The sequence below is a fragment of the Manis pentadactyla genome, chromosome 1, assembly GCF_030020395.1.
Source record: "Manis pentadactyla isolate mManPen7 chromosome 1, mManPen7.hap1, whole genome shotgun sequence".
In the NCBI taxonomy this organism is placed as follows: Eukaryota; Metazoa; Chordata; class Mammalia; order Pholidota; family Manidae; genus Manis; species Manis pentadactyla.
Genome location: NC_080019.1, coordinates 97,110,665 through 97,254,843, shown reverse-complemented (window position 1 = coordinate 97,254,843; position 144,179 = coordinate 97,110,665). Strand labels below are relative to the sequence as shown.

At 31.4% G+C, this 144,179-nt stretch overlaps 1 protein-coding gene across 1 annotated transcript; it reads left to right on the top strand.

Moving 5' to 3' along the window:
• Nucleotides 1-31,809: 31,809 nt before the first annotated feature.
• SI (sucrase-isomaltase) lies at nucleotides 31,810-116,781 on the top strand. Its single transcript, XM_036906253.2, has 48 exons — nucleotides 31,810-31,874; nucleotides 34,328-34,445; nucleotides 35,661-35,797; nucleotides 39,477-39,594; nucleotides 39,890-39,999; nucleotides 40,892-41,043; nucleotides 42,177-42,348; nucleotides 43,768-43,867; nucleotides 44,810-44,922; nucleotides 47,669-47,794; nucleotides 48,387-48,518; nucleotides 48,605-48,724; nucleotides 50,933-51,046; nucleotides 54,704-54,788; nucleotides 55,717-55,834; nucleotides 57,401-57,572; nucleotides 60,380-60,496; nucleotides 63,052-63,206; nucleotides 64,025-64,109; nucleotides 64,934-64,990; nucleotides 65,932-66,056; nucleotides 67,654-67,742; nucleotides 70,165-70,214; nucleotides 70,984-71,154; nucleotides 73,166-73,321; nucleotides 77,714-77,920; nucleotides 82,467-82,621; nucleotides 84,082-84,250; nucleotides 85,473-85,569; nucleotides 85,672-85,784; nucleotides 85,869-85,994; nucleotides 87,489-87,617; nucleotides 88,400-88,510; nucleotides 90,180-90,242; nucleotides 92,267-92,383; nucleotides 95,220-95,307; nucleotides 96,100-96,238; nucleotides 101,386-101,519; nucleotides 102,488-102,522; nucleotides 102,611-102,727; nucleotides 105,126-105,274; nucleotides 107,096-107,180; nucleotides 107,263-107,319; nucleotides 107,916-108,040; nucleotides 110,419-110,507; nucleotides 113,407-113,456; nucleotides 113,711-113,878; nucleotides 116,264-116,781. The coding sequence occupies exons 2-48, from the start codon at nucleotides 34,328-34,330 to the stop codon at nucleotides 116,330-116,332; spliced, it is 5,484 nt and encodes a 1,827-aa protein (XP_036762148.2). The 5' UTR covers nucleotides 31,810-31,874; the 3' UTR covers nucleotides 116,333-116,781.
• The last annotated feature ends 27,398 nt before the right edge of the window (nucleotides 116,782-144,179 follow it).

The following is a 144,179-nucleotide window of genomic DNA, read 5'->3' as shown; positions in this document are numbered from 1 at the left end:
GACATTATAATGTGGCTTCTTATTAAGTGGAATCAGTTTTATGTCAAATCTTGTCCTTTGAAATATTTCAAATACATACTGTAAAAACTTGATAACTGTTCATGTGATATATTACAGATTAGGAAATACAAGAATGCAGTAAGTATGCAGGGTAGGATGAAAAGTCAGAAGTTAGGAAAACAGGAGAAGGAGAAAGAAAGAGTAGGATGGTAAGCAGAAAACAGAATATTAATATAAACAGATGAGGAATGGTAAGACTTCAACAAAACAATGTATTGTTACTTCTCAGTTTCTGGTTTTTTTTCCCAGTTTCTTCAGTATTTGTGATAATACACATATCAATGTTAGAATTTTTAAAATTTTAATCACTGTTTCTTACATACAAAACACCATCTTTCCCTTATCTCCCCCTTAATAGCAACTAATTTTGCCAGCCAGGAATTACTCTTGAAAAACTGCTTCTGTAAGTGAAGGGAAAGAGGGAGGGAGATATATATGTATACACACACACACACACACACACACACATATAAACAATTGACTAAAGGGAGTGACTATGCTTTAGTAATTGTGACATTCAAGGAAAAAAATTATTGCATCTTTTAATTTGTGGCCTTAGTAAACCCTCTAAAGGAATAGTCAATCACTGTTAGATGGTTCTAGGGAAGGTTTCTAATGAGTCTCTTATTATTTGTTTACTTTGGTACACATGCTTTTAGAGATAGTCAACTTGACACTGTCACACAGATCCATTTGAGACAGGGAAAAGACAGGAACAGCCCCTGTCTAGTTAGAACAGGATAAGGGGTCTCGGTAAAGAGCAAAAGCAGGAAGCTTACTGAGGGCCTCAGGAATATACAAGAACAGAATGCCTTGCCCTTGTTTTTTTTTTTTTTTTTCTGCTAGCAGTAAGGGTCATAAGAGCATACCAAATATGGAAATGTAGACAACTTTCAATGAGATTGATTAAAACAAGGAACAGCTTTCCAGCAAGAACAATGGAAATTAGACAACTCAGCTAAGTCTGAGAAATATACCCCTAGACACAACCCAGACATGGACACTCTTGCTCCCTCCCAGCATGTGCTGGGAGTTCTATACTACCTCTTTCTCTAAATAAAAAGCCCTTTTTTCCTGCTTGCCTACCTTGAGTATTGGCGAAATTCATTCTTCGACTCCGTGAACAAGAACCCCGGTAACACATTTGTGTTTCTGGGCCAAGACATAGTCCCTGTGACATCAGTTAAAACGAAAGAATCCTCTCTTGATCAGCTTTAGAGTTCTTAAAAATATGAAGAGATTCCCCAAACTGTTTCAGCATATGAATTGCCTAAGAATCTAGGTGAAATACAGATTATTGGGCTACTGCATTTAAGATTTGCATCCATTATTCATGAGTCTGGGTCCAGGAGTCTCATTTTGATAAGTATCCCAGGTGATTCCTATGTGACTTCTTAAAGAACTCTATTTTAGTAAAATATAGATAAGCGTTGAAAAGAACAAGCCAGGAAACTGCTTCTCTGGTAATGTTTATTCAGGGAATCAGAAATTTCAGGTAATGTCAGCATCTGTACGAAGTATGGACCACTTTCTGTAATCGTAATTGAAATGATTCAATAATTTGGAATTTCTGAAGATAAAAATAATTAAAATTACTGAAGCCACATTATTCAATGAGAGCTATTCACTACATATTTAACTTAAGTGTTTATAACCAAAGCAAGTGGGTATTATAATGCTGTCCTGTGAACTCAGAAATTAGTAACTGCTTGGTGTCCCAAAATTGCTTTTTTAAGTTAGTAAACTTGCTTTCCCTAATGAGTAGTGAAATTATATAGTGCTATTGTTTGGTGACATTTTTTGTTCTTGTTTTGTTTTAAAGATATTAAATCACTTTCAAAATGCTGGAAGCTTTTTCTTTGTTTTTGTGCAAAAGTACATGTACATGAAAAGTTGAGAGGTAGGAATTCTAGTACTATTTTTATGTTATGCCTAGGAAGGTAACATTGGAAGTGCCAATGGCATATTTTTCTTTTCTTTCACTCCATTACCTGATGTAATGAACCGAAGTAGTAGATCTTTAGTCTTTCCTTGTATTTATTCTTTTTTTTAAATTCCTGATTTAGGATGTCATTAATGCCTATTGCCATATGTGGAATTCTAGAAAACAGAGGTCCGTAAAAACTTTGAACAATTGCAAATATCTAAAAGTTGTTTAAAAAATTTGTTTATGTTTAAACATATGCTTGAAAATTGCACAGGCCTTTTTATGAATGCTCAAGTTCGATAAACACTGAAACAGCATTAATGATGGATTAGCTTGGTGAAGTCATGTTTATAAAAGTTTTCAAAGCTGAATCTGAGAGAAGTCAATGACTGGCTACCAAATATAGGTGAGTCTCAGGTTCTTGTTCACACTGTTTCTACAGTCTCTATAAACCTTTTAAATTAAACTTTATTTAGAATATGACTTACATATAATAAAATACATCCATTTTAAGTGTACTTTTGAATTAGTTTTGTCTATTCAATTGTAGTGATGAAATTCTTGGTACATATAAATGTTTTGAAGAAATATTTATTAAAATGTTTTGAAGAAATATTTATTAATCTTTTAAAAACTGAAATAATTCTCCATAGATTTTTTTTTTAAACCTTGAAAGCAGAATGGCTCAGACAATGCCTTGGGACATCGATGATAGCTTCTAGTAGTGTGATTATTTTTATAGTATGAATGCCTTCAAATCGGACTGCTCAGTTATAATGTAAGCAGATTATTTCCCATGAGGCTTTTACATGCACTTCTTTCAGTGTTACATTGAATAAATTTCAGTATTTTCAGACATTATACTGAAAGGCATCACATCCGGTAATTACACAGATGTTACATACTCTAATATTGAACAACATAACAGTTTCAACAATTTTGGCAAAAGAACTAAAGTGCTATAGAGAGCATCTTTATAAATCACAATTGAATGCCCTTTATCTTACTTTTGGAGAAATTTATGAGTACGTTTCCCAATACTAAAGAATGCTATATATATGGCCTTGTTATTTCTGAGAGTTATGTAACTCCTGCACATCTAGGGTACTAAAGACATGTTTATTCTAGGTGAGGTGAGGTGAACTAAATAGGTAGTAGAAGGTACACTGTACTATCAAGTGTCATCAAGTTCAGATCTTTCCCCAACAAGCTGATACAAAACCAGAGCACACTGCTAACAACCCTGTATTCTATGACTTTATTTAATTTACATTTGCTTAACAAAAGTAAACAAGAAATTTCTTTGACCCAATAAATAGATATTCTTGATCTATGTTTTATCATCAATTAGTGCAGTATATCTGAAATGTCTTCTCAAATAGAAGTTTCTTAATTCTGAGTAAACTTTGGAAGAAAATAATATAATAGAGTGATTTACTTTGTCCTTGAATAAATGTCTATTGACTATAATGGAATGCTGTTTTTTACATTTCATAGTCTTTTACTTAAATCATTTCTTACCTGAATGGAAAAAATTCCTTCTATAGTTCACTGCAAATCTACTTTCTAAGACTTATCTTCTACTCTAATCTATAATAATACAATTGAATTATGTTTTTCTGCATATCGATGAGGCTTTCAAAGATTTTTTTAGTAATTATGTGCATAGGGCACTGCTCTCCATTCTCTTTACTTTTCTCTTTGTTCACATGATTTTTCATTACGTAACTTTGCTTTCTGACCAATGTTTATGTCTGTGAAAATGTATCTTTTGGACAGTAAGAATGAGGCATAAATTCAACCTAATAAAACAAACTTACTAATTGAGTGTGATGGTAGTAAGGAAAAATGTCATAAATGGAGAGAAAATTTGAGCAATGAAACTATTTGGTAGCTTTGAACTTGCATTTAGCACTAGGTGCATTATGCATTGAAACTGTAGATCCGAGTTCTTCAAGAAAACCATTTGCTTGGATTTCATTCCCTTTCTTTGCCCAAGTGACTGGGAATTGCCAATGTTCTCCAACCAGTCATTTCTAAATATAGCATTTTTGTACTGTTTTAATTTGATTTGAGGAAAGTAAATATTAAACTTATTTCAAATATTCCAAAAACAAGTTGAAATTTTTTAAAATGCATAGAAACATGTGCTCCTGACAAAAGCTAATATATAGGTTCAACTTACTAATTTCCAGTCCATGTTGTACCATTTGTCTTTATTTATCATGAAGTTTACTTCCAAAACCCCATCCTACAAGAATCCAAGACAAAATTAAATACTACTCTATTTATTTTCAAAATATTTTGCTAAATAATCCTTTTTTTAGGAGGCAGGAAAAATACACCATAAAAATGAATGATACATTGCACATAGAACATTTTCAAAAACAGATCATATAGGCCACAAAAAGAGCCTCAGTAAATTAAAAATGATTGAAATTGTATGAACCAGCTTCTCAGATCAAAAAAGTATGAAACTAGAAATAAATTACAAAAAGAAAATGAAAAAGCCCAAAAACATATGGAGACTTAATAACATGCTCCTAAAAAATCAATGGATCAATGACCAAATAAAAACAGAGATCAAGCAATATATGGAGACAAATGACAACAATGATTCAACACCACAAAACCTGTGGGACACAGCAAAGGACATGCTAAGAGGGAAGTATATTGCAATACAAGCCTACTTCAGGAAAGAAGAACAATCCCATATGAGCAGTCTAAACTCACAATTAAGGAAACTAAAAAAGAAGAACAAATTAGGCCCAAAGTCAGTAGAAGGAGGGACATAATAATGATTAGAGCAGAAATAAAAACAACGGAGAAGAATAAAACAGTAGAAATAATCAAAGAAAGCAAGAGCTGGTCCTTCAAGAAAATAAACAAGTAGATAAACACTTAGCCAGACTTATCAAGAAAAAAAGAGAGTCTACACACATAAACAGAATCAGAAATGAGAAAAGAACAATCACTAAAGACACCACAGAAATACACAGAATTCATTATGAGAGAATACTATGAAAAATTATATGCTAACAAACTGGATAACCTGGAAGAAATGGACAACTTCCTAGAAAAACACAACCTTCCAAAGCTGACCCAGTAAGGAAGAGAAAATCTGAATAGACCAATTACCAGCAAGGAAATTGAATTGGTAATCAAAAAACTACCTAAGAATAAAACTCCTGGACCAGATGGTCTCATCTGAATTTTATCAAACATTTAGTGAAGACCTAATACCCATCCTCCTTAAAGTTTTCCAAAAAGTAGAAGAGGAGGGAATACTCCCAAACTTGTTCTATGATGCCAGCATCCCTCTAATACCAAAAACAGGCAAAGACACCACAACAAAAATTACAGACCAATATCCGTGATGAAAATAGATGCAAAAATCCTCAACAAAATATTAGCAAACTGAAATAAAAAATACATCAAAAGGATCACCCATCATGATCAAGTAGTATTTATTCTACGGATGCAAGGATGGTACAACTTTTGAAAATTCATAAACATCATCCACCACATCAAGAAAAAGAAGGACAAAAACCACATTATTGTCTCCATAGATGCTGAAAAAGCATTTGACAAAATTCAACACCCATTCATGATAAAAACTCTCAACAAAATGGGTATAGAGGGCAAGTACCTCAACATAATAAAGGCCATATATGACAAACCCACAGCCAACAACATACCTAACAACAAGCTGAAAGCTTTTCCTTTAAGATCGGGAACAATACAAGAATGCCCACTCTCCCCACTTCTATTCAACATAGTTCGGAGGTCCTAGCCACGGCAATCAGACAACACAAAGAAATAAAAGGCATCCAGATTGGCAAGGAAGAATTTAAACTGTCCCTGTTTGCAGATGACATGATATTTTACATAAAAAACCCTGAAGAATCCACTTCAAAACTACTAGATATAATATCTGAATTCAGCAAAGTTGCAGGATACAAATTAATACACAGAAATATCTTGCATTCCTATATAAAATGATGAACTAGCACAAAGAAAAATCAGGAAAAACATTCCATTCACAATTGCATCAAAAAGATTAAAATAACTAAGAATAAAACCTAAACAAGGGAGTGAAAGACCTCTACTCTGGAAATTGCAAGACACTTATGAGAGAAATTAAAGAAGATACCAGTAAATGGAAACACATCCCATGCTCATGGATAGGAAGAATTAATATTGTCAAAATGACCATCCTGCCTAAAGCAACCTATGGATTCAATGCAATCCGTATCAAAATATTGACAGCATTCTTCAGCAAACTAGAGCAAATAGTTCTAATATTCATATGGAACCACAAAAGACCCCAAATAGCCAAAGCAATCCTGAGGAGGAAGAATAAAATGGTGGGGGGGATTATGCTCCCTGACTTCAAGCTCTACTACAAAGCCACAGTAATCAAGACAATTTGGTACTGGCACAAGAATAGAACCACAGACCAATGGAACAGACTAGAGAGCCCAGATATAAACCTAAGCATATATGGTAAATTAATATGCAGTAAAGGAGCCATGGATATACAGAGGGAAAAAGACAGCCTCTTCAATAACTGGTGTTGGCAAAACTGGACAGCTACATGCAAGAGAATGAAACAATTATTGTCTAACCCCATAAACAAAAGTAAACTCAAAATGGATCAAAGACCTGAATGTTTTCTTAGAAGAAAACATAGGCAAAAATCTCTTGAATATAAACATGAGCAACTTTTTTCTGAACACATCTCCTTGGGCAAGGGAAACAAAATCAAAATGATCAAATGGGACTGCATCATGCTAAAAAACTTATGTATAGCAAAGGACACCATCAGCAGAATAAAAAGGCATCCTACTGTATGGGAGAATATATTTGTAAATGACATATCTGAGAAGGGGTTAACATCCAAAATATATAAATAACTCACACACCTCAATACCCAAAAAGAAAATGACCCTATTAAAAAATGGACAGAGGATATGACCAGATACTGCACCAAAGAATAAATTCAGATGGCCAATGGGCACATGAAAAGATGCTCCATATTGCTAATTATCAGGGAAATGCAAATTAAAAGCACAATATCACCTCACACCAGTTAGGACGGCCAACATAGAAAAGTCTAGGAACAACAAATGCTGTCAAGGATGCCGAGAAAGGGGAACCCTCCTACACTGCTGGTGAGAATGTAAATTAGTTCAACCATTGTGGAAAACAATATGGAGGTTTCTCAAAAAAATTAAAAATAGAAATACCATTTGACCCGGGAATTCTACTCCTAGGAATTTACCCAAAGAAAACAACTTCTCAGATTCAAAAAGACATATGCACTCCTATGTTTATTGCAGCACTATTTACAATAGCCAAGATATGGAAGCAACCTAAATGTCCATCAGTAGATGAATGGATAAAGAAGTGGTACATATACACAATGGAATACTATTCAGACATAAGTAAGAAACAAATCCTGTCATTTGGAACAACGTGGTTGGTGCTAGAGGGTATTATGCCCAGTGAAATAAGTCAGGCAGAGAAAGACAAGTGCCCAATGATTTCCCTCATTTGTGGAGTATAATAACAAAGCAAAACTGAAGGAACAAAACAGCATCAGACTTACAGACTCCAAGAATGGACTAGTGGTTACCAAAGCGGAGGGATGGAGTAGGGAGAGAGAGGGAGATTGTGGGGTATTATGATTGGTGCGCACGTTGTGTGTGGTGTCACAGGGAACACAGTTTAACTCAAGACAAATAAGGACTCTGTGGCATCTTACTACACCGATGGACAGTGACTGCAATGGGGTATGGGAAGGGACTTGATAATAAGGGTGAATGTAATAACCACATTGTTTTCCTTGTGAAACCTTTGTAAGAGTGTATATAAATGATACATTAATAAAAAAATGAATGATACAATATCTCATCTTTCTCTGGTTTAAGACAATTAATAGGAAACTAAAATCAGCATACTGTAAATTCCCCAAGTATTTAAGATTCTCTTAAGTTATATAATAACTACGAAGTTCATGTTAATCAACAATTTAAGAAAATTTGTGTACTTACTATTTTATGTTATTATCAAGAAAGTTGAGAATGTGTTCTATGATGTTGTGAATAGGTTTTTAAAATTAATCAGACAATAGAACTAATCTTTCTATCTGTAACAATCTTATGTCTTTGACCAAATCACTTAAATTTTCTGAGTCTCAGTGTATTCACTGGTGCTGCTAGGAGACTGCTACTATTATCCTTCAATAATATATTATCAAAGTTAAGCGCAAATGGGTAAATTCACTTGTCAGTGACACAAAGCCAAAAAAAATAACACAACAAAAACCTACATTTAGGTATGTGGTCTCAGAGCCCATGACCTGAGTTACAAATAAAACACTATTTTACATGAAAATAAGATTTTAATCTTTGCTTTATGCTTGAGTTAAATTTACAGAAAAAGAGGTTAGAGAAACCACCTAAGATTATATTGTCAATAAATGTCAAAGCTGAGACTGCATACAGAGTTTCTAATTTTGATTCTAGTTCTTGTCTCTGCACCAAACATTCTACCTAAGTCTGTCTAAGTGGATGTCCCCTGAAGTTCAATAGTAGTAAGAGGAAAACTCTAGAAACAATACCTGTGTGTGTCTGTATGTGTGTTGCATATATGCACTGTATATTATTAAATATATATATGGTTTTAAGCAGATCCATTTTTTTGTTAGTACATGTACTTGTGCATGGTACATATTATGCAAACTATTTTATGCCTTGCTCTTTTTCCCTTGGAAGTCTTGCCATATGAGTCACTACATATCTCTTTTTATTTTAAATGACTATACAATATTCTGTTTTATATGTGCACCATAAGTTATTTAACTGATTATCAACTAGTGAGCTGATAAATTCCAGTTTTTTGCTATTGTAAACAAAACTGCAGTGAGTATACATCATTTTTATGCAATTATATTTGTATTTTAAAAAGACCTACGGATATAATTACAAGGCCAACAAAAATACACATTTTAAAATTTAATAGCTATTCTCAACTTCCTACCCAGCTACACATTTGAGAAGCACTATTCTCTCCACACTCTCCAACAGTATCATCCAATTATTTTATTGCTCAGGATGAAACATGATCTGGCAATTTTAATTTTTATACCTCATTTCATTAGTGATTTTGAGCATGTTTATTGTCTAAGAATAATTTTTTTCTAGATAATGTTAATTCATATATTTTGCCATTTTTTTGATTGGGCCATTGTCTATTTCTTAAAGATTTGTAGAAATTTTGTTAATTCTAGAAAGCAAATGTTGGACTTAAATATGAATTAACAGAAGTTTCACAATTTGACTTTTAATTTTCTGTTTGTTTAGGGTATTTCAAGCAAAGATCATTTATACTTTTACGTATTTGATTTATCTTTTCTCTTTTTAACTTCTAGGTTTTTAAATATACTTAGATCCATTCCTTACTTCATTTTTATTTTAAGAATTAGAAGAGAATGAGTAAGAGGACTTCTTGTTTTCTTCTAGTACATCTACTTTTTTATGTTAAAATATTTATTCACCTGCAACTTATTTGGAGATGAGTCAATGTAAAAATTCAACACTTTTTCTCCCTATAATTACCCTCCTTTTCTAACCCTATTTACTGAATAAGGTTTCATTTTTCTGAAACACAAACTTAAGGTTCAAACTTTTTTTTCTTTTTTAACAGTATTTTGTAAGCTACTTAAAAAAGTTGTCTGCCCTCTGTCACTCACGTTTAGCACACATAAAGGGGACATTGTAATTCTTCATAAGCTATTAGAAGTAGTAATGGACTGATTTGACATTTTTAAATTTTATAGTTAAATATTTATTTTAGTGCAATTTCCATAAACAAGATTTAGGTAATGATTAGGAGTAAAGAGAAAGGGTAAAGAAACTGAGTCCACAAAAGGAACACCTTTCCATGAAAAATCTTGAAAATTGCATAATAGTACACTTAGAGTCATCTCTTCCTTAGGATGACTCAATCATTAAAATAAACATTATAGTTGGTATTTGGGTGGGGAATTTTAGATTGTATAAACACCCCTGGATATGAAATGATATTTATCTTTGTATGCATGCTTATTTACTTAATTCAAAAATTGTCACTCCCTTTCCACCTCTTCTGTCTTCATTTTTGAGAGAGAAATGAAGTATGCTTTATTGACTAACTGCCACATTTGATACTAGTCACTATTACAACATGTGATTCCTGCATATCACTCTCACAATCAAGGTAATATCCTTATAAAATAAAAATGACCTGATGAACTCTGGGACTTCACCCAAGTAATTGAGATAAGTGCTAAGGATCCTATTCATGCCCACATTGTTCATGAACATGTTATTTACTGCTTAAAATATATTATAGGTTAAACTCCAGTTCTTCATGCTTTAGAGATAGAAATTTCTGATTTTTATACACTGAACCCTACCTCTCTCACCTGTAACGCTGTTCATGTCCTATTTTTAAGGATAAAGTAAAATAATGAGGAAAGAATAGCACAGTGTTTTTATATGAAAGTATAGTAAATGTGAATTACCTTATTTCTCCTTCAATGGAGATGATTTCATTTCATAGTACCAGATATTTTACTTTACCTCAAGAATTTACTATAATTCTCCCAATATATTATTATCATTTAAAAGTATTTTTGCTCCTTGAAATAATTTATTGTAGAAATTTGCTTTTAAATATAGACTCCTATTTCCTCAAGAAAAAGATAACTTTGTAACATGACCTGAAATATCCAAAATATCTCAAATACTTTATTCTATTTCAATCAACAAAGTTATTTTTTTAATAATGTCGCCAGACAGATGCGTCTGGGGAGGTCTCTCCCTGTGCACCTGGTGAAACCTCAACCTAGACGGGGGAGGGTTCTTGACTCTGAAAGAGAGAGAATTCTTGAGCAGGTTGGAAGAGTGTAGGTAAGGAAGGAATTTATTAAAGCGAGAGTAGAAATGAATGACAGCAGCCTCGCAGGCAGCTGAGAGCAGGAAAATACAGAGGTGCAGAGGGGAGGGAGAGGAAGCCTGCTGCATAGGGTGTCCTAGGTGACAGGAACCTGCAGGCCTAAATCTGAGCTCTCAGCAGCCCCTCCCTACTTATCAGCGGTAAAATGGAGAATTGGAAATAGAATGAAATAGCAAAAAGACAAAATGCAGTAAGTTGAGCAATGAGAAAGCTTTATTTAAAGGCACTCACTTAAAGAGAGAAAAAATGTGGGCATCCTTAGAGAGGAGGCACGCTAAAAGATGAGAGGAGTTCTCTCTTTTAAGGTTTTTCAAAGGGTCAAGGGGTATAGACTTGTAAAGTGGTCTCAAAATGCTTCTCTGGTGAGAGACATTAGTTCTCTTTTTTATCAGTCCTCCTCATAATTCTGCAAAATTAAATTAACAGAAGAATTTGGTCAGTTTCTCTCCAGGATAAAAGCTTCCCTATGGGAATATATCAATCAAGACCACCTTCCCCTGCCCCCAAGGTTAGCCGGTGATTGTCTGTTTGCTAAAGCATGTGTTAGGAATCTTACCTCCTAACTTCCTGGCTTTTAAAATGGAATCTTAGCCTTAAGGTAGAATCATTCTTGTTCTTACTATACTATTTATATATCAGCTTTTTTCATCATAGGCAGGAAAAGTTAACTATGATGCTTGTCCCAGGTCCCTGCCCTACATGAATAATAAGCAACATGGAGTCAAATAACATTGTGCATTTTCAGTACTTAAATGACTTTGTTGATTTCTGATCATTTTTCTTTATATGTTGAATGGTACTGTGTCTTTGTTACATGACTTTTAGCCATTTGCCTTTTCAGATTTATCTTCTTCTGGCTATTTTCTTAAAATTCTCTTCCTATTAGTGGTCTTGAAAAAGAAAATCTAGGTTCATGACATTTCAAAAACAATTCACTTGGTCTTTGTCAGCATTAACTTTAGTGTTGATGTAACTGCCATAATAGAACAGATTTTCTCCAAACAAATAGCATGTACTCCCCTCTTTATTGCTCAAAGTGACCAATGAAATACTCAAAATGAGTTTAAACTGATTTAATTGCAAGCTCATTTCTTGCTTAATGTAGAAAATAAATTTAGATGTTATTTATCACAACAAAACGCATGTAGAAAATATATAATTTAAGTTTACATCTCCGTACATTCAGCTTTATTTATGGTCCTTTTCTTTCATTCTTTGTGTACTGAGAATCTTGAAACCAAGAAAATAATACTTCAAAGAAATGAATATAGTATTTATTTTGCATAATGGGCTTCCATTCTTGATGTATGCCTGTATACCTTAGGAACAAAAGGATTAAATTCTTGCATTATTTGGTCTTTATCCACAGATCTGATTTACTGATCTCTCTACTAGTCATAACCTGCATTCAGATTCTTATTTCTGTTATCCTAGTCACATCTGGCCCACATCTGTGGTCTTTCTTATCCATAAAATACTCAAAAGATAGTAATTGTCTCATCCAATGTCTATTACCTCCTGCATTCCTCAGTCACCCAAACTGCAAAATTAAACATGATTGTTAGTTGAGATAAGTAGGCATATCATCAGTAGGGTGACAGAACTGAGGGAAAGAAAAAAAGGATTAGTGAACTAGAAAGACATTTGCATCTTTGTAAAGGACAGAGCTATGGAAATAAGAATCTAGGAAAGAGAAGATGATTTCAGGTATCTGAAGTTATTTTGTCTACTTCAGACAGATGGATACAAAAACATTTTTATGGCTATTCAAGAAATTATGAAAAACAGATTACAACAAATAAGAATTTCCTAATATTTGGACCTGGTATTTTATTCTGGAGGCAAGGGCAGGAAGAATTGAAAAGCAGTATTTGAAATGGAAAATTCAATCTCATACAATGACAAAACATTACTTAAAATGGAACTTATTTTATAGATGAGAAATCTGAGGGAAATGTGACTTGCTCTGTCTCAAATTTAAGCATTCAGAAGTTTGGCAAGATATGTCTCACAGACCAATATTCATTCAGCTGGACAGGAGAGCCAGTTCCATGGAGATATTAACCATCCCAAGTTTATGCTGCTTTTAGAAATAAACATATGGAAAACAAATGAACCTTCCTACTGTTGAAATAATATGACATGAAGAAAGCATTTAATATTCTGCTGATTAATCATTTGCTCTCATTCAAAAGATATTTATTGAGAGCCTACTATCATGAAAATAAATAATCTCTGGGTATTAGTATCAAAGGGTACTTACATATATTGTTCTTTCTTTCCTCTATTGTCTGTCTTTTATCTCTGGCCAAAGGGCAAATTTATTTCTTCTCTTATAAATGTTGCTACTTAAAACATAATTTTTTAAATCTAATTTCAGGGAAAATTCAGAGCTATTGGGAAAATAGTTATGTTCTCTTTCTTAGTTATCTTGGAACTTTCCGTTCAAATATTTTCATCAAACAGTTACAATAAAATAGATAATGAAGGAGAAAATTGTTTTTGTACTTTGATCATCTTATCACAGTGAACTTTGTGTCGTTAATCAACTGTAATTTGTTTGTATCCTTCATAGTCGACAGCTATATCACTATCTTTTAATACATTATTAAAGTTTGTGAATTTAAAATGTTTCATTGTAATGTAGTAAACCAACAATTATACAATTATAAATTTTTTCTGCTACATGCATTTAATTTTTCCATATTTGATATTTTTCTTAGAAAACAAAATAGACAAAAGAGAAAGCACATTATCTTAATCAAAATATTAAATCCTATATACAATGTACTGGCAGTATAATTAAATCAGCATAGTTAGTAGTTTTGAGCTTATTGCAATATTTTTTTCATATTTTCCATTCTTTCAATATTGAAGAAGATAAAATAAAAGTATTTTATTTTCTCCATACCTACAGCATAATGCACATTTGTCATTTATTCTCTAGTTACTAAAAAGTTTGATCAAATCTATTGGTCTTTATCAGAAAAACATAGTTTACTAACTAGCACAATATTTCCCTTTTTAACAGATTGTGTGCTATAAAAATACTCCCCTCTTTAGTTCTGCCAGACAGTTTTCGCTACTCAGCTAAATTTTTTTCCAATTTTCTGGCAAATGTTTGTTAAGATTTTTTAACAGGGATCTCTTGTCATCTCTGACACCTAGCCCTAGGGTTATTATTATATAACAAATGTTTGCTGTATGAAAGAAAATGAAATATATACATTCATCATTAAATAGCTTCCTTTGGCTTTATTTCTAAAGCCATGTTTTGTTATCATACTAAGGACATATAAGTACAATGTAAGGACAATATGTTAATGCTGAAAATAAAATATTAATAACTAGTTTATTGAAAGATGTAACTATGGAATATATTAAAATTACCTGTGAAAGGTAGATGTATCTAGAGGTACCTTAGATATTTCTGGTTTTTCAGTACAGTTCTGTAAATGTGACCCAGGGATCCTTGGGTTCTCCAGAACCAAACAAGGACTAAATGAATTCAAATCTGTTTTTGTAAAAATACAAAAATGATATGTCCCTTTTTACTTTTCAATTTCTCACAAGTATGCAAAAAGTAATATCAAAACAGGTGATCCAGAAGCAAAAATGATAATCCAACTGTTTTTTATTAAGCTAAACATTAAAGAGATTTGTAAAACTGTAAAACAATACCACTTTCCTTATTATCTTTTTTGTTTTGGACAATATATTTTCCAGAAAGCATTTGTTTAATGTTAACATATGATGGGTTATCAATATTTTTAAATGACTTAATATTTTTAATTCTCATTTTTAATATCAAGTGTGTAAATATTCATAGGTAAATCCCACATGATCAAAAGCTCTTTAGGAGCTTCACTACCTTTTAAGAGGAAAAAAGGGGTCCTGAAAGTAAAATATTATAGAACCATTGATCTAATACAAAAAAAGAGCATACTAGTTTAGAGAATGCATATATAACAAATTATAGACCTAAGCAGCTAATCTCTCTAACAAATTTTAGTTACTGTAATTTAGAGATAATAAAAGAACCTAAATCAGAAGGTATTGTAATATTTACATTAAATGATTTATGTAAATTTTTACTAAAGTGTCTGATACACAGTAGGGTATCAATAAATATTCTCAAATGAACCTCCTGAAAATTTGGATTCATTAATTTAAATTTGAATTCTCAAGTAATTGTGTGAAAGTTGATAATTTGTATGGATAAACACACATACACAAATTTCATATGTTAAGGTGCACAAGAACAAGTCTTATAAGGAATTGACATACTCTTGCTTAGGTGGAAAAATATCTTGCTTTTGCATTTAGGAGGACTTCAGTAGTTTTTTCTCTCATTGAATTGAACTATTACTCCAACAGAACTTATCAGGAATTGGAATCAGTTCTTAGCTAAGATACTAGGATTCAGAATCTTAAGAGAGCAAAATGACTTTGACTTGAACACTTTTATGCATTTTTATTTGTTTATTTAATCTCAAATGTAAATGGCCCCTTGAAGATACTTGATTGTTAGTTGTAGTTAATCTTGGTGGGTTGACAAAAAAAAATCAGACCAAAATATTTCAGCAGTTAATGCATTGGCATTTGAAGATATAGCTGTCAAATACAATTATCTTCATTTCACCACAGCAAGTGTTATGTTAAATTTTCTAACAACTAATAGATTAACTGCTTTTTACCTGTAATCCCTAAATTATTAGTCAAGATGAGAATGCTATGGCACATGGGCATGTACCTTGTTGCCATTATATCTGTATCACTTAAACATGTGGCAAATTTAAAGAAGGCTGAGAGAACATATGGTAAATTGAAGGAAGGCTTAAAACAGTTTGATATTTTGTATTAGAATTATAATTTTATCTATAAAATTATGTTCTTATATATACTGATTTTAGAAATATTACAGTCTTAGGAAAAGCATTAACAGACCAGCATTTGTCCAAGACTTCAGAGTTTGGCTTGTGGAAACAATGTAAAATCTCAAGTGCTGAAAAGGTCTGTAAATTTCAGGTTCTTTCCAACCACCATACTGATGATTGGCTTTTATAATAGTTCTGCCAAAACATATTTTTCTTCATTTTTCTATTTTCAGAGTTGAATAATTTACTTCATAAAAGACTATGGAATTGTTGTTCTACATTAAACTAAAATATTTTTTACTGCAACCTATATCAACTAATTATAATTCTAACTCATGGGAATAAGTGACAGTCTAACTTTTCATATTGATGATTTTAAACATATTTGAGTTTAGCTATTATGTTCCCTTCTAAGTCATCTTTTCTTCCAACTACATGTTGCTAGTTCTTCTAAACACTTTCATCAAAACGGTAACAAAAATTCATTAAATATAGTTAAAAGCATAAGTTCTGGTCTTAACTGTATGCCCCTGGGAATCTCATATAATAAAAGCTGTGAGAACTACATTTTAAAAATGCATATAACGTGTATGCCTGGCACATAATAAGTGCAAAAATAAATGCTAGTTATTACTGCTACATTGTTTTGGGTCTAATTTTATCCAAGTTTTTCCCATCTGAATGTGTCAACAATATTTATTTGATACTCTTCTAGGGAATTGAACAGAATTAAGGAAAGTAATATGATAAAACATGAGGGCAAAGGTCTTTACATACAAACAACCATCGCTATATCTATTTACTATACTGTCAATTTTGCTTTAGATGCTCTTGACCATTTCATTAGATGCATACAAGTTCATTATTGCTATATCTTCTTGCCCTATTAATCTTTCTACTACATATCATACTTTTTTCTTCTTTTTATACTATTACATTGAACACTAATTTTTCAAGTATCAAGATTGTTACTCCAGCTTCTATTTCATTATTTTTTCAAATAATATTTGCCAAGTATATATTCTTTCATTCTTTTATTGTCAAATTATCTTCATCTCTTTTTTTAAGTTTAAAGGGGTCTTTTGAATACAACATACTGTTTTTGAGATTTATGTAATTGATATTTATACCATATGCATATGATTTTATATATTATATATATATATGTATATACACATGATTATATTACATATAAAATATAATGTACATAACATCTACACACATATATCTATATACAGTCACTATGTTAGAATTTATTTCTGACACCTTATTCATATTTTCATTTCTAATACCTTCTTTTCTCCATTTTAGATTTCAATTGAGTAAATTATTTTTTCAATTAGTTTAAGATTCTTTTTCTTTTTAGCTTATACTTTATATGTTTGGTTTTAATTTTTTTAGTGGAGGCTCTTGAAATAAAACCCATGCTCACATTTATTTGTCCTTTTTGCTTTTAAAATTTTCAAATTCCTTAATATGCTTGCTTTCTCCTTTGTCTTTCCTATTCTCTAAAATTATGTTTCCATTCTCTAGAATTTTTGTTTTGAGTTGTGATGGATATATTTTTCTCATCATTACTTCCAGTTTTTATAACATTATTGTGTTTATTTACCTTTAACTTTTTCACCAGGTATATTAAAAAATAATTTTGTGGCAAAAATTCAAGACCCAATCTATCTAAAAATATTTTTCTTATAAACTCACAGTATTTGATTAGGGATCAAATACTAGGGCTCAAATCTTGTTTATTTGAGAAGATTATTTGCACTGAGTTGATTAGTGAAGGTACTCCCTGAAAGGTCAGTTCACAAAGAACTACAAGAAATTGCAATGTTTTATGTGCCATTTTCAATAATCACAAGTTATAAAAAGAAACAGGGAAATGGGGGCAATTCAAAGTAAACTCAGAAAACCAACCTAATGAAAATAGACTTGAAATTCCAGTGGAAACTTTAATTCAACTGCCTTAGGTATACTCAGTAAATTAAATAAGAGTATAGACACACAACTAAACAAAATCAGGAAAATACATGTAAATCAAATGAGAATATCAACAAAGAGCTAAAAATTATATGTTGAAAAAAACTTAAAAAATCTGGAGCCGAAGGTTACAAAAACTGATTGAAAACCCCTTGAATGTTCAACAGCAGAATCAAGCAGGCAGAAAAAAGAATCAATAAACTTGAAAATAGTCCATTTGAAATTATTGAGTTTGAGAATCAAAAAGATAAAAGATTAAAGAAATGTGAAGAGATTCTACAGTTCTTATGGAACAGGGACTAGTAGACCAAAATATGCATTACGGGAGTCCCAAAAGGAGAAGAAAGAAAAAGAGGCAGAGAACCTACCAGAAGAAATCACGGATGAAAACTCCCCAAGTTTGGAAAAGGAAATGGACATATAAATTCAGAAATGTCAAATTCACAAGTATGATAAACAACAGAGGTCCACAACAAAACACATTGTAATAAAAATGTCAAAAGTTAAAAGCAGGGGGCGGAACCAAGATGGCGGTGTGAGTAGAGCAGCGGAAATCTCCTCCCAAAACCACATATATTTTTGAAAATACAACAAAGACAACTCTTCCTAAAAGAGAGACCGGAAGACACATGACAACAGCCAGACTACATCCACACCTGCGAGAACCCAGCGCCTTGCGAAGGGGGGTGTTGGGTGATCAGCTATGGAAGTACATTTTTCCGATAATATTTCTTTCTCTTAAAAAAAAAAAAAGCAGTTCCTGTTGGTGGTCTCCAATAGGTTCTTCACAATGGTATAAAGGTGTGGGCAAAGGGCTTGTTTGTGTTTATACAGAGGATCAAAGCCTAATTTGGCTACCCAGAAAATGAATTAAGATACGATATGAAGAAGAACTTCCAACATCAACATCCTCTGGAAGAGTTGTTCCAGAAGATGATCATCAAAAATCTTCAGCAAAGATCTTGGCGCTGTTGCAGTTTTAGCTGCATTCATCCCACCAGTTCCTGGACTTGCCATTGGAATGAAGAAGAAGATATCTAGCTGGCCTGTGCATACGGTAAAACAACAAATTTGACTGGATCTATATTGTCGAACTCAACCAAGAATTAGGAGAAGTGCAAGTTGCAGTGCTCCAAAATCATGTGACTATAAACTATCTACTGTTAAAAGAACATATGGGATGTGAACAGTTCCCAGGAATGTGTTGTTTTAATTTGTCTGATTTTTCTCAAACTATTCAAATTCAGTTAGGCAATATCCATTATATTATTGATAAGTTTTCACAAATGCCTATGGTACATAACTGGTTATCTTGGTTTCACTGGATATGGCTGGTAATTGTAGGTCTGCTTTGGTTATGTATCTATATTCCTATTCTGTTAATGTGTGTATGCAATTTAATTAGTAGTTTAAAACCTATACATGCTTATGTTACTCTACAAGAAGTTATGTCAAAGAAATAATCAATCTTCCCATGTTTTCTTCCATCTGCTACTTCTATAGCTTTTCTTCTTCCTTCCTAATTACAACCCTTTAGTAGAATTCGTGCCTCATATCAAAAATTACCGAGTATCATAATTCTTCCAAGTGGTAAAGGATACCTCAAAACAAATGCTGGGCATAGAAACCACAGGGCATAAATCTGCAAAGAAGTAAAAAGCTAACCTTTTCAAAGAATATTGCTTCTCTCTCACTTACCAACTTTACATTTCCCTGTATGGCCCCGGAAGATGGCTGGTTAACCAGAGACGGGTAAGATTCCTCAAGGGAGGAACAACCTAAAACAGGCACAGTCGCAGGGGGGCCATCAGGTGAGAAATTGGGGATCAACAGAGGTGAGGCTTAGAACCTCACCACCCCTGCTGTTTTGAGAGAAATCTTCTGCATCCGTGGATGTTTTGTTGCCCTTGTCTAGCTTGGATTAATACTTAGTCTATAGGCACACACCTGGTCATCTACATTTGCCCTCTTACAGCACTAAATTATGTTTTCTACCTTTATCTTGCATCTACCTACCACTTCAGCATTTATAAAAAAAAAATAAGGGAGAAATGTGGGATTCACATATAAATCAAGTATAAAAATCAAATGAATAATCATATCTGACTTGATTGTTTATAGTTCATGATGCGTGATCAAAACCGAAAGTTTCTGTGTTATGACTGCCCTTGCATTGTTCACCACGTAAGAACTTATTCACTATGTAAGAATTTGTTCACCATGTAAGAAGTTGTTCGTTATGCTTCAGAAGATTGGAGACTGTTGAGAATTAGGCTTGGAGTTGATTAATGATTTTGCATTGAGTCCCCTATACAGAATTTTATTGTTGTTAACAACCATTTGATCAATAAATATCAGAGAGGCCCTCTCAAAAAAAAAAAAAGTTAAAAGCAAAGAGAAAATCTTGAAAGCAGCAAGAGAAAAGTGACATTACATATAAAGATGTCTTTTTAAGATAATGAGCAGATTCCTCAGTGGAATCCTTGCAAGCCAGAAGTCAGTGGGATGATGTATTTAAAGTACTGAAAGAAAAAAACTGCAAACTGAGAATACTATACATGAAAAAATTATTCTTTACAAATGAGACAGTAAGACATTTCTAATTTCTAGATAAACAAAGGCCAAGGGAGTTCATACAAAAATGCGTAAGAGAATCATTCAAAATGAAATGAAAGGATACAAGATAGCAACTCAAAGCCTTATGAAAATATAAAGATCTCAGGAAAGGTAAATATATAGACAAATTTCAAAAACTTTATTACAGTGGTTTTTGTTTATAAATTAACTTTTAATCATTTATAGGAAAGAAAAGCATGAAATAACTGTACTATATTAAATGGTATACAATATATAAAGATGTAATTTGTAACATCAGTATCATAAATTAGGTGAAAGCAGAACTGTAGAGAAGTAGAATTTTTGCATGTGATTTAGATTATTATCAGTTGAGGTTGTTATAACTTTAGGAAATTTTATGTAATGTGTCTATAGAATATGCACAGAAGTAAATGAAAAGGGCATCAGAATGGGTCTCTACAAGAAATCAACTAAATACAAAATAATTCTATTTTACTATAAAGGTAATTTTACTTCCCAGAGATGTTTTCCAAAAATGTCATGAAGTGGTTCTGGTGTCTGTCATGCAACATTAATGTGCAATTAGTCAAAAGGAGAAGAACTTTTTTAAAATTTTACTCCAAATATAGTTTGTGAACCCCAGTGATTTTCACAAACTTCTCATTTAGGTCATTATGAGTCAGATAATTTATCTTAAAGATTCATGCTCTTGATTTTTATTTTACCCATTATTTCAATCATTTATTTATGTGCTTTATAAAATTTAAGCTCTCTTGAGACCTATCCTTGGATCATATGAACTATATATAATCCATGGATTGTTTTCTCACTTTATTCATCTGCACTATTATTTGATTTCTATGCTGAAAATATGTCAGTGAGATATTCCCAACAATATTGAATTATTTCCTTTGGAGCATCCTGAATGGAATCAACAAGTTAATGGATAAAAGGCTATATAAGCCATTCATTACTAATTCTTCATAAGTGAGATGAAACAGTTGCATCTGGTCAAAATCAGATGCTTATAAGTTCAAAAAGTTATTTTCAGTAGAAAGTATAGGTAATTGAATATAATTTCAGTTGATTGATTGTCTTGCAATTTGAAAGCAATAAAGCATTTCATGCTTCAAAGATACAGAATAGTACCCTGTAAGACTTTGGGGGAAAGTTTGAGTAATTAAATATTTCAAGATTTCATTAGCTTAAATAATCTAATGGAAATATCATTTCATTAGGTAGAAGAGACCCATCTATAAGTAAAATGGATTTCTTGTTCTTCCTTTCCTATCCTTTTCATTCTTTTCCTTTTCATTTCTCCCAATTTTATTTTATTTTTATTTAGCAAGACTGAAACAGAAAACCATTTTGATTTTCAGGAATTAAACAGGAAACTATTGAACATTATTTTAAAACTGAGTAAAACAAGACAAATAGTAAATGTTTCTTCTCTTAATACCTTGAATTTCCAATCCCCTCAAAGTAACATTTGTATACCAATAAAGCAGTATGAAGAGATTGTTTTCATAAGCTGTCTGATAAAACTAGCATAGAAAGGCATTTAAAAGTAGATTTTGATTATGCATTTCATTTCCTTGAATATCTAAAGGAAGGATTCAATTGAAATTTCACATTAAACATGTTAAAATTTCCACTTTCATGAAAATACAGTCACCCTATTGAGTAAGAGTGATTTCATCATTAATTTTTAAATGTTTGTGTAATGCATTCTGTTATTGAGGAATACCAGAATATGGCTTATGCTCACATAGAGATTCTAATTGATTATAAATTAGATAAGTAAACAATTATTGAGAATAATTGAGGATGCAGTAATTGAGGATGCAACCAAATAAACTGGTCATTACATTGAAGTGTCATTAGCAATGTGATGAAGTCACTGACATTTTAGCTACTGTGTTTCTTCAATTTAAAGTTAATTTGGTATTTTAAGAAATAGTTTTTATCAATAGATTTTGTTATAAAGTTGTGTGCTTCAGCAGTTTCTTTGAATGTTTACAATGTACAAGACTTTAGAAACACAAAAGTAATTAGTTTTCAGTAGTATATAGTTTCTCATTCACAAATTAACTTGTTATTTAGCTTGAGAGACAAATTTGTAGACTGTCTATATTCTGAGGCTAAATAGAGTAATTGCTGTTTTAGAGATTTAAGAAAAAACACTGCACCTTAGGTGGCACTGTTAGGTGGAAAGAATAAAGGGAGGGAGGGGATTGAGAAGCAGACTGAAGGACATGGTAATGGTGTGAAATAAGCTGTATGTGGAACTGCTAATTCCCCCAAATTCCTGAAGCCTTAATACTGAAATGTAGTATTTATTATTTGTAAGCCTCCTCCTCAACTGAAGGGTATTGGTATTAACTGATTCTGCTCTGAAGTTCGGGTGACCTAAAAGCCAAAACCACTCCAGGTCTGTTCTTGGTATAGAACATTAAATATTAGCAATTAAGAGGACAAAGTATTAAAACAAGAAAACAAAAAGTAAGCGAAAACCATTTGCAAAATGAAGACCCATCCTTGAAATCTACAGCACTGTGATGGCCATTGATAATCAGATCTGTCCTATATGATTATCAAGCACTTCACTTCTTAAATTATATTATCATAGGATTTCCTCTGGAATACTTTTTAAATCATGATTGTTTTTCACTTCAAGATTTTTTATAAATACATTTTCTTGCTTTTGTTCCATTTTTACAAATAACATCAAAATATGCTACAATTGGCTGGATCATATGATCTTAGCTATTTTATATTAATTTTTCTTATTTTTGTTTTGTTACAATGCACTGTGAATGTATTTGGTAATTTTAATGTTATGTTATGGAAAATGTAGTTGAGCCTAATGAGTGTGTTTTGTACTTTTCCATTATGTATGTATTTTTTCAAATAGCCCTTCCTTTTTTTTTCACATTTAATGTGAAAAAGCTTCTACCTGTTTCATTCTAATTCAATTTTACATGTTTTCTTGTTATCTTTATTACTATTTCCAAAGGATAATTTTTACAGTGTTTTATGATAACATAATTTATACTGCTATTAATAAAATAGGAATGAGAAAAGTTTGTAAAGAATTAACACAACATGTTAACAAAATTATTTCTTTAGGGCTTTGAAAGAAAACACAGGAAAAGACAAAAGACACTTTGTGTATTTCTTTTTTTAAAATATGTACTTATAAGGGACTTGATTCTTCTTCTGAATGGTAAATGAAAAACCAAATCAAATCAAGTTATAGGTATTATTCTTAATGCTCATTTTTCCTGTAACACAGATATGCGACATTTGATGGCTCACCTAAGCAGCTTGATGTATACCTGACTTTATTTTATTTTAAAACTTTCAAAGTAAAGATCACACCCATGATAATTCTTCACACTCCCCAGATATATTAGTAGCCTCAGGTTCCCATATGAGTTATGAGGGGAGTATTATTGCCCTGAGGAAGTGGCACAGTAATGCCAGAAAGGATGATCTCAATCAATTATTTTCTCTTATGACCCTTGACCTTTGACACACTATTTTATTGTTATAGTACTATTGAAATTGATGAAAATATTTAAAAGTAAAATGTAGTAGGCATGAATATAAGAAGATGGAAGTTGCTGATCCACCCTAATAAAGAATAAAAGGTGAACAAACTAAACAATGATCAATTCTTGTATCTGACAGTGAGATTGGATCATGGGATAAACCATTACCTCCCATCTCCAACAGAGATGGTCACAGTCAAATGCAGTAGATGGTTGCTTGTTGGAGCAGAAACCCAGGAGCACAAATTTCTATGGGAACTACTGCCAAGGTAAGGAAACCTCAACTATGATTGATGAATTGCTGGAGGCTCAGTGTTGACAAGTCAGAGATAATAAAAACTCTTGGGAGACCCAGTCTTTGAGGACTCTCACACTTATCTCCAGGAGGTTGGTCAGATTCTCAAGATGAGTATCACAGAAAAATCCCCTCCTGCTTCTAGAAGGAAGAGGGGAAAAGAAACCATTTTGAAATATTCCGAAGTATTCTGTTCTTAACACAGCCTGCTCTCAGGGGAAGCTTTTTAATCAAGGCCTAGGCTCCTGGGGTTTTATTGGAGCCTACCCGACCCAGAGGAATAGAAATATCCACCTTCAGCTGGTTCTAGACTTCCACATGGAAGAAGGGAAATACTCAACTCCAGCCCCCTCTAGCCATCCTGTCCCTCCAAAGGTCCAGAGGGTAAAAACTAAGAAGCATGTGTGAAGTGCATAGTCCAGAGTTACAAGCTCACTAACAGTTTTTTTCTACCCAGTACATTATATCCAGCTATCAAGAAAAAATAAAAGGCTTAATAAAAGGCAAACAGAACAAAACACAGAAGAAACAGCAAATATCAGAACCAGAATCAGATATGGTAGACATGTTGGAATCATCACATCAAGAATATAAAATAAAGATGCTAAAGACTCTAATGGATAAAGCAGGAAGCATTTAAGAACAGATGGGCAATTTTAGGAGAGAGATGGAAAGCCTAAGATAGAACCAAAAATAAGTTCTGAAGATTAAAGAAAAAAAAACCACTGAAAATAAATGAAACATGCCTTTGATGAATTATTGGGAGATGTTACATGGCTGAGGAAACTCTTAGCTTGAGGATATCCAAACAGAAACCACCAAAACTGAAAAGCAAAGAGAAAAGACTACAAAAACTAAACAAAACAAAAAACACAGACTGTGAGACTATCCCAGGACTGAAGGACAACTAGAAATGTGTAACACTCATAATGGAAATCCAGAAGAAAAAAAATTAGAAAAAAGAACAAAGGAAATATTTGAAACAATAGTAACTAAGAATTTCCCCCAAACTAATACTGAACCACAGATCCAGGAAATTCAGAGGACTTTGAGCAATATAAGTCCAATCCCCACTGCTCCCCCACTCTCAACAACAACAAAAAATAATAAGAGCTAAACCGAGTTTGGTTCTTCATGAAATTTTTGTTTGTGACCCTAATTGTGTCACAAACTTCAAATTTCTCTAGTTACCTTATGTTTGAAGTATCCTCACTACAAAGGAAGACAAAGGAAGTGGGGCTCTTTCCCTCTTCTGTTAATGGTAGACTTCTTTTTCCTGTTTCTCAATGCTCTTTAGCTAGGCTGGTGGCAGGAAATATTCTCTGTTGTTCTGGTTCAGCGACTATTTTAGGCAGGTGCCTTGTCCTGGGTCTCAAGGCCTTGCTTTCTGAGTGACATGATTCTGCCCCGTACCCAGATGCAGGGAGAGCCTTCTAATGGTCTGTATCCAAAACACTTTCCTGTCCCTTCCCCAGCTTCAATAGGTTTCTTTTCACCAATACCTTGAAGGCACCAGGGTTTACTGCCTTTTCTAAGGGTTTTAAGGCCTTTGCACTGTGAGGGAGTTATGAGAGAAGGTACTATATTGTGCCTTTCTTGAGGTGGCAGCCATCTCCCTCTACTATGCCTGCCTAACCAGGGAGGATTTTCAAAACTCTCCACCCAGTCCCGGATCCAAGCATGAGAAAAACAAAAAGTAGGTGCAAATTCCCCCTGTGTCTTTGGATCCCACTGTTGTTTTGATGATAGCTCACCTTCAACCTTTAGCAATTTATAACACATTTTAGCTAAATTCTCTTTAATGGTCCGTCCGTATGGCATTGGTGTCTGTATAATCCAAAGTAAGCAAAGTTCATGTCTGTGTCTCCCTCTATTCTTCTAATTTAACTCAAATTAATTCAAATTAGCAGGTTTAACTATAACCCATCAACTTCCTGGTGAGCTCAAGAAAAGTGTTTTTGCAGATTATCCAACTTCTTTGCTGATGTAAAAGTAGTACCATGATTTTTCCAGATTTTTATATTCCAGGCAAAAGCCAAAATCTCCACAATTTAAAATGTGAGTAAAATGAACTACTTTTTGAGAAATCATGGCCAAAATTGACTTATCAAAAAGTAGAAATTCTTAGCATTATCAAAAAGTAGAAATTCTTAGCAACTCAGTGTTCATGAAAGAAGCTGATGTATTATTTGCTTAAAAACATGTCTTGGTGCAAGGAGTTTTGTTTTGTGCTGGTAACCTAGTGGCTCTCCAAAGCTCTTCCAAAGCTTAACTCTATCCAAAGTTAGCTGGAAAAAAGACAAAAAGTTAATTAGATCTGTTTAATTAGATATAGGTGACATGAACACATGGACTCTTCCTGGATTAGGATTTAATATAGTTCAAATAATGTCTTCCAAGTGTAAATTAACCCCAAACCCCAATTATTAATCTGATTTTATATTGTAACTACAAATTCTCAGACATTATAGAGAAAATAATTACAATACTAATATTGTAACCTTTGTCTTGTATATCCTGAAAACATCAAGGAAGTTTGCTAATAACATAAAATGGTATCACTATGGCCTATGTTCTCATTTTAATTGGAAAGTTTTCCTATTGTGCTACACAGAATTTAATAACTCAAGACTTTGCACCCAGTTCAAGGTTTCACATACTTTATGAGTCAGTGATTACAGAAACTGGACTACCACTCATCTCTTTATTCTCCTTAATGCACAGCTGGCATTTGGTAACATATCAATAGGTTAGAATGGTCATAAAAATCTTAAAATGAATGAATATATTAGAGCTGGGCAGAGTTTCTTAGTTCAATGGTTGTTCATTGGCTTGGAAAACTCATGAGTTAAATGAGCTTAGAGACTATATTTTCCCCCTTAAAACTTATGTTTCATGAAACTATTTCTGATATGGGTAATACTAAAATGAATATTGGAAATTATCTGATGTAATCTTAATTAAAGGTTTAGAAATGTTACTAGTTGGAGATGCTCACTCACAAGGACCACTTCATCACTTTCCAAATAATTTATATTTAAATTGATTTAAAAGTCACTTTTATTAATTGCCAATTAATAAATGTTTCTGAATTGTTATTAGAAGCTGAAGTGTTTAGTCCATATTTTATTGAAAACTTACTATCATTGCTAAAACATTTATAGAATTAGAACTGGAAATTTGTTAAACTCAGAATTCTATGCAATTGTTATTGATTATTGTTAACAGTATAGAAATTGCTTCAGAGAAATTTAGAAAATAAGTTTCTAAGCTGTTCCTGGATTATTTGCCAAAGATATATGACTTTAAGCCTTTAGTAAATATTTATTCAAAGTAGGCAAATCTCCCAGTGCTGTGGGAATTAGATTAATTTTAGAACAGCTTCTAGTCACTTTATTTTAATTTTTTTCTCTACTGCTATTTATAAAACTTCTCTTTCAGGGATGTATACATTAAATGGCCATTCCAGAGAAATCATGGACTGTTTAACTTTAAATCTATTGTTTAGTCCTTATTTATTGGCTATTTCCAGTATGTGAATGAATATGCCATACTTCACAAGGGGTTTGTCCTATAATAAATTCTCTAGAAACAAAATGTGGAAATAGGGTAAAGAAAACTGTTAACAACTGGGGAAACTTTAGGACTGTTTTCAGGAAACATATCATTTTCAGTGATATTTACAATGTAATTTCAATGATATTTAAAATACTTGTGATGATAATTATGAAGACTATTCTTAGATATTCATGTTTATTAGTTCCATTTTATGTGAACTTCATAATACTGATAGTATTACACAAAACTTTTTTACATATCATGTGATTGAAATTTAGTAAGTAGCAATCTATTTTATCTATTTGTTCCAGTGATGATTAATTGACAGAATTTGAAAGTTAACTTACCAGGAATTTCCTGAGAACTTGTATTTGAAATGAACCAGCCCTTACCCATCTAAATCTACATTTCTTATTTCAACAATGCAGATTTGGCAAAAACAACTAAAATCTTTCCCATGAAATAGCAAAGTATGAATGAGACCCCTTTTCATTTTACAATAATTTATAGTGATATTATTAATCCTTTTAAGGTTTTTATTATTTCTTGTTAGTCCTAGATGTTTATGCAGTGTGTAGTATCCTGATTTGTAAAATACTTGGCAAGCTACATAATGGAAAGCCAGAGCAGTTTATAGATAAAACACAAAGTCCAAATAGAAACCTCTTGAACTATCATGGACACACTTAACATTTCATCACTAGAATTCATAATTCAATAGCCATTAAACTATCTCACCACCTGTATGAGTATAACATGCTCCAATAAAGAGACTCAGATGCTCAACTGGCTCTAAGGAGATAGATTATTTCTCTCTAATTTAATAGTTCAGAGGATGGTTAATGATCTAGGGTGGGTAGGCAGCTCTGGTCCAAAACATGATTCAGGAATCTAAAATCTCCTAACTTATTACTCTACTACCCCTGGGGTATACATAGTCAAAGCTAACTTACCGATTCATATGTGTGTTTGACTCATAGAAAGAATTAATTAGAGAATGCGTAGAGCAAACAGTTTCTTCTTAAAAATGTAATGTGGAAGTTTCATGCATGAATTCTTGTCTCATCCCACTGAGTAGAATTTAGTTACATAGACAAAATAAGCGTAATGAAGGACTGGAAAATGTAGTTTGTAAATGGATAACCATGTTACTCTATTAGGTTTGATTAGGTCTAATGCTGCCACTTAAAGGAAAAAAGAAGAGAAAATGAAAAATTGGCTCTGCTACTGGTGAGACTGTAATAAACAATGCTTTTAAGTAAGCCATAGTTGTTTCAAAAATGGACTTGTGTGGGTGTGTATGTGTGTTGCTTTTTTACCAATGACATCCCCAGTTCTACTTTGTTCTTCCCAGTGTCTGAATAAGGATTATGATACCTAATCACTGAACTGTCCTTTCTTCTGCACATTATCAATTCTGACATAACCCCCCTTCTCTAATTTCTCTTTAGAGCTGCTTAGCTCAAGTCTAATTCCTATAATAAATTCCTGTCAACTCTGTCTAAGACACCCTGTTTTTCCTCATCTGACTGCAGTCATGTTCTTGGTGGTCTTTGGCTGGTGGGCTTTGACAAGAGAGAATTGATATAGGTATACAATTGGCAACCACTGCTCTATCCTGCTCCATAAAAAACATGGTGTGTGCCATTGTGAATTAAGTAGAGCTGAGGAAGTCATTGTCCTTACTCTCTAAGTGCTCTCAGTCTCAATAGAAGCAAATATGGATAGCTTTAATCTGAGATAAGCTAAAACAGTACTGTAATACAAGTATAAAATACACTGTTATGAAGGGGAAAGAGTAAATTAATGTTCTTGAGAGCAAGAAGGAGGATTTGAGGAGTCCCTTGGAAGAAGGGTGATGCCAACTGGTCCAGGAAAGATGGAAACAATTTGCATTAAGGAAGGGCAATCCAGTTCTGGACTGAATAAGCATAAGTGTAAGTTTAAGAAAGTGGAAGAGCTTGGTGGACTGATATGGCAGGAGAGTGTTTTACTTGTGGAATGTAAGATGAAATGGAAAACACAAAATGTAGAATTTTAAATGTAAAGTTTAGAAGTTTAGATCTTTACTTCCAGGTAGTAGGTATTATTAGAATACTGCACTTAGGAATAAAAAAAAGTTGCATTATTTTGTTGGGAAGAGGTGGGTGGGTACTTTAGCAGAAAGAGAATTTGAATAATTAGGGTTTGTAAAAGCAGCTAGGAAAAAAATATGTAAAAATTAATGTAGGCTTTGTGAAAAAAGTAACGTAGGCTTGAAGTTACAAATCACAGAAGCAGCACAAAACAGGATTCAAAGTTTCTAGAATTAACAGCTTAAAAACATATCTATTCCATGATTATGGTTTATCTCTCCATTTATTTAGATCTTTGGCTTCTTTCATCATCTTTTTCAGAATTGAAGGTCTGCATATATTTTGCTAGATTTATACCCAAATACTCATTTTTCATACTACAATAATTATCTATCTAATCATTTATCTGTATATATATATATGTATATATAGATATATATATACATATATATATATTCTAGATAGATATTTATATGTATTATAGTTTCAGCTTACAAATGTTCATTACTATATTACACAGGAGTATTATTGGCTTTTGTTTACTGAATATATATCCTATGACTTTGCTCCACTTACAGTTTTGTTCCAGGAGATTTGGGTGATTTAATGAAAATTTCCACATATATAATTATGTGTGTACACATATGTATGTTTATAGTGTATATATGTATTACATATAATATATTTATTTGTAAATATAGTTTATATTATATATATAATTATTTAAAGAGTAAATCACTCATAATTTCTATTACACTGGACTTAGTTCTGCCCATTGAGACTCTTGTAGAATGATTCTAGTCTTATATCCATATCACTGCTCTTTGTATACTGTAAGTTCTCCTTTATATCTCCACTGAGTCTTACAGTAATCCATGCATGCACTCTTTCTGTTTCTCTTTTAACTCATATTCAGGTTGTCTCAAAAAACCAGCTACTCTACTCTGTGTGACCACATTATTTTAATATATATTCCTTTGAAAAGGTAGTGCCCAGATCATGTGCAGAACTTAGATACTAACCATTTGAGAGTCAAATTGTACTCTGTAAAAGCAGAGTTGCAATAATGATAATAGACTATGTTAGCTCATCTAAGTCTTATAATGATCCCATGGGGATTTTTATCTTCAGTTTGTAGATAAAAAGACTCGTGCTTAAACAATTAATAAATTTGCCAATGGTTCCTCAGGTATACGTAGTACAGTTTGGTATTTATAACCAGATCTCTTAGTCAAATTTTTTGCTCTTAAACACTATACTAGCTTAAACCAGTAGTGTAATTGATACTATAATTTGCACTGTTTGAAATTATAGTTACAGTATAGTTTCTCATAAACTAGTTCTATAAATAATAAATAGTTAAATAAAATTAATTTATTTCATAATTCCTTATCTATGTATTTCTACTTTTACATTTTACCCTTATGGTTTGGTTAGTTCTTCAATCTTAAGTTTGGTAATGAGACAAAGGAGATAATTTTAATTTAATCATTGGTTTTTTTGTGAAACATCATTTTCTAATTGTTAGTTCCTGCAAATGTCTTCCAAACCCAAGCTTTTAAATATGTTTCTACTTTCCTGTGAGAATTTAAATTCCACACAGTAAAATAAAACAGTTATTTAAAAATCCAAATAAATAATGAAAGAAAATTTGAAAAGAGAAGAAAACAATATAAATAAATATTTTTATGTTTAGGCTAGTTCATAACTTCCAGAAATCAAAGACTATTTGAGAGCACAATTATTAGTTGTTAGATTTCTAGAGAGAAATATTTATGCAAACAGTTTTCAGGGTTTTTACAATCTCATGTTGAAAAGGAGTTTATTAAATACTGATAGGCTGGTGAGAGTGCAATTAAAATTTATGAGCAGCTCAATATATAACTGAGCAGTTTTCCCTGATCCTTACTTTCACAGTCCTACCCAACTCTAGTACAACGTGCCAAGCAGAACAGACCATGAAATAAGGTAAGCTTATGGATCATATTTTTTCACTTTCATCTTTCCAAGTAGTTATGTGTTCCCTTAGTTATGTTACCAACATTTCTATCTATTTGCATTTGTTTAAAATAGCAAATATAACATATTTTCATTTGCCATCTTAAATATATAGCTCCTTGTACTAAAAATGGAGGAAACATTTCTGATTTTTTTAAGATTGGAGAATATTTCTTTTGCCCAGCCTTTCACTGTATATAATTTGTCAGACTTAAGTAGAATCATAGCAGGCTTAGCTTAATTACTTCATATAAAAGAAAATAAAGATAAAAATACTTTGAAACATAGAGAAGTGCTCTAATTTAGTATGATTAAATATATTTTATTTGAGAAAATATAAGTATGCAGAGAAGAATGCGATGTTTATAAAACATTCAGCCTTATCTAGAGTATCTCTTAAAGATCAGTCATCAACCTACCATCTAATAAAAGTATTACTCATTTTGAAAATAAATATACAGAAAAAGGGCATCAATATATAATTTCCACCAAAATATTTTGCTTAAAATTACTATGATCCAAAACATGATCACCTTAATTACCACCAATAGCATATGAATAATTTTAGTACTCATTGTTTATGAGTACTTATATGAGTAATTTAATTTGGTACATAAATTTTGTTCTGATTCTTGAGGGTTTGCTTCATAACAATATGCATATTGTTTAGACTTCTTTAACAAAAGCACAGTCCTTTTTATTGCCTTCTTGATACCAAAACAGGATGTAACTTTAAGTGATGCTTAAACTTATTTAAAGTTAAATACTAAGCACACTGTGTCATTTCTCACCTAACATTGAGTAACTGGTTTCGTTTCCTAAATGGCTTCATTTATCACTTGGTTAAATTTAGCTTACATTTGGTTTCCCTGAAGATTAGCAATGCAATAAATAGCTTATATATTTGTAACAGGGAATATGCTAAAACTGAATGCTGATCTTTAAAATTCATAAGTTTTTAAAAATTGAGCTTGTACTTACTCGATGTCAGGCTCTGAACTGCTCTCATGATTCTTGCTATTAAGAATCTAACAATACAGTGGAGGAAGTTAATACATGTGTAAATAATTGCAACAGATATGCAATGTGCTATGGTAAAATGGAAAAAGTTTGGATTAACTCTGCCTCGAAGAGTAGGAAAGAACTCACAAAAGACACTGCATTTGACCTGGACATTAATTGAAACTAATCTAGAAGAGCAGATGTGGAAGGATTGAAGAAAGATGAAATCACGTGCACTAAAACGACATGTTATCCAAAAAAAATATTGCAGTGTTGGGGTTAGGATGAAGTTACAATTCTGAAAATATTTTGGTGGTAGAATCAATAGGATTTGTGAATGATTTACTGTGGTAGAAAGATATGGAAAAGGGAAAAAAGTTCTTAGGTTTGGACAACTGGGTATATAAAATGACATAGTTACAGAGGAAGGAGGACAAGTGTGAGAGGCAAAAAAAAAATTATTTTAAACCCAGCAATTTATTAATGAATTCACCATGGAAATTCTACATTCCTATCTAGAAATATGCCATTAAATTAATATTTACATAAAAATCACAGAATACAGAAAAGTCATAGGACCACGAAGACTAGGAAAGAAGAGAGAGAGAGATGATCGAAATGAAAGTAAACAAATTAGCTTTAAGATGATTTTGAGGGAGCTTTTCCCAGTCTACATTAAAGTACCCTCTGTATGCTAACTCAAATATGCAATGTTCCCTGAAAAATAAATACGTATTTTAGATATGAGAGTTTGGTGTATTTTATTTCCAATTTGAGGGAGGAACTTGGAGATTATGTAGTTCAAATCTTTTTTTTCTTAAAGCAAATCAGACATATATACACTTCATTTATGTTTTTTCTACAATATTTTATGCTCATATTATTTTATGTATTTATTTTCATTTTCACATATTTGTATTCTTTTCAATAATACAATTATAGGAAAACAGTGTAGACAATAGAGAAGAAGTGGTATTTTTTTATTTTGAGAAAATAATTTATTTTCTCTTAGCTTAAAGTTCCTAATAAGTAAAATGTGAATAATGGTATCTCCTGCATAGAAAATTATGAGAATTAAGGAACATAGTACCAGTTTGAGGTTTCTTTGACTTGAAAAATGCTCTAAAAATGAGAGCAAGGCACACCTCTTTAGAGATTTTTCTGCCCTTTATGTTTTCATCTTCCTGCATTTCTATAATGTGCCTCACTAATTCATTCCCTTTATTGAAAATTGCATATGTTGTTTACATTTTTGCCAATGTATATTATTTTAGATTACAAACTGATAAGGTCTGTAGCTCTGCTTATGTTGTGCTTAGTAAAAGAAAAAAATGGAATGTATATAATTCTGTGATAATGATGGTGGCTTATTATAGTTGTATATTTAAAATTTTAAACATACATTCCTCTTCTTTCCTTAGATGGCAAGGAAGAAATTTACTGGATTAGAAATCTCTCTGATTGTCCTTTTTGTTATAGTTACTATTGTAGCTATTGCCCTTGTTGTTGTTTTAGCAACTCAGACACCTGCTGTTGAAGGTATGTGAAAATACTTATACATTATAGTGGGGTTAAGATAAAGTTTATGCCTTAATAGTTAGGATTTTTGAAAAGTAATCTATGTGAGATGAAACATGTGAAGAAAGATCTTGGGTAATTTACATAATTACTCCAACATTTTTATCCATTCTATTCCAGTTATTTCAGTGAGGAGTGCTGGTAATTAAACAATTTATATGCTTTTGACATTAATGGCCTTCCTCTCATTGTGTTGCTTGAGAAATAGCAGAGGGGCCAAGGGGTCAAGGTGTTACTGGAAGGTGGAATAGTTGTCTACTGTTACCAGTAAGGTTCTTCTACTTAGTGGGATGACTTGGGTTTTTGTTCTGGCTTCCAGACACTTGCAAAGAGGGGTTGGAATATTAGAATACCCTCTTTGTCCTAGACTCTCTTTTTTTTTTGTAAGGAGAGAGGTTGTGTGAGAAAAATAGGTAGGAAAGGTGAAACAAGGCTTGAACAGTGAATGAACAGTTTATCTTTTTTTCTGAATATTTCTAACCTAATTTAAAGTAGATGTAAACTACTCTGGTCTGCGTAATCTGTTTTTTTCCATCATTCTCTGTTGGCCAACCCAGAATTGGAAAATAATCTTTTAGTCTAACCTTAGTTAACATTTTTCTACTGCTGTCAGTCTTTTGTTTTACCTTTCTCCAGTAAATTGAAAGTTCTCTACATTGTGAAGCAATCAATTTTATCTTACCCATATCTGATCACTAGAAAGTTCCTCTTTATTATTCAGTTGGGATTTATTTTCCATTCTATCCCTTGCTTTCTCTTCTATTCACTTCCAAGTATCTTTTTCCTCCTACTTTTCTCTTTTATTCTCTAATTCTTGTCTCCTCTCGACATCTTTTTCCCATCCATGTGTCTCCATCTTTTTTCTTCATTTATAAAACACACATTACAAGTGCTGGGGGAATGTGCATTTTGTTTCTTTTCAATCTACCTCAAGACCTTATGTGAAAATATTTTGTTTTTCTAAATAAACAATAAGCAAGGCTCTGCATAGTCTATTTTTAAATATCATTTGGATCTTTTGATGACTAAGACTTTAATTTGTGGGTCTTTTTTTAATGGGAAATTTACTTTTATTTTCATTGTATGTAGATTTATATGTCCTTTTACTGTATCAATTACTTTTAAATCTGAAAATATTAATTTAATACCATGTTTTATTTTATTGATCTTTTCCAGAAACTAGTGATGCTATTTCAGCTGCACCTACGATTCATACAACCACTGTGTATCCTGGTTCTGGAAAATGTCCAAGTAACCCAAATGATCCTATCAATGAAAGAATAAACTGCATTCCAGGACAATTTCCAACACAGGTCTCCAAAAAAGCCCTTAGTATTTGTTATGAATAGATACACATTATAATAATTTTAAGACAATTCTTTAATATTGAATCAATCTCATATTTTTAAAGATCTAGCCATCAGTTAGGCAGCCTTTATCTTTTTATTGTAGTTCTGCATAGACAGATGATCAATAATAGAAAATATTGAGCTTACTTTTCTGTACTTCAAATTAACAAGTTTATATTTTCTATGTTTAACAAGCTAATGTTAATTTTGTAAACTTTTGTGAAATTCTAGCCTCTCAAATCTACTTAAAAAAACACATATAATCTTTGACAATATAGAATGTTTGGTAGAGAATAACTATGCTCCATTGGAGTATTTGTAATGATGGTTTTAAAAAGTATTTGTGGAAAATAAAGTAACACTGATTTTTTGAAAATTATTACTATTTATTTTTTATTATTTTGTAATTGGGGAAAAGAAGCTTAAATGGAAAAAAAGAATAGCTGAATGGATTCATGTAACCCTAAGTGGAGTCTTCTTTTGTCTTCATGACCTACGTGTGAATAAAGGTCAATGAGTGCGTATGTGTGTGTGTGTGTGTGTGTGTGTGTGTTCACATTTTTCAACATCTGTATATTATATGCAGTTCTGTAATATATTACAGCATCTAAGTAGTGTAAACATTATAGCATATATCAATCATAGTATATTACATATCTATCATAATATTAATATGTCTAATATATATATATCTATTGTATGCATATAATATTCATAGCTATGAGATGGTATATTAAAAATTATTATCTATAATATGCATATCTGAATCTGACATCACCCATTCTCTTCACTGCTCACAAAATAACTAATGAACTAAATGACTGAAATTAGGAATAGTGGGTCCTTAGAGTCTACCTACTGATAAAACTGGGTAATAAAGTGTTAACTGTGACAGGCTAGGTAAATTGGCCAGATACTCTTTTTAGCTAATATTCTGCTTAGGGAATGACTGAAGCTTACCACAGATGTCTGTTCAAAACAAATGGGCTACTAGGATCTTAACACTGAAAAGCTAATGGATTAAGATTTTGATGCCTACTCTTCATCTTTAATGTCAGCCTGTTAGGTTTCTAAAGACTGCTTTAAATGTGAAACAAACATAAATTAAACAAATTTCAGCAATATACTTTCTATTTGTCATTTAAAAAAGGAGAATGAACTTAAAATAGCAATTGAAGAGACAGTTATAATTCTACCCAGAATATATCAGTCAGCTCAGGCTTCCATAATAAAATGACACAGACTAGGTGGCTTTAACAACAGACATTTATTTTCTCACAGTTCTGGACACCAGAAGTCAAAGTGCCATCAGGATTGCTTTTTGTGAGATTTCTTTTCCTGTAGTGCAGGTATCTGTATTCTAGCATCTTCACATGGCATTCCCTCGGTGAGAGAGGGGGTGAGGGCAGAGAGACAGCATCTGTATATCTCCTCTTTATCTTGTAAGATATCTCTCATCATATTAGAGCCTTGTACTTAGGACCTTTTCAACTTTAATTACATCCTTAAAGGCACTCTCTCCAAATACCATCAAATCGAGGGTTCCTACATATAAATTGTGGGGCCTCAAGAAGTCCACAGTATAGAGTCAACCCACTGTACATTATTAGATTTAATTCTCTCTACACACACAAAATAATAATAATAATAATACAAAATAAGAACATAACAAATTTATTGTGTTTTACTGTTAAACTTTATGCCTATTGATGGAATATTTATGTCTTTTAACTTTTTAGTTTTTCAAAGGAATCAGAAAGAAAATTGAAGTTAAATTAGGAATTAAAAGTAAAAGGGGAAAATGCCTGAAAACCTGAAAAATAGGAAGAATGACCAAATATACATAAACATTTATCAAATTTATGCAAAATAAACCAAAATTATTAATACTTCAAAAGCAATAATGGAGATACATGTTTCTAAAATAATATTTTGGTGTATATATGCAATGGGTTTAATGATATCCTCCAAAAACTTAGGTTTGAACATGACCTAGGCTGAACATAGGGTCTCTCAGAATTAGTTAAATGAAGTCATATTCAGTTAAGGTTAGCCATAAATCCAATGACAGGTATCCTATTAAAGGGTGGGAATGATACACAGAGAGCTACAGGGAAGAAGGTCATGTGACGATGGAAGTAGAGATTGGAGTAAGTAAGGTATCTTCAAACCAAGGAAGACTTATGATTGCCAGACCATGAGAAGTTAAGAACAAATGAGGAAAAATTCTTCCCTAAGCTTCAGGAGAACATTCTGCAAACACCTTGAATTGGGACTTCTAGACTTCAGAACTGTGAGAGAATAAATTTATGTTGATTCAACTACCTTTTTCATGGTTATTATCATAGCCCTAAGAAACTAATGTTTGTAGAAACTTCATATAACTCCATTTTACTATATATTTTTTATTTTAGTAAGGTGTGACTATAATTTGCTTTTCCCTTGTTTTTAAAATTTAGCACCTTTCCATATTTCTGAATCAGTTTATCTATGTCTAATTCTACTTTCTTGTTTTGTACCATTTAAAAAATACTTTTAATTTTATTTTTGATCATTTTAAAAATATTGACTTTTAATTTAAAAAATTGTTAATGTCAGCTTGTACAAGTATTTCTTTATATTTCTAAAAGTAAGTCTATAAATACAATAATTAGAAGGAAAGTTGCCTGATCAAAGTCAGACATACTTTAGATTCTGATAGATAATCACCCTCCAATGTATCAGATTCAGTTGTTTTCCTATTTAAAACATACATGTATGTGTCTGTATATGGGTGTGTATGTGTATCTGATGCCATTTTAATTTTATGTTATAGGAGAGAAGTTAACATGTATAACATCAGCTACTAAAAGTAGAAACATTTTACTTTTTTTCAAGGCAAATAGCGAAGAAACCTCCCCACCCCCCACAGGTGTTCAACTTAGGAAAGTGTGTCATATTATTAAATTTAAATATTAAGTAGATTTTTAATTATACCAACATTAGCAGACATCGTCATGTGGCTCAACTTTTCATCTAAGCATATATCACTTTTTTCCACTTCATGTAATCTTTCCATATAAATTATAAAACTACTGAGAATTCAATATTTTGCTTAATTCATTAGGTATAACTAGTTGAACACCTGACACATAAACTAGTTTAGAGAGTTTAATTGAACATTGAACTAATAGCTGGAAATAACTATCTTAAACATTTTATGTAAGCTTAAATTCAGGTCTGTATATTAATCTTTATATCCTTGCTTGCAGTTAGATACATAATTGGTATTCAACAAATACTTAGTTCTTTCTTCTGCCTTTACTACCTGACAACAGAGTAGATTATAATTATCCATAGTTCTAGAACCTTTAACATACTTGTGCTTACAATAATGTGTATTAATATGTAAATTTGATAAATCACCATTCTGAGCATCATTCTCTGATATGGTGCAATTAATTCAATTAACCGAATATTTATATTTCTTCCAAGTGGCAGGAACAAAAAGAATAAATGATATTTTAACATATGTATTTGAAGAAATAAGTTTGCTTTTCAAGCATTCATTCAGCATTTGTTGGAATAAATGGTGTTTTTAAAATAGAGGTTGACACGTTTGATAACAGTACTAATCACATGATTCTTATAAATGTTTTATCAGGAAGTTTGTGCAAAGCGAGGTTGCTGCTGGAGTCCGTGGAATAACTCTCTTATTCCTTGGTGCTTCTTCGCAGATAACCATGGCTATTATGTTGAGGGAATGAAAAGTACAAATACTGGTGAGAAGTGTTTTCTATCATGGGATCCTATGCAATATATTTTAGATGTAATGAAAAAAATGTTTTAAATTTTTCTTTGGAAAAACACTCAAGTAGAATCAAATGGGAAGTCTGTACACAAGAATGGTCAAATTGATTATATTAAGGATTATTTTTTATATGATTGTATCTTCCAAATTGAACAGTCATTATTTGTGATAAAGGAATAAAATTATAAAAACATGAAAAATATTTAGTAATTATTAATCTTTATAAACAAAGTCATCACCCATGCCAACTTTTTCCTTTCTTTAAGGACTTGAAGCCAAATTGAACAGGATACCTTCACCTACAGTATTTGGCAGTGACATTAACAGTGTTCTCTTCACAACTCAAAATCAGACAGCCAATCGTTTCCGGTTCAAGGTTTGGTTTTTGAGATTGTAAAGAAGAGTTAATAATAAAAGACATATTATGAGCACACCCTTCATCCTAACCAAGATATTTTACCTCTTGAGATATGTTTATTGCAAATCCAAGTTCTAATTGGACTACTTACTCTATTCTGATCCTGTTGTCTACTCCAAATAACATAAGAAATCTCCAGCAGTTATTTTTGGAGAATACTATACAGTCATGGTAAAGTATTTGACACAGAGTCTAAAGAAGAATAAATACTCAATAAACTTTAGTAGTGTTTTTACTATTTCAACTACAGACTATGAAGAAGGAATAGTTCAAAATTTAATTTGAGAAGGTGTTAATTTACTATATAAAAGTGCCTTCTACTCACTAGTTCTTTTTATTGGTATCAGTTGTACTCAAGATGAAAAAAAAACTAGCTGCTTTTTAGCAAGTAGTTCACTAGTATGGTCGTCTGGATTTGGAAGTGAAAATACCATATCCCTTGTATATTACCTTTTTTAGCAACAATTTCACAAGAATTAAGAGATTCTTAAAATTCAGAATCTTCATAGGATTTTTAAGGGGGTGAACACAGAAAAGCAATGAGGATAATTAAGTCCATAAAAATTTAATTTTTGAGAATCAACATTTAGTAATGCTATCATTAATTTTATCAATGAAAAAATTTTATATATAGTACTTTTATAACCATATTCCTTAAGAATTTATACAATTTATTCTTTGCATAGCCATTCAACAATGTTTAAATTAAGTTTATCACTAGATTAATAACTCATCTATTGTATTATTAGATGTATTTTTTATTGTAACTTGCATTTAATACTTAATTCAGAAGTGGAAAATTAAAAAATGGTTTTGAATCACATATGCTAATTTGTTTAAATCTTTACAGATTACTGATGCAAATAATACCAGATATGAAGTTCCTCATCAATTTGTAAAAGAATTTACTGGAACTGCAGCTTCTGATACATTGTATGATGTGCAGGTTAAAGAAAATCCATTTAGTATCAAAGTTATCAGAAAAAGCAATAACAAAATTTTGTAAGTCATTATCTTTTCTACATTTAGATAAGTTTAAATAAGTGGTCAATTTTATTCTATTATCATAGAATTAAGAAAGTCTTAACTTTAAGACATCTTCAGAAAGAATAAAGGTCCCCCAAAAGAGGGTGGGTGTACATCTTTGTAAATATTATAATGGTTGACAGGATTTTATTCCCTGTGGATGGAAGGAAGGTGTGAGAATGTGAATGAAAATACACAAATTTGGACCAACCAAAGATGAAGGAGAAGAGCATTACTGACAAAATTTTTGCCTTGCCTATATTTTTGCATACAAAGAATTGTTGTGTCCTTTCTCCATCATTTATCACATTGTTGCCAATTTATATAGGATCAAACAGGACCATATATATATATATATATATAAAGTATTGTGTAAATAACTTCATTCAGAATGTATTTTGAGTAATATTTGTGGCAAGGAATTTAGTAATTTTCAAGATAAATTTTCTTGCATTTTGTAGATAGATTAATTAAGCAATTGTCAAGATTGAATCTGATCAATACTACTTCTCTTCAATGTATTTTAATAATTTGTAATTGATTTTAGGTTAAATCACAGAAGTGTCAAATGACATTTAACATTTCTTGTATTATGTATTTGATATGCATAAAACAAACCTTTTTCTTTATGGAAAAATGATTGTGAACTTAATTTTAATATATATAATTGGGGTATGGAAGCCAATACAGCTCTGTGTTTTCAAATCCTGTCTCTTGAGCAAGGCAGAACTGGGTTTGAAATCTGGCTCTGCTGTTTACCAGTTTCTCACCTTAGAAAACATGAATTAACTTAGTCAATTTTTGTTATTTTTGAACTGGGATTTATGTTAGTTATGCTAAAAAAAAATAAAGAAAAAAAGAGCTGTGATGAAGATTTAAAGGACAGATGCCTGTGAAGAATCATATTAGTGATGATGAAGCAAATTGTGTTGATGGAATCAACAATTTCTGGTTAGGATGTAATTCATGTGTTCCAAAGAAGTAATCATGGTTAAAGAATGACATATTTGAAATGAAACAAATCCACAATTCTGGATAATAACATAGAACCATATTTGATAGAACATTTTATGTTTTCAGATCATTTATTTCTTTTTTTCATGGTACAGATTTGACACCAGTATCGGTCCCCTGGTATACTCTGACCAGTACTTACAGATCTCAACCAAACTTCCCAGTGAATACATGTATGGCTTGGGGGAACATATTCATAAGAGATTTCGTCATGATTTGTATTGGAAAACATGGCCAATTTTTACCAGGGATCAACTTCCTGGTGATGTAAGGAACTTCCTTGTTAAAAATAAAACCATATTAGGGCAGACAATAATGTTACCCTATTTGAAACCATCATTTAATTGATGTCAGTGGTACCAATCCACAAAGAAAACAAAGAAGATTGTTTACTTAAGGGGTGAGGATTGATAGCAATGTCCTAAATTAACTCAATAAGTAACTGACAGATTTTATAAATGTTTAAATAGATATTTCCACTTTATAGATGTTTTCTTTTTATTTATCTTTCTAGATTTTATTATTCCCTTTCTAATCACTCCTGTATTTAAACCTATCCTTGGCTAGTCATTGTACTAGAATAATACTAAACATTTACCATGTTCTATGTGGTTTTGTACTATATGGTGCCTGCCTATCTTTTGGACAGCATATCATACATATCTGCCTACTTTTTCTTCTTCCATAACATATAATAATCTTCCATAAGTACACACATTTGCATAGGGGGTTAGTTTTCTTTCTAAGTATGGAAACTTAAAGTTCTTTATTATTCATAAAATAAGTCATTGAGAACTTATTTAAAGTTTTACCTCAAGAATTTCCCCATACATGATTAGTCTTTATTTTCTAACCCTTTATTCATATTTTAGTATGACAATTATCATGGTGTATTACTTACATATATATTGTTTATACTTCTAGATTATATTCTTTAGGACAAAGACTATATCATTTAAAAAAATTATTTTTGATTGGTTCATGACTGCTTTAATCAAATGTTAGTGATTTTTTTAATGACAATGTTAAGTATTTCATCCCAAAAGAGAGTAACTTGTTTTAAAAAGCCTCATTTGGTACAGATCTACTAATAAATTCTGCTAATCTTTACTTATAGCATCATTATCTGTAATAAACACTAGCTGGAGAACCTCATAACTATTTTCTATACATTCTTTCCTTTAAATCTCCATATTCAATCAGGCAAGAAGTCTCTTTTCTTTGACCATAAAAATGTATTTCCAACTTGCTTCCACCATTTCATCTATTTATCAGCTCTCAACAAATGTACAGCCAAAGTTCTATGAAGGTGGGCATCATCTTGAAATTCACTGCTGTGTCTTCAGCATATGGGGGGCATAATGGGTAAAATGCCTTGTGAAAACAGAAATAGCATATTAAAACATTTAATTGTAATAAAACATAAAGGGAAGTTAAGCCACCTATTAGTAGTATAATGTGTATGTTAGCTATATATTTTATATCTTAACATATTAATAATTAATACATGTTAGATGTTTTTTGCACTACACTGTTTCAGATGGTACATATAGTAGGAAAATTGGGATAGAGATTTCAGTATTAATTGACAGAAACAATCTAGAATTCATAAAGGCCACTTTTAGTCATATGCTCTTTTATTTTAATTATACTTAAAATTTTAATTTTCCAAACTTTGTTTCATAGAATAATAACAACTTATATGGCCATCAAACATTCTTCATGTGCATTGAAGATATTTCTGGAAAGTCATTTGGTGTTTTCTTAATGAACAGCAATGCAATGGGTAAGAGTATTTATCTGATCATGTATTTAAATGTGATTTAACTTGAAATGTTTTAACTGCTCTCTTTATTCCAATCATAGGTATGGTATACCAGAGTAAACTCTATTGCTTATCATTTCATATGTGAGATTATTATAAGCAAGTTTTGTTGTTAGTGAGACAATAAAGTTTTGCATATCAGTGCTTCTATTTTTGGCAAGAGAATGCTATATTATGATATTCAGGCACTTCCTTTTCCCTTCAGAGCAGCATGGAAACACATCCATATAAATTAATGTTCCCATTCATTCAGTTTCATTTGTTAAGTTAACATGTCACTGTAAATAGAAAGGAGAAAGGTCTGTAAAGAGATAGAAAGAAGGAAAAATTTTTAGTTTATCATAATTCATGTAATTTATCATTTTTTTAATGTTGTGAGTAAAATACCTATATTTAGGAAGTAAATATTGATAATAAAAAGCTACAAAAATTAATAATATTCTAGCAAAGGCAGTATAGTGATCCAGGCAATTACTATGTCTTACATATAGAAAAACTGAAAACCTTTGTGTATTTATCTTAGAAATTAACATGCCATAATATGATCTTTCAGAAAATCTTCAATTGAAATAACTAATTGAAATGAAATTTTAGAGTGAAATCTTCTTGTTGAAAAAGAACTGATTATCTGTCTCTTGCTGTGTGGTTCCTAAGGGTGCTTTTGCCAATATCTGTAAAAATATACACCTGAGATATCTTATCATAAACCTCATACACATTTGGCACTCTACTTCTCTCTTCTATTCTTTCTATATTCAATATCTTATTTCCTTATAATTTTTTTAAAACCTTAAGAAATATGTGGTTAATCTGAAGTATTTTAAGTGGACACTGCAATTACTTTATCATTAGGTACCTCCCTTTTTACGATTTGCATATGCTTTTCCAATTTTTATTTTGTAGAGGTTTTTATCCAGCCTACTCCAATAGTAACTTACAGAGTTATAGGTGGCATTCTGGACTTTTACATCTTTCTAGGAGATACACCAGAACAAGTAGTTCAACAGTATCAAGAGGTATGATTGATGTTTATTTTATTAAATGCTTTCTACCATATTTGCTTTCATCTAGCATGTCTACATGCTTAAATAATTTTATTTGTGATATCTGGGGCCTCTTAACTAAATGTATTTTCAAATTTTACCATTTTTAAGACATGAATAGGTAGTTTCTATTTTTGTTTTAACTATACAATATAGCCTATGTATATTTAAATTTCTATATTTCTGATATCAAATTATTTCTTACTTCTAGGCAGCTGAGCTCAGGGGTTAGATTTCATTAAGACATTAAATATTAAATCTTTACTTGTTCATGACCTACTTTGGTGGGAAAATGTAAAAGGAAGTGTCTTAATCCAGACTGAGGATAGGCAATGGAAATATAGGTCATGTATCCCTTTGATAAATATCCTGGAGTTAACCGATTATGAGAAAAGCTAATGGACCTTGTTAATGTATAATAGGTAAATTCCAGGAAAATTGGCTCTGACACTGAGGCTTAAAAGGGCAAATTTTGAAACATAGTCAGTCTTACATCTTAAGTTTAGTGTCTAAGCAGCTTCTGCTTACCTATTAAACAAAATCTTAATGTACCTGAGTTCAAGATGGACCTTAGAGAGGTAAAGACTCCAGAGCATGCCCTGAGCCTGCTTCTAAAACTTTATTCCATATGACATATTCCATAAAACATATTCTCCTATGACTGTTTCATGTATAATTCTTAGTGTTATCATGGGAAAAGTACATTATTTTTATTGGTTTAAGATTTAAGGATCATGCCTATCTTTAAAATCTTGTTTTATTGATAAATCTTTTGACATATAGTTTCTACTTTCTAAAATGATCTCAAAGGAGAAGTAATTACTATAAAAACTTTAATTAGGAAGCAAAAATCCAGAATGAGAGTAGCTGGGCTTTGATACAATTGAATAATTTATAGTGTCTACAGTTCCCAAATTGCCATTCATAAATGTGAATTTCAGAAAAGCACACAAATTTAAATTTTCTGTAATATGAAATCATAATTGTGATGCTAGGATGGCCATATACAGACTTTGTGTATGGGTATCACACCATCTAAATGGGACAGCACATTTTTTGAAAGGATTTGACATTTGATTTGTGAAAGTGAAATATTACTTGTGATAGTTGTCGGTTACTTGCTGAGTAAAGTCTGTGGTCATCAGTGGTTAAGTTTGAATCACATTTGACATGTGAATGCACCATACATGTAGTAGTGTACTTGTTATATCATTTTATGGGCAGGCTTGAATTTAAGTAATAAAAGATTAAGTAATAAAACATGTAGAATGTAGAATATAACACTGTTAATCACTACTGTGCTTAAACAAGAGTCAAATTATGTAGAGAATAAACAAAAGAAACTTTATTTTTATTTGAAGAAAAACAAATTCCTTCCTGTATTAGGTAATCTATTAGTGGTCTCATATGTAAAAATTTAAAACAATTCATTTGAGTGGCCAAATAGTTTTATAAGTTTTAAAGACAATGAATATATATAAAGTATAAGATAAATGATAAATAAATTTATATAGCATACAATTAATATATTTTATATAGTTTTGTGAAAAATAAGTTATGTCACTCACACATATATATATATATATATGTTACACATACACACACAGAAATACCACATCTACATGTTAAAAGAAAATCTTCAGAACACCTGATGTTTTTGAATAGAGTTTAAAATACTGATATTTTTAGTGTTTTATTTGATACCAAGTTATATTAAAAATAAGTTTAATGCTTAAATTGAATATAATAGCTCAACATGAGTAATTAAACAAAAATCAACATAGTAGGTTTTTAGATGACAGAGAAATCACAGATCCAAAATATATATATATGGCTAAACCAAAGAAAAGCCATCATACCAAATAAAGTTATTTGTATTAATGTAACATAATACTCAGTTTTTGGTGAAAAAAATTGACTAATAAGGGTGAATGTAATAACCACATTGTTATTCTTGTGAAACCTTCATAAGAGTGTATATCAATGATACCTTAATAAAAATAATTGACTATCAATTATGTGAAAAAGCATGCCCTTTGTTTGTTGTGATGAGACATTAAAAATCTGTTATGGTTATGCACTGAGCCTTCTTGGGCCACCAAGGGAGTGGAAATAGGAGGTTCCATTGGCGCCCGTGAGAAGGGAAGAAGTCAAAGTCTGTAGGTGAATGAGATAATTACCTTATGAAAAAACCAGGTGAAAGCCTTGTATAACATATATTTTATTAATAGTTTTGAAAAACAGGAGAAAAATAAGTGCCAAAGTGTAAGGGAATAGTAATTGCATACTTTAAAACATATTTTTTCTTATAGATGATCATTTATTCATACATTTTCTTGCTATGGTAAGTGAGAGTGTGGTAGAACAATTTCCTTTTTCTTTTATCTCTTTGATGCTATCCTATTCTTTTTAACTTACCATGCTAGGCAAAATATACCTATACAAATGCTAGTTTTTTAAGTGTTAATTTTCTAATTTTTAACACAAAATAAATAAAAATGAGTGACAAAACATTAACTGTTTAAGTGTTTCATAATGAAATTCTAACAGAATATACAGGACACATTTCAAAATATGGGTAATACTACATCTTTTAAATATGAAGTTTAATTTTAAGTTAGCTATATGAATGCTAGAGATATAACAGCATAAGAAGCATATTTAGTATTAGTATCTAATGCTCTTTATTGCAACTAATTAAATATCCGTTTACTTCAAGCTCATTGGACTACCAGCAATGCCCCCATATTGGAGTCTTGGATTCCAACTGAGTCGCTGGAATTATAAGACACTTGATGTAGTGAAAGAAGTGGTAAAAAGAAATCGGGAAGCTGGCATACCATTTGTAAGTGGGATAAAGTGTTTGTGGGACCATATAACATCTTAAATATTACCATATAATAAAACAATTAGGAAATTATCTGGGTTATCATCTATATCTATGTCTATATCTTACCTATATAAGAATTATTAAACTGTTTTTAAAGACAAAGTGAATTTTATTTTATTTCCATACATAATACCCAATTCTGTTTAAAATTTTGAGAAATGATTGAGTCATACTAGAACAGAATACATATTTAACTGTGAAAAAAATCATTTTGTTTTTAATTTAGTTTTTCTAACAGACTTTATTTTTTGAAGTGTATAGACTTTTAAATGTTATAAAAATGTATTTTATGTAATATGTAGGTAATGTGTATGGGATTCATTGTGTAGATATATTATGCATATATAATCATTTAAAGCTTTTGTACTTAAGAATTGGAAAAACTAATTTTATAAACAGAATCACTACATCTTTAGTGAAATAAAGAGGACATAAGTTCATTTACTTCTTAATTACATTTGTATATACATTAATTGAACTTAAAGATTGAAGTGATTCAAGAGTTTTTTCAGTACTGTTCATTGAAATGTACTCTGTTAATTTTCAGGATACACAGATCACCGATGTTGACTATATGGAAGAAAAAAAGGACTTCACTTATGATGATGTTGCATTTCAAGGGCTCCCTGAATTTGTTCAAGATTTGCATGATCATGGACAGAAATATGTCATCCTTTTGGTAATGACTGATTATAATATTAATATATTTTTAGTGTTTATATCATTGAAAGTTAATTTTCTTCAATTTTTTCTTTCTATTATTAGGACCCTGCAATTTCCATAAATAAACGTACCAATGGAACAGCATATGAATCCTATGAGAGGGGAAATGCACAACATGTGTGGGTAAATGAGTCAGATGGGACTACACCAATTATTGGAGAGGTAAATTATGATATTCATTAAAGTTGTGTTGCTCAGGTTTTCTATTGTGCAGCAATAAAGTTTTTGTAAATGTGTTTGTGTGCATATGTGTATATTTGTTTTCAAATCTGGATTTGATATTTTGATTGCATGGAGAAATTTTAGAAATATTCCAATAGTTCTAATAAAACAGTTATTCAAGAAGACAGATAATTTTCAATGTTATATACACAACTAAAGCTAACAAATATAATTAAAATTATTAAAAAATTCTGATAATTTGATGTCAATGTCAAGTAATTGCATATATAAATTATTTTCTGCCAAGTATTAAGTTTTATTTTGCATATTTAATCCTAACAATAAAACAATGAAATAGCTATGATTAAATTCTTACCCTACAAGTGAAAAAAAGTGAATTTGAGAGAGGTGAGGTAACTTTTCTAATATCATAGAGCTAATAAGGAGCAGAGTCAGAAAGCTGACTAGACTCCAAATGCATAATTTTTAACCAATCTAGATATTCTTTCAGAGACAACTTTGTAAAACATATCAAAAACCATAATGTCTAGATACACTGACTTAATAATTCCACTTTTGTAATTTAATCAAAAGAAATAGGAGAAATTTATAAATTTATCATTTATAAAAACATGTTTATTTTGGTATTATTTAGAATAATGAAGAATATTCTAACTACCATCTTTTATCATATTCATGAAGGTTAAAATTTCTGTTTGAAACTCTTCTTCAAATGATTATGAGCTCCATAAGGAAACAAAAACAGAACTTCCTCACAACTCTATACTTACTACATCTCATACAATACATTTTGTTAGTATTTGTTCTGTTGGATGTGGAGAGATCAGATAGTCAGTATGTATAATTTGGGTATAAAACAATATTATTTCACCCAACTATCTGAAATTGAATTCTTCTTGCCTAACATCATTATTTTAAATAATAAGTAAAATAATTTAAAGAGGCATAAAACATAAAGATGCAGCATAGATGTGCAGTGTATTTTAAAGCATGAATTCAGGGATTGCCTAGGTTGAAATTCTTTCTGTGGCACTCATTAGTTGTGTGGCCTTCAGCAACTTACGTAACTTTGTTCATCATTTCTCTCCTCTGTAAAATGGGTTTAGTTATAGTACCTACCACCTCTGTAAAAGTGATGAAATCAAGTTCCTATCTCCTAAAATTTTAGTAAAGAGTTCAATGAGTAAATAATTTAAAATGCTTGAAAGAGTGCCCAGCATATGTGTCATATTTATTTTTGTTAAAAAAATATATATACAAGAAGCGTTTTTTAAAAATTTTGTTGTCATTAATCTACAATTACATGAAGAACATTATGTTTACTAGGGTCCCCCCTTCACCAAGTCCCCCCCACAAACCCCATTACAGTCACTGTCCATCAGCGTAGTAAGATGCTATAGAATCACTACTTGTCTTCTCTGTGTTGCACAGCCCTCCCCATGCCCCCCCCGACATTATACATGCTAATCGTAATACCCCCTTTCTTTTTCCCCACCCTTATCCCTCCCTTTCCTCCCATTCTCCCCAGTCCCTTTCTCTTTGGTAACTGTTACTCCATTCTTAGGTTCTGTGATTCTGCTGCTGTTTTGTTCCTTCTGTCTTTTTTTGTTCCTATACTCCACATATGAGTGAAATCATTTGGTGTTTGTCTTTCTCCGCCTGGCTTATTTATACCCTCTAGCCCCTTCCGTGTTGCTGCAAATGGTAGGATTTGTTTTCTTCTTGTGACAAGAAGCTTTTTACTTATATTTTTTTGAAAGCAAATGTTTTCGGGAATGAAGTAATGTTTAATGAATAAAAGAAAGTTATTTTATCAGACAATTTCTATCTACCACCAAAGATAGATATCAAACTATCAAAAAATAGTTTTCCTTTGTTTTGCAACCTAACCTATTAAAATGCTAGGAGATAAATTTAGTTACAGTCAAAATAGCAGCCTTATACCATGTTCTTATATTTTTTCCTTTCTAAATGCTTCATTAACATAGTTACCCTTTACTGCATTTTAAATTAGGACTGAGATTATTGTAAACAGATTGTGAATAGATCACATATACCTCAAGAAATACAATATTATAACTATAATATTTTTTGTACTATTCTTCATTCAATTAGATTGAATTCTTAATTTATCTATTTATCTTTTTTATTTATGTATGCATGTATGTGAATGATCTATTCTTCCAGGTATGGCCAGGACCAACAGTATACCCTGATTTCACAAATCCAAACTGCATAGATTGGTGGGCAAATGAATGCAGCATTTTCCATAAACAACTGCAATATGATGGACTTTGGATTGTAAGTACCTATTTTAAGCCAGTGATACTGGACAATGAACATAGAATTATTTTTCTATAAAATAAGTATTAAGTTTGACAAGATATGTTTTGTGTTGTGTCAAACACAAAGTTAAAAGCTTTTAAAATACTTCTCTAGATGTATAAATATTATACTTGTCATGTTCATGGGTTAGAAAGAATACAAAGTAAAAACTGAAAACTGAGATTTTTCTTCTCCAGTAATACATTTTATAGAATAAATTTAATGTTTGTCACAAAGGTGTCTCTTTTTTGACAAATAATTACTTAATATAAATTAAAAGTTTCTTTCTCTATTTTTTCTTGCTAGGAAAGAATTTGACTCCATTAGAGTAGAATTACAAGTATAAATGACACTTTAGAAATAGTGAAAGAGAATTTGGTTGTGCTATAGGAAGAGATCCATTTCCTACATCCATTGAAGGCTGAAATATCTGATCCATCCAAAGAAAGGGAGGGAAGGGGAAAAAGAAGAGCATCTGAAAAAGAGTTGTTCTGATATAATACAGATGCTTAAACACATGCACAACTAATAATCCATATGCTTCCAAAGGACATTTAATATCACTGAGGTAACACATAGAGTGTATAAGTTGTGGATATACAGCCTATACATTGAATTATTATATGAATAATTCCAGCTTTTATTTGAATTATTGCCAAATCCTACTGCTAAATTGTTTCTTTAATTGTTTCACTTTCTTCAGAATATTTTTTCTGATGGAATGGATATACAGTAAAAAGTAGTGTTGTTATTTAACTGACAAAATTTTATTTTTATGTCAAATTTAAAAATAGTTTTATAATTTAATAGATTTCTAATTTAGATTCCATGCTGTTTTTGAATTTTAAGTTTAAATGTCAAAATCACGTTAGAAAATTACATTAGTTTGAAAAATAGATTGTTGCATATAAACATATAATGCACTTGAATTCTCTTTTTCTGCATCACTCTTGAGATAATTTAATAATTAAGAAATAAGAGCCTATTGCATTTGGTATAATTAAGATCAAAACTGTGTGTTCAAAATAAAAGCATTAGTTAATATTTTAAAATTTAAAGACCATTTCCGCTTTCTGAACAAATAGGTGTCTTTTTGTAGTCATGTTTACATTTATTTCATTCTTAAAAATCTAATAAGCAGCATTCTTTTGTAAAGAAGTCTAATAATTTAATGTATAGTATTAGGAAACTTAAAATGCATTGAGAAGAAATATCCAAACACATTCCATATCCAAATAACTGAGGGCTCATTTGGTTATATTCTCTCCACATTTTATACAGTTCCTAAAAAATTGAATTATTTAAAAAATATGAGAAAATGGGGCTATTTAAATTTAGATTTACTTTAAATATGAAATTATAAAAAAACACTAGATTTTTTTCTACACAATTTTCAATGGATCTTAAGAACATTCAGAAATATCTCTATAAACAGTATTGACAATTCCTAGAAATAGCCATTGCTTGACTTCAGATGATTTGAACATGCCTTAAATATCTCTAGTTACACTAGTTACTATAAATCCACTGAGGCCTTTGCCCCATCACTTATGGTGCTTTGAATCTACTGATTGTAAAATGTATGTGCTAATCAAATTTATTTTTACATGGCATTAGGGAAAGGTAGCATTACTTAAATCATTTGGTTAAGTTAGTAGAAAATACTTTCCAAGAGGGCAGATATACAAAATACATAAAAATACAAATAATTTCTATTAAATTGTGTGTAGTAACTCTAACCTGCTATCTTACCAATGAAACAAGACATTTCAATAAATGATAAATAAATAGCAAATGCTGTATTTATTATAAAATATGATTAAAATCATGTTAAAGTGTTATGGTTTTTTTTCCTTTAGAAGTTAATAATTTATCTTCTTGAGTACAGAAGACTCTTTTCCCTAATATTGTGAACCGGTGAAAATATTACATTGATTTAATCGTGTACATGGGTGCATGATAAAATTTCTAAATGTTTTTGATCTATTCTTTCACGTGAAATCAAATACTGTTTTTCTTTAAAAATCATGTTTATTCTTAAATTACATAAATAATGTATTTTTGAGTGAATGCTGGAGGGTCTTGTGAATTTTATTTCATGTTTGCAAATATATAATTCAAATAGACTAATACTAATTCCATAGCTAAATGTATTGCCCTTGCATTTTTTCATTGAATATTATATGCAGGAGGTGTTAACATGGTCTAGAAAAAGACTTAAAATTTAAAATAATTCAATTCTATTCTCAATATGAATTTTGGTAATTGAAGTTATTTTGAATTTAATTGATGGATTCATGAAGAAAAATGCATTGGTTTATCTAAAATTGTTGGCTGTGTAACTATTAATGCAAAGTGTTCCTTTGCATTAATATTACTGGACATAGGAAAACAAAATTGAATATAATATCTAGGGAATTTCAATAAAATAAACCCAGTGTATACTCTAGAATAATTACATACTTTTCCTTATTTATGGCTATTAAAAAAGTTTGAGAAATGGAAACGTTTTTTAAAATCTATTCAACAGAGAGAAACTTGGTCTTTTCCTCCCATGAGCATCCTTAAATTTCTCCCATTAATTCCATCTAAGTGTGACATGGAGGGGAGAGGGAAGAGAATAAAGAAAATATACTTTTGAGGAAAACAAAATTAGCAAGGAACTTGACTGAGTGTGATACCTTTGTGACAGCAAAGGCAACATATAGAGATGTGGGAAATAAAGCCCAAAAATGTGTGGAAGTCTGTCAGTGCAATGAACAGGAGAAAAATACACATCTTGAGCATGTGTAGAGTGACATATGATTTTATATACATTACTTTTTTTTAGTCCAAAGACTTTAATTAACTGGCTATGGTCATAGATCTAGTAAGTGGCAAGACAAGATTGGTGCCTAATTTTATAAGGCATAAAAGTCCATAAACACAATACCCCACAACTCTGTCTCCGGAGATGTTTAGGTTGCCTTTTCTCATAATGTGGTCCAGCAGCCCTAGGGTTCCCTGAGACTCTTCTAGGGATTCAGTAAGGTCATAAATATTTTCATTAGAACACTAAACAGCTATCTTTCATTTCAGCCTTTTTCACTTTCATTCTTTCATGGAAATATAGGAGTGGTGGGCTAGGTAAAGAATGCTGTGCCTAGCTGTGGCAGTGCCCATCACAGAAACAAGATAATGCCAGCTGAAATGAACAAACTATGTTGAGTAAATGAAATGTGCCGGAAAAGTGTACAATGATAGGCTTACAGTGAGAAGATTGATACAACTATTTAGAAAAGAATTGCTTAATATGTATAATGTGATTAATATTTTATATGTATGTTTAAAACTAGGTAAATTAAGCACATTTTGGTTGTATACAATTCCTGAATCCCATTTAAGATACCTGACATATGCATTTATGCAAGAGAAAATCATATTATTTTTCTCAGTACAATGACTTGTCCATACCTGGAGGGAAAACCAAGTAGTAAGCATAGTTAAGCAAGTTTCATTTTAGGCAGGTAAACATAGGAGTAAAAGAATATCATGGCTGCCTTAGATAAAATAATGTAAACAACTAAAGAGTTTCTGTTAATATGGCTTAGAATTACTTAAAATGTGCCACTTTTCATTTCTATATCCATTTAGGATATGAATGAAGTTTCCAGTTTTGTACAAGGTTCACAGAAAGGATGCAGTGACAACAAACTGAACTATCCACCTTTCACTCCTGGTAAATTTCATTTGGTTATCTACTTACCATTAACTGAGAATAATTTTCCTTGTTGAATGATAAATTCCAACATATATTTCTACATTACAAACTTTGTTATAGTTTTACAACACTGAAATAAATGTGTTTTTTGTTTGTTTTAATTTTGGCTAAAATATTGATGCATAAGATAAGGAACTTGATTTTCAATCTACCTATAGAATATTGATTTATCTTTACCACTGTTAAACTGCCCATGTTTAAATAATGAATGAAAATAAACAAAAGTTGTTTTGCTATCATAATTCAAGTGATCAAATTTTTTCCATGAGCACTTTGTTATAACTCTGTGCAGTTATTAGAATGTACCTAATATGAATAATTATATCTCACATATTCTAAAAGATGTTTCTCAACACTTAAAGTCAGTAAATAGTAGAAAAAGGTGTGCTCTTAGAGGAGTAGATTGCTCTAAGGATATATAAAGAAAGATAATAATTACTGTATCCCTATATAAGCCTGCAAATTAAAGCACAATAAAAAATTGAAAAGCAGAGATTTGAATGTTTTGTAATTGTGTAACAGGTCTACATGTGTAAAATTAGATTATATTTAAATTAGCTAATCTACTATAAAACTTTAAAATAGGCCTATAGTTATGCAATATACAATACAGTGTGTATATGTCTTGTTCATTACTAAAGGCTATTTTATTCTATGGATTTGTTTATTAACAAATAATTAATAAATCATTTTGAGTAATTTGCTTACTCAATAGTGTAAGTGCAAATTTAATGGTTAATAAACAGAAGTAAATGGACTTGGCTTAAATTGTCCTCTTTCATCTTTTTTAAATGAAGTATGGTATTACATAGCATATCATTTAAGGATTACATTTAAAATGGCAAAGTATTTTTTAAGGAAAAGTTCTTATGTATTTTTTTTTAAGATATTCTTGACAAACTCATGTATTCCAAAACAATTTGCATGGATGCTGTGCAATACTGGGGAAAACAGTATGATGTTCACAGCCTCTATGGATACAGCATGGCTATAGCCACAGAGAAGTAAGTGCAATTTCACTTAATCTCTTTCATATTTATTATCTAGAAATATATTTGATAATTTACTAATATAGTTGGAAAATAGCAAGACTAAGAAAGCAAAGAAAGATAATATTTTAATATTAAAAATTTAGGACATTAAAAACATCACTTTTTACTAATATACACAAATTTGTAAATTAGTTATACATGTACTACAAGGTATATAGATTAAACTGTGATTATTTTGAATTCATAGATTTAAAATATCCTACAAAATTTCTATTCGGTTTGCTATGTCTAAATAATTGTGTTCTAAGCATAAACTTCACAGTTGACCTGGGAGAATGGTGCTGTGAGAATATCTTTAACTGTTTTTCAAAAACAAGGGTTTCAATTAAAATTTGGTTTTCTGTGTAGTAGCTCCCAATTTTCTAATGAAATATGTTGCCTGTATATAAGAAAGGAACATGTACAAAACAAAAGAAGCAGACAGTCATTTGATTGCTTACTACTTTCTGACCATTGTATAAGGACCTATAAGGCAATAGTCAATATGACCTAGACCTTGGCCTCAATACGTTTTTAATTTTCTCATTAACAAATATGATTGAGTTTTAATTTAAACTCATGTTTGTTTGGTCCAAACTCCTACCATGAAATCAAAACTTTTATACACTGTCTTCATAGTGTTTGTTTACTTCACTTTTTAAACATTCTGTATAAATAAATTCTAGAAAGAAGAAGGGTATATATAATATCAATATTATAAGGGTAATAATATAGAGAAGACACCTGAGAATACTATTGTATTTTTACTAGTGAAGTTTGGATAACTTTATATGCTGAATTAAACATTTGTATGTTTCTCTCATTATCTCTCATTTATGAAACAAAAATTGTCAATAATACTCAGGTATTAGTAGATATGAAAATGCTAGTAGTTATGGATTGTGAACTTCAGGAAACAAACAAAATAAAATGCTTCTCAGATATGTAAATTTATCCCAACATTGCTTGCTAATATTTGAAAATGCAGACATTAACACATAGTTATCATTCCTGGGCCACAAAAATGTATACTGGATTCAAATTCAGATAACTACATTTTATCTGATAAAGGAATTTCAGTGAGTTTAAACAATGTCTTTCAAAAACAAATGTTGAATGGATGCAGAAAGCCCATGTTTGTTTAATTTGGTAAAGGAAGTCATTCAAAGAGTGAATCATCTTTGGATTTCCTTTTCTATGTTTGATCAGAATATATTTAAATTAGAAAATAGCTAGGTACAAAATCAGTATAAAAGATTGATAAACTAGTTGTAAATATTATGGCTTAGCTCTAGGAACTATTACATATGCACTTAAGAATTTAGAATCTATAAATATCACTGACTTCTGGACTTTCTAAAAATTAAGGTACGTACATAAAATGCCCAAACTTTAGTGTACAATTTGATGAATTTTGACATTCATACACTCTCATGTAACTATCATCCAGATCAAGATATCAAATATTCTCACTAATTTTTACCTATATCACTATTATTTTTAAATAAATCTTATTTATAAATTTTATTTTATTTTTAGAGCTCTAGAAACAGTTTTTCCTAATAAGAGAAGCTTTATTCTCACCCGGTCAACTTTTGCTGGATCTGGAAGGCATGCTGCACATTGGTTAGGAGACAACACTGCTTCGTGGGAACAAATGGAATGGTCTATCACAGGGATGCTGGAGTTTAGTTTGTTTGGAATGCCTATGGTAACTACTTTCATACAATGTGATTTATAAAAGCTGTGAATTACACTTAATTTTGTAATATCACCTTAATGATTTTTGGTAAAATCATTAAAGATATGTCAGAAATATTCCATCTTTATTCTTAGGAAAGTTAGACGAAAAATAAGAATATGGATGATGTCTGTAACATTCAAGCCATTCAAGTAGGAAAATAAGATGACAAAATTTAATTAAATAAAAATAATTCATGAAGCGAATATCAATATAAACAAAGCAAAAAAAGTCTTATATAATAAAACAACTGATACGATGGTAGGAAAAAATCCAAATATATTGGTAATAAAAGTAAATGTCAAAAGTCTAAATATATTTAAAATACTAGGTTGTCAGTTGAGGCTAAAAAACAAAGGTATTTTCTCTATTTAAAAGGTAAAATATAATGATGGTGAAACTGAAAATTTTAAATCAGAGAAAATGTATACTAGGCAATTCCAAACATAGGAAATCTGGTAAGTCTCTGTTTATATCAAGCAAAAAAAGAAGTACGCACTGTTGATATTCAGCACTAAAAAGGACCACTACAAAACAAAAATAAATGTCAAATATAGGAAATAATAGTGATTCATTTATTCTTATCATGTGCACTGAACAAAATCAAAACCAAAACCAACTAAATAAAAAACTTAAAATACATATGCACACATACACACATACACACACACACACACACACACACACACACACACACATGTACACGTCTTGAATTTGGAAATTATAAAGAACATGATCAAGTGATTTGTGAGTTAATAATATAAACTGAATGGAAATGGTGGGAAGACCCCTTAGAACTGAATATTAACTTATACTTCTTATCAAAACTGTGGGGTATTAGTTAAATCAGCATTTAAAGGAAAACTTATAGGCTTAAATGCCTAGATTAAAACCAAATGAACAAAGAAAGACTGACTATTAATGAGTGAAATGAATGAAGGAAATGGAAAAGGGAAAAACAGGGTAAACCTAAAGAAAGATATAGATGATGTAAATAAGAGAAAAAAATTAATGTAATGAAAGCCAAGTCTCTAGAGAAAATGAACAACGTACAAAGTGACTGAAAATTTAAAGAAAGTAGACCAATTTATGGCAAGTTTTGCAAAAAACAATGTTGCATTGTATTTTACAAGATGTTATTTATTATAGCAACAAATTAATAAACAATAATAAGAAATAAGTATTGAAACTAAGTGTAAGAGTTTTTTGAGAACATTTTAAATAACTAAAGATATATCACATTCATAGGGGAAGAAGGCTTAATATATTTGAAATATGCATATTTCCTAAGCTTTTAACAAAATTGAGTGATATTCGTTTAAACTGAAGGGAATTTGGAACACATAAAGATTATTCTAAACTTCATGTGAAACACATTATAACTTAAAGAAGTAGAAAAGACTATAAGGATTTGCCCTGCCAGATAAAACAGTAATATAACACAATGATACTTGACTGTGGATGTTCAAATAGACTAATATGGTAAAATAAGACACAGGCCCCTTTACTAATGGAAATATGTTAAATGATAGCACTATCACTATAGATCAGTGAGAAAAGTATCAAATATTCATATTGACAATTGATGGCCCACTTAAAAAATTAAGTAAAGTGAGCCTATGTCTCATACCATACACAAAAATCAATCCCAGATGGATTAAATACCCATATGTGAAAGGTAAACTTTAAACATTTTTGAAGAAAATATCAGTGGGTAACTTCATGACATTAAGTCAGTGGATAATTTCTTAAACAGAAAATAGGAGGCATAAATAAAGAAACATGTAAAATTTGATTACAAAAAAATGAAAACTGTTCATCAAAAGACTATATTAAAAGGCTAAAAATAAAAAGTTACTTATATACTTATAAATGATATTTCTAATTCATATAACCAATACATGGTTAATACTCAATTTAAAGTGCCTATTAAATCTGTAGAAGGTAAAAAAAAAACAATAGAAAAATTAACCAAGAATATAAATAAGCAATTAATAGAATTTAAAACACTTTTAGATTCACTAAAAATATTGAGAAGCCTCAACTTCCCTAGTAACCAGAGAAATACAAGTAAAAATTTTGGTGAGATACATTTCATATATAGGTGGTAAAAATGAAAAGTCTGAAAATGTCAGGAATTGTTAAAAAGGTGGAGCAATGAGAATTTTCCTGTTTTGTCACTATGCTTACAAATGGGTACAACCAATTTTGATCAGTGTAAGCTTCCAATAAACCTAAAAAATAATCAGTTGATACATAATACAATTTCAAAAAATAAAGAAGTGCTTAAAAACAGTTAAAAAAACAGTAGTTTTTTACTGGAGGGTCCTCAAAGGAAGAGGAATGCAATTTGATATGGGTATTTACAAGGCAATGTTTTTTACTATTTTATTCCTACAGTAATATATTATAAATGGGAAAAATTAAATCCTAGAACATGAGTTTCATATTCAGAAGCAACACATTTTAATACTATAATTTTACCTTTTACATTGAATCAAGAGTGATTAGATCAAAGGAGAAAATAAATACATAAGGCTAAGAAAATACATAGAGACAATGAAAGAGTGTAAAACAATACAAATAAAGGTAAGTTTGTAGCAAAAATGGAAAATAAACTTAAGAAAATTAAGAAAGATTATATATTAGGAAAAATTAAGAAAGAGTATATGAAGACAGTCAACACAAAGTTTGTATTGCAAATTAATCAGTAGAGCCATAAAATGTGGAAATTTGAGAATCTTTACCCTATAAACAATCGATGTATATTTTATTAGATTGGAGCAGATATCTGTGGATTTGTGGTTGAAACCACGGAAGAACTTTGCAGAAGATGGATGCAGCTTGGGGCATTTTATCCATTTTCCAGAAACCATAATGCAGAAGGATATCAGGTACTTGCCACTTGTTCTCTGTGTTTCAAAATAAAACTTTATCCTATTTTTAGTGATGTACTTAATTTTATATCTAATGAATATATGGCCTTGAAGTTCATAGCATAATTCATAAAGAAAAGAAGTCCTCTATTCAAGGCCTAAATATTTTATCTATAAGAAAGGGTCAAATAGAAAATCAGAAAACAGTATAGTCATAAATTCTTTATTTCAGCCTAAAACATATGCAAGTGTGTTAAATCACAATCTTTTACATTAAAACCAAAACTTTATAAATCTGGATTTATTGCATTCTAACAGTGTAAGTTCAAGAATTTGTAGTTTTTGTTTCATTAAAGAAACAAGAAATTAAAAACACTTGTGAAACATGTTGAAGTCAGAGTCTTTTTTCTATAAGTAAAACTGCAATGACAGGCTGGTAAACAATAGAACTAATACTTTTTAAACATGCATCTGAACTTTTTAAACATGATGGGAGCAGAAGTACATAGACATACTGAGCTTTTTTACCAGCCCTGAGAATTCAATATGCTGTGTGCTCTCATAGACATATTTTTCATAGGGAATGAGGAGATTAGGTGAAACTATTAAACCAGTTAAGTAATTATTGATTAAGAAATTATTCACTGTTCATACATTGATACACATAGGGCATTAACTCTGTCTGAGGAGAGGGACCGCCTCTGAGAGCTCAGTTTGGGAAGAGACATGCTAGAGAAGTGTAAGGTATCAAATGGAGATTAGTCACTTCCTAATCTACCTAAATGGTGCTTTCAAGAAATTTGAGTTCATGGGAGATTCTGATATGAATTACATTACACTCTGTTCATTTCTGTCCTCTAAAAAGCAGATGTCAAGACAGAATTAGACATTTTAGAGATTTATTGTGAGAGATAAAAATGAAGGAGCAGAAGAAAGTGGAGAGAGCCTTTGGATCACAATTCAGGTCTGATTCTAGTGAAGATGAAGACAAGAAAGGAGGCCAAAATAGTATTTCCCTCTATGCTCGTTGGTTAGCTGGGAACAACCCCAGTGAAACATGGCTTCAGGGTAAACATGTTGGTGAACCCAGGGAAGCAGTAGCTGGTACCCTCACTTTTGTTACCCATAGCAGGTCATCTAAGCAGCTTTGCTCATACCAGTGCACTTTGGCTGAGAGGGTCAGCTGATCTCTCTTGGGCTCAGCAGGGAGGGGGTCCTTCAAGTTATAAGCCTGCAAGCTGGCCAGGCAGCTGTATACCCTGTATCCTGGGCCAGAAGAAAACCTGGCCTCATTTTTTCTGATGGCAATGGCAAGGCACAGGCAGAAAGTCCTGAGGCAAGCACACTTCAAGCCCTTCCTTGAATGTGTCACATGTACCAAGACTCCATTGGCCAGAGTATGTCACATAGATAAGCACCAAGTCAAGTGATGAGTAAGTCCCTGTAGTGGTAGGGAGTGCAAAGTTATGGCCAAAGGTTGTAGGCACAAGGGAACATGAAAATTGAAGCCAATAATTCAATCTACTACAAATAGCATAGGTGAAAAATTCTGTTAAAATATTTTCTTAATTTCTCTTAATGTTTGTATGTAAATGGGAAATGTGTGCTTCAAAATAAAGTTTAATTAAAACAAGAGTTCATGAGGATGTGGAAAAAAAGGGAAACATCCTATACTGTTGGAGGGAATGTAAATTGGTTCAGCCACTGTGGAAAGTAGTATGGAGGTTCATCAAAAAACTAAAAATAGAAATACCATACTACCTAGTAATTGTACTTCTAGGAATTTACCCAAAGAAAATAAAACCCCAATTTGAAAAGATATAAGCACTCCTATGGTTACTGACACATTATTTATAATAGCCAAGATATGGGAGCAACCAAAGTGTCCATCAGTAGATGAATGTATAAAGATATGGTACATATACACAATGGAATATTATTCATCCATAAAAAGAAGGAAATTATTCCATATGTGATAACATGGATGGACCAAAACGGTATTATGCTAAGTGAAATAAGCCAAGCAGAGAAAGACAAATGCCATAAGATTTCACTTATTTACTGGATCTAAAAACAAAAGTGAATAAAACAGCACTTGACTCAGAGATACTGAGAAGTGACTGGTGGATACCATGGGGGAGGGAGATGGGCTGGCTGGGTGAGAAACATAAAGGGGATGAAGGTGCACAAAAGTCTCAATCATATCGTAAATTGGTCATGTGGACAAAAGTGCAGCATGAAGAACATAGCCAATGGTTCTGCAACATTTTTCTGTGTTGACATATAATAACAGAAATAGTTGGAATGAGGATTTAATAATGTAACTGTTGAACCACTGTGTTGTATGAAAACAATATAATACTGTGTATCAATTATACCTCCATTAAAAAAATCCAAAAAGAAACATAAAAACTAGAAATATTCATGTACTTTGATGATGAAATAGGAGTAATTTCAACTTTTTATAAACAAGCTGAAATATATACAATTTGCTTTTCAAAAATAGATTAAATGCTTATGTTTTAATTTATACTTGGATTTCAATGTATTTCAATTTCTCTTTTTATCACAAGCATCAGGATCCAGCATTTTTTGGACAGAATTCTCTTTTAGTTAATTCATCAAGGAACTATTTGAATATTCGCTATACCTTATTACCTCACCTTTACACTCTGTTTTATAAAGCCCATAAGTTTGGAGAAACAGTAGTCAGGCCATTTCTTCATGAGTGAGTACTACATTCAATCATTTTAATATCTTTTGAATTATATTCAGATAAATATTGAAAAATTAATGACAATAAATCTGGATATCATGTTGATTTCTGCTGCTTGTTTTTATCTTTGTGTAAATTATTTGATGAACTGTAAAATGATGATAATAAATATAATTAATTCAGTGAATTGGACAAGATTAAGCTAGTATTGTGAGAATTGAATGAACAGAATAGAAAGAGATATGTAGAATATATTAAGGGAATTATATCAGTAAGATTAAATGCAGAAGTGTTGAAGGCACATCATGTATATATTACAAATATCATCTAAATATAGATCAAGAGTTAGTGTAGCATAGAATTTATTAAAAAGTCTCTGGATATCTTGACCAAAGCAAGACCCTTTCAAATCCACGTCAAAATGGGAATTTATAATGAAAACCTTTAAAAAGAAGAAAGAATATGAAAGGCTTCTGGTACTTTATAAACCTATGTTACAGAAGAAAATGAATTACACAGCCTAGTTGTTAATTACAGATAATAAGCAACCTCATCATACATGATAGATCTTTTTGAGTTTCAGATGAAATAATTTCTTCCCTTCCTCCTACGTTTCTTTTTTCTTCTCTTTCTTCTTTTGTTCCTTCTTTTCTTCTTCTTTGAGTGCAAATGAACCAAAAGGATGTAAGAACTATAGATTAAATGACACATCAAACAAACAAAATTAAAGCCAATATCATTCCCAGGGAAAAAATGAAAGAGCTAAACAAAACAGGGAATTTGGATAAACTTATTTATCTTTATATTGTAAACATTATCATTGTTCATAGGTTTTATGAGGATACAAATAGCTGGATTGAGGACACTCAGTTCTTATGGGGACCGTCATTACTTATTACCCCTGTCTTGAAACAGGTAAGTTTCACAATTTTAATAAATTTACTGCTTAAAGGGAACTTTGTATAGCCAAATCCACACTCAGTTACAAAACATCTACTCGGTAGACTGTTTTAACCTGATGTCTAATTCAATTCTAAAATGTACAAGAAACTTTTAAAATTATAAAACTAAAAATATAAATATATAATGTGTAACTGAGGAAAGGGAAATTGTACAAAATTAGTCTTCTTCTGAAAAAGAAAGCATTACTTATGTAGTCACAATCAAATCTTATAGTAATAACAATGAACCCTTATTTAAGTAAACAAAGATAGCCACTGAAATTTTACTAAATTGTAAATAAGGGAGAATTTGAAAACTGGCTGATCATATAATGAAGTTGAAAAAATAGTGGAAGTGAGATATTTGTTTTTTTTATCTTTTATATAAAAGTATCTTTCCCTGAAAATATACAGAAATGAATTTGTACAATTCACAATTACCATGTAGATTGTAACAATACAAATGCAAGCATGCATTTTTTACTTGTGTTTTTTCTTACACAGCAGTAATATAACTCCTTTTGGTCCCTGGTCTTAATTCCAGTGTGTGTGTTGCTTTTGGATATTTTTACCTAATGATATTGTCTAAAACTAATAAAATATGCTTAATTATTTTTAGGAAATATTGGAGTATAATACTAAGAAGAAAGTTTTTTTCCCTTGACTATGAAAACTGAATATTTGATATGATACTCTTCTCTGAAGTATTGTAGTAAAAAAAAGTATATGTGTGTGTGTGTGTGTGTATATATATATATATATATATATATATATATAAATTATCTTGCTTTATTTTAGGGAGCAAATACAGTGAGTGCATACATACCTAATGCTACTTGGTATGATTATGAAACTGTAAGTAACCTTAATATAATAATAGACTGATAAGTATTAATATTGTCAAGTATCTATACATAGAAACTTAACTCCAAACACACAGCATATCTGTTTTCAGTATTTCTGTTATTATTTATAAACAAATAATAATTCCAAATTGAATGATACATAAAATTTGTACAGGTTGTATATTTTATGCACATGAACAAGTATATGTTTTGTTGAACATAGTGTGAAATTATATCCTTTAAATATATATTACTCATACTTAAGTTGTGGAAATAAAAGTTTTTGTAATTTTACAAAGAGGTAATTATTTAATGCTTTTCTTACTTTACATATTGATCTTATTGCCAGAAGAATCAAATATTGACCTAATTTTAAATGTTTTTTTATGCAGTATATTTGGGAAAGATTTTCATTTCAACCTTGAAAAGACAATATACCAAAATTCATAAACACAACCTGTTTTTAACTGACCCAGACCTTTTGAGAAGTATTATTTTGAAAGGAATTATTTTATATATCTCTTGTATTTATTAAGCAGACCCTTTATTTTTATTTTTATAAGGATTTTATTAAAATCCTTAAAAGAATTTTATTATAGGATTTTATATCCTTTTAAATATTTTATTAAAACCCTTTCTAAAAACATGCTTAACATTCAACTAAAACAAAGAGTAAAACATAGAGCTAATTAAGAATATTATTAGTTATTGTAGCTGAAAATGGATTATTTATATTGATTTTTTAATTTTTTGAAAGTTAATTTATTGTTTTCCAACATTGTTCTGCAAACCAGAAAAAAGTTTTCTTTTAAAGTTAGAAAACAACATATTAGTATTAGATCGGTGACATGAATTGCTCATAATAAAAATTGTTTCTATGTGTAAATTTAAATTCTGTGAAATGACATTTAAAGTCTTTGCTAATAAACTTTTTTAACTTCCATATATTAGGGTGCAAAGAGGCCATGGAGAAAACAGCGTGTTAATATGTATCTTCCAGGAGACAAAATAGGATTACATCTTAGAGGAGGTTATATTTTTCCCATTCAACAACCTGCTGTAACTACAACTGCAAGGTAAAATGAACAATCATTAACAGAAATCTGAAATATAATTCAAGTTTTATTATATCATATTTTTATAAGCATCAAAGATAAACATTCAGTTTTTTCACCAGAAGATATTGACATATGAGGGGAATTCTTAAATACAACCACCATGGTATAAAACGAAGAATCAAATTACACAATTATTAATTTTTTGATTAAAAAAGACATAATTAGATTAGAAATATATTTCCTGTGCCAAAAATGTATTGACATTCTCTATAGATAAGTATAATGTTAATTCTGATTCTTAATAAAAATATGAATTAAAGTAACATCCAATTGTTATTAAAGTAAGTTATACAATTGTTAAAAGTGTCAGTTATTACATATTTGGATTTTCATTACACAAATTTCACAATATTTTTCTTTCTCCTAAAATGTTTAATGTTTAAGTTGATAAATGAGACTGACATTTCTCTTTAGGTAAATAACAATTTTGAAACTAAGTTGTTCTGTAAGAATAAATTCCAGATATATTTAGGAAAAAAGAAGAAACTAAAAAATCCTGGTACTCCATCTTGCAACATTCTTTCTGGGTACAAGGCCACATAAAAATTTTATATTCAATCCACACTATTTCCCAATATTCTGCAACATCCTGACAGATAGTCACTATTTTTATCCTTCTGTATTTTCTTCATAATATTAAGAAGATCTGGAATTATATTACTTTTTCTTATATGTAGTGTATCTACTTCCCTAGACTATAGACTCCATGAAAGCAGGGACTTGACTTTTCACTGCTTTAATCCCAAAACCAATAATAGTGCCTGACCCATAATAGGCTCTGTATTTTCTTTAAATATTTGTTGAGGAACAAATTAATGAGTGAATTAACATGTGTTAGTAATTCTGTTACTCTGACATCTTAAAACTGATTGTTTTCATACTATAGCTATTTTCATGACTCTGATCTCAAAAAAAAAAGAAAATATACCCTAGAACTATACTGACCAAGAAAAGCATACACTTTGCTATATATTCTGTATAGAGCAGATGCATAGACTGTATAGCCTCAAGGGTGTTATTTAAAATTTAAAAACCTATAGTAATATATAACTAAGAACATTTTTTATCAATTATATCTCTAATTTTTCATGATAGAATTAGCTCCATTTGTAAGATGATTAGAAATTCCACTAAGCATTTAAAAAAAATTACATTGTACTTTTCATTATTTTAAATATAAAATGTAACCTTGGTACATTGCAATTTAAGGTTAATTGTTATGTGACAAATACATGCTGAATTGAGCATTAAAAGATATATTTAGTTTTTCTTCTTTGAATTGAAATATAAATATAGTTTCAATTTTGTTGATGTCTTAGCTTACAAGAAATTCTGTATTATATTTATTATGTTTATTCCTTTCATTTATTTTCTAAGTATATAAATTGTTTTTCTCACTGAAAGAAGTATTAAGTGTGGATGAATTTTATTTCTGTCAGTTCTCTCATGTGAACGGATAACTGCAAATCCATTGGTTGAAATGGACTTATTTATGGGATATTTCAATATTATAAATTTATTTTTAATTCTATGCACACCCAAACTTACTTAACAGCCGAAAGAACCCTTTGGGACTTATAGTAACATTAGATGAAGATAACACAGCAAAAGGAGACCTTTTCTGGGACGATGGAGAAACTAAAGGTAAGTGTCACAGTAATATGCTTTAAAATGCTCATTCTGATTATGGGAAATGTTGCCTTTATTGATAGAAAGCTGCATTCTTTTAAAAACTGTTGTTTTAATTTTTAATTCCTGTTTTTTATTTATATTAAGGTTTTAAGTTACTATATGAAATTTAACATTGTTATCTAAATTATATATATTTAAAATTCATAATATTTAGTTTTGTCTATTGGTTCATTGTAAGTTTTGAGAAGTGTAGATACCTTTGATGATTATTTTTAATTAAAATAACTAATAAATTCTCAGATATTTTCAACCATCTTAATGATTTTAGTGGTTAAAACTAAAATTTTATTACTATAAAAACCCCAACATTTAACGCTTTAGTTAATTAACATCAAATTATTAAGGTAAAAATCTTATCATAAAACTGGTTCAAAGTTTATTTCAGTTATTGTTTTTTATTTTATTTCATGAGCCTCAAACATAAACTGAGTCAATTTTTGCTAATATCTAATTATGCCATAGCAAATGTATTTTTTAGATTAATTTAGTAAATTACAACTGCTCTAATAAGTGTATGTTTTAATCCCATTTTTTTAATAGATGACTTTTAGGTATGTTTTTTATATATGTCTGTAGAAAAGGAATTATAGTTTAGCCTCTATCTTAGCTCATTACTTCTCAGTTGTATGAAAGAGTATCTACATACCTTTATATGCATATGAAACATCCAAATTTCTCTAACTTAACTCTAAGAAATAGTTGATGTATTGGTGTGCTCTCTTATAATTTGAAAATATGGAATCAATAAAAAAAAGTTCCTGTTCTTTTTTGTCTTATAGTGAAAATATAGAGAACCACAATATATCTACATAACCTACAGGGGTCACCTTGTCATTTGACACTAATTTCATCTCTACAAAATATCAAAAACCTGAGCTGACTCTTCTTTCTCACAACCTAGGCATTTCTCTTGGTTCTACCTTGATCTGGGTTCTCATCAGTCCCACCTCTATCATCACTGTTTTTCAGTTTAATTACTGCAATAGGTCCCCAACTGGTCTATAGGTCTATAGCTCTTGTCAGTCCCCTTTTACATTCTATGTACAATCCACAGGCAGAGTAATGCTTTTAAAAGATAATTCAAATCATCACAGCTCAAAACCCTCTAATGATTCTACATTTTTTGCAGTTAAGTGCCACAGTCTTATACCAATACCTAGCGCACTTAAAGTGATCTGTACTTTTGTACACACACACACACACACACACACACACACACACACACACACACACAGTCTTCTATTGCTCTGTTTCTCATTGTACTCCAGAACACCAGCATTCTTGCTCTTTCTCAAATACTTTAGAGTATAAGCACGATAAAGTGAGCTCTCCCATAAAAATAGGTTCCAAGCATTTATTACATAGAAGTTCTGTAAGTGGATTCAAGCATAACTAAATTATTTGTAATAATCAATTCAACAATGTTGTTGAGGTAATACTACTGTTGATAACATGTGGGATTTGATATTGTGATTCCTGTTTTTCAACTTTTATAAATATTCCAAAATGCATTCATTTCTATTTGTAAAAATTTATATTGATAATTTATTTTCATTTAAGAAGATGGTTGAGTATGGAAATATGATTTAATCTGTCATCAAATATGGTATCTATATAGTTATGTGCTTTGAAAAGATAGTCAGAATTTTCTAAATAATCAGTATGTAATTAAACTTGGAAACAATAAAATGACCTTCAGTTCAGGTTTGATTCTAAATTTATTTCCTAGGATTAAAACTTTAAGTAAATTAATGTTATTGAAAGAATTATATATAAATCTTAAGATTCTTTTTCTTTTTTTATGTCTTCCACATTAGTCATAATCTTCAGTTTCTCTATTAAAGAAACTGGCTGATGAATTTATTATATGTATAGTATAGAAAACAGGTTTTTTTTAAGTGCTTTCTTCCATTTTCTTCATTAAAGTTTATTTCAGTCTTAAATGCCTCCAGATTCACTTTCTTCAAATAATGAATAAAAATTAAAAGATGCAAAATAAAATGGTGTACCATGTTTTCTCAAGATAAATTGAATATGAATGGCTTACTAGAAAGGCAAAATATCATTCAAAATAAAAATTCACAATTATGTAAATTTTACTATAAGTTTCGCTTTCTCTGAATTTTCAGAAATCCTTTGACAGTCTTTGAAAAATCAAAGTAAATATGCATTCATTACCTTTACTTACTGTGAAAATAAACTACTTTTGTTTAAATGCAATTAAGTCTTAATTTACAAGAATGATTTGTTTTATTTCCTTCATTAATAAACAATATCTAATTTTATCAAGTATCTTTAAGTATTGTTTGGTTGTAAAAAATAGAACAGGGAATTTAACGTTACATTTTGATCTTATAACTTTTTTTCATTTCAGATACCATAGAAAAAGGCATCTACATTTTTTATGACTTTTCAGTTTCTAATGTAAGCAATCTCCTGGAATGCACAGTTAAATATATACCATATTATTGTCTGAGTTATGCCTTTATTATAGATTTTTTTAAAAATGTTTACATTTACTTCCAGATTTCAATGGAATAAATTGATAAATACGTTGTTAAATTTAAATTGTTAAGTTATAAATACATCATTATCTGAAATTATTATATTTAAATGTAATAGGCATATTTGTGATGAAATTGAAGCACTGAAATCTTCACACTTCTTAAAGTATTACATTTGGTTTAAGCAATTTGGATAAAAAAATAATCTCAACAAATTGAAAATGTTTTAATATATCAGTCACAGAAATAAGTGTCATGGATTTTGAGTGAAGGTGAAAAATCTAAGCAGAAGGTTAGACTTTGAATAAGAGCAATGCTTTTTGTAGAAGCTGGATTTCTTAATATTTTCTTTTTTGCCAAAGCTAAATTATTCTTCATCAGTGTTAGAGCTAAAATACATGAATTGCATCATCAGTAGTTTAGGTTATCTCTGGAAATCAATTTTATGGCATGTATAAAAAAAATTGAAAAGACATGTTTAGATACATATACATATAATTTTTTTAAATATTTTATTTATTTTTAATTTATGTATAAAATGAGTATATTTATATATGCTATTTGGATGTGGAGAGCTGGTGGGAATGGAGGAATAGCTGTTGGTTCTTTTCCTATTTCACATCTTTATTATTATTTCAGGTTTGTTCCAATGACCTTCTTAATATATAGTATTATAATCTTCTTTTCAGAACAAATTAAATATTATATGCACACATTCATTATACCAAGAGGGAACCACCTTAGCATTTGAGACTATTAAAATCCTTGGGTTGACAGACACTGTTACAGAAGTTAAAGTGATGGAAGCTAATCAGCCAATGAATGCTCACTATAATTTTACTTATAGTGCTTCTGACCAGGTGAATACAACTCTTAAAATTTTTAGCTGTTATATACTCTCACTTTTAACATATATAACTTTCCATGCTCTTGGTTTTGTGATTTGTTTTCTTCATGACATAGCTTTCTTTCCTTTTTTTTTTTCTGACAATATCCTATCTTAGGTCATTCCAATTTATATTTAGGTAACAACATTGGGAGCTCCTTGCTCCTTCTCCCTCTCTGTTTCATTTTACCTTGGATATCTCTTATTTATGTCTTCTTATTATTTTTTCATACCATTTTCCTACCCTGAGCTCTAACTGACTCACCTGTTGCATTCAATAAACATTCTAAGTGTGTTAGCTTCTCATTTAGACTCTTTAAGATATTGACTTAATCAATTTCATTTTCCCTGCTTATTCTTTCATGCCCTCTCATTGTCCTCAATATATCATGTATTGTTTTCTCCAAATTTTTGTTTACCCTCTTTTCTTCTAATATGAGCACTTTCTTATCCTGTAATTTTGTCTCTTTTAAAAGGTATACTAGAGAGTGAAAAGAAGTAACAAAATTGGGCTTGAATTCCAGCCCTGCAGTCTGTACATTTCAATAGACAAATTAATCTCTTAGCTTCCTCATTTGTAAAATATATTTAAATCATTATGTTGCTTTGGGTAATAAAGTATTTAAAAATGTTAGACAATAATTTAAAACTTGAAAGTGGTTTTTATTGGCATTTACTTTTCAACCACTCATATAATACTAAATTATTGGTAATATCAACATAAATACATTCTAAGTTATTTGAGACATAGAACATTTTCTTAGAGTATTTTTGTCTAACTCCTGAGCCTCTGACCCAGAGTTTTTTACTGAGCAATTTTCATAAAAATGTATATCAGTTAACTTTTTTTTAGTAAATATAATTTATATATTCCTGGAAATTAATCAATATAAACAATTATCAATATGATTAATAAATATAAGAATTAGTATAAATTAATGAGTTATTGAGACCTTTATGATTCCAACAAAGATTACCAAGAGGGCATAATACAAAAATAATTTTATTTGGCTTATGCAATCTCAATTTATATCTGTGTCTATATTTATGCTTATGTAAAGATTTACACAGACACTAAAAGATACACCTTCCTAATTTTTCTGTGCTTTGACAGAGCGTTAATGAGTTTTCATTCCTGAATGTTGAAATGTAGAGTGATGAAAGGAAGTTAGTGTCAAAAGAAAGTCAGCTATGTAGATGAAAATCTGGAATAAATTTTGCCCATGTTATTCCCTACATATATAAACAATAACCAAACCAAGCATATCTTAGCAATATCTCAATAATAGAAATAATTGTGTATTAGAATATATATGCAGGTATGTGTGTTCTGTGGACATACAAACACACATATGCATATATATGTGTGTAAATATAAAAAATATTTTTCTTTTTTGCATAATGGCATATTATTTCCCCTCTAACTTATTCCTCAAAAATGTAAGCAATGGATAAAATCAGGGACAAACTTAAGATAATCCATACCTCTTCACTGACTTTGCGGCCTCCATATCAGCCAAGGTGGTCAACATTTTCTTCCTTGAGGGAACTAACACTTATTTCATATCTGGTATGCCCTAGGCATTGTTTTAAATTTCAATATCATTTATCTTGTAAAGCAACCCCTTTAAGAGTAGGGGTCATTACCCCCATTTTGCAAGAGGAGAAAATTGAGGACAATACGGGATACACAATTTTTCCCAAAGACTCATGAGCATTAAATGGGAGAACAGAGAACTGGACTCATGTCTGTATTTAAAGATGTCTTCATCAGTATTCTACAATTGTTTTCCTGTCTTGAGGTTCTAGCTATTTCAGTGACATGATATGTTTTCTCCTTTCTGTTTTGTCCTTTAGGTATTATATTAAAACTATTAATGATTTGATTTTAATAATTTATATGGTTGCTGCATTTTATAAATGCTAACTATTTTTAAATTGTGCAATGGTCAGAGATATTCTTTAATGTTTTCTTTGTTTCAAAGATTCTCCTAATTTACAATCTCAAGTTTAACCTTGGAAGAAACTTTACAGTTCAATGGAATCAAAATTTCTCAGAAAATGAAAGGTTTTCTTGTCATCTAGATGCAGACACTCCAAATAAAGACATGTGTGAACAACGTGGCTGTTTATGGCAAACGGTAATAAGGATTTTAATTATGGTTCATGATATGGCTTTCACTTGAGCATTTCAAAGTAAGCTTTACATATAATTTTATACAGCATATGAACTACATTCATCTAGGGAAACATTTGGAGTTTGAAGTTAGTACCTCCAGTAGAGAATTTTATCTTTATCTTGATAATTAGCCAGAGACATAGCTTCATAAATGCTAGACTAAATGGATGTGTGATTTGCTTTCCAGCCACTTTGGGTAGTATGATAGTATAACTTTTATTTAATAAAATAGTGCTCTATTTGTTGAACTCTATTAGGTGTTGGCTATGGATGAATAGCTTAATTGAACAAGAAATTATGCCTGTAGGGGACAGTCTTTCAAAAGCACTGTCTCAAGTTATTAAAACTTGTGAAATTGGTGGGCTGTCTGTCCCACTGAGAGGTGAGAATTTCCAGCCAGTCATTTTAGGCATCCTTTTAACAGAATGATGGTGGCTATTAATGGCAGACATTTTTACAGGAAGGGATATGGTAAGGATTCCCTCCTACCATGTTTATTTTTAAAATTCTTAGTTTTTGGTTACATCATTGCATTTTGTCAGAAAAAAAGTATTCATTTCATATAAGCAGAAAATTAAATGCATGTGTTATACCACTGAAGATAGTCAAGACACATCTGCCAGCAACTTCCAAGATGACTGTGTTTTTGTGAGGAAATACAGAGAACCTCTGCTACCAAAGAAAATGCTTCCACATTCCCCAATTTTGCTTGATAAAGCAACACAATCTTTACCCTTAAGAATATAGAGAAATTAAAAGAAGTGAGGAAAAGAAAAGATTCTGAAATCAAAGTCTAATAACAAAATATTTTCCCATGTCCCCGGTACCTTCTCTTTAAATTGCAGCTCGTCTTCAACCCATACCCATTTCCCATTGCACCTATTGAATACTCACTTATTTTCATTATAAAAATGAATGTGAAGAATGAGTACTAAGGCACAAATAACTTCTAATAGAAATATGTGAACATTTTACTTTTCCTAGGATTATTAGTATTTTAACACCTTACAGATTTTTATGTTGAATAAGTGAAGCTTTAACATTAGAATGTCAGGCATAAGAAGACCATTAAATATGATAATTTAGGATACAGATAACTTCCATACTATTTATTCACTGACTTATTTAATAAAGACTTACTGAAATCTATTATGTTCTAGGCACTGTTCTTGGTGAACAAAATAAAGAAAACCCTCTTCCCTGACAGAACTTATAGTCTAGTGTGGGGAAATAAACAAATAACTAAAAAATTTTCTATTGTGTTAGGTAAGTACTGTGGATAAAAATAAAGTAGGAAAGGAGAAGGGGGTGAAGAATGATGATGTTATAATTTTAATGATTGGACACAGAAAGTTTCCTTGAGAAGGTGACATTTCTCAACAGAGATGAAAGAAAGAAAGAAAGGAAGGGAATAATATTTCAGAAAGAAGCCTCAACCTAAAGTGCATCTGAAGCAAGAATGTACCTGGTATGTCCACAGACAGCCAGGAGACCATTGTTTCTGAAACAGAATGAGTGAGGGAAAGAGCAGCAGGATCTGATACAGACATGTGGAAGCAGATACTGTGGACCGATCACTTAGTCTACTTTTAGGATTGTAATTTTTACTCTGAGATATCTAGCTACTGGATAGTCTTGAATGGACAAAGAAGAGATTCAACTTTCATCTCAATGAACTTCCACCTTATTAGTTTCTGTGTTGAGAATAGACCATTAGAGGACCAAGACACCCAGACCAGGAGAAAAACTGTTTCAGTAATAGAGGTAAAATATCACTGGTGTTTTGAGCCAGAGTGGTCATTGTAGAATTAATAACAAGTGATTGATATTTGTGCATATATTTAAGGTTTGATAAATTGAGTTAATTGACACAAAACAATATATTGGTTTCAGTTGTGCAACCAAAATAATTCAATATTTGTGTACACTGTGGAATGATCATCTGATGTGTATACACACACACAAGTATACATATGAACACTATATATATATATATATTAAGATATAAAATTTAGAGTCAGCATATATACGGTATATAAAGACAGGTGATGGGATGACATCATCAAGAGACAGACCTTGAATAGAAAATTAAGAGTTCTAAATCTAAATCCTGAGTCATTCCAAACTTTAGAGTCAGGGAAAAGATGAGGAAACAGAAAACAGACTGAGAAAGAATGCAAAGAATTAGATTAAAAACAAAGAAAATGTTGGTTCTTTGAGGCCGAGAGAATAAAGCATCTTAAGCTGGAGAAAATAATCAACTGTGCAAATTAGGCTTATAAATCAGCAAGGTAAGAATTGGAAACTGATGTTTGGGTTTGGTAGCAATGAAGTCTTTAGTAACTTTTATAAAAGAAGTTTTGATGGAGTTCTGGGAGAAAAACCTGTTTAGAGTGAGAATGAAAATTCATGTGAGAATAAACGGATAAATTTGGGATAGTTTTCTGAACTCTTTATGTTTTGCTCTAGAAAAAGTATAAAAAAACGGGGCAGTAATCAGAGAAATTAGTGATGAGGAAGTTTCTTTTTAAAAAAGAATAAATAAAATTGAGAATAATCTATAAGAAGTGCAATGTTATGATGCAGGAGAAAGTTGAGAAATGCAAGAGAAATGTCTTTGTAGACAAGGAGGCATGGAATTGGGTGCCCAAATGAAATTGTTCACCTTAGAAATAGAAGCACAAGCAGTATAAATCTTATAATAAGAGGTTAAGAGGTGATGGGTAGATGTGGTGTTTCTGTCTGATGTTTGTTGTGATTGACTTTCTTCTTATATTTAAACATCAAGGAAAACCATTAGGTGATGACAAGAATTGGGAAGGATTTGTTGGTGATCAGAGAAGGAAGGAAAATATCAGCCAGAGCAGTGTGATAGTGAGTGAACTAGGGAAATATAGTATGATTGTATCATTAGGACCCCCTCAACTTTTATGATTATATAAAGGGAGAGCAGTCTGCATGATTATGTATATTTCTCAAACCACATTCAACCACACAGCTCCAGGCACTGAGAATATAGAGTTGTTTTTTTTTTTCTTAGAATTGTTGTTTTGCAACTAAGTTCAAGAATGCAAGTAAGGAGGCACCAGGATTGAAATTATATGAACAGGAATGACTTAGTAAAGAAATATGCTTTTTGAGGAAGGAAGTGAAGACTTCAAGTAGTGAGGGACAAATAATGGTAGGATTGTATGCTCAATCTGGTTGTGTCACTCTGCATGAACTCTTAATTTGCTTAACTTAATAGGAAATTAAACATTAAAGGAAAAAAGTTACCCTTTCTTAAGACTTAATATAAAAAAGAATTCTTGATACATCCTAAATCACTAATGATTTAAGAAAAAAAAATTATCTAGAACTTCTAAGTACCTCTCTGATTCTACAAAATCACCCGTTTTCATCTTATTTTACATTTGTACGAAGCTGATGTTAGATCATATTAACCCTGAGAGTCATGTCATCTGAAAACCTCAGATTTAAAAATCTCAGAAGTAATGTTCCAAGTAACTTCCTTACTTCTAAAACATAGATGTGTGGAAAAGGGCAGGTTTTAATATTTAAAAAAACCCATCCAAACAAACAATTTACAAAAAAACTACAAGAGGATACATTTTACACATAATCTATTAAATATTACTTGGGTAAACCAACATTTTAAAAAATCTGTTGAATCCTTAGCCTAGGTCCTTCTTAGAGTTTGTGTAAATTGAGTAGTAAGATTATATCCATTTTACCTACAAAAATAGCAATGCTGATGAACCTTTAATAAAAAAGATAAACAAGAACACTTACAGAAAGATAAAGGGGAAGTGATACTGGGCAGAAAGTTAGCTACGAGGGAGATGTATACAGACTTCAGTTTTCTAAAGTCAAGCATAAACCCGATTCTGTTGGGACTCAATTTCATGCATTTGGAATGAGTACTGTAGTAATCCTATCAGTTAAGGATTGCTTGAAGCTGAGAGTATCAGAGACCTAACAGTCTGATTTGGTTAAACAGGATTTACTTTTCTCTTACAAAAACCAAATAGGATTTTACTTTTCTCTAATATATTGACTCAATTTGCAAATGCAAACATACTCATGCTATTTTTCTGAGTTGGAAAGTTATGACATTTTATCTTTCTGCTCTACTGGTATATTTTTTGAGTCAAAATAGAAATATTCTACATTAACATTTTAGTATATGGTGTCTCAGTTTGCATAATAGATATTTTGTGCCACGATTGCAATTTAATTAGTATTTAGCAATAAAATTTATAAATTGTGTGATGAAACATGTCTACCTCATTTTTTTTTAGTCAAATATTACAGTTCTTACAGTTTCTGACAATGAACCTGTATTGGTTTTTAGAAATCTTTTGGATCCCAAGCACCTGAGTGTTACTTTCCTAGACAACACAACTCTTACTCAGTTACATCAAGTCAGTATTCATCAGTGGGTATAACAGCTGACCTCCACCTGAGTACTGCAAATGCTCGAATAAAGCTACCTTCTGAACCCATCTCAACTCTTCGTGTGGAGGTGAAATATCACAAAAATGATATGCTTCAGTTTAAGGTATGTTAGTCATAAACTATCCCAATGGATAACTCATCTGTCAAGAGATGTTTAAAAGATTAGATTCTTGAATTTTTAATGTAATTTAACGATTAGTAATTGGATTGATGACATTTTGATTCTATAAAAATATTTTTCCCTACACAGTTCATAGGATAGGTGCACAATATTCTCATTTTTGCTGAAATTTTGAATAAAAATATAGTGGTGATTTTAAAAATATTTGAATTCTTGTTAAATAGGTAAGTTACTTAGATTTGGACAATACTGATAGTCCCATTAAAACAAACAAATGGAAAAAATAAAACAGAACTCTTACTATTTCTGTTATTTTTAAAAAGTGATCTTAATTTTCTGACTACTATAATAAGACATACAAAGTAGCAGTTTCTCTCAACAATTACATTTAGCAGTGTCTTTTTACTTGAGAGCTACAAGAGAATCCATTAAGCAAACTTCTAGAAATGATAAAAAAGATCAGCAAAATGACTGGATATAAAATATCTCAAAAAATGTTTACTGTATGCTGTCATTCACTATTTAGAAGCTGAAGTTGAGGCAAATCCTATTAGCAAAATCAAATGAGAAGTACAATCAAATAAGCAAAAGTATTAAAAATCATAGGGATAAGTTGACTATCTTTAAGAAAAATTGTTATAAGGTAACGATAGGCATTAAAAAGAACTAAAATATCTAAATAAAACTAAGTTTTTAAAAATATTAACACAGTTTAGATCAACTGATGGGTTTTATTTATTTATTTTACTTTTTAATTAAGGTATCATTGATATACAGTCTTATACTCAGGTTTGACGTGAGCAGCATTGTGGTTACTACATTCCCCCCTATTACCATGTCCCCACCACATACCCCATTACAGTCACTGTCCATTGGTGTAGTAAGATCCTTTACAGTCAATACTTGTCTTTGTGCTATACTCCTTCCCCATGCCGCCCTATATTATTTGCACTAATCATAATGCTCCATAATCCCCTTATCCCTCCCTTCTCATCCACTCTCCCCAACCCCTTTCCCTTTGGTAGCTGTTAATCCATTCTTGGGTTCTGTGAGTCTGCTGCTGTTTTGTTCCTTCAGTTTTTGCTTTGTTGTTATACTCCACAGATGACTGAAATCATTTGGTACTTGCATTTCTCCACCTGGCTTATTTCACTGAGCATAATACCCTCTAGCTCCATCCATGTTGTTGCAATTGGTAGGATTTGTTTTCTTCTTATGGCTGAATAATATTCCATTGTGTATATGTACCACTCTTCTTTATCATTCATCTACTGGTGGACACTTAGGTTGCTTCCATTTCTTGGCTATTGTAAATAGTGCTGTGATAAACATAGGGATACATATGTCTTTTTGAATCTGTTATCCTGTTTTCTAAAGGTAAATTCTCAGGAGTGGAATTCCTGGATCAAATGGTATTTCTATTTTTAATTTTTTGAGGAACCTCCATACAGCTTTCCACAATGGTTGAACTAATTTACATTTCCACCAGCAGTGTAAGAGGGTTCCCCTTCCTCCGTATCCTCGCCAGCATTTGTTGATGCTTGTTTTTTGGATGTTGGCCATCCTAACTGGTGTGACGTGATATCTCATTGTGGTTTCAATTTGCATTTCTCTGATGATTAGCGATGTGGAGCATCTTTTAATGTACCTGTTGGCTAACTGAAATTTCTTCTTTGAAGAAGTATCTGTTCAGTTCCTCTGCCCATTCTTTTATCAAGTTATTTGCTTTATGGTTGTTGAGGTATGTAAGTTCTTTATATATTTTTTGTGTCAACCCCTTATCAGATATGTCATTTGTGAATATATTCTCCCATACTGTAGGATGATTTTTTATTCTACTGATAGTGTCCTTTGCTGTACAGAAGAAGCTTTTTAATTTGATATAGTACCACTTGTTCATTTTTGCTGTTATTTCCCTTGCCTGAGGAGATATGTTCATGAAAAATTTGCTCATGTTTATATTTAAGAGAGTTTTGCCTACGTTTTCTTTTAAGAGTTTTATGCTTTCATGACTTACATTCAGGTCTTTGATCCATTTGGAGTTTACTTTTGTGTAAGGAGTTAGACAGTAATCCAATTTCATTCTCTTGCATGTAGCTGTCCAGTTTTGCCAACACCAGCTATTGAAGCAGCTGTCATTTCCCCATTGTATATCCATTGCTACTTTATCATATACTAATAGGCCGTATACATGTGGGTTTATATCTGGGCTCTCTAGTCTGTTCCATTGATCTATGGATCTGTTCTTGTGCCAGTACCAAATTGTGTTGATTACTGTGGCTTTGTAGTAGTGCTTGAAGTCGGGGAGTGGGATCCTCCCCACTTTATTCTTTCTTCTCAGGATTGCTTTGGCTACTCAGGGTCTTTGGTGGTTCCATATGAATTTTAGAACTATTTGTTCTATTTTATTGAAGAATGTTGTTGGTATTTTGATAGGGATTACATTTAATCTGTAGATTGCTTTAAGCAGGATGGCCATTTTGACAATATTAATTCTTCCTACCCAAGAGCATTGGATGAATTTCCATTTATTAGTGTCCTCTGTAATTTCTCTCAAGAATTTCTTTTAGTTTTCAAGGTATAGGTATTTCACTTCCTTCGTTAGGTTTATTCCTAGATTTTTATTCTTTTTGATGCAATTGTGAATGGAATTGTTTTCCTGATTTTTCTTTCTGTTGGTTCATCATTAGTGTCTAGGAATGCAACAGATTTCTGTGTATTAATTTTGTATCCTGCAACTTTGCTGAACTCAGATATTAGATCTAGGAGTTTTGGAGTGTATTCTTTAGGGTTTTTATGTACAATATCATGTCATCTGCAAACAGTGACTGTTTAACTTTTTCCTTACCAATCTGGATGCCTTTTATTTCTTTGTGTTTGATTGTCATGGCTAGGACCTCCTGTACTATGTTGAATAAAAGTGGGGAGAGTGGGCATCCTTGTCTTGTTCCTGATCTTAGAGGAAATGCTTTCAGCTTTTCACTGTTAAGTATGATGTTGGCTGTGGGTTTCACATGTTTGGCTTTTATTATGTTGAGGTACTTGCCCTCTATACCTTTTGCTGGTACAGAATGGGTGTTGAATTTTGTCAAATGCTTTTTTTAGCATCTATGGAGGTGATCATATGATTTTTGTCCTTTTTATTGATGTAGTGGGTGATGTTCATGGATTTTTGAATGTTGGTCAATAGATGTTTTTAAAGTATTTCCATGGAAATTTTAATAGAATAACTTTTGAGACTTTAAACTCATCTGGAAAAATAAACACATGACAATGGTAATTGTTAAAAATGTAAAAAAAATAAAAATTATAGAATTAAGTTTAAAATTTCATAAACATTTATAAAATTAAAACTGTGGAACTACAGGTAATATTACTTGACAGTTTACTGAATAGAGATGGCATAAATAAGTATATATAATTATATGTATATATGTCTTTCTATACAGATATGTGTCGAAAGATATATATGTGCATATGTTTGTGTGTGTATATATATATATATATATAAAGATATATGTATGAATCTTTATAAAAACAATAAACAAATATAAGCCCAGAAAATATATATAGCTCCATATTTATTTTGTACCTGGCTAGTAAAGGCCTTTCAAACCACAGACCCAAAGGCATAAATTCCTTAATAAAAATTTAACATGTTTCAACATCAGCAAACACTATAAACCATTAGCAAGCAAAAAATGGGTAAATGTCTAACACATACATGAGAAATGGAAGCAATTTCAACTCATAAAATCATGAAAAATTTTAAGGACTAATAAGCAAACATTTCACAGAATAAATAAAAATTGGAAATAAAAATATTAAAATACATACATTCATTAAAAAGCAAAGGATGAGAAGACAAATTCAAGAATGGGAAACCTAAATATTGAATAATCATGTAGGAAAAGACTAATCCTCACACCAAGGAAATAAATGACAATTTTAAAATAAATGCTTTTAGTTTAACTTGTTAGAATACACATTCTGTTGAGAATATTAATTAGTACACTAATTTGGAAGACAGTTTACAAATAGACATGAAGGACCCTACAAATGTTAGTGCACTCTGAACTAATACTACCACTTCTAGGAAATACTCTGAGGAAATAAAGACATGAAAAAACAAATTAGCATTAACATTCATTGTAAGATCATATATATGACATAAAATATCGAACAACTTCTTTATCTAACCATGAAGTGGTAAATAACTTTTTATATCCATATAAGAGAGTATTTAGACCTAAACGTTTTATTTTTAAAGTTTCTCATTGTATGGATGACTGAATTACAAAGCATTTAAAAAACATAAAACACAGAATTTCATCCCATTTGATAAAGTACCACCATATGTATGTATAAGGATTTTTCATGTAGATATATGAGCTAAGGGTACAGAATTCAGAATCACATAAGTAAGAATTTTAAATAATCTTGTTTGAACTATAAATTAGTTAATGATATTTATATATGTTAGAAATAAGAACAAAATATATCTATTTTCATTATTTCTCGGCAAAAGATTTATGATCCCCAAAATAAGAGATATGAAGTTCCAGTTCCATTAAACATTCCAACTATGCCAACAAGTACCTACGAAAATAGACTTTATGATGTTGAAATCAAGGAAAATCCTTTTGGCATCCAGATTCGAAGGAGAAGCACAGGAAGAGTTATGTAAGTGACTAATTTATTTGATATGAAGGATATTTTTATTTTAATTTAGGAGGGGTAAAGTAAGATGATTGTTTTCACAGCCTTCACTGTGCTAGAGTATCATTCATCACATAAGAATTGGTTAGTCTTATTAAATAACTTGGCCTGTTTTAACATTTTTAAACCAAACAATTAGCACAACCTTGGGACCATCATTAGCAATTAAGTCTAAAATTTCATTTACACTTTAGATGTGATTGGTTTCATTATTAAATGTCAGACTCATTCTTCTAATCAAGTTGAGAATAAGAATCAAGATTCCCCTTGAGAAACATAATAAGTGTTGGCAAAATAAGTAATCTGAACTGTTACATAAATATTTTATTAAAACTATTGAAATTGGAGATTATTGGTTCTGAAATATGATAAAGTTAATACTTTGCCTAGTTCTGATGAAAGGAAATTAAGATACATACATCTAAATATATTTTTGTTACAATGAATAAATTTCAAAAATTGTTAGCTTTATTTTAGTTAAAAGCTCTGCACACCTATCCCTATATATGATATATGAAAAGATAACATTTTGTGCAATTAAATTTGCCATAGTATCCTCTAGAAAACGTTAGGGCATTTTTAGGTTGGGTCATGATGGATACATATAATGAAGAAAAATATGTATTGTCTTTAAAATTTTGTTGTTATGGCAATACTTTTTTTCCCAAAGGATAAAAAACTAAGTCATTTTGTAAAGAAAACCTGCTGCAAAGGTATTTTTTTGTTTTTGTTACTTGGAAAGCATTATTCATTATGTTAATGTTACTTAATATGTTCCAAATTATTTGTAGTACTTATATTTCCTTTCTCCAACTTTAATTACTTTTCCTCCTATTTGTTCTTCTTGGAAATAACTAGAAAAACAGTACAATCTCTGTAACACACTTCTTCTGGATTTCTTTGTAAACACTAAATTTTATAAAAACAAAATAAAAAAAGAAGGAAAGTATTAAGAGTAGTAATTAAAGAGAGTTTGAAATTAAAATAACCATTATGCCTTATAGTTCTTTTGAATATTGATTCCTTTTTATTCTACATGTAGAAAAAATTTACTGTGATTATCTCAAGGGGACAGAAAAATGGAGGACTTTGCATTTCTAGGACATATATTACTTCTAGGCCATATATTATTTATAACCTCATTGTAGTTTTATTTTAAAAAGCATTATTTTTCCAAAACTTAAACATATAATCAGAGTATGATTCACTGTTAATAATAGTGAATGTATTAAACATATTTCAGACATTTCTTAGCCAAATGAGAAATATCTTGGAACAATTATCTGTTTCCATTTAGTATCTGGTACAATAAGGTGTATAGAGAAAAACATTGATTTTCAGATCACCTAAGAAAGAATTACCATTATTCTTTTTGACACTGCATTGTATGTATTTACAGTAATATAATTGCTTTCTTTTTTCAGTTGGGATTCTCACCTACCTGGATTTACTTTTAATGACCAGTTCATTCAAATATCTACTCGCCTGCCATCAGAATATATTTATGGTTTTGGGGAAGTGGAACATAAAACATTTAAGCAAGATCTGAATTGGCATACTTGGGGAATGTTCACAAAAGACCAACCACCTGGTGTAGGTACCAATATTTAACTACCCGTGAAACAACTAAGACCGCAGGCCTTTTCTTTGTAAGCTTGTACTTCGGTAATGAAATAATGACAGGGGCAAGGGACCCTCAGGAGCTGTTACAATGATTTTCTGAAAAACAAACAAAATAGTCACCATAAATTACAGGAGAAATTTAAAAATTTGATGGATGACATCACTGACTGCAGTGAGAAGTGAGGTTATGATCCAATTTCTTATCCTGTCAATTGCACAGAAAGAATGTTGAGATTTAGTTTTCCCTGCCAAGTCCACATTTACTCTCAGCTTTTACAAAATAGCTGACTAGGGTTCTCCTTGAAAATTTTTCTACTTTTTAAATAACGATTTAATGCTAACCACTTTTTAATGTTAGTTGTTTAAACAACTTTTATTTGTATCACAATAGTTCAAACTAAGGTTCTAAAGGCTGTTTTACATTTATACCAACTTGAAAGAACGTTTTACCAAAATTTACATCTATAAATTTCTTCAACATTAGTATTGACATTTTACGGTTAACATATCTTGATTCTCAATATGCAATTTTTTTTCATATTCTAATCAATTACTGGGATTCAGTGTGGATCAAAGATGTCAATTTATAAGGGATCATCAACTTACAAGTTTTGTGACCTTTGACAAGTCATTTTATGACCCTGAGAATAGGTTTTCTATTCTGAATAATGAAAAGATTTAGCAGAAAATGAGGTTAAATGTTTCATATATATAAGCTATTGTATACAAAAGATATTATTTAAAATACTATATAAAATATTACATAAACTTAGATATTATCCTACTAAGTATTTAAGGAGTTTGAGTACTTTCATCACTTTAATCATGTGTAGGGCATTTTATTATTAAAAAGAAGCACCAATTTACTAATAAATTAGGATAGCCTGTGGAAATAAACACAAGTACTCTAATACCAATGGCTTTTTACATTAGTGTGGCTATATTTGTGGGTGGGTGCTGCAAATTTGTAGCCTATTCCTTTGCATGCTCTAAAGCAGTAACTGTTTAAATAATGGTGAAGTTGTTTTTAAAGGGAAATACATTTATTTTAATTCATGCATAGTTTTTGTATGCAAAGAAGGAATATTTAAATTTCTAGGCTCAATTTTATAATGAATTTAAACATTACATTGACAAAATTCCTATGCAGTTATTATTTAAATGTGCATTATACTTATTTTCTTTATTTTAGTATAAATTTACTTCCTATGGATTTCATCCCTACCACATGTCTCTGGAAGATGAGAGTCACGCTCATGGAGTTCTCTTGCTTAATAGCAATGCAATGGGTAAACCAATCTATTTGTTGAATTTCTCATATTTCATATGACTCTTTAATAAAATAATATCTTACACATAGATAAAAACTTAATCATATTTTGGGTTTCCAGATGTTACATTTCAGCCAACTCCTGCTCTCACTTACCGTGTAATTGGAGGAATCTTGGATTTTTATATGTTTTTGGGCCCAACACCAGAAGTTGCAACAAAGCAATACCATGAAGTATGATTGAACATTTAAAAAAAATAAATTTTCTTTATAATATATAATGACTCTCTTAATTCACAAATAATGTTTTTTTCAAAGGTAATTGGTCGACCAGTCATGCCACCTTATTGGGCTTTGGGATTCCAGTTATGTCGCTATGGGTACAGAAATACTTCAGAGGTGCAGCGAGTATATGATGATATGGTGGCTGCTCAGATCCCCTATGTATGTATATCAATTTTTAAGATGGTGTTAAATGTATCATCTATAAAAGCAGAAATAAATAATTAAATACATGTACTTTAAAATTATTTTAAGAATTTGGTGATAATCAATACTTTGTTGTTTAGTGGCACCGAATGAACTGGATATGAGATTTTTATAAAAAATTTATATCAGATTGATAAACGGATAATACCTTTCCTTTTCCTTCCTTTTTTCTCCCCAGTTTCATGACTGAGTTGTGCTAAATAAGTCATTGTGCACTTGACTCTCCCTCATAAACTTTGGGTCACATAGATAAACAGACACATACCCTGTATTTTCTTTAGATGAGACTCAAAGAAAACAGGAATCTATTTCATCAACTGATGTAACAAATTACAGAGAATGAATTGGAATTGTAATTTGGAAGTTTTGCCCTGAAATAGATAATAGTCATAATGTTAGGATACGGAATTAGAAGGTTTGCAGAATATCCTCTTCCCTCAATGTTCAGGAAGTAAATATTCCTATGTAACCAGAAATAGTCAATCTCTGTCATTTTATTTTCTGCATTATAAGAAAGCCCAGGGATCCTTCTGGTAACACACTTTGAAATCTAGAATGCTTGGTGTATAAGAACTCACTCTAAAAAGAGCTAAAAGGACCTCATTAAAAGACATCAGTATCTATGTTAGAATCCAGTATATGGTTCCTGATTACATTACTATGGGAAATTAAGTATGTAGGTTGATGATACAGAAATGTGCAAGTGAAAATTTTTTTAATAAAAATGGGGGATTTTCCATTATTAGGTTCACTGTATCAGCTGTATATGTTTTGTAACACCAAAAAGAAGACACTGAGTTATTTCTATTAGGAGAAAACAATTAATGAATTTGTTATTTAGGCTTAAATTAAATATTTCATGATGAAATTCAAACATGTATTAGATTAAGCATATTTGTAAATACCAAGTTGTAAGCAATATTTTCCTTATTTAAGCTTATGCTAGTATTCCAAAAATGACTTTGGTGGGTAGTAGAAGAAGAATTTTATAATGATTGTTGGGTTTACTAATAATTATTTCTTCCCCTTTGGCAATTTAGGATTATTTTAAATCATCCTATATTTGCTTTAAGTTTCTAGAAATAGAGCAACATCTATTATTTACAAAATTCCAAATTGCCATTTAATAAAATTTCATGATTCATAAGTCCTTTACTGCTGTGTCTTTGGGAATTACATAGCAAAAAATGCTGACTTGAAGGAGTTTTTGTTTCCAAATCAAAAATACTAAATTAACCATTAACAAAACAGAACTTGTTCTTAGATTATTTTGCATCTTTACATGTTAGTTTTTTTCTTTGAAAACTGCATTACTTGATCAATTCTCTTTTAAGATCACTTAAGAAGACATTGTAACTTTCATATTGCTTTTATTTCCTCAAGTATGGCAATGTGATGCACTTATTGCAGTGATTCTTAGCCCACTACCACGATTCTTGTATCTTTCAGGATGTTCAATACACAGACATTGATTACATGGAAAGACAATTAGATTTTACAATTGGTGAAGAATTCCATGACCTTCCTCAGTTTGTTGACAAAATCAGAAATGAAGGAATGAGATATATTATTATCCTGGTCAGTATTTATATTTTATATTTTTATCTGGGTCTTATTTTGATTTTATTAAGAGTTCCTGCCTAAAGTTGGTGGTGTGTGTGTGTGTGTGTGTGTGTGTGTGTGTGTGTGTGTGTGTGTACGTACGTGTGGTGGGGGGATTATTTCAAAGTAGGAAGTAGATAACCTTGAACCCCGCTCCCAAATCTAAAACTTTCTTCCTTTAACACTTGATTTTATTTACATGGGTTGCCACCAGGTTGCCTTTACACTTAACCTTAGAGACCTAAAACTAAAGCTGGAAGTCAAAAGCAAGCTGTTTTCTAGTAATCATCCAAGCTCCAAACTGGCCTCAATTTATAGAAGCTATCACTAAGTGATGCCAGATTTTCTATTCCTATATAGTTCTCAAATCGTTCTCTGGGATTGCTTCTTATGTTGTCATGTTTTAAAATTTGCCTTCCAGTTAGTGAATCAATGGGGAGAATATTTTATCAATATCTTACAGGAAGCAAGCTAGATAATCAGAAATTCCCCTGGAGGAAAAAAAAAACACTCTAGTAATTTTGCTTGAAATCATAGTTAATGTATTTTCAAAAGTTCTTAAAATTTTCTTCTAAGGAATTGAGAGGACAGTCTAGCTAGAACACTAAAGTTTATACCATCATTCAATTTGTCAGGGCATAAGAGAGAGCAGTATAATGATAAAGTAATAATGGATAATTATAATGTTTCATAACAGCTACCCAAGTGGCTACATTTTATTCCATAGTTACCAGGTTTGTATTTCATTTTAATTTTAGGATCCAGCAATTTCAGGAAATGAAACAAAACCTTACCCTGCATTTAAAAGAGGACAGGAGAAAGATGTCTTTGTTAAATGGCCTAACACCAGTGATATTTGTTGGGCAAAGGTACTGAGTTGATATTTTGAAATAAAATAAAGTGCTATTTTGTTGAAAGTTTCTGTTTAATTAAAAAACTATTAAAATATGCTCAGAGGGAGAAATATATGGGAATGTAATGATTTAATAGCTAATAAGTAAACTCTGGGTTCAATTCAGATTACTAGAAACAGAAAACTAATTCATGCAAGTCATGTGTCTACTTTATCATTCAAATTGTAATTCATTATATTTCTTTTATTATAAAAGTACCATTAATAAGATGGCTATTTATTATTTTGTACTGAAGGAATCACTTAAATTTTTGTACTTCTCTTAAAAATATCTCATTCATAAAAGAAATAATGTTTTAAAAGCTATTCTTCTATTACTGACTTGAACAAAGAATATAATTCACTGTATTTCATTCAAGCAATAATATTCAGATCTGGGTATATTAATATATTATAGAAAATACTCTGATTTGGCTTACATTTAAAAGAGTAAGGAAAAGAAATGTTCACATGTCATAATAGAATGAAAAAATATAATAACAAATTCCCCTAATTAGAGACATAATTAAATGCAATGTGGCATCTGTTTTGGATCTTGGACCAAAATAGGACAGTGGTGATAAAAGTGGTTAAATTCAAACATGGCCTATTGTGTTAATGTTAATTTCTTGCTTTTGAAGACTGTACAGTATTTATAAATCTGTTAACTTTAGGGGAGGTAGTGTGCAGGGTATAGAAAAGCTTTAGGTATAATTTTTGCAGCTTTTCTGTAAGTCTGACAATCTTTCAAAATAAAAAGGTAAAAATAAAATAGAAAAAATCCTATGATGAATTTAGTGAAAAGTCATGATCTTGTAATAAAATGCAATATAGAGTATGACATATTGGCCATAGAAAGGGATTATTTACTTTCTACTTTCTTCTCATTCTATATTCATATACATTTTCTCAGATTTCTACCCTATTTCCTTTAGAAAACTACTCTGTATCAGCAACTAATCCCTTGTAGGTAATTAGTCCTTTGGGGATTATTTACATCTTTTATGGGACTTTCTGATTTCTACAACATAGATTCAAATTCCCAGAGCTTTTGGTGTGATTGAATCTGGGCTCTGTTTTGCATGTTTGTGCTTGGGGTAAAGGAAAACCCTGGTAGGCAGGGAGGCAAGGGCAGTAGTGGAGGGTGAGAGAGGAGATTCAGTATTAACTGTGAAAACCAGAAAAGTATATTTGTCCCTATATGACACCATTCAACTCAGGTCTCCAATTCCTGTCAAATAAAAATATATTCATTATTTTCAGGTTTTAATACTAGAGCAATTGTATAAACAGTTTTAATATACCACATTAAATTAAGTTTAGAATATGCTTTTGATATTATTTATTGATCAGCACTTTGGTTACATGCATTGCTTTCAAATCACTACTTACTACAAAGTTTGGCTTTCTTTTTCTTATTTGCTATATTAAAGATGAAATTACTATGGAAAAAAAGAATAGTCCACAAACTGTATATATATATATATATATGAAAACAAACCAAAAAAACTAGTTAATGAATTACTGATCTGGGGATTTTGAGTCTATAATATGCCTTCAAAACTCTATTATACTTTATTTATAACAAAGTCATATCATACTGAATTAGTTTTGAACTGTTTTCCCTTTTTCTTTTCTTTTTGTAGGTTTGGCCAGATTTGCCCAATGTAAAAATAAACGAAAGTCTATCTGAAGATGAAGCTGTTAATGTAAGTTTTACAGTAATTATGTAATTAAAAGAAACTCAGCACTTACTTTAATGATCACTTTGACCAATAATTCAATTAGAATACTTTCCTTAAGAAACTAGATGGCTTATTTTCTAATATTCTAATTGGACCGTATTTAAATCAATTTATTTAAATATTCAGATATATAAAATTTAAGAATGTTAAAATCATATGAAGTATGTTTTTTGACCATAGTGGAATGAAACTAAAATCATTATCAGAAGGAAAACCAGAAAATTTAAAACTGTGTGGAAATTAAACAACATGTTTTTGAACAACAAATGGGTCAAAGAAGAAATCAAAAGGGAAATTAGAAAGTATCTTAGAAAAACAAAAATGAAAATACAACATACCAAAGCTTATGGGATGCAGTCAATTCAGTACCAAAATGGAAGCTGATCACATTACCACCTACTTTAAAAATGAAGAAAATTTTGAAATAAACAACCTAACTACACCTCTAGGAACTAGGAAAAGAAAAACAAACTAAGCCGAAATCTAGTAGAAAAAAGGAAATAATAAAGAGTAGGCCAGAAATAAATGAAATAAAGAATATCAAAACCATAGAAAAATCAATGAGACTAAAAATTCACAATCAATCTTTTAGGTACATCAAATTATAATTCACTCTCAAACTTTTAGGTACATCAAATTATAATCATTAAATCATACAAGTTTATGTAAGCATGAAAACTTCGAGGTACATTCATGCTTAAAACTTACCAAATTATTTCTAAAGTAAACTCAAAGAATTATTGAACGATGTTGTTGATAAAAGTCAGTTTTCTCTCAGTTGGTGTTTTACCCATTACTCTTTTGGAATATTGATACACTGAAGAAGAAAGCATGGCTTCTTTAGGTAGATTTTGGAGAGCGTCATGAATTTACAGTAGCTTATGTAGAATCACTTGGAATAATTTTCCAAAAAGGTATTAAAATTGTTGGATCACACATTCCTGATGAAATTTCTGGATATAACCAATGATTTGTATTAAAGCAATAAAAGCAGTCCCTGAAAGAATAAAATAGAGAGAAAAATGAATGAATTGCTGAAAGAGTAGAACAATGTAAGTTAAACAAAATACGGTGTTACTTTTCTTATTGTTTCTCACTGTGATCTAGGGGACATCCTAGCCTAGAAAATATTCATTGACTATAAACCCATTGAGCCTTCTAACCTTATGAGTAAATGTAATTATTGAGCAAAATGATAAAATGAAGTCCAACTCTAAAAAATGATATACGTATTTTGTAAATCCCTATATTCTCTACTTTGTGCATTTTCTCTATGCACAATGCCCTTTCATATCCTGTTCATAGAGAAGCCTTGATCTTGCAGTTACCACATTGTCTTAGTATGACAGGAAAGTGTACAGGTAGCAATGTTTTTCAGGTAATTGATCTACCTCCAGAAGGTCAATCCTGTGTAACATACAAATTCTTACCTTGGCATTTATATGGACAGTCTGGCAAGTAGGGAATTGGTAAAGAAAGGAGTAAATCACTTGGATGGGAAGGCTAAGTTGTGAGAGAGAAAGACAAAGAGATGGGGATGGTGGAATAATATGTTGGTTCTGGAAGGGCAGAAAGCTGGGGAAAATTTTTCAGAAAACATGCTAAACCAAGGTCCTTTCCTTCCCGGCCATACTCCACAAAAGTAAGCCAGCAGTATAGGACTCTAAAGATCAGGAGAAAAACTTTCTTGTGACTCTAAGAAGCACTGAAAATATATTTCTATGTGTTTTAAACTGTTTCTTTACAATCCATATATGACCCCAAGACTGCTCTCTCCTCTCCCCTGTTTGTTTCTCCCTCTTTTTATTCTTCATTGCTGCTGGGGCAGTTAGAGGAAAATAATATATATCATATACTTCAAGTTGAGATCAGGTTGCCTTCATTTTTACTTGTGCACAATTTGTGAATCTGACAGATTAATAAATGTCTGACTTAGACACATGTAGTCTATCACTTTCTACATATGGGTCTGAATTTTGTTTTTACAGGCTTCCAGAGCCCATGTAGCTTTTCCAGATTTCTTCAGGAATTCCACAGTGGAGTGGTGGGCAAGGGAAATTAATGATTTCTACAATAACCAGATGAAATTTGATGGTTTGTGGATTGTAAGTAAACTTTGAGCACTTTTTATTTTAAGTTGCTTATTGTGTAGTGATTATGAAAAATTTTCTTACTAAATTCTAATAATATCAACAAAGTATACTCTGTAAAAATTAGCTCACTCATTTTATCTGTTGAACTTTCTTATGCAAAGGACTGTTAAAATACAGTTTTAACAACTCAATTTATGTATATGTTATTTCCTATTGAATATTTTCAACTTGACAAAGAAAAGAAGATAGACTTTTTTTTCTACCATTCATACATGCTCATAAACATTTATTTTCATTCAATGTAGGAAAAAAATCTCACATTCAGTTGTCAGTCTTTGGTATAAAAAATCATAATCTTACAAGCTTAGCAAAATTATCCTTCAAACAACCTCCTAAATTTAAGGGTAACTTTAAATTATTGGTAATAAGATTTTTAGTAATATAATTTTGCATAAAAAAGAATTTAACAGAAGTGAATATTTAATACAAGAGATTTTACAAAATACTTCTCTAGTTTTTTGGAGGTGACATTTCTTACTCAGTAGATTTTTCAATAATCATGCATTTATTTACTCATTTTTTAATTGAGAAAACCTTTATAGAGGCACTGTTATGTGCAGGCCTTATACATAAATTTGCATAAAGCATAGTTTCTTAATTAATTGGAAATATAGGTATAATTTATTTATTAAGTTATGTACTATAAGGGATTATATTAAATATACTCCCAAGAATGTTATCTTGACCTAGAAAAGATAACCTTTTTTCTCATGGAGTATCACCTTTAAGTAATAGCTAATTTATATAGTCAGGTGATGGCTCCTTTATATATGTCTACTGAAATCATGAAATGTATGCTCAGTAGAGATAATCTTTGAAGTTTCTGTATTTGTAAACTATATCTTTTGTTTTGAAAAATCACAGACCATGGCTTTTGGAAAAAAGCAGTAGATACAAGGCTTCAGGGTAGAGGTGGAAAGAAGAATATGGGGGAATATACATTATAGTAACTTAATTTTATGTCTGGAAAAACAGAAAACTATTCACTTTTATATGTATATTGTATCTGTGGAGAAAAATAGGGTCTTTTGTGTTTTTCAAAGGAGACATGAATTGTAAAAAAGAATTACTGAGCTAAACTAAATTCTTTGATATTATTGAAATGCTGTTTCTGTTTTGCTTTTTAGAATAATAAATGTGCTATTATTCAAATATGCTATTTTAATTTATTGGCTCTTTTAATTAGTCCTTTTGACAATATACTTTCCATATTTGTTTTTGTTTTTTCTAGTTAATTTTTTTAATTGAATTATGGTTGATACACATTATTGGTCTCAGGTATACAAAATTGTGGTATAATAGTTATATACATTACCAAATGCTTACCATAATAAGTGTAGTTAACATCTGTCATAATACAGAGATATTACAATATTATTGATTATATGCCTTAGTCTGTACTTTCATCCTTGTGATTTTATAATTTTATAAAATATATTTTATAATTAGCAGGTTATACATTCATCCCCTTTACCTATTTCACCCATTCCCATACCCCTTCATATGGAAACTTCCATTCTCTTCTGTTTATGAGTATATTCCTCTTTTGTTGTTTGTTCATTTTTTTTTTATATTCTAGTTATAAGTGAAATCAGATGGTATTTCATTTAATATAATACTCTCTAGGTCCATTCATGTTATTGCAAATGGCAAGATTTCATTCTTTTTTATACCTGAATAATAATCCATTGTCTATATGTAACACATCTTCTTTATCCATTCATCTTTCAGTGGTCACTAAGTTGATTCTGTATCTTAGCTATTGTAAATAATGCTGCAGTAACACAGGGAAGGGCGCATATATCTTTCTGAACTAATGATTTTGTTTTCTTTATTTAAATACCCAGAAGTAGAATTACTGGGTCATATGGTATTGTTTTCCATAGTGGCTGCACCAGTTTACAGTCCCACTAACAGTGCACAAGTTTCTCTTTTCTCTATATTCTCTCCAACATTTGTTATTTCTTATCTTTTTGATAATTGCCATTCTAAAATGGTATGAGGTGATATCTTGTTGTGGTTTTAATTTGCAGTTCTCTGGTGATTAATGATGTTGATCACCTTTCATGTGCCTATTGGCCATCCGTATGACTTCTTTGGAAAAACATCTAATTAGATCTGCTGCCCGTTTTTTAATCAAATTGTTTGTTTTTGGTGTTGAGTTGTATGGGTTCTTTATGTATTTTGGACATTAGCCCCTTATCAGATATATATCATTGGCAAATATCTTTTTCTATTCAGTAAGTTGTCTTTTTGTTTTGTTGATGTTTCCTGGGCTATGCTGAAGTTTTTTAGTTTGATGTAGTCCCACTTATTTATTTTTTCTTTTGCTTCCCTTGCTCAGGGACACATAACTCAAAAAAAATTACTAGTGTTGATGTTCAGGTGTTTACTGCCTGTATTTTATTCTAGGAGCTTTATGTTTTCAGGTCTTTAGTCTTTTTTGAGATTATTTTTGTGTATGATAATAAGACACTGATACAGTTTTATCTTTTTGCATGTAAATGGTCAGTTTTTCCCACACCATTTATTGAAGAGAGTGCCTTTCTCCCATTGTATATTCCTGCCTCCTTTGTCATAGATTATTGGCCATAGAAGCATGAGTTTTTTTTTCTTTTTCTGGGCTTTTTATTCTCTTCCATTTATCTGTGTGTCTATTTTTATTCCAGTAGCATACTGTTTTGATTACAGTAGCTTTTAGTATAGTTTAAAATCAGGGTTCATGATACCTCCAGCTTTGTTCTTTCTCTAAATTTGTTTTTTGTTTACTTTTCTCTTTTTCTTAAAGGATATGAATGAACCGTCAAGTTTTGTAAGTGGAACAGTTACTTATCAATGCAGAAATAAGGAGCTAAATTATCCACCTTATATACCAGGTACAATATTGTTGCTATGTCTTTGAACTTATCGTGTTATTACTTATTATTAACCAGATTTATATATTTTATGATGTAGAGAACAAAACTCACATCCCCAATTTTCACTACCTATCTATACACAGGACTGTACCTTAACCCATTACCAATATTATTTAATACTCTTTAAAGAAGAAAAATCAAGAAACATGCTTTATCCATGTGAACACATTTTTAAGTTTGCTAGAAATTATTATTTTGATTTCCTTAAGTATCTTTCCAGATTTGAAAATTCTCAATATTCTTAAAGGCAAAAAAACTAAAAGCTTTTATAAAAGACTTTGAAATCTTTTTCTTTACTATGAAAAAAATGAAAGAATATAACAACATTTCTTTAGTTCCTGACCTAGGGGAGAAAGGTCTATTCCTTCAATGTATATTCATTCTCATGCTCTTAAATAGGTAATAAAGCTCATAAACTGTTAACATCTAAAGTGATGGCAAAGCCCTGAAATAAATTTTTGGCTGAGCAAAAGTGAATCAAAAAATAGTGTTGTTATAGCATTCACCTGGTGTTTAACCCCAGGGTTTCATGCTACCAAATGGATATTTTTTAATAAAAATTTATTTAATCTTTATTTATTGTCTAAATGTGTAAAATATAGTAAACATGTAGGAGTACACTCATATTTCAGGGTTTTTTAAATTCATGTCATCAATAACATTTTTTTTTACTCAGTAAAATTTTTCACATATTTTTCAGTCACGATTGTAACTGAATCAGACCTTTCATTTTTCACTGGTTCTCTCCAGATATCACAAAAAGAAGTGCTGGATTACATTTCAGAACTATGTGTATGGAGACTGAACAAATTCTTAGTGATGGATCATCAGTTTTGCATTACAATGTTCATAATTTATATGGATGGTCACAAATGAAACCTACTTATGAGTAAGCAATGCTCATAATTACTCTTACTATCTTTTAGATATTAGATTTAATAATACCTACCTTAATTGTTCTTCCCTACTGCCTTTATCTGATAACATTTTCCTTCTCAATATTCTCTGTAACTTACTTGTTCCATCCCACTTAGAATAATTGCATTTTTCTCTCTCTCCTTACTCTCTTTCTCATGTATCATTGTTTTAAGTTTTTACCCCATCCAAAAAGAATACTGAATGATTTTTATTTTGCTCCCCACCGTGTATCCACCTCATAGTAGCAAAGTGCCTAGCAAATAGTAAGTGCTCAATGGACTGCTTTTAATGAGGAAATGAGTAAATAATATGTAATTTGATATTATTAATTAAAACATTAAAGTTGGCTAACTCTGTTATTTAAACCCATTATTAGCAAATTAGAGTATGTGTGAATGATCTAGAGCTTAAACTTTAATGTCCATATTAAACAAACCCTTCTGTAAGGCCAGTGATGATGGAACACAGGCAAGTCTTTTGAGTTTCAGTGTTTATTACCACTGTCTAAAAATCTTCCTGCAATGATAGAAATGTTCTTTAATTCTGGGTTGTCCAATATGGTAGCTACTAGCCATATATAGCTGGTAAGCAACGAGACTAGTTGATAATTCAAGGATGGAATTTTAAATTGTGTTTAATTTTAACAAAAGTAAACTCAAATAGCCCCATGTCCTCAGCAGCTGCCATATTACACAGTGAAGCTCTAGATCACTGGCTCCTAAATGCACATTGTAACCACCAGGAGATTTTCAGTAAATGCTGATTTAATTGGTCTGTACTATAACTTAAGCATCTGAATTTAAAAAAAATTTCCCAGGTTGTTCTAATTAGCATCCAGTGTTGAAACACTGCTGTAATATATGACTGAAGTTGGTGGAATAATGAAAAGCATTTTGGAGAAAAGACCATGGGAAATATTTCCTCACTCAATGAAACATGCTTATCTCATTTCTAGCACCAGACTCTTTTTCAACCTAAAATATGGAAATTATTTAAGAAATTGTAGGGAATTATAGGTAAATTTCTAAATAGTTGATATACAAAGGTATTTGGGGATGTTTAAAATCCATTTTAACTCTTAAATAACATTATGGAAAATATTGGTACAATCTTCTGAAGAACATCCCTTAATGTAAAAGCATAATACTTTTCTTTAATAATGTTAACACTGCTTCTGTCCACAACGTTTTTCAGTAGAGGTTTCAATCACATTTTAAATTTAAATTAAACAGATTACTAAGTTTTAAATGTTGACTTAGAAATAGCCTGATTTACATATAGTCATATATTTTTCATATGTTTTAGATAAAAAAGATTCTTAATGTTTAATTTTTTTAGTTATACAAAAAAAAATGTTGCTGAATTCTCCTTCAGAAATTTTAGAGACTAAATAGAGTCATTATATGCTCAAAGACACTGATAAATATTAAAAGGCACTGGAGGTAAATTATATTTACATTTAAGCAAACGACACAGAGGAAAGACTTTTTATTTATCACTGGGGAAACCTGACAGGATTAAAAACTTTTCTTCTTCTTCAAGACATCCATTCTGTAGCATTTCATTGTATCTTTTTGTGACTTTCTTTCAAGAAAGTTTGACATCCAACTATTCTTGCTACTGTGCTTTTCACTTAACATGAAACAAACAAACCAAGGAAAGAGTAGAATGAGTGGATTCAGAAACAGAAAATAAATAATCAGCTTGAAAAATTGAAAACAATTTTAGAGAAAGAACCTTGGATACCAGTGGAAACTGAAAACATTTCTTATTAAATCCTACTCAAAAGTTTTCAGTTTTCAATTTAAATATATAATTTTTAACTAAATGCCTAATACTTTTATAATAATAATTTAGAATGGAATAAAAAGGTCAATAGATATAAATTATTTTCTGAGTTATTCCTAGACACTGGTGAGTTGACAAATTGGAAAATAATATTGCTTTCTTAGGTTTAATGTATCTACCTGGAAAATTAAGAGTGCATTCTTTAGGTGGGGAATTGTATACTATAGGAAGTGGCCTCTTCTTACAACTTTTTTAATGAAAAATTACACTGGTGTAGACAAAAATAAATGGAATTTGGAAGTTCTCATGGTTTTCAGATTTACTTTCTATTAATTAACTGTTAGTCACCTGAACAAACAGTGAACATATGTCTCATAGACATTACTTTCTGATTAATATAGCTGAGTTTAATATTGATACTGTTTTAAAAAAATGACATCTGAATCCATTAAACTACTTTCACACCATCTTCTCACTAAAGGAAATTTCAAATTTAAGGTTTTTTTATGCACTCAAAAACAATGAAAATATTTCAGTTACAAAAAACTTGGCTCTCCAACCCTACAACTAAAACTGAAATTATATTTTCTGATCTAATCAGGAGACTTTGTGATGTGAAATAGGCAAGTTACTGTTTCTAATAGATATTGATTATATAATACTGAATGTTTTGCTGTGGATTAATTCAATAAAATCTTTACTTTTCAGAAAATTATTAAATAATATTGAGAAAAACAATCTTGTAATAACCTTCAAATAATTTAATACCATTAAATCAAAAATAGAAGTATCTGGTGTATACTTATCATTTGATTTCACCATCAATTAAAAACAATAACATAATGTAGGGGGGGGCACAGTATAGAACAGAGAAGACAAATAGTGACTCTATAGCATCTTACTATGCTGATGGACAGTGACTGTAAGTGGGTATGTGATGGAGACTTGATAATGGGGGAAATCTAGTAACCACAATGTTGCTCATGTGATTTTATATTAATGATGCCAAAAGAAACAAAATGTGGCTCTTGTAAATCCACTCTTGTAAATAGTGTTTTCCCTTTAGAAGGACTTTTTTCCAGTAATTTAAAATATTTTTATAATTTCCTAGTTACTCTCCAAAAAAACTCTCATGTAGACAATCATAAACATTCAAAAATATTTCTGTAACACATTAAAATCCTGTCTATAAGCTGAATTTTCCAGCAATCTGGTAACAGAGGACAAACTGTTTAATGGTTGAGAAGTGTTTTTTAAAAATAAGTTCACTGTGACTAAACTAAAATATGAAACATCAGAAATATTTAGAAAATATTTATACTTACGGGATTTTAAATTATATATTTTCAGTGGCAACATGATCAAATGATTTCTCACAGGAAATGTTCTGTGAATGGTTACGGAGGAGATTCTTCTAATGCAAGAGATTAGACTTCTCATAAAAGGAAATTATTGAGAAAATACTTTATACAGAATTCTCAATCAAAAATATTACAAGGCACATGTTCAGTTATTAATTTAAAGGCTCAGTAAAGAAGTTTTGCAGAAATAAGAAATACAATAGAAAAAAATTCATTCAAAAATATGTACCTCTTGCATGTGAACAAATTAAGAAATTGGGACAACTCTATCCTTGTAAATAATCTTTATATTAGTTAACTAAAATTAATGTTTGCAGATTAAACAAACATTTTAATTTTTAATGATGTAAATTTTAAATTTGAGTTTGAATTTTTAATCTAAATTTCTAGATTGATCAATTCTTTTATCCTTTGTATAAATACACATTCATTTCTTATTAAATGTCAGAAAATATCTGGGATGTATATGAAGTATATTGTTCCTAAATTGACTAGATCCTTTATATTTGTTACAGGATAGGAAGCAATAAAGATGATTTTCTTAATTGATTTTTTAAAACAGGAGACATATGTACTAGTAGAAATTTTGAGTTAGCAAATACAATGTCTCTATTATCAATGGGTGATTCAGTATATCAATTTATGTCTGTTTAAAACATTTTTAGTTTCCTATAATTTTGATTTGAGATATTCGTTAGTTGATAATAAGTTTCTTGAGCTACTTTTTTATATGCCAAGCACGATATATGGTGTAAGGAATACAAAGAAGATTAAGATATTGTCCTTAGCAATCTCAGGAATCTCATGGTTTCACTGAAAAAGCTTTATATATAAACAAATCAGTATGAACACTGTGGTCCATGCTGTAATAGGGTAATGATTATGTTAGTGAATTGTAAAATCTTAATTAGGTATTTGAAGTATTTTTTCCTGATGTTGTTCTGGAAAATAGCTACCAATTCATATACATTTTACTTTGAATAATATAAAATCAAACATTTTATTCCCAATTTTATAAACTGGAATTTTATATATAATATCAATTATAGGGAATATATAAAAATACTTTTATGTATATTTAATTACATGTTGTATATAATTATATGTTATATGTATTATATTTATTTGATTTTATATTATGTATTTATATATATAGTATATTTTATGTATATTTATTTATAAGTATATATAAAATTATACTTGGCATAATTATATTTTATATATAGAATTAACATGATATTTTTCTATTTTAGATACTCTTATAGTATTAGAGAAATGCACACAACATAAAACACTGCATGTATTATATTATTCTTAGCACTAGAATATCTTATAAAATGCATAAGTCATTATGTCACTCTCTGAAGACTGATGAGGGGAGAAATGAAAAAAATATGACCTGATTTGTAAAATCCATTCTCTTGAGATCTGGCTTTGGATAGATTCTGTACTTGAAATAGAACAATTATTTTTATTTTTAAGCTCCAGGAAAGGCTTGCTCTCTTTGAACTACCCTCTAAAACAGGGAGTATTATAGCATAGATTCTCTGCAGAGTAATATGGAGAATAAGTATTGACAAATTATAATTAAGATGGTTGGAACAATCAATAGTTAGAGCCCAGATTTTTATTCAAGGGAACACATTTACGTACAATAAAATGAGTTTATTAAAAAACTCACAATATGATTAGTTAGTTGATATGGTAATATCAATAGTTAAATTCATTGTGCAGAATGATAAAGGCCACTTACACATGTCACTCTGGTGTATGTTGGAAGAAAAGATGTCCTTCATCCCTGTGAGGAATTTATAGTGTAATGAGTAAGACTCATAAAAAGCTAGCTGTAATAAGATAAAATGTAGACACCATAAATCAAATATCTTTTTTAATGAATTGGTCATAAATAGAAATATCTGAAGAAAATACCTTGTGTAAAAACTCATAGATCCTTCTTTATCTAATTCAGTGCACTGCAGAAGACAACTGGCAAAAGAGGAATTGTCATTTCTCGTTCCACATATCCTACTTCAGGACAATGGGGGGGCCACTGGCTGGGAGACAACTATGCACGATGGGACAATTTGGACAAATCGATCATTGGTATGTGTCACTATTTTTATCGTTATACTTTTGAGTTTTCCATTAGTTATTCACTTTTGCTGGTGTTAGTTCATATACCTGGGAAGTTCTTCTCAGAAATAGGTCTTTGGCATCATGTTTTATGACAAAGAGCGTCATGAATAGGCAGTGAAGCAGGAAGCAGAATCTGGGGTGCTGTGTGAAAACTAATGGTATACAACTAGTTTATTTTGAGAAATAATTTCATCCCTTTCAGTCACAGCTTCCTGGCTAGAAATGGCAGGAGTTCAGAAAGATGCCATTTAGAGCTAAGAATAGAAATGAACAGAAATTCTTGATTCTATGGAATAAGAATCACTCATAAATCATAAAGAATTAGAAGCACTTCAACCTAAATTTTGACAGAGTTTTTTGACCATGGTTGGAAAAAGTAAATAAAACATTATCATTTTAAAGGGCAAATGGATACTTTTCTGTTTCAGATCTAGTCCTAAAATTTCATTACTATTTATATTAGGATTCTAGGAAAGCACTTAATGTTTAGAAACATTCCTTTAAAAGAAGAACTGAGAAATCATATACATTCTATTTCACTGAAGTTTAAAAGGAATTTATTTAGTAGGGATAATTTAATTTGTTTCAAATGGTGAAACCTATAGTTAATAATTACAGAGACAACATTTTATTTTAAAAAATGAGACCAAGGAACCACTGCCACTTTCTTCTTATACTTCCATGTGCTCATAACAGTTTTGTGCTTTAAATATGTCATCTTTAAAGTGTCAACAAAGCATATAGAGTCTTATTTTTATAAAAGTCATCAACACTGTAAAGCAAAAAAATTTATGAATATTACAAGAAGAAATGTAATCTGAAAAATATTTCATTGAATTAGAGTTGATGTTATAAATGGAAATTTTTCAAATACAAAAAAGAAAATATCAAAATAAATGAAATAGTAACTAAGACTTTTTTCCTAATGTTTTTAGGTATGATGGAATTTAGCCTCTTTGGAATATCATATGTAAGTAACTCTATTCCTTTTATCTTCATGGCTTGTAAATATTAGGAAACAAAGTATTGAAATTAATTAATATAACAATATATTTTAGACTGGAGCAGATATCTGTGGTTTCTTCAACAATTCAGAATATCAGCTCTGTGCCCGCTGGATGCAACTTGGAGCATTTTATCCATACTCAAGAAATCACAACGTTGCATTTACTAAAGTATGTAACTAACACATTTTCTTGCATTTCTTTCCCTCCATAAGTTTAGAAGTTTTTTAATAGAATTCATCTTCCCTGGCTGGTTTCCAGATGAGTTCTTTGAAACTCTTTACAGTTACTGAGGGTATCTCAGCTCATTACTTTGAGAATATTCAGGCACGGGTTACTTTTCTTTATACTTTTGGGTTCAAGACTTGGTTAGCTGGCATACTTAACTGTTCTGTACAATTTCGGAGTAGCAAGGAAAACCAAAAAACAACAAATTAACTGTCTTGCAAACTGGGACAGAACAATTAAAAAAATCAGCCTCCAATGAAATAATTAAAAGTGAGAAGTCATTGCAAATTCTACTCTTAATTCATGAAGTGGGCAGATTTAAAGGCAAAATTTAAAATAAAGAGTTGAGAAATTGAGGGGAAAAAAAGAAAAGTAATTATGAGAATTAATTCCTATGTGGTGGCACAACCATACATATGACTAAATTGTCTGGAGGAACTAAATTGTCTGGAGTGAGAGGGAAGGCAGTACTAAAAAATATGGAAAAGTATAAACAACTAGAGGCAATATCTAACTAAGCTCTAAATTTGGGATATGACTTTCAGTGAAGATGTTCAGAAGAAAGATAAATTATCAAAATGAACCTCATGGAAGGGTTGTAGATAGATCTGGTCTTTGAAGGACTGGTTCTAACTATAGTAACTGAATGGTGGACCTTGTCATGTGTTGTGAAATCTTTGTCTCACTCCTGGGAAAATTTAGTCTGAATAAAAAGGAGGTTTTATTTATTTTAGAAAATGATAATATATGAAAAGATAGGCAGTATGGGATGACATTTTGGAAGAATTTGGAAGTTGGGCAGTAGAGACATAACTTGACATATTTTAACAGGAAATTTTGTCATCATTAATGCAATTTAGAAAGGTGTAATATTGGAAAAGTGGGGCATGAATCAATAAGAGCTTGGACAGTGATTCATTCAACAAGAATGTATTGAGAGCCTACTATTTAGTATTTACAAAGTCATTGTCCTATGATTGATATAATGTAGGAAGGATAGAGGAAAAAGGCAATTAATTATATATATATGCATATATACATATTTTCATATAAAATGTCAGGTACAAATAAATGCATATAAGGGGAAAATAGAGTAAGCTAATGTGATATAGAGAGTTAACAGGGATTCTGTTTTAGAAGGGGAGTTCAGGGAGGTGCTCTTGGATGAAGTGACAGTAGCAGTAGAGCAGAGAGAATAACCAATATAAATCTATAGGGGAGAATTACAGATGGAGGGAACAAGTGAAAGCCACAAGCTGGGAATGTGGCTGGAGTTTTTGAGATGAACTGAGGAGGTAAAGACTGAGGGTGTTGTTCTAAATAAAAATCTACAGAACAGAAGCCTCAGTTTCAGTATGAGGTAATATAATCGGACTTACAAATGTATGATTTAGAATTAAATGCTTTTGTATCAACATGTTAAAACTGAAATGATAGCAAAGAAGTCAGCAAGCAACAGAAATGAATTTGCCTCTTATTTGACTTTGAAGCTTGTAACAATTGAATCAGATATAGCTTAATAGTTCTTGGACCATTTATTTTAAATGCTATATTCTAGTATTACATATACCATTGATAACTCAGATGTCATTCAAGCTTTCTTACTTCTGAAATCTAGAAAAGTTAAAATCTTTATAGATAGACACAGCTCTTAAGAACCCCATTCCTGTTAAAAGCAACAAAAAACATTCAAGTGTTGCCCTCTGGAGTTATGCAGCAGCCTGGTTTGTTCCCCTGGTACATATTAAACTAAAAAATACTGATCACTTTCCCTGTCTATTATTTTTTAACCAGGAAGTACAACATTTTTAATAAGCTTTCAATCTTTCCAGTATCACTTTCAATTTTTTTACCTGGAGTATGTATTCCAGAGCAAACTTGGATATGCTCTCTCTCTCTTATCCCACATTAATTAGGTCCTCCCTCCTATACTATTAATTCCATAGTTTATTTTTATATAATTAAAAAATTAAACCATTTAACTTACCATAATTTATTCATTTTCAATAGAAAATTTACAGGGTCACCATGATTGTCTTTGCATGTCTCTGTTTATTTCAATCTAGTTTGCATAACAATTTATTTATCTCCTAAACTTTAACCCTAACACTAAGTATCACCATAGGTGACAATGTATTTGTCACCTAGTCACATGTGAACTGCTCTTTACATATGACTACCTAAACTAACTTAAGCCATGGCTTTATTTGTATTTTCTTATTAAAACATTAACATTGCGCTTCCTATCTCCACTGTATGAAATAGAAATACTATTTCATAAGATTTTTATGAAAATGATTTAAACAAGGACAAAGCTTATGACTGTTTTGTTTTGTTTCAGAGACAAGACCCTGCTTCCTGGAATAAAACTTTTTCTGAAATGTCAAGGAATATTCTAAATATTAGATACACTTTATTGCCCTATTTCTATACACAGATGCATGAAATTCATGCTTATGGCGGCACTGTTATCCGGCCCCTTTTACATGAGTAAGTGCAAAGTTTATTTTCCCTACCACAGAGGGGTAGCTTTCATTTAATTTACTCAATAATCTCTTATAGTGCAATATAGAATATTTTAAATAGTAAACTTTTTAATTGTTATTTTAGTGTACATTTCGGGTCAATAAGCATTTGCATAAATCAACTTATTAGTAAATGCTAATATATGCTGTTAAAAATGTAACATTTATTAAAAAGTAAAGTTACTAAAAAGTTATTAAGAAGTATTTTATTACTTCTTAACAATAACTTTATACCAAATGTTGATATTAGATAATTTACTCACCTTATTACATTATTTAAAAAAAATTATTGCAGATAAGATCTCTATGATTGAATTAAATGAAGTTTACAGCAGTTAAGTAAGTCTACCATATATAAATGCCTGAATGAGGAAGGCCATCCCACCCCTTCCTGAGGTGCTCTAACAGGGCACCCCAGAACAGTCCTAACATTCTCCTGAGAAAATTGTTTTGGACTCACTTCTTAAAGCTCAAACTGATGCATAAGCAAATCTGGAAATTCTCTTTTATGGAGCATAGTTGCAAACATTTTAGCTTGTTCTATTTCTAAAACAAGTGCCAATTCTTATTGTGGACGTCATAAAAAAGAAAACATACATCCAAAAAAAATACAAAAAATACTTGAAACAATCATAGTATACTTAACTTCTATGCACCCTGTATTACCAAAGTAATTTAATGAGATGGTTTATTAGATTGCACTATTGATAAACCATTAAAAGTAAACAGTAAATACTCATATTAAACAATAGTACCCAAGATAATATTACCAAAGTAATAAGCTCATCAATATGCCTTCTATTCTAATAATAGGCTAATACAGTTTTCTTTAAAAAAAAAAAACAGCTCTTCCTAGATTGAAATTATTCTCTAGTTGTTTTATTTATTTGTCTACTGTAATGTCTTCTTTATTTTTGGAAAAAAAATTATTAATTTCTTGCTTCTTTCATTTCCAGACTTTCCCCCATTGTCTTCTCCCTATTAACCTCCCAGAATAGTTGAAACACCAATCCTGAACTGAGACCCCAACAAAAAACAGTATTAGTTATGCAGACTCTTGTCCTTTTGAGAACACCATGCCTTTGTTCCCATGGGAAGTTCCTAGAGGAGTAAATCCAACAGTCCAACTTGGCATTAATTTCACTTTGTAGTAAAACAAAACAAAACACACGCAAAAGAACAAACAAAATTTTGTACTCCCATTTCAATTAGAGAAATAGTGGCTATTCTCAAACTACGAAAAACAGATTTTGGGTTTTCCAGGCATTTATATCTGAAATTCATGTCTGTTAACATAAGGAAGAACCTTTAAGGACATTTAAATATGCTATTCATTGATCTCAAATTTAAGTAAGATAAGCTAAGCAAACTCTTTTTTAAAGTTACAGAATCAAGAATCCTGAAGCACAATTCCTGAAGTCTCACAATTCTTTTTGAGTGTTCATAAATTTTGCTTCCAAGTTTGTTGATCTTTTACTTGACAGCTAATATTTATACCTCTATGAGTTCTCTTCAGAGGAGATTTCTCATTTAGTTGGTCTTACGTATCTATCACAATTCTGTGCTTTTGGTCTGGACTTCAGTCATAGTCTAGATTTAATCATAAACTATTGTACTACAGCGCATTGAATTCCAATTGATAAAATTGTTTTTTTTAATTTTTTTAAAGTTTGGTTTTCATTTTAATCCACAAAATTCCACACTGCAAATGTGACTTGAATAATTATTTTATGGTATTCATGAAATAGAATTTTTTCATTTAACTATTTGTAAATATTTTGTTAAGATTCTTTAAGGAAAAGCCAACTTGGGATATATACAAGCAGTTCTTACTGGGTCCAGCATTTATGATTACCCCTGTTTTGGAATCTGTAAGTCTTATCACATATTTTTGTTAACAAAATTGTTGTCCTTGGTTTATGTATTTTTAACAACCCTATTTTTAAATTCCAGGATACTTACACTGTAAGAGGTTATGTCCCTGCTGCTCGGTGGTTTGATTATCATACGGTAAGGAGTTAAGGAATTTCAGGGAATTGACTAAGCAGAAATGGATAATAGTTTGGTCATAGATTTTTTATTAATGATGTATTTTCTTTACTTTCCACCTAAAAAGAGTAAGATATTTCTTGCTAATTATAGTTGAATCCAATTAATACACAGTGAAAAGAATTAATTTATTCTTAGGTAGTCATTGATTTATTTTACCAAATAAACATGGAAAGTGCACATTATTCACAAAAAGGTCACTGTCTTTTATTTATATGTCCATATATCCAAAATGATCATTAAAGGTAATGTAGCCCTCCCAAGAATAATGTATATGGCAAGTCATGAATAGCTTTTGTGACCTTTCAAAAACCAATATATTTTCTGCATAAGAATACCACAAAAACAAGTAGTGGTAAACTACTTTTGAAGCAATCAATAAACAAAAGACTAAGACTTTAAACAACATGATTTCTTCCTAAATTAGAATTTTTATTATTTTTTTAAATTGAAAGTGTATTATTTGATTTTATAATTGTGCCATCTCAAGTACCAATATTGCTGATGATTCCACTTCTTGCTGCTTTTGTGCTTCCTTCCATTCTTCTTATTTCCAGGGCCAAGATATTGGTGTCAGAGAAACATTTAAAGTATTTGAAGCCCCATTAGATAAAATAAACCTACATGTCCGTGGTGGTCACATCCTGCCATGTCAAGAGCCTGCTCAAAACACATTTTACAGGTAAGTGAAGTTTATATATAGATCAGATTAAATTTGGGAATATATCATGCTGTAATTGTCAAGACCTGGGAAGGGTCTGAGATTTTACCCTACTTCAAGCACTCAAGTTAGCCTGCCCGTTTCATGGATGCTTTGTCACAAACAAAGGTATTTCTTAGTCATGCAATAGCAAAAGCTTCATGTTTCCTTCTTATTTCCCTGTACCCTAAGTCCCATGGGGTGACATGGAGTGGCTCAGGTGGATGCTGCACATGTAAAAGGTTTACATGTAAGATGCTGCATAGCTAACAAACTCCAAGCCTTATAAGAAAGCTCAATCTTTTATAATGGACTATAAGCAAACCTGTCCATTTTTTGCTTTGGAGGAAGACATTATCTTTATTATACTGGACAGTAAATTTTTTAAATTAATTATAAAAAAGCAAATTCAAAAGTACATTAAAAGAATCATTTTCCACAGCAAGTGGGATTTATTCCAGGGGTGCAAGGATGTTTCAATATCCACAAATCATTGTGATACATCACATTAACAAAAGGAAAGATAAAAACCATATGATCATCTCTCTAGATGCAGAAAAAGCATTTGACAAATTCAACATCCATTTATGATAAAAACTCTAAACAAAATGGGTATAGAGGAAACACACCTCAACATAATAAAAGCCATATATAAAAAACTCATAGCTAACATAATACTCAGAGATGCAAAGTTGAAAGCTTTTCCTCCAATATCAGGCACAAAACAAGGATGTCCATTCTCACCACTTTTATTCCATATAGTAAGTTCACCACTGGAAATCCTAGTCATAGCAATCAGATAAGGAAAATAAATAAAAGGCACCCAAATTGGTAAGGAAGAAGAAAAATTGTTACTATTTGCAGATAAGATACATGAAAAACTCCAAAGACTCCACAAAAATAACTATTAGAAATAATAAATGAATTCAGTAAAGTTGAAGGATATAAAAGTATACAGAAACCTGTTGCATTTCTATGTACTAATAATGAACTAGCAGAAAGAGAAATTTTTAAAAATCCTCACAATTGCATCAAAAAAGAATAAAATACCTAGGAATAAATTTTACTAAAGAAGTGAAAGACCTGTACTCTGAAAACTTTGAGACATTTAGAAAGGAATTGAAGACACAAATAAATGGAATGGTATACTACACTCATGGATTAGAAAAGTGGTATTATTAAAATATCCATAACATCCAAAACAATAAACAGATTCAGTGTAATTCCTATTAAAATATCAATGGCATTTTTCACATATCTAGAACAAATAATCCTAAAATTTGGATGGGATCACTCTAAATAGTGAAAGTAGTCTCGAGAAATACAAAGAAAGCTGGAGATAAATTAAAATAAACTCAATATGTATTAAAGAACTAAATGTAAGACCTGAAACCATAAAACTCCCAAAAGAAAACATAGGCAGGAGCTCTAGGTTATTGGCCTTAGCAATTTTGTCCCTGTAAAGATGAAAGATAATGCAAATTCACTCTCCATTATCATTCACAACTGATCATTTGGCTAAGACTCTCTCTTCTTTGCCACAGGACCCTTTATCTGGTATTCTCTCCCTCTTCCTCAGCAGTGTGTCCAATCTACCAGGGATCATGGGCCCACTCTGTCTTCATTTCTACTCAATTCCTGGTTTAGGCATTCAGATTCTAGAGGATTCATATCCTATTTCTTTTCTTTTCTCATGCTGTATCCATTCTCTTCGTGGTCTACATAAATATGGGATATCAAGTTTAGGTACATAGGCAAGAAAAACCAGATTGTTTGTACAGTGAACATGGAAGCAGATATTTAGTTCACAGGTAAGCCTCTGTAGGCACAAGCTTGGGAGGTAGTGTCCATTCCAAGGATAGGATTTATAACTTGCTGGCTACTCTCCATATTCTTATTAACAATTGCAATGACAATTCAGTGATTTTTGTATGGAAATGTGAGGAATACTTATTCATAACAGATTCTTTTAAAATGCTATTACTATAATTTCATGTTTAATAGCTAAGGACAGGATTACCAGAGAGAAGGATAAATAAATATATCAATAAACTTAATATGGTTTAAATTATTATAAATGAGGTCACTTTCAATTTGCTACAGTAGGTGAACCCTTGAGATCAAAAGATATGCATTATAATTTCTATTAAGTATGAAGAATTTTATTTTTATGTTTAAATCATTCCCATTAACTCATTAAAAAAGGAAAGTCCTTTAATTTTCTTTGTCTAGGACAGTTTATGCTCTCCTTAGTTAATAGTCTTATTTGTGTTTTTTGGGGGTACTTGTATGGATGTCATAACACAAGTAAATACATGCTACTTTATAAATATGGGTAAAATTGTATTTCTTTCTTGTAGTCGAAAAAATTACATGAAGCTCATTGTTGCTGCAGATGATTATCAAATGGCACAAGGATCTCTGTTTTGGGATGATGGAGAGAGTATAGGTGAGTGTTCCATTTAGTACAAAAATGTAACTGATAACACACCTATTATCTCATGTTACTTTTATGTTACCTTTTGTAACTTGGAAGCTGAATAAAAACCTAATAATATTATTCAATGCTAAAATAGCTTATTAATTAGTTGAATCAACTTTTAAAAATAGTGTTCTAAACATTTAAAGACTTTCTTCTTATCCTAAATATAGTTAATCCCTATAGAGAATGTCTGGATAACTAAGAGATTTGTATGAGCAGAGATTGTATATCAATCACTTTTGTATACTCTAGTCTTATGCCATTCACATAATAGACTCTCAGTATGTGTGAGGTCTACTGAAAAACCACATTCCATGTGCACATGCTGATGCTAAGAACACCTCTAAAACATTAAGTAGTCTATAAACAAACTTAAGTTTGGTCTCTACACTTTATGGCTCTTGCTTTTGTGGTTTTCTTTTTAATTCAGTATGTTTTTACATGAAAATTTAAAAATTTAAACTTAGATCTGTGTTTACGCTATGTTTCTCAAGACCAGACTGAACTACAAAGCTTCTAGCCACTTGTGCTCTGCTGAACATTATTGTCAGCATCACCAAGGGTAGTTTGTTAAGGATGCAGATTCCAGGGGCCACTCAAATTGTATTAATTTTGGGAGAAGCCAAAAAATCTGTAGGTGAGTAAAATGCCCCCAGGTGGTTTTTATACTATTAAGTAGACCCTGGTAGAAGATTAAATTTACCAACTGTTCTTGACAGTGCCAGCTCTCCTAGAAGGGACATATGAACATTTTCTTGATACAAACCTTAGTAATAAACAATGACATCTGTGTGAAGCTGAAGTGCTCATGTGGCAGTTTACTACAATTTAAGTAAATTATCTGCAGAAGAGATTTTTCATTAGTATCACTGACATGTATCATTCATTGTTTCAAGTAAATCATAGTTCATTATTCTGCAATCATAGGAAATAGGGATCTATTACTAAATAAAGTATATTGGAAAGTTGATATAAGAATCATATGAAAGTAAACAAGACACTTGGAAAAAAGACTCTTGAAAAAATCTCTTGGTAGTATTTTGTGATTTAGGTGAAAAAAAACAACTATTAGTTAAAATCCTATGCTTTTAAGTTCTTGACCTTCATTAACACATTAACAAATTTCTACAAAGTTTGCATCCTTTCTTTCTCACCTAGGCCTAGGAGGATGCACTTTGAATTTGCCTACAATTTCTAGAGGTGTAAAGTTGAGTTATATATAATTTGAATCATTGTCTTGGGATCTTTAAACTTACCACTGGACAAATTGAGTTAATTCATTATAACAACAAGACAGACAAAGCTTCTCTTAGAACTTTTTTCTCCAGCTCTTCCTGTCAAACTAAGATACAGATGAAAGAACTTGGTGTGACCTTTATACTATTGAAGTTCCATGAGAGATTTTTATTTTTAATCAGTGGAAAGTAACTAAGCATAATTCAGATATTTATGATATCTTCATGAAAGCATTCAAAATTGTTCTGGCCAATTATATTTGATCCTTTTGTTATATTTCACAATCTCAATATATTTCTTATCATTAAGTATAAAGATTTCAAATAATCCTCCAAAATTTCTTGAGTAAACAGCAATAATAATATACAAGTGCTTGGAGTCTTTTATTTATTAGATGAGATTAATTTGATTTATTAGATCGGTATCTCCAAGGACATTTTCTCTTACAGCAATCTTACCAATCTAATTGATAGGCACCATCTAAATGATTTCATCATTTTTAAGGACATTCAAATTTTATGGAATACTGTTTGCTGACATATTCTTTCAAAGGAAATAAAAGATAAATCAAAATAAACTTATCATGAAACTTGTGTACATTAAATAAATTTTAACTGTCCCAGCTAATGAAGTTGTAGCTTAGTAAAATGCTACTTAATGAAATAGATATATGTATACCTTGATTAAGACCATCTGTCATCTTTCTCTTATTCATTAAAAATAACAGAAAAACTGTTCATATCTTCCTAATCGTTGTCATTTTGTATTTTTTTATCTCACAGTTCTATACTTAAGACATTTCTCTCAAATGTGCTTAAGCTACATTTATATCTTTAAAACTTAAGATAAAATATTTTGCCTCAAAATATATGTTAACTAAGTCATGCATACATTGTATTTATGGTGAAAAAAATTTTAGGCAGACTATCATTTAATTTTAGTATAGGCAAAATTAATCACAAATTAAGCCATTTTTCAGAGGACTAATGAATAGAAATAATGTATAAGTGGAAAAGGGAATTAAAATTTGTTGCTTTTTAAATGTTATCCTAACACTTACTTCAGTTATGCATTTGGCTCTACTTTGCCCTCTCAGTCTTACCCATGCTTGTTTGGTTTTACATATGAACCCAATCTTAGAAATCAATGTCATGGATTTTATTCTATGCATTGGTAATAATTAGTTGATACATTTTGGCCGTTTACTTTAGTTCTCTGGGACTCACTTTAGAATAAGTTTCCATCGTGTTCATTTTCCATTGTAAATGTTACATATTGTCCGTCATTGGGGAGGCCAGTGTAAGTGTCCACATTATCATCACTCAATCCTATTTATTCTTGTACTTGTTCCACCATTCTTTTACTGATATTAAGGTGATTTTAGACCTGTCACTGCTTTAGCATTGCCCTCTTACAAACAAACACACACACCAATCTACTCTGTCCTTCTAGGATCTTCTCCTTCATATTTCAGTGCCTCTTAAACTGTGTTTGAACAAGATAAATAAAGAAAAATTAAATATGTGCCTATGGTATTTGGTACCCTTTATACTGGGAAAGAAACAAAATATACGAATATTTACTATTCTTCTTTAGAAATATAAATATTTCACTTTTTTTCTCTCTACAGATACCTATGAAAAAGAGCAATATTTCTCAGTACAATTTAATTTGAACAAGGTGTGTATTCATGCCAGATTATTTATATGCAATTGTGTAAACATTTGAAGTTTAGTTTCATACTTTATATATTTTATGTTTATTATATAGGGTACTTCATTTCATATATATGAATAAAAAATTTGCTCTACCATGAAATAAATTTTGAATAACAGATATGTATTTTTAAATATATATATATTTATTTGTTTGTTTGTTTGTTTGTTTATTGCAAATGAAGGGTTTAAATTATTTCTTTTTCTTTGTCTTTATAGAACACCTTGACAAGCACTATTTTGAAAAATGGGTACATAAACAGAAATGAAATGAGACTTGGATTCATTGATATATGGGGAAAAGGAAAAACTTCTGTTAAAAAGGTTAATCTGATTTATAATGGAAATAAAGAGCCACTTAAATTTACTCAAGAACCAGACAAAGAGGTAAATGACTTAAGAAAAAAGTATTTTTTTCAATGGAGTTATTCAAAACATATACATGAGTTTCTTCTATTTCTCAGCCTTAAAGAAACAAAATTATGGATCAGTTATGAGTTTTCTTGTTTATTCATTTTCATTTGACAGCCGTATCTATTGCCATACTATCATCCTTAGTAACCTGTCATACAAATCTCCTAATAGCATCTATTTTATAATTGTGATATAATCAAAGGAAAATTAAATTTACATTGAATATCTAAAACCATGTTAACCCTAATGGGAAAGTACCTCAAGTTTAAGGCTGCATCTGCACTGCTGAAACCGTGTGTGTGTGCACATACCAATTTGTGTTTAAAGTTGGATAAAAACAACTAGCTGTTGATCAACCAGTCCCTTCATATGGGCTTAAGTTTCCGAACAGCCAGTTGTTTCACTAACTTTGACTTTAAAACATGGTGTCTTGGATACAGTCTTAGGTCCTCACAGGTTTCATGGGTTGTGAGAGTGCACAGCACCTGAAAGGCAATTGCATCCAGTTAGAGTTTAACACTTACGCTCTTGTTCCTGCTGTTTTGTAGGCAAGTGAAATTTCCCCGTTAATATAAAATGATGTCTTAATTACTACATTGACATTAAAATGCTTTTATTTCTTTAAATTATAGTAAGTTTTGGAAATTAGAGTTTTGTACATTTAATGTATTTTCTTGGTAAAATAGAAGTTGATAACCAAGAGCCTCAATCCCAATTTTCTTTTTTTTGAAGAATGTTACTAGTTTATAAAATTCCAAAGTAAGAAATCACTGATTTAGTCCAGTAGTCTTACATGCAGACCAAGAAACTGAGTCCCTGAAAAGGATAATTAATTCCTCAGAAATAAATAGTCAGTGTTTATCAGTATAAATTAGAAATCAGTGTTTTAAACTTCCCAATGTTCAAATAATGGTATATAGTTTATATACTAAAACAATGAAAAATAAAGCTCACAACTTTTGTTATAAAAATAAACTAAATACAGTCCAGCTGAACTATGTCAAAAAAGATATTTTAACATATCAAGTATTATTTTAAGTCATACCGTTATAAAGAAAAGCCCATTCTACTACTTTCAAATACTTTCACAAAGAATGTTAAGTATTAAGAAGAAATTTTTACAGTATTTTATTACCTCAATGATTCCAAATGAAGATACTCAGTTTAACTACTAACAAGGAAGCAATTTATGCTAAGTGCATTTATATAAAACAAATATTTATGAGCACCTACTCTTTTCCAAACTTTTATAGATTTCTGGGAAAAGGAGGCAGAAGTCAATTTCTTTCCCTTTCCTGTTACCCTTCTCTAGGTGTGTGGGAATTGCATGCAAGGGATGATTTAATTGTTCTATCAATACAAATTTAAAACATTTTTTTCTAGCAAAAATTATGCTTGGTTGCCTTTTGTACAGGTATTAAAAGCTACATAAGTTACTTGCAGCTTTTCACCTTTGATATATGAGAACTAGGTTAGGTTTAGGTTCAAACTAAACTAGGTCAGTTTCAAACCTGGCTATCAGATATTAAGAAAATTATTTAACTTTTACATTTTAAACGTTTCTATTATAGTGTGTGGGAAATAAATACTAAGACACTAAGCTTTAGTGAAGAATACATTTTATAAAGCCCCTAGGAGAGTGTCTGTTATTCAGTCAGCAGTAAAGGAATGTTGCTTGTCTTCTCTTGCATATTTAATGATCGAATCCAAACTTTCTGAGCTAAGGCACAGTCATGTTAAGTGAAAAAACAACAATTGTTAAGGTCTAATGAAATCAGCATATAATAAAAATATTACAAATGATTGACTACAGCTGCTTAATTGGTCACCTCCATAATTAGTCCCTATATGGGCTAATTGAGATTCTCTCCAGTGAAAGAAAGTAACACACACAAAATTGAAATTATTAGCAATAAATTCAGCATCCTAAAACCCTTTAAGATTCATACAAAAGAAAAACAAATTTCTAATCTAAATTTTATGTATAGATGGCTGGATAATATTTGAGGGCAAGAAACAGATTTATTTAGTACACTTATAAATAACTTCATATTTAGGAATCATGTAGAAAGAATAAAATAATAGAAATCAAGATAATTGGTTAATAGCCTTAGTTTTCCAGTTTTTGACAACCCTTCCACCTCTCTGAGATTTATTTTCATTTATCTGTATTACAGGTGGGTTGGGTGAGATTATTACTGAAATGATTCTGAACTCTGGAATAAAATTCATCAAAATGTAAAAGAAAAAATAGTTATATCGTATTTACATAGAGAATATATACTTACGGAAATAGCCTGTTTAAAAAAACCCACTGTTCTGATTAAACAATTAATTACCATCTTACTTTTTTTTCAGATACTAAATATTAATCTTACATCAAGTAATGTTATTCTAAGTGAACCAGTAGAGATCTCTTGGTTATGAAGATCATTGTCAATTCCAGCTGTCAAAGAGAAATTAACCCCTGGATTTAAACTTCACCGGACTTACAATTTTCATATTCATTGGTTTCTTATGTAAAATATGATTTTAACCTATCTAAAATTTAATACAATGCATATCATATTAATACTCATTTTATTTATTAATGTGGCCTGGTTTCAAATTTTTAGACATATTTAGTAGGATTTAAATATTTCTAGTTACCCTTGCTAAGTATAAGGTAAGACTGTAAACTAGTTACTGAATATATATATATATATGTGTAACCTAAGATATAATTAAAACAGGTAATTTTCTAAAATTAAGTGAAATTTTTGTGTAATTGTATATATTTTATTCACTGTCTAGTAACTTTAAATCATGTACCAACATTTATCATCAGATTTAATATTTTTCAGTTTGCACATTTAATTAAAAAACAGAAAATAAATGTGTATAAATATATAAAATGTACATTTCTTTTTATTTTCCAAAAGGAATTTGTCTTATTTTAGGCTGCTGTAACAAATTACCATACAGTGAGTGGCTTAAACAATAAACATTTATTTCTCACACTTCTGGAGGCTAAGAAGCCTGATCAAGGTGCCAGCAAATTTAGTGAGTGGCCATCTTCTCATTGCACCTTCACACAGTGAGAATAGAAAGTGCATTAGCTCTCTGGGGTCTCTTCTTATAAGGTACTAATCTCACTTGAGGGCTCCATTCTCATGACCAAATTACCTCCCAAAGGTACTGTCTCCAAATACCATCACACTAAGGATTTAAGGTTCAACATATGAATTTAGAAAGGACACATTCCATCCATAGCAAAAATCGAAATTCCCTTTTCTAGCACTGATCTATACATGGGAAAAAAAATAATTCTGTCTATTCTATCTGGTTAGTTGAATAAATCATCCTAGCTCATTCATTCAGGTTAGTATTTACTTAAAATAGTATTTACTGGTATTTTTTAACACTTGGGTTTCCTTGAACTTACCTAATATCTATAACTTGACATCATTATTTTCAATTAGAATATTGATATAGTGCAATATTTAAGACAATTCACAACTCAGAATGCAATCACCAGGGGGCATAATAATAGCCACAATGATGACTACTATAAAAAAGAAAAGAAATACAAGTGTTGGCAAGGATGTGGGGAAAAGGGCATCCTAGTGTACTGATGGGGGAACGTCAATTAGTGTAGACACTATGGAAAACAGCATGCAATTCCTCAAAAAATTAAAAATAGAACTACCATATGATCTAGTAATCCCACTTCTGAATGTTTCTCTGAAGAAAACAAAAGCACTAACTCAGAAAGACACATGTGTCCCATGTTCATTGCAGCACTGTTTATAACAGTCAAGAAGTGGAATAAGTGCCAATCAGTGGATGAATGGATAAAGATAATATGGTATATATATATTTATGTATTGGAATATTATTCAGGAATAAAGCATAGTAAAATCTTGCCCTTTGCAACAACATGGATGAATCTTGAAAGCACTATGCTAAGTGAAATAAGTCAGAGAAAGACAAATACCATAGGATATCTCTTGTAAGGTTGAATCTAAAAAAATAAAACAAAGCAAAACAAAAACCCAAACTCATAAATACAAAGAAGAGATTGGTGGTTGCCAGAGATAAGGGGGTAAAGGGGTTGAACAAATCAATGGGTGAAGGAGGCCAATAGGTAAAAAAAAAAGAAAAAAATTAGAATATTGCTATAATGTAATCTTTAAAGCAGTTTATAACTCAGAATACAAAGATCAGGGACAATAATGATAATAAAGTCAATAGTAATAATAATAAGTGTGGTTCTAAGAATATTTAGTAATTGAAGAGATTAAACAGATTATAAATTATGAAAACAGGTGTTGGCAGGGAATCTACAATCACTAAAGACAGCATTATAAATGATAGAGGACAATCATGTAGTATTCAGCAAAATTGAATTTGTATATTCCCTCTGACCCAGAGTTCCACTCTTCAGATGCCTTAATGGCCGTACACAGAGACGTATGTACAAGCATATTCACTGCTTTTATTGAGAAAGAAAAAATCATTGTTTGCTGTCAGCTTGGAGTTGGCTTGGCTCTGAGAATTAGGCCATGATGTTTTTCTGATGAAAATAAACATTCTCACCAACATCAGGTGGGGTCATCCTGTAACTACAATGGAGTAATACAAAAACAAGACCACTTCAAATAATTTTTCAGACAGAAAGCAATAAAAACATTCTTCAAATCACAAAATACCAAACACCTACTTCTCTGGAATGACACAAGTGCCTTGCTTTTTCAATCAATTGCAAATTTAGTCCTATACTATTCCTTCCACCTCCTAGAGAAAGAAAATTGCCAATATAAAGATCATCAACTTTGACTAGAGTAGCAAAGAAATGGAGATTCCATATTGTTGCAAAGTTCCTAATGACAATGCCCTTTATGAGACCTATGTCACTTTGTAACAAATTTTGGTCCCCATGACAAAGTTAGTTAAAATACGTTACTTTTAAATATAAAGCTAACTGGTACAATGTGATTATTACTACAGGAATTGTACCGAGTTTTCAGTGTCTTATGTCACATAAAAGAGTGTGAAGGCTCCTGGGTATACATTTTAAGAGGAAATGATAAGTTACTTCTAGTTGTCCACATAAAAATGAGATAACTACACTTGTGTCTCCTATACAACTTGAGGCCATCTATGCATGTGTCCTGTGCCACTGCTATTTCACTTTTTAGTATCTCTAACATACATATTACCCTTCCCTTGTCTGGACAAGGAAGAAATTATTTAAGTTGGGGCATTTCAGACGATCAAACTCTCCCAGATTAGTTTTCTATTGTTATGTAACAAATTATCATAAATTTAGCAATTTAAAGCAACTCAGATTCATTATTTCACAGTTTCCAAGAGTCAGGAGGTAGGTCATCACTTAGCCAGCTCCTTTGTTCAGGGTCTCACAAGGCTGAAATCAAGGGGTTGCTGGGTTATGTTCTCATCTTGAATCCAGAATGGAGAAAAATTTATTTCTAAGCTTAGGTAGTTGGCAGAATTCATTTTATCACATCAGTGGGACTAAATACCTGCCTTCTTGATGGTTGTCAACTACAGGCTGCTCTTAGCTTCTACATATTTCTCTTACCTCCAAAGAGGTCACACATAGTTCCTTGTTATGTATGCTTCCTTAATATGGCCATTTAATCAGACAAACTGAAGCAAGTCTGCTAATAAATTGGAATTTTATCTAACATAACATGATTCCTGGAGTCACATCCCATCAACTTTGCCATATTCTCTTGATTAGAGTATTTGAAAGGTCCTGTCCACATTCAAGGGGAGAAAAACCACACAAAGGTGTGAATACCAGAAGATGATGATTATGGGAGCATTCTTATATCTATCTTCTATAGCCCAAACTTACCCATGTGCCAAACAGAGACTGCCAAACTGATAAAATAACTCCCTGCCAGAATTAGGATCCCCCAACAACTGTAAAAAACATAGACCAAAGACAATTATGTCAGTATCTGACAAAATATTATAAGCATCATAAGAGCCACTTAACAAGTATTAACAACTGCAAGTATAACCAACAATACATAAAGATGTATAAGACATTATGTGGAACTTGGAATCAAATATCAAGCAGAGACAGAAGCAGAATCTCAACTTGTGTTGACAGTTAGCCACTCGTTCCTTGAAGAGACAATGCACATTATCAGCACTAAAGGAAATGTTTGAAATCAGTATTCTTCAATTAAAAAGTATTTTACTGAACATGTATGTTCAAATTATGATGCTCTATTTACCTTAAATACCTAAAATCTACTTAGTTTATGTTCTTGCCAGTGAGATAGTAGGCAAAATACAGAATAGTATAGACTAATGGATTAGAAATATTGCCACCTTACAAACTCTAACATTTCTTCAGAGCCTTCTTCAGATAAATGAGAGACTTAGCAAGGTAAGTGCCCTCCCCATTCTCATTTCATCCATGTTAGCTCTAGTTTATGTGTTTTATGCATTTGATTGACCAAAGAGCATAAAATTAGGAGCCAAAAGATTTGAGTTTGAGTTCTAGTTCTAACATTTAGTGGTGTGATATGTAGTGAATGGTATCTCCTGCACAATGTTGGGTATTGTCCATAGTAGTGACTAGTGTCTGTTATTTCAAAATACAAGTTATCTCTGTAAAGTAAGAAATGTATGGTATTCACAGTCTTCCCTAGTAAACCACAAAATTGATGTGACAAATTTGATTTAAGGGCCTACAAGTTTAATTTGTTGATGATTATGTCAAAAGACTTACTTTGCAGTAATCCAAAATAAAATAACCCATATGTTAAAAAGTCTTATATTTTATAGTTTAAATTCCTCTCCAGTCTATTATCTTTTCTCTGTTCTTGCTCAGGTTTCCATTGTTTCTAACCTGGAAACACTTTTTTAGAGTTTCATAAATAATTTTTTCTTCCACTCTCATCTCCATCATTCTTTCCAATTACTGCATAATAATTATCATTGAATAATAACTTAACATTTTGTTCTCTTAATTGTACTTCTTCAATGATTCCCCTCAAGTAAAATAAATAAAATCTCTTTTCATCATGCACAAGGTTATAATCTAATGGGAAAAAAAGAAACTGTAAAATTCTACTGAATAACATGATAAAATTGAATAATTTGGAAAGATATATCTAATTTTTGATGAAGAGTTTAAATTTTAACTTCATCTCACACACACATTTTGTTTTTTCCTCCCCTTGCAACTTAGAATGCTGCTTCTTTCTGCCTTATTCTTTCAACAAACTCTTATGGCCATATCATAATTAAGCATCACTGTCAATTTAATGGTCATGATTTTTTAACCCCTTTAAACAAAACTAGTTTCCTCTTTCTCCATGTTCCCATGTATTTCCTGTATTACATTAACCTGAAATTAAAACTGGCAGTTTAAATCCTCCAACTTTTGAGGCTTTTGAGGCCAAAGACCAGGAACAGGGGATGCCTTATTTCTTCCAGTGTCCAGTATCAAACTCAGGACACAGTAGCAGGCACTAAAATGTGGTGAATCAAAAGAAGAATGAAGTTCAAAACTGTATTAAGCTCTTAATGGTTAATGGTAGAGAAGACAAACACATCACCCATGAAGGCTTATTCCTGTGCCTGCCATCAGAAAAGAAGGGAATAGATACAAAGGATCAACTATAGATGTCTTGCTTTTTGCTAGATCCAGAAAATTCCCAGTAAAAAAAAACAAGGGTGAAAAGTGGACAATTTTGTGCTCTATTTCCCCAACTACAGTACATAAAAGCCCAGAGTGAAGAAAACTACATTTTGTACTATGAGGTGAGGAAAAAAAGAATTCAAGAATTCCTGACTCTGCCCATTGAGAATTCAGGGAGGAAACCAATTTTCAGTATAGGCACAGCGTGAGGTCTGTAACATCATCATCTCCATTTTATAAAGACGGACAGTAAGGAACAGAGAGTCAAATAACCTGATCAAGATCATATATCTAGTAAATATTGAAAATAAAAATTCTTCTGACTCTAGAAACTACAGTCCTTAAAAATATACTGTATAGCCACACTTCAGCTTACTGATCATCATTTTTCTCATCTAAGCAATGGGAGTTAGAATGGAGCCTATTTAATCAGTTACATGAATGCATGTCATCTATTCAGAATATTTTTCTTTTGCTTTTTTCTCTATATTTGCCTTATTAAAAATTAGCTTTGTTTTATTAGTTTGTAGGTAAAAAATGTGATTACATTAAATTACAAAAACTCCTCATGTACAATTATGGTAAAGTTTTCTAATTGTTCAGATGGTAATAAAGGAAAAATTTGACTTGAAATCAATTAGTTAATTCACTAATTAATGGAATTTAAATTATCCAATAAAATTTTAAAATAAAATTTTAGCAATAAGGTTACAAATACTAAAAAATAATTTTAATTTCGTATTTGCATGAAAACTCTATTTTTTGGCACTGAAAGTAGTGTTATAAAGTGGTTCAGCACTTCATTACATTTTGGTTGCTAGAAATGATTTCAAGCATACTGATATCCACTGCTAGACTTTATTTAATACATGTTTTGTATATTCCTCTGTGTACCATGACCATCCAGAAAGCAATAGAAGAATGCATATCAATGCGTGAGAAGTGAATTTCTAATGTTAACTTATATGAAAGAATATAGAAGACCCATCTTTAGGTTTCTGCAATTGTATTTTAGGGCTGATATTTGTAAATAGAAATTTCTTTATACCTGGTTCATTTCAGAACACTAAATCTATTAGCTTTTTAAAATATCATAAGCCAGCATGGCACTAAATTTAGTGAATTCTTCCATCTAGGGAAATGCTGATATGTTTTCACTCATTTCCCTTTTTGAAGTCTGGTAAGTGCCAGGATGACTGGATTGTGGGCCTCTGTGAACTGCAGAGAACTGATAATTGGGCATGAGGAGAACAGAGTTATTTCTAAATTTCCTAGACACTTGATTTTGGACATTTCCAAAAGGGATTGATAGACTCCTGTTATAACAGCTTTGGCTGTCAACTTTGATTAACGTAGATATTTTTTTTGTTTTGTTTTAGGTCATTAGATTCTTTCAGATTGCAAGAGACTCAGGCAATTTGTTTCTTGTATATAAAGGGGAGTGAGATGCAAACAAGAAAACATAGGAGAAAAGAAAGGAAAACAGGCAGGCTCAATAGGAAATGATCAGCTTTACCCGTCTGTCACTCCTCCTTCCTGTTTAATGATTGTCCTTTACAGACATGACCAGTGTCTTTTCTTTTTTAACTTTCACCTCTGCTTACTCATGACTTCTAGTTCCATCTTCTCTCTCTATTTCTTGGTTCTGGTCCCAAAGAAAAATGGTGTTACCTGTTGTTTTATTCATCTGTTGTTCTGTAAAACAGCCCCTCAAAATTTTGTAATTTAAAACAATAATTTTATTATCGTTCATGGTTTTCTGAGCCTGCTTTGGGTGTGCCATGTGGTGCCTCACATGTAGGTTGAAACTAGAGTCAGGCTCGGTTGGCTGGGAATAAAGGATTGTATCTTCATTTACGTTTGGTGTCTCCTTGTTCATCCTCATTGCCTCTGATTGTAGTTGAGTTGCTTGGACTTCTTACATGGGAGCTCAGAGCTCCAGAGGCAGGAAGTGACAGAATCAGTGGTAGTAGTCACAGACCAACCTAGATTCAAGGATGTGAAGGGATACACTCTCTCTGAGGAGTGGCAAATTGATAGCATCTTTGCAGACAAGCTACCAAATTTGTGACTTTTGTATTCTTTCCCTCCAGCTTCCCCTTTCTGTCATTTGCCTCATTTTTGATACTGAAAGTCTTCATTGCTTTCCACGTATTCATTTCATTGGTATTTATATTAGGACAAATTGCCTTATCAATATTAAGCAAGATTCCACCATTATCAAATTACTTAAAACTCTGTCTATTAATCATCCCCCTCAATAATTTGAGGTTAAACTAATTTGAGATTAGAACTAGCAAAAAAGTAAAAATATAAGATGCAATGATGTGGAAATTAAATCTGAGCTGTGTAAGTATTGTTCACATTTCTGGCTTTCTCCTCATTTGTCCCCGTTCACAACATGAAATAAAGTCATGTCTCATGTATTTTCCTCTGATTATTAGGTCATCCAAATGACAAATTTTTGTTTGAAAAAAAAAAAAGAAACAGTGTTTGGCTACATACTAGATTATTAAGAAATAGGATCTTTAATAAGTTAAAAAGAGAAAATGGCTTTTTTGTATAGACTTGAGAAACATGTTAGGTGAGGAGACATCCAAGAATGAGGGAGACACAAACAAATTAGCATCATGCTCTCTGCAGGAAACAAAATATGCTTAACTTAGTCTGTCTGAAGTTAATACTTTTACTTACATCAAAGGTGGGAGAGCAGCTGCACACTACTGAGCACTCTCTCCTTGGGAGATCTTTTTGTTGAACTAAGTAGGAAACTTCGAGACTCAACTTTTGAGCAGATGAAAGACTGCAGAGGAGATAGTGGTGTTTTTGTCTTTGGTCCTTAAATTTTTTATAGATGCATGCTTCAAAATTAATACAGACCGAGTAACATTCAAGGCAATGGAATATTATTTCATTAGCCCATAATAAGATTTATGTTTCAAGATAACACCTCTGAGATTCCCAATTGAATGAAGTGAGGAGCTAATCAATAAGTAAATCTTCACAGTCTCTCTTGAGATCATGTGTAGTATCTATGGTTTGTACTTATTCATTCTTAATGTTTTTCTTCATTTTTATATCCTCCAAAATATATCTTTTATGTATTCTCAAAATTTAGATATCTTTCTCTTTATATTTCCTTTTAATAAAATTGTTCTCTTTTCTATTCCAAGTCTAATTAAAATTTGGATAAATTGTTTGAAGTAGGTTCTTTTATAAAATGCTTATATTAAGCTTCTAGTCTCTTTTTATAGCTCCTCATCATATTCTTACATATTTCAATAATTCTTGAAATTCTTTGTGTGGCTGGATATAGGTTTGTTCTATTTAAGCTTGATATATCATGTAGAATTTGAAATTATTAGCCTTTCAATGAAATAATTATTCCCTTAGTTCCTCAGGGTTTTCACATTTTATTCCTAATTTATGTTCCTGCCACATGTCTGATTAAGTTTTCCCTCCTTTGACATGTTATTCAGGTTCTTTAATGTTACCTAAGTAAAATTACTAACATCATTTTACTTTAAAAATGGGACTTCAAGAAATAGGATAACCAGAAAAGAAAGCACATATTACTGTATGTCCGTCCCATTATCACTGTGGAATTTGTACTTATTATCAACTGGTATTTCATTTATTATTAGCAAATCTGGAAAAAATTAAAGCTAACCTAGGTGAAATTCCTACTTGAATTATATGAATATTATGTAATATATAAAAAATTCACAATATATAATTTTTTGGGAAAATAATTATCTAGGAGTATGATATGATTAAATAACATTTACCATATGTTCAGACTTAAATTTCATTTGATTTATTTAGTTAAAATATGAAATTTATTATCAATACATAAGGGTTATAATAAGGCAAATCATGAGAATGGAAATAAAATTGTCTCTAAAATCCACATGATTATCTCAGAGCAGAAATGTGCAAATTAACCTTTAAGACACTCCACATCTCCAAAGGCTTTCTGTGCCCTTTCCCTGTCCTAGATCTTTACCTCTCCACCTCTTACCCCCTCTAAGAGCCTTCAAACATTCCAGCTTCCTAGTCAGTTAATGCCTAGATTTTCAATTTCTCTTCCAAATAGCTCAATACATTTTGTTGTCCTTAGCTGATGCCTGGCTGATACCTGATGACACTGCTCTCTGGCTGTTTATTATTTCAAACTTCAGCAACCTTAAACTCCAGGCCAGATCTCTACCATGGGCTTCACACACAGGCATTCAGCTCCCTCACTTTTTGGAGTTTCTTTTCAGCAGTTCCTGTGGGAGAAATCTCACAGAAACCACCAAGGTGAGCTTTTCAAAACTGAACTCATGATCTTACCTACCTCCTCCCAGCTCTGTTTAACTGATAAACTAGCTCTTCATCAACTCCTTCTTATTTCAGAATATGACCTCACCATTCAGCCTGTAGGTCATGCCAAAATTTGGGTGATCATCTTTGACAGGGGTGTCTCCTAATGTGTCACCAAATTCTGTTGATTCTTGGTCCTAAATCTTCTTTATTCTATCTCCTGCTCTTCACCTTTCCTGCTACCATCATGTACATAAGCCATTGTTACAGCTCAACTGGAACAGGAAAATAGCTCCCATTTACTCTACTTTACTCAATATTTTCAGTTCTTGCTCTTGGCCTTCTATTCTCTTTGCAAAGTAGTTTTAAACAAAAACATAAATACAATTATATTACCACCATGCTTACTTATCAATACCTTCCCTTTACTCTTAAGGTGGAAATAAAGCCTTAAGTTAAGCCCAGGGGCCTTGCTGATCTGGTGTAGAGCTGGTTCCCCACACTTAACCTTGTGTCAAGTTCTCCTTCGCTCTCCCTGATTCAGCTACAGTTTGTGTGCCTAGAAATGCCATGTTTCTTCCCACTTGAGACATGTGAATGTACTTTTCCCTTTGGACACTTCTTGTTCTCCAGGCAATAGTGCATCTAACTCCCTCACCTCATTTGGGTTTTTGCCACCGTCTCAGAGAGGTTGTCCCTGACCGTACCCCTGTACTCCCTACCCCCATCCCGTCTTCAGCACCTATTACCGTAAGAGGCACTGTAATTTTAATTACACATTACCTGTGTATTACAGGTGTATTACCTGCCTCTCCACCCCTAGAAGGTGAGCTGAGAGCAGCATTTCGTCTCATTTGCTCATTGCCTTATCCCTAACTCTTTGAAGAGTACTTACCAGTGAGTAGGCCCTCAATAAATATTTTTGGAGCAATTAATCGATCTTATTTAACTCTCTTGACAACTTGAAGTTTCTATTTTTACCTTTATTTTTAAAATGAGAAAGCTGACTGACTGTTAAGGTCAGGCAGGGAGAAAGTGGCAGGGCAGGTATTAAAGTCTCAGCCGTTTGGCTGCAAAGTATTTTGGTTTGATGCCCTCACATGGACTTGCATGAATCACTGGTGGCAGAAAAGGAAGTGTTTCCTCTAATAAAATGGTTATTATTTCACGTGGTGTTCCTGGGGCACTCCATTTCCCTGTTTCTATCTATTTTAAATGATGTCTATTATAAGGAAATAGAAATCAGTATTATTTACCTTGGCATCGATGGGTTTTTGCATTTAATTAGTTATGTATGTGGTAAAATTTAGCTGACCTGAGGAACATTCTCAGTCCTGAAACATCAAAATACAGGAAACATTTGCATTTAACACAGTGAAAATGCAGACACCTCCTTTTTCAGTTCAACACATCCTAATAGGTGTAAATTGGTTTAAAATGGGATGCAGAAATGTGTTTTATCTCTTTGAATATTGTTAACTTTTACAATAGACTTTTTCTTAAAAGGAACAAAATTTTCCCTGCTAGGAACGATGCTATGAAATCAAAACTTTGTAAACTGCATGTTACATTCTATATTTATAATAGTAAAATACCCACAAAACATTGCTACAGTTACCATCACAACAAGTACGTAGCAAATGTATTATTTCTTTGGAAAAATTTGCTGTATTTGTTCAAACACAAGACCACAGTAATCAGGTAGCCATCCAGTTAAAGGCTGGTGATCTAAAAATGTTACTCTTTGGTTTATGGTAGGCAGAATAATGGTCCCTTAATGATGTCCATAACCCAATCCCCAGAACCTATGAAAATGTTAAGTTACGCAGCAAAAGAAAATTTAGGTTACAGAAGAAGTCAAGATTTGTAATCAACTGATCTTGAGATGGGAAAATTATCCTAGATTATCTGAGTAGTCTTGATATAATCACAAGGATCCTTGTTAAATGGAAGAAGGGGCAGAAGAGAGTCTGTGTTAGAGTGATGTGATTAGCCATTTTTGGCTTTGAAGATGGAAGTGGGGCACAAGGCACAAGAAATACATGCAACTTCTAGAAACTGAAAAAAGTAAGAAAACATATTTTCAACTGAAGCCTCCAAAGAGAATACAGCTCTGCCAATACCTTGATTTTAGCTGGTGAGGCTCATTTCAGACTTCTGACTTCCAGAAATGTAAGATAATAAATTTGTGTTATTTTAAGCCACTAAGTTTGTTTGTGATATTTTGTTACAGAAGCAATAGAAACTAATGCATTGATATTTAAGAGATAACCTAAAATGACACTCCAAACTGCTGTTTTAATATACATAACTTTTGAATCTGTAAGTAATATTTTAGAGGAGAGACAATAACAATGTATGTATCTAAAATTAAGTCTGTAACTCTGATCTAGGAAGTGTCCTATTACGCAGGCAAAATCCCATATCTACTTTCTAAAGATGTCCATACATCAACCCAAAGCTGGCACTGTACAATAGCTTCTTCTCTTGATTCTGTATCCAACATAAGCTCCTATAACAGGAATTCTTTGTCAAGAAAGTCCAGGGAATATTTACAGGCCTAATGCTCCTATGGTGAGAGCTTAGAAAGAGAGGCGTGGTATTGAATATCAGACATTATTAGAAATATTAGCTGTATGACTTAGGCAAATTATGTAATTATTTTCATCTATAAAAAAGAATAATGATAGGATCTACCTTATTTAGATCCATGGATCAAAGGAAATGATCCTTGGAAATAAAGAAAGTCTGATACACAGAAAGAGCTTAACACAGCTTAGCTATTATTGTTTTAATTTCAGAAGAAAATACAAAAATAACAATACAAGCAAGGGTCAGTGAGCATAAATTAAATCTTGATTATTATAACACTTACTGGTTGTATACATTTCTAAAACTACTTGCTTTTTCTAACCCTTCTTTCTTCAGCTATAAAATGTCAACATAAGTCACCTATGAGGTAACACATGACTGGAATATTAAATGATCAACAAATTTAAGTCAATGTTATTATCAATATTATTATCACAAACAAGTTTAAACTGAAAATAGATAAATTAATTTGCTTTGTGTATCAACAAAATAAGGTAAATAAAAATACATGAACTGTGAAGCAGAGCTTGCAATTACATTGTAAGTGTAGTTTTCTCTTGAAAGGGGATGTTAACAAAGATAATTCATGAAGAATATTTTCTCTCTATCTCTACCCCAGTCAAAAACTATTGTGCACTTTAAAGGTATTAGAAGGGTCTTTAAGTTTTTAATTGCTTTTTATTTTAGCAAACACAGTACATTGCAATTTTTTTTAATCAAGCAAAACAGAAAACTACAAAGAAGTAAAAATTTAAAATCACCCCTAATCATGCCACCCAGAATGACTTTTACATTTGATGACAACCATTCCAGTTCTCAATATTTCTATATTCAGAAACCAAATTTTTATAGAATATTTAATTTCCAGTGTTAGTATTCAAACATAAATATCTTTTATATTGTTTTATATTCAAACAATAGCTTTTATATTCTTCCTTTCATTCTTCTTTATACATTTTATAACTGTTGGTGTCTTGGAAAAATGTATAGACTTGTATTTATAGGGATTACCATGTTACAGTTTCACTGGAAATTCTCACTTTCTAATGATCTGATCAGGGACTGCCTAACATTTTTAATCATTATTTTGCAAATAAAAATTTAAGCTGTGTCCATTGTCTTGCTCCTTTTTATGTTGTAAAACATCCTATTTTCTGAAAGGGCAAGCTGGTGGTCCCAGCATTCTTGCTACAAGTATGTTTTGTTCTCTAATCCTTGAGTAAAAGAACAGTTGAACAATGAAGAGGTGGAGAACATGGAAGGTGGTATGGTGTCTATTTCCAATCCCTGCTTTAGAACCTAGATTTGACTCCTACAGGACGAACTATCAGGAGAATATCTCATTTGAGCTCAGAAATGAACAACAGGAAGGAGGCAACATGCAAAACCCTGGGAGTAGATGTAACAGCATGTGCAGAAGCTCTGAGACAAGAACCAGCATGTAGTGTTTGAGGAGCAAAAAGGCCAGTGTGTCTGGTGACAGATGATTGAAGAGAGAGCATGAAGAACGTGGGAAAGGTACAGGTCATTTTGGGTAAGGTGTTTCCGGTTTTGTAAACAAGAGTGTATTTGTTCTAACTGTAGTGGTTGATGGGAGAAGGCTGTGATCTGATCTGATTCATATTTAAAATTGCAAGACTACTCTTGATCATTGATTAGACATTTGAAAAAAAAGTACACAATGATAAATCTTTTCAAGTGAGAAAGCAAAATTACTTTTTTAAAAAAGCAAAAATGTAACTCAAGTCATGTATAGATGCAGGAAGGAAATATTTTTCACTTGAACATATGAACTGGTAGACTTTTTTTGTTTTATACTTATATATATATATACACATACATATATATACATATGTGTATATATATATATAGCCTAATAACTCCTTGAGAGTCAATATGACTCACAAATACAACTCAAAAGGAAAAAAATAACTTTCTCATGCCTAGTTAAAAAATTTATAATTGAACTAAAAATACTTCTTAGCAATTAGATATCTGAGTAGTCTATAAAAGTCCTCATTTTAATTAAAATGATAATTAGAAATGCCTGTGTAAATTAACACAAAAGAACAAAGGTAAGTATAATAAGATTATTATCTGCTTAAAACAACTGAAAAAGGATATATAGACTTTTGAAATGATGATATACATTTTTTTCCTTTTTTTTTGTGGTAAAAATAATAGATATCCAATAACTATTTGTGAAAAGTATGTAAAAGAGTATGAAGAATAGTTACTTGGAGGAAAGTGATAAAGTGATATACCTATAAAAATCTAAATAAAATCCAGAAAGAATGGCCGGCAATTACAGAACTGGACATGAATGCAGATCCTCTTGGCAAAGCAGAATATCACACTGTAGGTTGGGATACAAGCGGCTAAAGGGTTAGAACATACAGAACACCTAACGTTGATATTCAAAACGTATAAATAATGGTAATCTGAAGTTATTTTCTTTACAAATGTCAAAATTTGGAGGAAACTGTGGTAATTGACCTTGATTAATGTAAATAATTTTCATAAAGGATCTGTGTGGAAATTAAAAGATACCATATATGCCACAAAACTTTAAATGTATAATTCATAGGAGAGGGTTCAAGGGTTTTCTTCTCCCCAGTAATAGTCAGTTCTGTGACTTCTGGGATGGCTCTGCCTCGTACCGACTGAGTGAGGCGGCCCAGGACTAATTATCCGGAAGAAATAGATGTTCCGTTCTTCCCGGCCCTCCTGATTAAAGCTTGGGTTGCTCAATTCTTTGATACCCGTGACGTCCCTTGACATCACTAGCTTTTCCATTGGAGAGTAACCTTTGCAATGACACTTTGCCAGTAGCGGCTCCTGCTGCAGTTCGTGGCTGGTCAGGAGTGGAGCCAGCATGCCTTCCACGGGCCCCAGGTTAATACCCTTTCCAATCTTTCAGGCTCTTTTAACTTTGTTTCTTCAAATATAAAGATTCAATAAATGATATTATTATGGGTTAAAGTATTAGCCCCCCAGTGCCTGAGATTGGGACCTTATTTGGAAACATGGTGTTTACAGAGGTAATCACAATAAAATGAGGTCCTTAGGGTGGGCCTTAGTCCAATATGACGGGTATCCTTGTCAAAAGGAGAAATTGGTCACAGAGACAGGTGTGCACAGAGGGAAGTCTTTGTGGAGACACAGGGAGAAGGAGACGTGATGATGAAGGCGGGGAATGAAGTGATGCCTCTAGAAGCTGAGGAATAGCAAAGCCTGCCAGCAAATGACCAGAAGTCAGGAGAGAGGCATAAAACGGATCCTGCCTCCAAGTCCTCAGAAGGAACTAATCCTATAGATACCATGGTCTTAGACTTCTAGCCTCCAGAATTGAGAAAAAACATTTCTGTAGTCCTAAGCTACTTTGTGGTATGTGTGACAGTAGCCCTAGGAAACGAATACAGTATGTTTTTAAGAGCAAGTGACTAGGAACCATGACATTAGTCACTAACAAGTTATTTTAGTCCCAACTCCACTCTTTCCAAGCCTGTATTCACCATCTAGATCATAGCCTTTAATTACATTTTGAATATTTTGGAGACATGATCTGCAAATCAGTGGCTTTTAGTAGCTTCATAAATCATTAAAGATAATGTCATAAGAACATGTTAATTACTAATGTTTCATTATTACTGTCTACATGTTTTATTCCTGCAATATTATTCAGCTATCAAAATATACTCTGATTTACTATGTTCAGCATTGTATTAAAAGTTGGAATGGCAAAATATTCCTCTTCTTTTAATAGAAATGAGACAGGGTACAATGTCTGAACCACTTATATTTATTCAAATGCTTCATCAAAACAGTGACAAGGAGTCACTTTCCACCCTAGAAATTTCACACTATTCCCAGGAACTACTTATAATGTAGCAGAAATTCATCTCAGTGGAGTGATCTGCACCCATTCAGCCTACCTCTTTTTTTTTTTTAATTTGGTTGTAGGCAAGAATTAATGCATTTTAATTTTGTGGAAAGCATATCAGAAATATTTTCTGAATTGGATCATATTTTTGTCTTTTGCCATAAGATAGTTTCCTATAGTTTTGCATGGCATTTCTTTCATTTAGCATACATTATGCCAGTGAAAAGCAGAAAAGGAATCATGCACCTTTGGTTCTAGAAACCTGGAGGGCAGTAGGCAGCTGAAGATCAGAAACCTGGAGGTAAATACTAAAAGAAAAGGAATTGGGGCCTAATGGTGCAGTCAAATATTGTAACTTGTTTTTTTCCAAAGTTATTTTAGTATATTCTTTGGGCTTTTTTTTTTCCTTTATTAGGTAAGGGATGAGAGAATAGAAAGATGGGAAATATTTTCTTATGTTCTCAAAGAGCTAAAAATATAATTGTATCATAACATGGCAAAAGGCAGAAAACTGAAATTGTTGAGATGACTTTTCTCAACTGACAGCCAGAGTTATAACTCAAAGTAGAAATTTAACTTAGAGGTAAAACACTTTTATATGTTTACATGTATTTGTAGACAGAATTTATGTAGAAACTGTATGTTATCCACCACCTATTTATGATAAAACTCTTAGAGAATTAGTAATATAGGGAAACATCTTCAACCTCATAAGGAACATCTAAAAGAAAAAAACTGCAGGTAATGTCATATTCATATAAGGACTACGTTTTGAGGGCTTTCTCAGTATGAAGGCATTTGGAGGCAGCTCAGTTTGGAAATAGATGCCATCTGTCCCTTTAGCTGTCAGCTCAGTCATCTACCTTCCCCTAGTCTTGGTTGGGGACATTTCCTTAAATATCCTTATTCATCTCTTTTGGCCTGTTGAGGTCTAGCCAGTCTCTACTATAACCTGCTATGCTTAAGGACATGGGAATTATTCTGCTCCTTTCAGTTTACACTGGGGCACAGAATTGTCTATGAAGTCTTCTTAAACCTCATTATAGACAGCTGCTTCTTTGAGTGTTTCTTGAGAATCTCTAATGCATGCCCTGAGACTGGGAATTACAGCAAGGTTTCTATGTTGCAGTCTTAAGGCAGAATACCTTTTTTTCCAGTAGATCTGTATTAGCTCTTAAGGCTTTTGAATTATTGGATGAGGTCTATCTGCATTACCAAGGGTGTCTTCCTTACATAATGTCAACTAGTTGTAAATGTCAATCACATCTATAAAATACTTTTACAGAGACATCTAGAGTAGACTGTGAAGTGTTTGCTCAAAGAACTGTACACCACAGCCTAGTCAAGTTGACACATAAATTTAATCATCAAAGCCTCATTATTATAATTCTTCCTAAAGTTTTCTATAATATTTTTACCTGTTACTTTTTTTTCTAAATTTTAAATTGTTCATACCTTTCATAGGCTCTTTTCTATAGAGAAAATACTTCTAATTAATAAAGTACTCTCAGGACAGATTCTAAGGAACTTGGTAAACTCAAGAGCCAATTCTGCTAAATGAAGGATATACCTAATTCTATTATTCTGTATTGAAGTGTACAAATATTTTAGCTCACATATTTCTACGGGCACTATTTTTGTCCCCACTGAATGGTTTTCTTCAATAAATATTTATATATTTAAAATAAGTTTTCTTGATTCATATTTGCATTGAGTGACAAGTTTCAATTCTGTAAAATCAGAGTAGAATTTTTCTGTCAACAAGCATTTTGAACCATTGTTACTTCATTTTTTTAAAGTCTTCTGTAACAATAAAATAAATCCTTATAGACAATAAACATCATATGAAGAATGTTGAGATTAACTTTTCGTGCTTTCAACAGCTGAACTCTGAGCCTCTGTTTCTAGGACGTGTTTCATACACCCCTACCCTACAATTTCCCAAAGGCATCTTGGATTTCATGCATCTTGCATGACATTACATGGGTCAGAGCCTAACTGGCTATTACACAAATTGGCTGGCAGGGGCAGCAGTAGTGAAGCGAGCAAAAGGGTACAGGATAAATTCCAGTTTCCTAATTTCCTTGATCCCATTCTCTCTTTCATATTGATTGAAGAATATTTGCTTATGTCTATACATTTTGTTTTTGTTAAAATTTAGTAAGTTATACACTAAAATATTAGGAGAGCATTCATATACTTTACTCAATATATAAACATGAAATGGAAAGCATTAAGATACATAATATGCTAATATGCACAGCTTAAAATCAGCTTTTGTGTCTTCTTACTACTCACAAATTCTGAAAGTGAAAGGATTTATTTTATACACTTTATTTATATAGTCTGTTCATTAATGTTGAGGATATTCAGAAATACCTTGACAAAGAATGAAATTAGAAAGACAACACCACATTTGGTGAGAAAGGCTATAGAGTGACCTCTGACATCTCTACACATTTGTGGTAAAAAGACAAGGTCACAGATATAAAAATCAAATATAAGCACAAATGGAATTCTCTTAAAAACAGTAAAACATAGCTTTGCAGATAGTAGTCATTAGCTACAGAACTTAATGATAGGGAACAAATAACATTTGGGAAAGATAAGTGGTAGAATGCTCTGATAAAGAATGGAACATTAAAAAAAGTTTAAAGTATTTAAGTGCTGCTTAAAAGGTTAGATAAAATGAATCAGTGATGTGACTCATAGATTTAGGTCTGCTTCACTAATTCACTCGTTGACTTGTGCAAATGCTTTCATATATTAATTTAACTCTTTGGGAAAATAAGTTGGGGAGACAGAATAATAAGAGTGTTTCAGGATCCACATATTGAAATTGTTTTGTGATGGAATCTAGACTGACAATAAAAAAAAAAATTCTGACATGAGGAAAGCTGATGACTAGAATAAACATAAATGGAACTAAAATATTACCCATTAGAGGTAGGGGGATTCTAAATATCAAATTTTAATAAGCAAGAGTCATTTCTTAGTATTTCAAGACATGGTATTTGAATGTCACACATTATATCAATTGTTATTCAAGTATAAAAATAGGATGATTGTTGACAATTCAGAAAACATTTTTTATAAAAAGAACCCAAGGATTAGAGATTTTCCATTCAGCCTTTAAATAACTTAAGAAAAATAGACAAAAAATGTCATGGTAATTATTCCTACAACCACTTGAGATAATGTCAACTTATTTTCTTGAACATGTGATCAATTTAATATTCATTAAGTATATATATATATATAAGTAACTCTGGGCTTTATATATGTGAATTTTTTTTTGATATCGTTAATGTACAATTACATGAATAACATTATGTTTACTAGGCTCCCCCTATTATCAAGTCCCCCTCACATACCCCATTACAGTCACTGTCCATCAGTGTAGTAAGATGCTATAGAATCATTACTTGTCTTCTCTGTATTTACTGCCTTCCCCATGTCTCCAACCCCCTACATTATGTGTGCTAATCGTAGTGCTCCTTATCCCCCTTATCTCTCCCTTCCCACCCACACTCCCCAGTCCCTTTCCCTTTGGTAACTGTTAGTGAATTCTTGGGTTCTGTGAGTCTGCTGCTGTTTTGTTCCTTCAGTTTTTGCTTTGTTCTTATGCTCCACAGATGAGTGAAATCATTTGATACTTGTCTTTCTCCTCCTGGCTTATTTCACTGAGCATAATACCCTCTAGCTCCATCCATGTTGTTGCAAATGGTAGGATTTGTTTTCTTCTTATGGCTGAATAATATTCCATTGTGTATATGTACCACATCTTCTTTATCCATTCATCTACTGATGGACACTTAGGTTGCTTCCATTTCTTGGCTATTGTAAATAGTGCTGCAATAAACATAGGGGTGCATCTGTCTTTTTCAAACTGGGCTGCTGCATTCTTAGGGTAAATTCCTAAGAGTGGAATTCTTGGGTCAAATGATACTTCTATTTTGAGTTTTTTGAGGATATATATGTGAATTTTTTATGTCTTACTTCTACTCCACCAATACTCCCTCAGTAAACTGCCTGACACTGAAGGATAAATATCTTCATTTCTTTATTATGGCATATTCACCTTCAGAGCATACACAAAACAAATTAATTGTTAATCCCAGGATATCCCCAAGCTATGTGTATGTGTAATATTTTTTTGAATTGCCTGGCATTTTCATTCAGAGGAGCCATAGCATTATTTCTTTTAATAAGATTAATTGAAAATGGACACTGTCGATCAAATATTCAAAACTTCAAGACTCAAAAAAGAAAAAAATTCAGCATGTTCTTCTACCAGAACAAACAACTGTAAAATCTCTTTCTGTTGATGTAGCTCTGGGAGAAGGCCCGGGGCAAGTTCTCTATTAATTCAGTGAAACCAAAGAAAGGCAAGGGCAAAAAGCTGGGGGGAAAGCAGGTTACCATGTTTCTTCTCACTGTGGTCACAGGCCACTCAGTACACACTGCTGGCCCAAATGTGCTGCCCAGGCTGGCTACAGGTCTGCTCGTCAGCATGAGCTCTAAGAATGTCAGGAGGAGTGTGTTCTCTTTACCCTGTGCCAGGGTTCTTTTCCTGATTTGATAAGATTCTTTATTTTCAAAGTTACACCCTTATTTCTCTTAGAGGCAAGGAAGATACATTCAATAAAAAAACAGAAACAGAGAGAAAGAAAATATATACATGACAATAAGCAGGTGGGCAATGACAGAGGCATAAAGGAAGGAAATGATCCATGTGATACACTGCCAGTTAACCTGAGGCATTAAAATTTCCTCTTTATCTCCCAGAAGGAGCCCTCTGACTTTCTCTAGCCCTCTGACTTTCTCTTGTTTGTAAGAAATTTCTTTATAAAGTGGTTAAGTAAAATGAAGTTACTGACAACATCCAATAGGACCCAGATAGGTCAAAAAATAAAATATCTAAAATAGCTTGTTGAACAAAGGAATTGTAACACATGTAATTTTTTCTACTCTAATCCAACAGTGGAGTTCAAAATTTATAAACATATAAGAACAAGCAGAACATAGGAGACATCAGATGAGAGGCATAAAAACATTTATAAGATGTGAAATAATCTCTACAGACAGTAAAGCATAAAGTCATTATTGGATATTAGAATGGAATTTTACTTATCAACAAGAATGGATGCTAAAAGATAATGAAGAAATGTATTCAAAATTCTAATACATATTTTTATGGAATTGAAGCTCACATAACCCATATTAAATATTAGAGTAGAAAAAGAAATTTTCAGATGCATACAGACTCACAAAGTTTCCTACTATATTAGTTTTCTAGGTCTTGTGACAAGTTGCCATAAATATACCAGCTTACAACAATGCAGATTAATTATCTCACGTTTTTTTGGGTCAGAAGTTCAAGCACAGCTGAGCTACATCTTTTCAGGGTCTCACAAGTCTGCAATTAAGGTGATGGCCAGAGCTGAGCTAGGGAAGTGTCTGCTTCCCCTGTCATGTGGTTATTGACAGCATTTAGCCCTGAAGCTGTAGGATTGAAAACAATAGTTTGTTTTTTCCCTTCGCTAGCTACCAGAATTAGTGGTTAGTCAGAGGTCCTGGCTGACCTCAGCCACTAGAAGCTGCCCATAGTTCCCTTCCACGTGGCCTTCTCCAACACGCTGCTTACTTCATCAAATCAGCAAGGAGAGAGAAACATTCCAGCAAGACTGGTGCTTCAATTATATATAATAATGTACATCCTATCCTACATACTTTCTGGATCCCATTGGTTAGAAGCAAGTCAGAAGTCTTGCTCACAATCAAGGGAAGATTACTCAAAGGCATGAATAACAAGGGGCAGTAGGTCTGGGAGACACCCTAAAGTATGGTCACCATGCTTACCATGGCTATTTTCCAAGGAGAAATGAAATGTGCGCTCCTCAAAACAAGGGAATAAAGATGAATGTGTCTGGCTTGGAAACAAGAGACACGACACAGGGAATCGGCAAAGGGAATTCCCAGTAAGACCAGAACAGCAGAGGCACACCTGGCATCCTGAGAAATCAGGTCAGACCAAGAGGTGAGAACAGGGGCATCAGAATGGGCATTGTAAGAGAACAGAGGAGGAACTAATCATTCAGCCATGTCAAGCACCTACTGAATGGGCTTTTATAGTTCTATTGGAGAGTTTGGCAACAATTCTTGGTAAGTGTCTAACCAATCAACAAAATGGGGAACAAAGCATTATTGATTCCATAAAATATTAGAATACATTATATTCAAGGAAAAATGTTACAATGAAAATGCAATTTAAATCATATAAAGATCTAGCTCCTGTAGTTATTTATTCTGTTATTTATTTCCATTGAACTATATTTATTCCTTCAAAAAAACACTACTGAGTGTTATGTTCTAGGTATGGCCTAGAGCTGGAGATAGAGCAGGGAAGAAGATAATCACTGCCCTCATGGAACTTATTATAAGAAGGAAAGACAGAAGATGAATAAATATCCAAATTACTATATAAAGCAATATCAGGTAGTGCTAATTGTTAAGAAGAAAATTAAAGCAGGGTTAGGAGATAGGGTGATGGAGAGGACATGCCGTGGGAAAGACTAATCTTGAAATAACCAAAATCTTGTAATCAAACAGGTGAGATAAAGGAAAGCAAGATGATGTAATAATGCTCAAATCTCATCTTCCCTAGTAAATAATTGTAAAATTGCTAAAAACGTTTTTAAACATAAATCAAACCTACTATCCAAGACATGTTTTATTTTTTTCCTAGCTTAACTTCAAGACCAGTCAGCTAAAGTCTATTCACCTTCAGCTAGTCGTATTGTCTTCAGAAGAACCCTGAGAAATCATAATGGCAGCTTGTGGTATCCCTTACTAGGGTGGTGGGCATGAAATTTGAATAAATGTGTGGGTTCCCAAATTAATTCTTATGTTCATTGTTTTTAATATATAACACATCATTCTAAATTCGCTTGAAAAGTAAAACTATATAAAAATAAAATTTGAATTTGATAAAGCATGAAAGAATAAAGAGACTGTAAATATTATTGAAAACTAAGTTTGTAAAAAGTGTACTTAAGTTCATAGATGTAGCATTTTGTCAAGGGTATGACATTATAGAGTTCTCCTTATTGTCTCAGTGTAACTAGGAGCCAGTGTGAGACCTTTAATCTGAAACTGAATTATCTTAACAGTAGGAGGAATGAGAAGAGGAAGTATCCCCTAAGCAAAGATTATAATTTCATTGACCAAGTGACTAAAATGTTTTATACTGGTTCTTTTGATAGAAAAGGCCAGGTGATGGCTGTTAAATGTGATAAAAGAGAAGGTAGCTTTTTGAGTAAGTCACAATACAAAGATTGGTTGAACTTTGAATTATGGAGAGGGTGTATCTGTGTATCTTGTTCTTTCAGGAAAAGAGAATTATTTCTGGATTGGTAATTGGGGAGTTTAAATTCAAGGCATAGAAACAAGTTATTAAATTAACTAAGAACCTGTTTTAACCCATAGTCTGTTGTGATTATAAAGTTGATATATTAAGAAATTAAATATCAAAGAATCTATACCTTTTGAAGATTTTTTAGATATCTTTTCAACTCTGTCCATGTCCCTATGGTATCAAATATGCTATGATGCCAGTAACTTCCTTCAAGAAGCTTGCAGTCTAATGGAATACCCAGTCAAGGGTGGCAATGACTATAATATAGTATTGTGGGTTCATAAAAATGTCTGATAAAGATGCTATGAAACAAGATAAATAGGCGTATAGCATTACTATACCTGTCAGAATAGCTCTTCTGAAATGTACCCTGGGGAATAAGACTAGCTGATATTGAATTCAATTATTTTTTTAAAAAGCACCATGAAAGCAGCTGTGTCTGTTTCAAAGATACTGAGATCTCTTTTCACTTCCCCACATTATGCCTTCTGTGTGGATCCCTGGGGAAGTGTCTTCTGTGTTGCGATCCATCATTTCTTCTACACAGTTAAAACAGTATTATCTCGGTGAAAATGGAACTTGTATTGTTGCAAAGTCCTGCTTTTCTAAGTTGGCTGGCAAAAGGAAAGATTGTACAAAATGTACACCTAATGAAAGGAAGAAGCATAGAACACTGTACATTTTTTAGACTCAGACCTGACTCTGCTTTGTCCTCAACCTAGTTTTTCTTCAGTATTTAAACTTCTATTTATGCTATCCTGTGTATTTACTATTTATATTTCTACACTGTATTTTACATATCTACATTGAAATCATGTATAAAGTAAAGCTACCAAGTGATAAATATTAATAAACCAACAAATATGTAAGTTTGTGTAACTACAGTGAAGAGAACATGTAGGAGAGCAGCCGAAGGCATGGCAGGAAAGTCAGATCATTATGATTTAGTGCATGGAATTAGGAACTTTGTGCTTTATCCTAAAACACTGGAGAGCTTCTAAATACATTTAACTGAAAGGGTTAGTCAAACTTGTTTTTAAAAGTAGGCCCTGTATAAATATAAGATGTTTGCATTGTTGAGGAAAGAACAAGTGAATTTCCTAATATTGAGTGAGAAATACGTTAAGACCAGAAATCTGTAACTATTCACTACCAGTCACATGGCAAGGACACATTTCATGTCAGTTGAGTTAATTGACTAATCAGTGTTGAAGACTCTTCAGGATATAATCATGCTTCTGTGTCAACAATGTAGACAGAAGATTTAGGGATCTGACCATATACTAAATGTGAATAGCAGCTAAAAGAACACAGATACTGCCAACTGTGAACTGTGATTAGAAAGTACCTATCTATGTTCTCTTTACAGATCTTGAAAGAGATTATAAAAGGAAAATAGATCACTCTGCCTTCAGTCAACAAACACCAGTTCCCACACTGTATGAGAGGATGTCTGTTCTAGCCAGCTAGCTTAAGACAATAGGGGGTAAACATGTTTCTAGTTCTTTGAGTTCTTTAATGGTTAAGATTCCAAATAGAGATTACTGTATTTTCTCGCAGATGGCACTAAAGTGAATTTGAGTTGACTACTTAATTTAGTTACAAATTTTTTTAAGTAAAATATTTTTTCTTAAAGATATTGTCTTACATTGAATTCATTTATGCATTTGTGATGCCCAAATGAGATTTTATGGTAATACTGTTTTATTGTTTTTTGAAAGGCAAGCATATGAAAACATTTTCTGTGTTTTAACCACAGTTGCTTTAATAAATCAACATCTAAAACCTAACTAAAGAAAAAAATTAGTAAGGTAAAAACCATTACAAAGCTAACAATTAACTAGACTTTCTGACTGCTTTGTCTCTGGCAGGCTTACTCGGTGCATTGATCAAGTTTTAATCTTTATGATGAAAATACTTACTTTTCTACTGATAGGTTTGGTAACAGTAATAAATCTCTGCCATCTGCTAACATATGCACGTACTTGAGCACTTGACATCATTCTGGCAGCTTCAACATGACAAAATATTGGAAAAGCCTAACTATGAGTTAAGCTTGTCACTTTTTAGTTTTTTCTTTTGTAGTTCTAAGAACACTTGAATTCTGCATTTCCTTAACACATTTTAATAGACTAATAGAAGTTTGGGCCTATCAAACTGGCATGGGTCAAACCTTATTTATAAATTCAAATTGCTGTACTAATTTAATAGAGTAGTAGGAATAAACCCTTTTCAACATTAAATATTTAAAAATAATTTTCAAAAAATATTTTCTGAAAGAATTAGGACATATATTGCTGATCAGTTTTTCTTAAATTACTATGCATTTATTGACTCCACACATTCACTGAGTATCTATAATGTGAAAAACAACTGTACAAAATCTTTGGAGGGCAATTAAATTATTATAATCAAAATTATAATTAAATCATAACATTTTATTGCAAGCACAGATTGATATAATACAGGAGTTCTCAACTGGGGAGAATTTTGTTCTTCAGGAACAATTTAGTGCTGAATTTGAGCAAACCTGGATAGTACAATGTAACTTTTCTTGAAATTTTACATAGAGCTAACTAATAAGCAAGTTAATGCTGTTTCATTACTGCCACAAAGACTCTTTTCAGATTACCTCTTTAAAATACACAGATAAAATTGTAAGATATTGCTCTACATTTAAATGAATTATAACTAAAAGTCTCACAAGGTTCAGTTAATTAAGGGTACAGTTTCATATAACAGCTTAAATTTTCTGTCAGTGATTTATTGAGATCTTTTTCAGTGGGCAAGGGAATAATTTGGTAAAAGGCCTTTAAAAATATTTCTGGTTGTTACTATTGTCACCATACTTTGAGGTATACAACTTTGGGACTTTAGCCCTTTCCGTAAGTTCAAGAGGATGCAAAATTGTTCTGAGGGAAATCTTTGCATGTTCTGAACCATGAAATACTTCACTTACTTCTAAGTAGATGTGGGATAGACTTAGATTTAGGTAGAGCTCATTGTAGCCTCCTCAGTTTTCATAAGAAGGTGTCACCCCAAGGTGTAGCTCCTTTGAGCCTTAAAAACATAACATGTACTGCGGGGACAATAGCATACGTCCTCAGATGAGAAAAATAATACTTATAAAGAAATAGTTGAAGCATATACAATCTCTCTATGTCTGTAAGGCTGAATTAGGCCATTCTGTGAAATGCTGCATACCTGGGCCTGTATTTTGACTATTCACAGAGGGAATTTTCGAAACTATGTTGTGGTATTATGTCATCAACCTAAAGAGAGATAAATAGAATAGACACAATTTCTCCCTGCTGTGTGAATCCAAGATTTTCTAGGCATTATGTGCCTGTCACTGCATTCTCCTCACTCAAAAAAATTTCTCCTTATTGCTACTTTTCCTATATGCTGTTTCCTGCAATCCTTTCTACACATTTGTTTAATACTTGTTTTCATGTTTTTTCTCCCCTTTCTCTCCCTGTACTTCACTTTCCTGCATCCCCTTTTTCTCCTTCCTCACATGGCTGTTTTACTTACCTCTTCCCAAATTCTAAAATGTAGCTTAATTGTGAAAAGGTAGTTTTACACTTGGACGAAAGATAAACCATACCTCAGGCTCTATTATAAAATTTCCAAAGAAATACTGAAACAAACAGCCTGGCTGCCCGCAGACTCTTTTTTCACCCGCAGGCTTCCTCACTACAGGGGATCCACTACTTTAATATCATAATCATGGGACCACCGACATGAGGGACTGTTGAACCACTGTGATGTACATTTGAAACCACCATAAGATCATATATAATGACACTTTAATTAAAAAATAAATAAATTAAAAAAATTTGGCTATATATATATGCATGTATATATATAAATTCAGGAAAGGACATAGCTACAGTTTGAAAGAAGAAAGAGCAAACGTGGATTTTATTTTCATTTGGTGTTGTTTGTGGAAACTCTGGCCATTATAAAACTTTACTGGAAATTATAGGCAAATTTGTAAATTATGGCACCTTTCTTGATGGCGTTCAGAAATATCTATCGAAACTTAAAATGCTCCAACTTTGTTCTAGTAATGTCTTTAAAAATGTGCACTATAGAAGTGCTTACATGTGTGAACAAAGATTCCCATGAAAGACGCTCATGGTAGCAAGTGTTTGTAAAGTAATGTAGTATATTAAAACCATGTCAGCATTAGTCAATAGGTGAATGGTTAAATAAAATACAGGACATCAATATCATGAAATATTATCAACCTTTACAAAAAAAAAGAGTAGCTTAAATTCTGCCTCTTGCACCCTATTCCCATTGATTGTAATTCAGTATTTGGGGGGTTAAATTTGAATTTTACATTTAAAAAACACTTCACAGATATATTATGTAGGTGGTCCATGAACCTGATTTTGAGAAACCC

Coding starts and splice junctions, on each gene's coding strand:
- SI (XM_036906253.2), top strand. CDS start 34,328: ATGGCAAGGAAGAAATTTACTGGATTAGAAATCTCTCTGATTGTCCTT. Junction 42,349..43,767: donor GGGATCAACTTCCTGGTGAT/GTAAGGAACTTC, acceptor TTTGTTTCATAG/AATAATAACAACTTATATGG. Junction 43,868..44,809: donor AATGAACAGCAATGCAATGG/GTAAGAGTATTT, acceptor TTTATTTTGTAG/AGGTTTTTATCCAGCCTACT.